Source organism: Ictidomys tridecemlineatus, chromosome 3 (assembly GCF_052094955.1).
Source record: "Ictidomys tridecemlineatus isolate mIctTri1 chromosome 3, mIctTri1.hap1, whole genome shotgun sequence".
NCBI lineage: Eukaryota > Metazoa > Chordata > Mammalia > Rodentia > Sciuridae > Ictidomys > Ictidomys tridecemlineatus.
Window position 1 is genome coordinate 23,723,908 of NC_135479.1, and position 110,788 is coordinate 23,834,695.

General features: G+C 48.0%; 5 protein-coding genes and 1 long non-coding RNA gene across 33 annotated transcripts in view; 4 read left to right on the forward strand and 2 right to left on the reverse strand.

The window, feature by feature from the left end:
- Positions 1-38,150: 38,150 nt before the first annotated feature.
- Sp2 (Sp2 transcription factor) lies at positions 38,151-67,206 on the forward strand. Of its 2 annotated transcripts, none has more exons than XM_005321737.4 (7): positions 38,151-38,269; positions 55,414-55,490; positions 56,192-57,166; positions 61,754-62,066; positions 64,039-64,213; positions 64,485-64,678; positions 65,973-67,206. In XM_005321737.4, exons 1-7 carry the CDS (start codon positions 38,263-38,265, stop codon positions 66,071-66,073), a joined length of 1,842 nt encoding a protein of 613 aa, XP_005321794.1. In that variant the 5' UTR covers positions 38,151-38,262; the 3' UTR covers positions 66,074-67,206. The 2 variants fall into 2 exon arrangements, with proteins under 2 accessions (XP_005321794.1, XP_021579839.1); XM_021724164.3 differs by having other exon boundaries at positions 38,192-38,269; positions 55,411-55,490.
- Positions 39,705-77,277, reverse strand: LOC144376052 (uncharacterized). Of its 18 annotated transcripts, XR_013436064.1 has the most exons (10): positions 76,183-77,266; positions 75,879-75,975; positions 75,431-75,468; positions 68,827-68,985; positions 68,532-68,580; positions 68,172-68,310; positions 59,416-59,507; positions 59,240-59,305; positions 49,009-49,049; positions 39,705-42,493 (listed from the first exon to the last, which is right to left on the reverse strand). XR_013436064.1 is itself a non-coding variant. In XM_078042158.1 (8 exons), exons 4-8 carry the CDS (start codon positions 68,866-68,868, stop codon positions 42,484-42,486), a joined length of 324 nt encoding a protein of 107 aa, XP_077898284.1. In that variant the 5' UTR covers positions 68,869-68,985; positions 75,431-75,468; positions 75,879-75,975; positions 76,183-77,261; the 3' UTR covers positions 39,705-42,483. The 18 variants fall into 18 exon arrangements, 2 of the variants coding, with proteins under 2 accessions (XP_077898284.1, XP_077898283.1); XR_013436060.1 differs by lacking the exon at positions 59,240-59,305 and having other exon boundaries at positions 68,172-68,266; positions 76,183-77,264; XR_013436057.1 differs by lacking the exon at positions 59,240-59,305 and having other exon boundaries at positions 76,183-77,264.
- Pnpo (pyridoxamine 5'-phosphate oxidase) lies at positions 73,348-84,385 on the forward strand. Of its 6 annotated transcripts, none has more exons than XM_078042152.1 (7): positions 73,348-73,584; positions 78,604-78,728; positions 79,842-79,962; positions 81,226-81,279; positions 81,542-81,670; positions 81,842-82,017; positions 82,169-84,385. In XM_078042152.1, the coding sequence occupies exons 1-7, from the start codon at positions 73,363-73,365 to the stop codon at positions 82,335-82,337; spliced, it is 996 nt and encodes a 331-aa protein (XP_077898278.1). In that variant the 5' UTR covers positions 73,348-73,362; the 3' UTR covers positions 82,338-84,385. The 6 variants fall into 6 exon arrangements, with proteins under 6 accessions (XP_077898278.1, XP_077898281.1, XP_077898279.1 ...); XM_078042155.1 differs by having other exon boundaries at positions 81,947-82,017; XM_078042153.1 differs by having other exon boundaries at positions 79,863-79,962.
- A 2,067-nt stretch (positions 84,386-86,452) lies between these two features.
- Prr15l (proline rich 15 like) lies at positions 86,453-91,877 on the reverse strand. Of its 2 annotated transcripts, none has more exons than XM_005321734.5 (2): positions 91,636-91,877; positions 86,453-87,619 (listed from the first exon to the last, which is right to left on the reverse strand). In XM_005321734.5, the coding sequence occupies exon 2, from the start codon at positions 87,589-87,591 to the stop codon at positions 87,289-87,291; it is 303 nt and encodes a 100-aa protein (XP_005321791.1). In that variant the 5' UTR covers positions 87,592-87,619; positions 91,636-91,877; the 3' UTR covers positions 86,453-87,288. The 2 variants fall into 2 exon arrangements, with proteins under 2 accessions (XP_005321791.1, XP_040124803.1); XM_040268869.2 differs by having other exon boundaries at positions 86,453-87,622.
- On the forward strand, positions 91,827-96,946 carry LOC144376053 (uncharacterized). Its single transcript, XR_013436074.1, has 3 exons — positions 91,827-92,034; positions 96,265-96,360; positions 96,483-96,946. It is a non-coding gene; the product is annotated as an uncharacterized LOC144376053 (long non-coding RNA).
- A 6,589-nt stretch (positions 96,947-103,535) lies between these two features.
- Positions 103,536-110,788, forward strand: part of Cdk5rap3 (CDK5 regulatory subunit associated protein 3) — a 10,296-nt gene continuing 3,043 nt past the window's right edge. Inside the window, exons 1-10 of one of the 4 annotated variants that reach the window (XM_005321733.3) lie at positions 103,536-103,634; positions 103,834-103,879; positions 106,565-106,696; positions 106,863-106,963; positions 107,525-107,573; positions 108,230-108,408; positions 108,610-108,746; positions 108,967-109,111; positions 109,704-109,805; positions 110,216-110,294. In XM_005321733.3, the coding sequence (XP_005321790.1) occupies positions 103,629-103,634; positions 103,834-103,879; positions 106,565-106,696; positions 106,863-106,963; positions 107,525-107,573; positions 108,230-108,408; positions 108,610-108,746; positions 108,967-109,111; positions 109,704-109,805; positions 110,216-110,294 (976 nt within the window). In that variant the 5' untranslated portion in view covers positions 103,536-103,628. Of the gene's footprint in view, positions 103,655-103,687; positions 103,707-103,833; positions 103,880-106,564; positions 106,697-106,862; positions 106,964-107,524; positions 107,574-108,229; positions 108,409-108,609; positions 108,747-108,966; positions 109,112-109,703; positions 109,806-110,215; positions 110,295-110,788 lie in introns of those variants that run through there. The other 3 variants (XM_040268871.2, XM_040268870.2, XM_078042151.1) reach the window with 3 other exon arrangements.

The window sequence follows — 110,788 nt, forward strand, 5'->3', positions numbered from 1 at the left end:
CCAGATTCCCCTAGATCTCATTCCTTTGTTTCCAGCCCTTCCCCCCCTCCTTACTAGGTGTTTTCCTACCAAGAGATAGCCACGGTCTGGTATTGACATGACTACTAAGGTCATAGCCCATAGTTTTATTTTATTTTATTTATTTATTATATTGGAGATTGAACTCAGGGGTGCTTTACCACCGAGCTACATCCCCAGTCCCCTGCCCTTTTTAAATTTCTTTATTTTGAACAGGTTGCTTAGAGCCTCTGCTAAGCTTCTGAGACTAGCCTTGAACTTGTAATTCTCCTGCCTTAGCTCCTGAGCCACTGGGATTGCAGACCTGTGCAACTACATTCAGCTACCACATCCCGTATTCTTTTGTTTTGTTTTGTTTTAATATTTTTATTTGTAGATGGACACAATACCTTTGCTTATTTATCTTTATGTGGTGCTGAGGATGGAACCCAGGTAGCGAGCACTCCACCACTGAGCCACAACCCCAGTCCTGTGTTTTGTTTTGTTTTAATATTTTTTATTAAAAATTTTATTATAGTTGTCAAAGGACATTTTAAAAATTTATTTATATTCAGTGATGAGAATTGAACCCAGTGCCTCACACATGCTAGGCAAGCCCTCTACTGCTGAGCAAAATCGAAGCCCCACAGCCCATATTCTTGAGTCAAAATTGAACAACACTGCCCACCACACAAACTGAGATCTGCCCAGGACTTCAACCATTTCTACTCCTCTCTCTTATCCCCTCAGAAGTCTAGTTAGATTTCCCCTCAAAAGTATTCATCTCCCATTCCTTCTACCCATCCTTCTCAAGCTCTATTTATAGAAAGTGATCCATTTTGTATCTGGAACAGTCTCCTTAGTCTGTGTGTTCATCATAAGCATCATTTGTTTATTGAACACCTACTATGTGCACTCTAGGTGCTTTACAGAAATACCTCTAATTCTCATGAGCATGCAACAAAGTAATTATTATTATTAGTCCCATTGTACAGATGAGGAAGCCAAGGATCAAAGAAGCTAAATGACCTACCCAAGATTACAGAGCTGTTAAGAGACAGAGGAGGAAACCAAGTCAAGATCTGTCAGGCTGCAAAGCACACATTCTGCCTGGTATCCAAGCTGGCTTCACTATTGTAGAAATAATGGCTCTGGAAGTCCAGATCTTCTAAATCCTCAGGGTGGAGAGGACAGCATTCTTAAACTGATCCAAGCCATTCACCATCCTGCATCTAATAGGATAAACTGATCCCATCTTGAATTGCTGGAACAAGTCACACTTTATACCAGGGGTGCCTTCCAAACTTCAACTCTCTGGCAGACACTGCACTATGACAATATAAAAATGGGTCTACCTGTAAAATTTGTCTAATCCAATACATCATTTTACTGGTAGGGAAACTAAACCCCAGAACAGGGAGGCAAGTAGCTCAAAGTCACACAGCAAAAGCAGAAGAAGAACAAGAACTCCACTTTGCCAACTCCTGAATTCCTAGTTATTCACACTCCCACTTCAAGACTGTATTCCTCTCCCACCCCCGGAGCTCAAAGATGCATGCTTGTAATCCCAGCAATTTGGGAGACTGAGGCAGGAAGATTGCTAGTTCTAGGCCTGTCTCAAAATAAAAAATAAAAAGAACTAGGGATGTAACTCAGTAAAGTTCAATCCCCTAGTACAAAAAAAAAAAAAAAAAAAAGACTGATACTTCCAAGACTGTCAGCTGATGACTGACCCTGGACACCAACATATTCCTACTTTCCCTCACTCTTCCATATTCCTGGAAAACCAGGCAGAGTCTAGAGTTGGGTCAAATAATTTTATTTGTTCATCCTTTATTTATTCAAATAATTACTGAGGGTCTACACAGGGCCAAGCACTATGCTAGTTACTATTTTTTTTTTCTCTTTCTCTTGCCTTTGTTGTTGTTTTGTTTTGTTTTTTTTGGTACTGGGGATTGAACCCAGGGGTTCTCTATCATGAGCTGCATCCCCAGCCCTTTTCATTTTTTATTTTGAGACAGGGTCTTGCTAAATTGCCCAGGCTGGCCTCAAACTTAAGATCCTCCTGCCTCAGCCTCCTGAGTAGCTGAGATTACAGGTGTGCACCACTGTGCCTGGCTAACACTGATTCTTTTATAAATCCAAGTATTACCAGCATCCAACATCCCTTTTAAGTCTGGAAGGTGAACCCCCCTAAAGGTAGTGCACACGTATGTCCGTGTGCATGTGTCCACAAACATGTATGTGCTTCATGCCTCTGCCCATCCTCTCCCTCCATTGTAAAGGGAGCTCCCCAGTGGTCCTCCCTCACTCCTTCTGCAGGGGTTCCATCATTCATGAACGCCCACGTGGTGTGTGAGCTCCGCATGTCTATTAATATTTACATTTCTTTCTCTCAGAATGAAGTCCCCCAGTCATAAATCCTTACTCACTTCCCCCCACCTCAGATCTCATCCAAAGACCTCCAAGGGCTTTTCTTTGGTTCTCTCTGCAAACCCCACCAAGACCTCCCTCTTATCCCCCTCTCTGATCCCTCCCAGTTGGGGAATTGAGAGAGAATCAAGCATTCCTGATTCTTCTCCATGACCCCCCACCATAGAGTGGAGTCCTGGTCCTCTTTGTGGAGGTCCCCCGCACTGAACAGGGAGCAGCCTCTCTTACCAGTCCATGGAGCCCAGAGCTGGCAGCGGCATCGAGGGGCAGGTGGGGGTGATAAGAGAGCCAGGCTTTATAAAGGAGACGACAGCCAGAGCCAAAGGGGGAGGTAAGAGACGCGGGCAGAGATGCTGCCAAGTCCTCACGGCCTCGGAAGCTTTTAGGATAATCCAGGAAACAGTGGCCCCAGCTCTCCTGGGGGAGTGTAGGGGGTGAGATCTGAGTCTCTGAGGCTGCCAGAAAAGGAGGGTTTCAGCTGGAAAAGGCAGCTGGGGGTGGAGACGGGCACTGGGAGAGAAGGACTTCCTTCTGTGGGGTTGGATGGGCAGTGGGAGAGGGACCAAGTGGTTCTTGTGGGATGGAAGAAATGAGAGCATTGCTGGGGGAGAGCACTGGGGAGGCTGGAACTCTCCAAATTCCATCCCCTCCTTTTGAGGTTTTTCTCCATGGACTTGGTGGGAAAGAAAAAGCTTCCACTTTTAAGACCCGAAGCACACACAGGGTTGTGATTACCCCAAGGGTCTCTCCTGCCTCTGCCCAGGGATCCTTCACAGTCAAATGAGGAAAGAGGACCTTCTCCCTCACAGCCTGGGTTGGGCAGCTTGGAATGAACAAGGGCTCACTTAAGACCAGTTGCAGAGCCCAGCCAAACAGTTTTATAGTCAGTGGGGGACCTGGAACTACAGGAAGATGAAGAGGTGGGGGGCGAGGGGGGCATAGGGGAGTAGGGGAAGGTGGCCTGGAAAGAGGGAAAAGGCTTGGAGGTGAATACAGGTGGAGCCCCCACATCCCCAATTATTTACACGACCTGAACTTTAGGGTGGCATTTGGCTGACAGGAACTTGTTCTGGAGCAGAAAGGGACCAAAAAAAAAAAAAAACTTAGAAGGAAAAGAGTTGAAACAGAATAAGATCATTTCCCCCAAAGGTCTCTGAAGCTGAGGATTCTGATCCCCCCAGGAGAATGGCCTGGGGACTTTCTGCAGGATGCATCCTTTCTCAGCCAAGGCCAGAAGCCTGTGGCCCTCAGTGCAGTGCAGGCACAGCTGTTCACCGCCCCACTCAGAACCCAGCACCCCAAGGCTGGTGTGCTACCTCCCTCCCACAGGGTGAGCCAGGGAACCTTCATCCCAAACTGTTCTCCGGCTCCTCCCCTCCCCCCAGCCACCTCTAGACTGGGGATTCCCAGTGTCTTCATTAGCTTTTCAGTAATTATCCTGTAAAGGCCCTGACAGGTTCTTCCTCTTCCCATTTCAGAGGTGAGAACATTGAGGCTGTAAGAGGCAAAAGCTCCACAGGAAGCCACCCATCAAGCAGGAGAGAGAGAGTACAGTGGTGGGGGCTTAACGGGTAGCACTTCATCTCCTCCTTGCATCCTAAGCAGAATTGGGAGGACAGAGCCAGCACAACCCCCTTGGGGAACCCAGGCGTCAGGACCAAGGCTGGCTCCAGGGAGGGGCTTCCCTGTATCTCCCCACCTTCCAGCTCAGAAAATCAGAGTGTGTGTGTAGGGGGGGAAGCTAAGGAGACCACACAGGTGGAGTAAATAATGTTAATACGGGAGCATTATCACTAGGGCATTTCCTCATGGATAAATGTCTCAAATACCAAAGGATGCCTCCAAATTATAGTTAATTACAGAGTTGATTTGCATAAATTATAAGGTGAGCATACAAATTCTTTCAATCGGTTCCATATGCTTAGGTAGCAGGTCCAGTTGAGAAGATGGGGAGAATCTTGGGGTGGGGGGAGTTCAAGAGAGGAAAAAGACCCAGGCCTGGGCCTGGACCCGTGGGTCCACACAATGACCCAGCCCCGGGCCTGGACCTGCGGGCCCACACACCTTCCCTGGCTTTGGATCAGTAAAGAGTGCGTGGAGACTCTCCCTGGGTTGTGGGGTGGAGAACAATGAACACAATCAGGACCCTGCTTGGCAGGAGAACCCCTTTCCTCCTTTATCTGCACCTCCCAACAATGTGATTCCCCATTACAAAGGCGGGCACGAGGTAGGAGAGCCAGAGGGTGGGCACCGAGGAGCCCAGAGCTGCAGAGTGCGGGTGGAACTCTGGAGTCTTGGTGCTGGTCTTCAGAAGAAGGGGTGGGGGCCAGAGGAGGGTGAAACCCCAGCAGGATTCATGGTAGATTCCAGGCCCCGTAGCTGGCTGGCCCTCAGCTCCTGGCTGGAGCCACCGCCCCCACCTCGCAACTCCAGTTCTCTCCCAGAGCCAACCCTGGGATCTCGAGTTTGATGTTGCCACTGCCTGTACCTTCCAGGTGGCTCCTCAGCGGCTCAGACTCCCAGACTCTGTCTCCAGTGCCTGGGCCCATTTCCTCTGCCCTCGCCTCCCAGTCCCCCCTCCACCCCTAACTGCTAAGACTCTACTTCCTTCTCTCACTCTCTAATTTGTCCCTCCTTCCCTCCCTCCTTCGGCCCCCATCCTCAGCCCCAGAGGCCTCTCTCCCACCAGTCTTCCCTCATCTTTACCTTCCTTACCCAACCTCTCTCCCCCAAAGATTCCAGCGCCCCCCATCGAGCTGTCAACTTTCCTTTCCCACCTTCCAATTGCTTTCTGATACCCAAGTTTGACCCCCCAACATTCCTAGCATGTTATTCCCCAAATCTGTGCTGTTTGCAGATCTCTGATGTTTCTCCATATTCCTGCCCCAAAGGTAGAAGCTCCGGATTAGCTGGGGCATGGGGGTGGGGGGTTGGACTGAGGTGTCCCAGGTGTGTGGGGGGTGAGCATTCGCCTTTGCCTTCTCTTCAGTCCCAGAATCAGACAGGTGGGGATGAAGGAAGAGCAGAAACGATGCCTAGTACTTAGTATTTCCTAAATATTTGTTGAATGAATGAAGGAAGTGAAATGGGCAGCGATCTAGGACAGCTCTGGGGATGTGCCAACTTGCTGACAGGAGTCACTTCTTATCTAGAGTAGTTTTCAGGCTTCCTTTGGGCTCTCTGTCAGCCTGTGCTCACCCACCTAAGCTGTCCCAGATCACAGATGGATCATCCTACAATTGCCACTACGATGCACTTCCCATCTTTAACTCTTCCTGTGGCTCTCCAGGGCTAGCTGGGACATCTTCGCCTGGTCCTTAGCCTCACCGTGGCCCAGCCAGATGTGATGTTCACTCAGCACAGCTGGCCTTCCCACTTTTGCTCAGACTAAGTCCACCCCTGCCACCCCATGCCTGCCTCAGGAAAGCAGATCCTTCCAGCTCCAGGCTCAAAGCTGCTTTCTCTAGGAATCTTCTCTTATCAGCACATCACGGGCTTGCTCCTAGGAATTTCCTTAGCAATTAGTGCCTCATGCTCTGTTTCCATGGGGCTGTTTTATCTTCTCTGCTGGTTGCAGCTCCTTGGGGGCAAGGACCGTCTCTTCTTCATCCCACACAGTCCTCATCCCAGCATCTCTGTGAAGGAGGTGGATAAGCCATGGCCAAGTGAATTAGAGGAATGAGGAATGTGTCCCTGGAATCCAGGTTTCTGGAAACTCCTCAATGAAAGGGGCAGCAGTGGAAAATGAAGCCTGGGGAGGGGGGACACAACAGGGGATTTGAAGCACAAAAATCTATGAAGAGGGGCTGGGGAGGTGGCTCAAGCGGTAGCGCGCTCGCCTGGCATGCGTGCGGCCCGGGTTCGATCCTCAGCACCACATACAAACAAAGATGTTGTGCCCACTGAAAACTAAAAAATAAATATTAAAAAATTCTCTCTCTCTCTCTCTCTCTCATTCTCTCTCTCACACATTCTCTCTTTAAAACAAGACACTTAAAAAAAAATCTATGAAGAGATGTGTGTCCCTCAGCTGGCCTTTGGGATAGGGTATTCGGGACATGCAGGATTGGGTTGAGGTGAGAGGAAGGGTGAAGTTTCCCACCTCCTTAACCTGAAGGTTTGGGACAAAAGGAACAAGGGTAGTGAGTGGGAGCTAGGAAAAAGGGCTGGTTGGGTGGCAGCCATAGAGAAAGGCAGAGGCAGAAAAAGCAGAATCCCTTTAGCTCTTTGTGGGAAGTTAATTTTTTTCTTCTAGGGGTGGAAGGATCCTGATCATGCCGTGCCTCAACTGAAAAACATTCAATAAAGCCAGATGCGGTGGCACATGCCTATAATTCCAGCTATTGGGAGGCTGAGGCACGAGGGTCATAAGTTTGAGCCCAACCTTGGCAACTTAGTAAGACCTTGTCTCAAAATAGAAAGGACTGCGAATATAGCTCAGTGGTAAAACGCAGTTTTTCAGTATGAAGAAAAATCCACACTTTGGCTGGAAATCTAAGTCCCATTCCCCACTGGATCTCAGTCTACCTTTCCAGCCATGTCCCTCCCTGGGTTCACGGTAGATTCCAGGGACTTCTCCATCCTCCGATGCCTACCTATTTCCACGCCCTAGATTTTTTTCCCCTCCTGTCAAATACTCCTCCATTTCTCTGCCTGATGAGTTCTAATTGTTCCTTTGAAACCCAATTCATACGTCTCCCTCCTCTGTGATGCTTCTGTTCTCCAAGTCACCCTCTTCTGTGCTCCCAGGGTCCTAAAATATGGAAGGATTAATGTTGTTGTTGGGTGGTAGGATTTGCTATATGTGTGTCTCAGATCCTGAACTCCTTGAGCAACTGGGATTTGTTTTTTTCTGCTCATCTTTGAATGTCCCCAGCACCTCAGTGACTGGAGCAGAAGGTGCAATAACTACTCATTGCACTGGATTGAATGAATGGTAGAGGAGAAGGGACCGCCAGGTCAGAGGTTGGTGAGTTCTCCATAAAACCCTTTGTCACAACTACCCAGAGTTTGCCTCATGGGCTTCAAGATGTTGCACTGAAAACATGCTCTGAGCCTTCCTCTTTCACCTTGACCTATGCCCAGTGCCCTGTAGGAATCCAATGTCAGGGTTGGAAGAAGAGGTTTGATAAGAGGCCCAGCATCCTATGCCCTGGCCAGCTGGGCACTGCCCCCAACCTGTCAGCAGGGTCACCCCGAAAACTTCCAGCTGAATCCCACGAGAGGGGGATTAGAGAGGAAGGCTGGGTATCAGGACCTGGCAGGCAGACTTGACCGGGTAGGGGGAGGGCGGGCAGTGCCCTGAAAAGGGGGCCGGCTTCATTGTTGTGGTCTGTCTGGGAGATTCCTCCCCTTTTTAATTTGCTTCCTGATTGAGGGGTTGGCTCTGCCTGCCCTGCTCCCCCGTCATTATCTGTTGCCGGTGGCTCAGGTGCTGGCGAGCCTGGCGTGGCCCCTGGGTTATTACCTGGAGCTCTGGGGGTGGCAGAGGCTGCCCCTCTGGCCAGGGTGGGGGCCTGTCTGGAGTCTGCCCTGATCCTACCACCCACAGGGCAGCCATCTTGATGCCTAGCATGGTGGACACACTCACACAGTGGGTGGGTAAGGTTTATGGGAGACCCTTGGCCCCAGGGAACTTCAAAGTCTAGAAGAAGCTTCATCTGTCAAGCACTTACAGAATTGGTTCAAGAATCTGAAACTGATAAGACTTGGGTGATAAAGACTGATAAGACTTGGCCCAGTTTTGTGGATTTACTAGCCAATCCACAAAAGCTAGTAAAATTACCCAAGGTTAGGTATCAAAAAGGACTTTCCGGCTATGTTGGGGCTGAGAAAGAACAATGAGGCTTGAAGGTTTCCATCCTGAGTCCTCTCTATTATACAGTGTTCAGAAAACCAAGAGTCAGAAAAGAAGGGGTGACATTGGTCTGTGAACCTGGGATAACTAGAACCTAATGTGTAGGAACTCCCTGTAGTGCCCAGGGCAGGGGGTTCTTGGGGTGTCCTGGAGCATTAGGCTTGAGATCTGTTCCCAGTGCCCTTGGGCTCAGCTAGAAACCTATGGGGAGAATACCCTTGCTTCTCCCCTCTCTGAGTCCCCAGAGCTCCAGACCTTTGCCTCATCCCTGACTGGGCCCATGGGCTTCAAGGACAGGCGATAATATCAAGACAAACAGGAAGTGCCAAATTAGAGACACGAAGTTTGTTGTTTTAGAGGGCGCCCGGAGCCAAGCAGCGGTGCCAGGTTGGCAGCCCTGGAGCACAGAGTCTGCCTGCTCTCCTGCATCCATCTGCCCCTTCCCACCCTCTCACAAGGCCACGGCTGGAGGGCTCGCGGGAGAGGAAGGGGTCAACCAGTTGACTCCTGCAGTGTTACCTCTGACTTAGATCTCAGCTATTTCTAAGGGTTTCTTCTGTGGCGACACAGCCCCTTCCCCCTTAGCCAACACTCTCCTCCCTGGATGGCAGGCTCTGTGGAGGTGGGGGTCGGTCGTTGCTCTTTCCCTAGTGCTTGGGATGGTGCCAGGCACTCTGTAGTTTGTTGAATGGTTGAATGGAAGGACGGACAGGTGGAATGAAAGAAAGAAGGAAGGCAGGAGGAGGGAGTGTGGGCAGGAAAGGGTCCCCTGATTTTCCTCCTGATTTTCTGGGCCACTGGGCTTCTTGTGGTTTTTTTTTTTTTTTAATATTTAATTTTTAGTTGTAGTTGGACACAATACCTTTATTTTACTTATTTATTTTTATGTGGCGTTGAGGATCGAACCCAGGGCCTCACCTGTGCTAGGCGAGGGCTCTACCGCTGAGCCACAACCCCAGCCCTTCTTGTGGTGTGTTGTTGTTGTTCTTTGGTGCTGGGGATCAAACCTAGGGCCTTGCACATGCTGAGCAAACACTCTATCACTGAGTTGCCTCCCCAGCCTCCTTGGATTTCTTACTTTTTTTTTTTTTAATTACAATGCAATAAAGCTGGTTTTATTTTTTTAAATATTTTTAGTTGTAGATGAACACAACACCTTTTTTCTATTTATTTATTTTTAGGTGGTGCTGAGGATCGAACCCAGTGCCTCACAAGCACCAGGCAAGCACTCTACCCCTGAGCCACAACCCCAGCCCAAGAGTTCTTCATGAGAACATGGGTGATCCGCAAATGCTCTCCTCTCCATCCTAACCACCTGGTAATGAATCTTTGAATTTTGACACCATGGTCCAGGCCCTTGCCCAGATGTCCCCAGGGACTTCAGCCTCCAGACTGCAATCGCAGAGAATGAGGAAGGAAGGATGCCCGGGAAGCATGGGCAGTCCACACAGGCAGCCCACCAGGCCACAGCGGGCCCCTCCCTGGCATCAAGGGGCTCGTGGTCTCCCAAGGCCCACAGCTGACTGCTCTCCTGGACCCAGTCCTCCTCCCCCCCCCCCCACCTGAAGGTGCCAGGTAAGGTTTGGGGCATGGCAGAGGCTGAACCAACAGCCACCCCACCTTGTTCCTGTGGCTCCGTTCCCCCATCCACACCCAAGAGGTGAGATCCTGGGGCAGTTGGCATCTGACAGCCTGGCATCGACTCATGCCAACAGCTTGGAAGCTGCAGTAATTAGAAGGAGAGAGGGGGAGAGAAGGAGAGCGAAGGCAAGCTCCAGAGAGAAACCTTCTCCGGCCTGCCGCAGGGCAAACTACTTCAAACGAATTCGTTTCGCTCTTGTGAAACTGAAGACAATTTCCTTTTCTGTCATAAAACAAATTATTGCTCATCAGGAGTGCTGGGCTAGTCTCTCTCCCTCTGAGAGTTTGAGCCTGTCACTGTGCTTGGCCTCCAATGGAGGCAACCAGGGTGTGGGAGGGGATTCTCGGGGAGGCCCCCTGAGGAGGGGTAGGAAGAGGTGTGGGGAGGTGATCATTCGTCTCAGGACAACCTCCCCCACTGACCAGGGAAAGGGTGCGAGATGTACCAACGGCCCTGACCACCAGTGCCAAAGGGGACTTGGGGGGGGGGGGTCATCTCATCCATCTTCCTGCCTCAGAGCCATCCTGGAGGGGACTCCACCTCTGCCCTCGGGTACCTGTTCATGATGTGAAGAGGTAGGGACAGAAACAGAAGGCCCAGAGAAGTGGAGAGACATGCCAGAGATCACTCAGCAAATTAATTAATGGCAGGATTAGAGCCCAATGGTTCTCTCCCAGGCCAAGACTGGAAGATGCCTGGGGACTTCTGTTCACACTGTTATGACGCTGGCTTGCTTCCGTGAGCCCGCAGCATCTAAAAGCTACCGCAGGCAAGCAGGGGTCCAGAAAGAGCAGCTGGGGAGAGGCTGCTTCCCTCCATCCCCAACCATCCAGCCCGCATCCTGGCCTCCAGCATGTCCTCATATAGGGGACGGACACCTCTACTAGCTTTGGCCTCCCCCGGGAATTGTCTTCATTCTCCACTCACATCTCCCAAGCCTGGTCCCATGGGCTTTTCCGGCCATTGGGGAAAATATAAAGGTTCTTGTCCTTGGGGAGTTTCTGACCATGGTTGGGGGAAGATTCAGGCCCTGTCTCTGGGAATCTCCTGGCTTCCAGAAGCAAGATCTGACAACACACCCAGAAGTGCACAGCAGGCTCTGGCTGGGAGGAACTGAGGGCATCAGGACCAGGGAGCAGGAGCAGAAAGACGGGAGGAGGTATCTGAAGTGGAGTACCCACGCCACAGAATTCGTTGAGGCAGGAGGAAAATGGGCCCTTATTGTGAAAGCTGGTCATGTGTGGGGAGATGCTGAGATCTGGGGTCCCAATCCCTGTCAGGTGGAAGGCAGGCAGCCTATCTACCCAGTGATGTGGGAACCAGTTTCAAGCCAGGGTGAATGGAGGAATGTGTGGAGATAGGCTGCTGGACCAGAACAGCTAGTCACGTACCCTCACCAAAGGCTCAGGGATGGCATGGAGGGTGATTGGGAGGTGGGAGAAGTCACTTTGCCCATCCTTTGGTCCCCAGCATTCTGTCCCCTTTCCATCTCAATTTGAACTGGGAAGTGAGGCCAACTACTTGCCCAAGTTCCCTACTTGGCTACACCCCCAAAAGTTCTTCCTTGTGTTCAACCACAATTCCCTGGGTGGCCATCCGAGGCTCAGCAGGACTAGGGCAAGAGAAAGACTGAAAAGCGTTGGCCCCACTGAAAGTGTCTGGGAGAGAGTCAGGGAGGAGGAGGTGAGCAGAGGGCAGGGCCGGGAGATGATCGTGTCCGGGCGAAGACTCCTGCTCATCGGACACGCCACACTGGGAACCAGAGAATCCGCAGTGGGAATGGGCTGGGCTGTCAGGAACAAAGGATGAAAGGGAGGATGTGTGGCCAGCTGGGACAGACACACCTACCACTGACGTACTTCAGTGGCCGGTGACCTCAACCAGGGCCGTCAGACCCCGTCGCCCTGCACTGCCCCAGCGGAGTCCCTCCGCACCCTGTCTGAGAACATTCGAGAAGTCGGTTAGGCCCCCAGAAAGGCTTGCTTGTCAGGAGAAGCCTAGAGAATGACCTTTCCCAGAGATGGACAGGATCCAAGGAGTGGACCTTGGGAGGGAAGAGTGAAGAAAAGTGAGAAAACCATGGTATTTGTGATCCCTAACTTGATCAGGGGGACCCCAGATCCATTTTTTTGTTATTATTATTTTTTAGTTGTCAATGGACCTTTATTTTATTTATTTTTATGTGGTGCTGAGGATGGAACCCAGTTCCTCACACATGCTAGGCGAGCACTCTACCACTGAGCTACAGCCTCAGCCCCCCAGATCCATCTTTAATGTCTGTGTAAGGACCTGACCATGGAAAGGCAGGATCACAGTAGGCCTGGAACATAAGGGGTTGGGGTGGGACCCCCAAAAGAACTTTGTTTTGTGTAGTCGGATTATAAATGAGCTAAATGAAGGACCCCACAACTAATCCAGAAGGCCTAGAATCCTTCCTCCTCTGCAAAAGGGGCTGCCACTTTGTGTCTACACAGCCAGTGGGGAGTTCTGATCCTCCTATCCCCACAAAAAAACACCCCTTATATATCTCCTACTCCCTTGGATCAGGAGGGGAGTGGAGGTTAGTGGTGTTAGAGAGACGGCTGCCTCCCACTTACTCTACTCTAGGGAACAAGGTGGGTTTTTGGGGTTTTATTTTTATTTGTTTGCTACCAAGGATGGAACCCAGGGGTGCTTAACCGCGGAGCCACATCTCCAGCCCTTTTTTATATTTTATTTAGAGACAGAGTATTGCTGAATTGCTTAGGGCCTCACTAAGTTGCTGAGGCTGGCCTTGAACTGGCAATCCTCTGGAGCCGCTGGGAGGTGGGTTTTTACTGTATGGCCTCTCTCGGGCTCTCTGGGGAAGGGAGGATTCCCCATTTAGGGACCATATCTATACCTCTGATCTCCCTTCCACTGGAAGTCCTAGGCAGTTCCACAGGCACAGCCACAACTTGCCTGTGTCTCCCTCATATGCCAGAAGCAGATGATGGATGTGATTTGTCCCCAATAGATTATCACACACCATCAGAGACATGGGTAGGTCCTTTGCCATCAGACACACGTGTGCACACATCACTCAGCCATGCATAAGTCATCACTCGCCAGATGGCCCATCCAGACCCCAATGCAGAAGGACACCATGAACACGCTGGGCTCCTCACAGGTCTCATCACTCCCAGAGACAGACACACACACCGTTCATTCCCACACAAGCAGGTGATGTACGGAGCACACACAACATCCTGGACACTGGACTCATCTTGACGCACAAAGACCAATCAATATGGAGCCGTGGCAAGGTGATGGGAGACGCGGCCCCACAAGCAGCTTGTTACAAAGCAGTGCATTAAGAGCTGGGAAAAGAGGAAGGCTGGGAGCTCCCAGGACTAACTCGGTCTAGGGGTTCCCAGGTACATCCATGGTAGCCCGCCTGAATCAGGGTCACCCCTAAGCTGCCTCTGTCATGGATTTGAACTTCCACACTCCGAGGCGCTCACCTCCTTGCTGGTGCATCTCAGCAGCCCTCCTGGTCTTATCAGGTCCCCTGGCCCTGACTCTCGGGCACATACACACAGGCCCACCTTCCAGCCCTCTGCTCTCCCTCACACACCCTCCTTCAGAGATGATGAGGAGGCCACTTGTCAGTAGAGGAGCCATAATTGGCAGGTGCTGAGGCTGCCGCCAGGGTTTTGGAACAGGCAGAGGGGAGGGAGGGGATGGGTTCCTGAGGCAGGGGGCTTGGGAGCTGGGACAGGGGAAGAGGGAGCCGGGAGGGAGGGGGGCTGGCTCCAGTGCCCTCTCCTCCTCTCTGCAGGTGTAATTAGCCCTGGCAGATGAAAGGGCGTCTTTGAAAGCGGGTGAGATCCTTGTCTGTCAGCAGGGCGCTCTGGGTGGCATCGGCAGCTTATCCTGAAACCACACACGGCACCAGAGCCGGGCTGTCTGGGCGCTGCCCGGGAGGCGGGGAGGCAGACCCCAAGGGCGTGAGTCTTTGACACCCAACTCCCCACTCCTCAATATCTCAGCCCTGGGCTCCCTGCGTCTTTGGACAGGAGCTTCTCAGAACTGAGAATCCTCCAGAACCTGGCAGTGCCACTCCCAATAGGCTAATACCCCATGCCTGGGCCTGAGGGACAGGGTACTCTCCCTCCTCCCTCGCAAAGCTGGACAGGAGGCCAAGGACAATGGCCCTAGGCAGGCCTTTCATCCTGAGATCTCAAAGCGCCATCTAATTAACCCCGCCCAGGTCGGGGACTTCCTCTGGAGTCCCTTTGGAGGGGTGTGGTCTGGGACCAACAGTTCCCAGATCCCAGCTTGGATAGGAGCCTGGGGAGGACAAGGTCTCCCAGTGTTCATCCTGATTGGGATATGGCATCTTTGCTGGTCTTTGCTAGAAGACCAGCAAAGTGGAGGGGCTGACACCAAACTCTAAAAGGAGAACCCCAGGGAAGCCGGAGTTTGAGGCCTGAAGAAGGGTTCGCCCTGAGGCTCCCATCCCTCCAGTCACATCCCTCCAGAACATGGGTTTTGCCTCAAGCACAGGGCGAACCTCACAGCACGCAGAGTGCCGGTGGCCAGATAGGAGTGAGCACAGTGCAAAATTCCATTGATATAAAGATAAAAAATGGACAAAAAGCAAAAAAGCAAAGAAACATTCTATACTCGTTTAAGTGAGAAATAAATAAATAAATAAATAATGGCATTGTGTTCATCTACAACTAATATATATATATATGTATGTATATGTGTGGGTATGGTATATGTGTGAGAAAGGAGAGTCATTAGCCTTCGAGAGTTTAGTAATCTGAGGGGGCACCATGGGTGCTTTGGGGAGGTGGGTGATGCTCAGTTCCTTGAGCTGAGTGGTGATTACTTGGGTGTGTTCATTTTGTGAAAATTCATCCAGGTTTTGTTTGTTTTGTTTTGGTGGTGAGGATCCAACCCAGGATCTTGTGCATACTAAGCATACACTCTACAGGAGCTACTTCTCTAGCCCCTCAGTTTTATATTCAACAACTTACTTATTTCAAAGACTTGTTTTTTGGTACTGGGGATTTAATCCAGGGATACTTAACTACTGAGCTACATCTCCAGCCCTTTTTATTTTTTCATTTAGAGACAGGGTCTTGCTAAGTTGCTGAGGCTTTCTTTTTACACCCCCCCCACACCCCATATATATTAGTTGTAGATGAACACAATACCATTATCTTATTTATTTATTTTTATGTGGTGTTAAGGACCGAACCCAGTGCCTCACAAGCGCTAGGCAAGTATTCTACTACTGAGCTTTAACCCCAGCCCCTGAGTTTGTCTTTGAACTTGCAATCCTCCTGCCTCAGCCTCCTGAGCTATTGGGATTACAGGCATGCACCACCACACCTGGCTTGCTTATTTCATATACTTATGACACTTTTCTGCATACATGTCATAGTCAATAAACATTTGCATTAACATTTTTTACAGGTCATGCTAAGACTTTGTTATGATTCCCTTAAGGAGTCTTGTGTTTGTCTCTTTCCTAAACTGGAGGATCACAAGCCTCACTGCAAAATAAAGACCTGGTGAGTCCAGAGGCTTGGAGACTGTGTGTGTGTGTGTGTGTGTGTGTGTGTGTGTGTGTGTGTGTTGCTAGGGATTGAATTCAGAGCCTTACAATCTCTACCCATGTACTGTTCATTAAACTACATCCTCAGCCTGAGAATTTCGTGACTGTACGTGTGTGGGGCCAGAAGGAGGATATGAAGCTGGGCAGAGTCAACATTGTATAGGACCTTGAATCCTATCTACCTTCACCCCAATAGTCACACAGACACACTAATCTATCCTAGTTTACTAAAAGCCAATGGATGCTTTGATACCAAGGGAACCAATGAGATCACCAGGATCCCTGCTCTCCTCTGCCCCATTCCTACTATCTGGTCCCAAAATCCAAAAGTTGTGCCCAGCTGGGGGCCCAACCTCTCCTCCTCCTTCCCCTATTAGCTCTGTCCCTTTCATCTCCCTTCTGTGCTCCAGGGCCTAAAAGAGGTAGATGGGGAGAGGTGGATAGAGTGTTTGTGAAGGAGCCACTGGTCCCCGCCTCATCTAATGACATCCCTGCTTCTTTGTCCTTCCTCCACCCAGGAAAAGGACAAGGGCATTGCTTTCCTCTGCTGCCAATGAAGGCCATGGCTTTGAGCTAGACTTCCTGGTAACTGGGGTGATGAGAAGTCCTTGGAAGGCTGAGGAAAAGTTCAGGATCCTCTGAAGATTCCTTGCCTGGAGACAGGGAAGATGAGATCACCATCTTCAGGGGTCCTAAACTTGCTGGGTTTCCACTGCAGAGATTCCCACCTCCCAAGTATGAATGCAGTGAAGGTACTTCCTCCTGATATCCAATATATCCAACGTCCTAAAAGTCTGTTTTACTTTTCCCTCCCCCATCCCTCTCTCTCTCTCTCTCTTTCTTTCTTTCCGAAGACTGAACCCAGAGATGCTTCCCCACTGAGCCATATCTCCAGCCCTTTTTATTTTTTATTTTGAGACAGGGCCCTAATTTGCTAAGGCTGGTCTTGAACTTGTGATCCTCTTGCCTCATCCTCTAGAGTTGCTAGGATTACAGGGATGCTAAATTGCTTTTCTTAGTTGCCATCTCAGAATATTGATGTTCTAATCTCCCTGTTACATAGACCTCAGGAAGGATCTGCCCCTCTTGCCTTGAGCTCAGTGGATGTTCCAGTGATGACTTGGTCTCCATTGGTTTGATGGCCATCAGACCCTGGAATATAGAGCTCACCTTCTCTAGTTTCCTGGAACCCCTCCCCAACTTATAGCGCCCAGGTAGCTCCCCTAAAACACAAGAGAAGAGGAATTTGTTCTATTCTGACCTTCCTTCCAGAAGGGGAGTCTGCAACCCTCTAAGTATTCCCAGAGACCTTTGTTTTGTTCACTAATTGTATCTTTTGCACCAGAACAGTGTCTGACACATAGTAGGTGCTAATTGAATGAATGAATGGTTCTTACATTTCGAAGTCCCCCAAGAGGTCTATCCTACATTCCATCTTTACCACCATTTAACTTTTCAATTGTTCTGGTTCCAAAAGAAAAAAGCTATCAGCCCCCATCAATCAGTGTTATCGAGTACCTAATGTGTGCAATCCATTGTGATTTGGGATCATCTCTTCATAATTTAAGAGTCTTGGCTTTGGGTTGGATCCCCACAATCAGAGAGGGGTGGCGCAGGGGTCTCCATTTACCCCAGTGCCTCTAGTTATCCCCTCGCCCTTCCAAATCCAGGTGTCGTTCAATTTTAATGGTCCAGTTCTACAAGAGGCACCCAAGGTTTAATAAAATGTAACAAGAACAAAAAGTTTACTTTCTTTGATTAGAATTCCATTTGACAACTCTACTTCTTCTTTTGCTTCCATTTAAGAGAAGGGGAAAATCTCCCCATTTCTCTGTCCACTTGTCTCCGTGCCTCTGGCTCTACCTAGCCTGTGTCCCCTTCCGTGTCTTTGGCTTTCCAGGAGGAGTCCCTATCTTTGGAAGCCCTCGTGTTTCTTCCCTGAGGGATGGGTGTGTCCCAGGCACTATCTATCTCTCCCTCCCTCTCCTTCCTTTCCTTTCCAGCAAATAGACAAACTGGTGGTTGAGAAATAGGAAAAGGTGGAGAAAAAAAGAGCCCGGAATTGGGTGTTTTCCCCCAACTCTCAGGGTCGCAGTAGCTAACTGGGAACGAGTCCCAACAGGTGCAGCTGCTGTCCAAAAATTGCGCAAGGCGAGGCGCGTGCCCTGAGCCCAATCTGAACCCCGGCCACGGGCGGAGGGCCGAGGAGGGGGTGCATCGAGACCTTAGAAGCCGGCCTGCGCGGGGCGCGGGTGGAGGGAGGCAGAAAGGTTGTTTGCCGGGAAAGCGCGGCCTGGACCTGGGAGGGAGTTCCCTGCGTCTGGGCCGTGGGGGAGCTGCAGGCCGGGCGGGGGTGAGTAAGGCCCAGCGGACGCAGGAGGCTCAGTGGCGGCGGCGGCGGCGATGGGGAGGAGGGTAATTACGCAGGGAGGCTCTCGCCACAGCACGTCCCCACAAATGAGAGGCCCCGGGCCCCAGACACCACACAACAAAGCAGGAGGCAATTATTTGGCTCCAGTGGGAGGGGACAGCCCTTCGCCGGCCCACTGCAGCCGAACACCCCGGCCTCCATCAGGGCGCGGTGGGTGGGGTGCAGGACCACTCTCACCAGCCCCCGGGGCAGGAGCAAGGTCAGGGGCAGGGCCCAGGGACTCCCACCGGTTACCCTTAGAGGGGGGTCCGGTTTGGAGGGGAAAGCACTAGGAGGCCACAGCATGATTAGAGCCACCCCCCAGCCAGCTCGGAGCCTTCCGCAGGGCCTTGGGGAGGCCTCCTGGGCTCCAGGCTGGGGAGGGCAGAAGGGCTTTGTTGGTCCTGGAGAAAGCAGTGGCCAACTTCTGAACCCCGCTTCTCCAGCTGTGGCCACACAACTGGCAACTAGGAGTCTTTCAGGCAGGTGGGGAAACCACAGAGGAGAGAGCTGGAGCCAGGGAGATTCCAGAGCACGTGGCCTGGGCCTGGAATTCACACACTTGTTATGCAAAATGCATGCAAATTTACCCCCCCCCCATCAAAAATCCTCAGATTCTGTTCTTTTGGAAGAAGCTTAGGTCTAATCATCTGAAGTCCCCCAGCCTCTGCTTGCCCTCTTCCCCTCCTCCATCCACCCATTCCTAAAGGAAAACTGAGCAAACACTGCCAATGCTTGGATTCACTTGGGACCTTCCTGAAAAGGACTTTCCCCTCTTTAGATGAAAGAGCCCAAAATACAGATGGGGAAAAAGAGGCCTTAAGAGATTAAGGTACTTTCCCCTGCTCTAACAGCCCACCTGGAGGCTGACAGACTTCTGGGACCTTCTGACAATAGCCCTAGGTTATCAAAGCTTGCCAGCCCAGGGAGGGGAAAGAGTTCAGAACTAGGGGCTTTAAGTCTGGTTGCTGGTCTCAGCTTCCCTTTAACCTTCTAGGTGAACCTGAGCACGTCACTTTTTTTTTTCACCCCCTCTAGCCTCAGTTTCTCTGAATATCAAGTGACTATCTTTGGAAAAGGTTCTTCCAGATATGGGTCATCTGGCATGGCTGCCAAGAAGCCTTTGAGCCAGCTGGCCTCTCTTGAACATCAGCAACTTCACCCCTCCCTCCTGCTCCAGGCAACAGAGAACCCCTAACCCCTGGGTTCATCTTTCTTCATCTTCAAAATCTCACTCAAAATTCACTCCAGGAAGCCTCCCCTGACTATCCTTGCTGAACTCTGATTGCTCCTTGGTGTCAGGGTCCCCTCCATCTGGGAAAGGCCACTTGTCCTCTGCCTTTGTGGATATGCTGCTGGAAGAGTTCCTGGATATTTCTGAGAATGTGCACAGCCATCCCTTTACACCCCCGCTCCTCGGGCTGGAGGCAGGATCCGTCTCCCTGTTAGACCAGGAGCTCCCAAAGACATGGACTATGTCCTTTCCAACACACTGGGGCTTTTTGAGGGCAGAGAGTTTCCATGAGGGTAGAACTGTATCTTCACTCTCAGATTAGGGCTTTTCCCTAGGGTTGAAGACTTTGCCTCCTCTACCTGTCCCAAGCCTGGGTTCTGCAGGGACCATCTCACAGAGGACAGGGACATGGATAGCCTGCCTCTCTCAGGTCTCCATTGACCTCTTTCTCAGCTTTCCCCTAAAGCCCCTTTTCTGGCCCTTTGCCACTGTCACAAGGACAGCTTTTGCCGTCTCCCTCTCCTGCCCAGGAGTGATTCTGCCTCTTCCTTACTCAGGAAACTCTGACCTGGCATCTGATTCTTCCTCCTCCTCCTCCTCCTCCTCCTTTCCCAGCCTCCTGCTTCCCTTATCCCTCTCTAGGGCCTCAGGGCAAGTATTTGCCATCTGCCCTGTCAGTGCATTCCTGGGGTTGGCTCCCAGGCTCCCTGCTGCCCCACAGGGCCTGAGAACCCTGTTCATCTGCCTGCAACACCCCCAGAATGCCTGGGTCCTTTGCTCCTGAGGAGCTCTCTCCCCGAGGCCTTCTGGGACCTGCATCATCAGGGCTCCTAAAGTCCTAGACACTCTTCACTCTGGAGCCTAGGGGCCCACTTCAACCTCAGGCATCTCCCAGAGTTTCCCTCCTCCACATCTGCTCTGTCTTTGCCTCAGGGAGTCTCCCTACTCCAACTCTACTACTTTATGTTCATTTGCATACTACATTTTGTTAGTTCAGCCCAAGCAAATTAATGTAAATGTAATGCAAACAAAATTCAAAGAGGCAGTGATACTTAATGGTCCTGACACTAGAAGACTTGCATTTCTGAAAAAGCCTTTTTTATACCTCCAGAGATGTCTATCTGCGCAGCGCAGGGCATGGTGGCCCACACGCCTGTAATCCCAGTGACCCTGGAGGCTGAGGCAGGAGGATCACAAGTTCCAGGCCAGCTTCAGCAATTTCGTGAGACCCTCAGCAACTTAGGGAGGACCTGTGGAAAATAAAAAATAAAAAGGGCTGGGGATGTGGGTCAGTGAGAATGTTCCTCTGGGTTCAATTTCTAAAAATACCAAGAAAACAAAAAATGTATAACAGAAGTGTCCATCTGACATTTGGAGACACTGAGGCTTCGAGAGGAAAATGACTGGCTTCTGTTTTGCTCCCTGGGATACCTAGTCCATTGGAAAATTTCAGGGTCCACTAATCTGAGTTATGAAACAGTGCTGCATTCTCTTCTTGACCTACAATCTTGTCCAACTATGGCTCTTTTCATTGTAGATTTTTTCCCTTTGTGATTTTTCCTTCCCTGGCTCCTGCCACTCCTTGGGCTCTGTACCCCACCATTGCTTCCTCAGGGTGATCAAAGAAGATGGCTCCTCATGGGATTCAAGAAAAGCTGAGGGAGCCTCACCTTGCATCAAAGAGCTCCCCAATAATGGCTGTAGTGCCTGAACTACTCATCATTAGGCTGTGTCTGTAAGTACCAAAATCTGTTTAAAGATACTGGGGGGTCTGGCTGACATATTCTGGCATGAACACCCTAGCATGAAGCAAGAACTTGGGATCCTCTGATAGATTTGGGGTTGTTAGGGCTCAGAGGAAGGCCTGGGCAAAAGGAAGAATAGACACTGAAATGCATTCAAATAATGGATGCGACTGTGTGCTTACTACATGCCAAGCCCTGAGCTGGGCTCTAGGATGTGGTGAAGAACAAGACTGGCTGATTTCATGCAGCATAACTGAGATTCCTCACCAGCATCCACCTGGGATGCTCATGAAAATATAAATTCCCAAGCCCCTCCTGATTCAGTAAGTCTGTGGGGTTCCCCAGTATCGGCATTTAAATAAGCATTTTCCTTTCTTTTCCCAGGGATATAGATGCAAGTAGTCTAGTGATCATACTTTGAAAAGCCCTGGTGGTATGTTCTGGGATCTAAGAAGAGTTGGAGTCGCAAGGCCCAGGGAGGCAAAAAGCAGCAGCGGGATGCTGGGAAGAGGGGGTAAGAAGCAGCAAGCAGGGTCTTCTCCCAGGTGCTGGTCTTTCACCATTGCTCAGGAGCTTCCTGGTTCCTCTCTCTTTGATCCTTGCAGAGGAGGATCTTGTACTCAGCCCTGTTGATTCCCACCCTTCATCTCCCTTAGAGATCCAGAGCATCTTCTAAGTCCAAGAAGACTGAGCCTCAGTGGGAAGAGAGGGCAGAGACCACACTCCCCACATTTGCTCTCCACCCCCAAGACTCAGAAGCCTCCTGAGCCTCTGTCTAGGTTAAAAGAAAGGGGGCCCAGAGGAAGAGATTTGAGGAAGCAGAAATGGAGGTGGGGAGCTGGAGGAGAAGGGAGGGAGGCTGGCCCTCCTCCCCTCCAGCGCCTGGCGTTTGATGCTGGGGCTGGTGAGACATCTCCTCTCCCGGAAGCTCAAGGCCAGACAGATAAACACAGATGGAGGAGAGTCTCTGCTGCTTTTATTTATGGGCCTGGTGACAGGCCCTCTCCTGTCTCAGAGTCACTAATCTACCAGGCGGAAGAGACATCCCACTCCCTCACCACCCTCTTCCCTCCCGCCTGAGACTGGGGCTCAGCCAGGCTCCAGGCCCCCCCCAGCCAGTCAGGCACAGGCCTGTGGAGTCAGCTTCTGTGGACTGGGGGAGAGTGTCCAGGAACTCAGGAGACACCCTTTCCTCCAACAAGAGAGGGAGCTATGTCTACCCTGTCTTATATGGGCCATCAGGAGACTTTGGTTGTGCCAAAGAGACTCATCCCCATATTACATGTGCCTGGCGACAGGAGGATGGCTCAGGTGTCACCTCCAGGGGTCCTTAAACTGGACAGTTTTAAGTTTTTTGACTTGAGAAGCCCATGAGCGGACCCTTTGAGCTGGCCTGACCTGGGTCTATCTGGCGCAGGGTCTGATGGGGACTCTGTGATATTCGGAGTTCATTTGCATAGTACATTTACACCCCACTTAGTGCCCAATGAGCGGGTCTCTGGGAAGCCATGTTAATTCCACATTCTCTTCACCTCCACCTTCTTTCCACATACTCAGCCTTTCACAAACCTGCCCCTGGCATACCTCTGACAATGGGCTGCAGGAGAGGTCTCAGGGGTAGCCAGGCCTCTGTCAGCTGGGATGTGGATTTTTCCGCTTCCCAGAGTTTTGTAGTCCGTTCTCTTCTACCCTGTACCCATCTATTGAGGCCCTCTGTTCTGCCATCTTTATCAAATTCTTACTCAAATCTTAGGGTGGGGGGATTAACTCAGCCTGACATAAAAAATGGGTCCCTGAGACTCCAGGGTTGGAGGTCAAAGGGCACTAAAAGGGCAGGAAGAGGAGGAGGTCAGGGAAGGAACAGATCAGTACCTGTCAGTAGCTTTGAGGCTGGACACTTGGAGCCTTTAAGAGATTCCCCAGAGATTCAGGGATTTGGCTCATGGGATCAGACGGCCTGGCTCCCTGACTCACTGTGGCCAGACCCAGACTGGGACCTGCTCAACTTGCCTTTCTCTCTTTTCCATTTAAGTGACTTTGGGTCATCCACAGGCCAGGGAGGAACTTCCCCTCCCTACCCCTTTGTCCCTCCCTGCCTCCTCTATTGTGGGCACCTCATTCTAGCTTAAACAGCCCGAGCCTGGGGAACGGGCTGATTTGGAATCTTGGCTCAGAAGTTCCAAGAAGTTTCTTCTTTAGGTGGTAGATATAGTTTCAGGATAAATGACATCCATGAGTCTCTTCTCTCTAAATCTACTTCAGATCCTCCTCCTGGAGGCTCTTCTCCGGTAACTCATCCGTCCTCCTCCCTGTATTTTCTTCCCAGTCTTCCAGCGCGACCTCAAGCATGCCATTCATCTGCTGTCTGCCCCTGTTTCTGGTCTCTGCTGATGAATCAGGAATGTGTTCTGTCTTCCCCCCAGACGGAGAAATCCCTGTGGTCAAGAGCCACACCTCCCCTAGCCGACTAGCTGCTGGTGCAAGGGTCTCCTCTGGACCACTCCCAGTGCTGATTAGGGACTTTGTCCCCTGGCTGGCAGGAGCTAGCAGCAGGGGATGAGAGGAGGCTCAGAGGGGAGGTACATTCTTTTATCCAGCCAGGCAAGGTTTTTACAAGCAAATGTATCACTCTAAAGGTAAGGCTGGGAAGGGAACCTCGGGGAGCATTGCTGAATCTTCTGGGTAGAAGTGATTTATTTTTTCAGTTATTTTTTTCTGGTACAGGGGGTGGGGGTTGGGGGTTGAACCCAGGGGTGCTCTACCACTGAGCTACATCCCCAGCTCACTTGCTCGCGCTCTCTCTCTCTCTCACTCTCTCTCTCTCTCTCTCTCTCAGACAGGGTCTTGCTAACTTGCTGAGGCTGACTTCAGTCTTGAGATCCTCCTGCCTCAGTCATCCGAGTTGTTGGGATTATAGGCATGTGCCACCATGTCTGTCTGTCTGACTTTGTTTCTTTCTTTTGAAAGTGCCTTTTAAAAAAGTTATTTCAAGCTGGATGCGGTGGCGCACACCTGTAATCCCAGCAGCTCCAGAGGCTGAGGCAGGAGAATCGCTAGTTCAAAGCCAGCCTCAGCAACTTAAGAGAGGGCCTAAGTAACTCAGTGAGACCCTGTCTCAAAATAAAAAATAAAAAGTACTAGGGATGTAGCTCAGAGATTCAGCACTCCTGAGTTCAATCCCTGGTACCAATTTTTTAAAAAATATTTAATTGGCAAATTATTGTTGTATGTGTGTAGCAGTAGAGGTGACTTCTAAATTAAAGTTGGGAAGAAGAAAGGAGAGCAGTTTCCCCCTGCATTTTTTGAGACCTTCAGGAGTCCTGGCTCCGGCCCCACCACCCCATTCTTCTCCCTTCCTATGGGGGTGTCTGTTCCATCTTTTAAAAGAATTCATGGCGCACCCTCCTCCTCTTACTTGTCTGCCCAGCCTGTCTGAGGTCCATGCCAAGTGTCAACCTGCTCAGCCCCACCCAGGGTCCTTACTCAGGGCAGAACCGGCTGGAGAGGCAGTGCCTCTTCTTCATGGCAGCCACCAACATCCATCACGTCCCCAACCCCCCATGGCCCTGAAGCAGATCAATATTTGAAGCAACTTGTGAACCTGGGGGTGTGTCTCCACCTGTGATAAGGAAAGTGGATATATTTTCTACCCCCTCTGTCTCCTCTCCTCCTCCAGATGATTTGGGAATCCACTGTCTGGGAGAAGTCATGGTATCCATCTGCCTGCCCCGCCCCAACCCACCAACAAGTTCAAGTTGGAGGAGCACCTCTGTAGGTTTTGAGAACACCCCCGCCACCCTGAGGAAGGAACCACCAAACCCCTCCCTGGTCTTCGGAAGCAGTGAACCTTATTATCCTGTCTGTTCTTTTTGGCCTCGGCAATTGGGTCAGAACTTGAAATGAATCTTCACTGTAGAGTTCTGAGGTTGCCCAAGCTAATTACAGCTCTTCTTGACACTTCCTGGAGATAATGGACTTGACCTATCCACAGGGGTCTCATCCAGAGACCTGCATAGAGCAACCAAGCTGGTGGACTTCTGCCCCTCCGGCTCTGAGGCTACTAAGGGTGCTGTTGGAGTCCTCCATTCTGTTCTCTCTCTCTCTCTCTCTTTCAGTGCTGGGGATAGAACCTAGGACCTCATAAGCCAGGTAAACACTCCACCACTGAGCCACATCCTCAGCCAGTCCATCCTGGTTCTCTGTTTTTTTTTTTTTTTTTTTGTTTGTTTGTTTTAACCAGGGATTGAACCCAGGGTGCTTAACCACTATACCATATCCCCAGCCCTTTTTAATTTTTTTTTTGAGACAGGGTCTCACTAAGTCTTAGGGTCTTGCTAACTTGCTGAGGTTGGTCTTGAACTTGTGATCCTCCCAAATTGCTGGGATTACAGACATGCATCACGATGCCCAGCTCTCCATCCTGCTTTCTGAGAGGCAGAGAGTGGCTTTCTAGGGTGGGGTCTCCTTCCTATGGTCAGCTGCTCCAAAAGGTAATCACAGCTCTCATTAACGGAGCCCTTCCTCTGCACCAGGCTTGCACATTTTCACATTCGATTTTCACAAGCCCTGAGGTAGGTCAGCATTTTACAGAGGATGGGTGGAAATAGTTTCAGGCTAATGTTTCCAACCAGAATGCAACCTGTTGGGACCAGAGCCATAGCCATCATTCATGGACGGGAGGAATGACACATGTGGACAAAGCTCTGCCCTGGGCAGCTGAGGAGAGGGCAGGGGACAAGTGAGGCGTGGCCCTGTCTTAGGAATATATATTCCTTCTCAAGGAACTTTGGATCTAATAGAGATAAGACCACTGTCCTCTGGGAGTTGCTGGTCTGAGTGAGGATTTAAACTGCACTTGAAAATCCATCATTCCTGATACCAACATCCTGGTGGCACCAGAGGTTTCCTTAATGGTATGATCCTAGCTGCTACAACCTGGTCCCGAATTATGGAGCAAAGGACAAGCAGAACACCCATGAAGCTAAAGGATTCTTTTTATTTATTTATTTTTTGGTGATGCTGGGGATTCCACCCAGGGCCTGGCACATGCTAGGCAAGTACCCTACCACTGAGCTACCTCCCCAGCCCTTTTTGTGTTTTTTTGTTTTGAGACAGGGTCCTGTGAAGTTACTGAGCTTATCTTTGAACTTCCAGACTTCCTGCCTCAGCCTCCTGAGTCTCTGGAACTCGAGGTGTGTGCCACGATGCCCAACAGAAGCAAAGACCTGTGGACTTCCAGGGCTGGGCTCCCATGGAGGGCCATTCTCGTGGATGGTATCAGTACTGTCTGGCCTGGCAGCAGGCTGGGGCGAACTCGGAAGGCATCCTGGAATTCCATTCTATCCCATTTCCTATTCGTCCCAGCCAAGCTCTGAGGATTATGATAGCGTGGGCAATAAAAAGTGCCTAATTGGTTGTTGTCCAGCTGAGGCTGCTCCCCGTTTCCCTGGGCGGGGGTGGGAAACTGGCTAAGTCGGTTTCACTTTTGCTATTGCCTGAGTTCCCAGTGGTGGCTGGGTGCTAGCGGAAGCGCAGCACCCCTGTGGGAGAGAGTCAGGACCTAGCCCTTATGTGGCATGCCCTACGAGGCTCAGGGCCCCAGAGAGGGCCAGGATGTGAGGCCCAACTTCCCCTTCCCTGAGGACAATGGGTAATTGGCAGGCTTCTCCCCAAATGCCCAGGGCCACCCCTATTGGCATCTGCAAGAGGTGCAGAGGGTTCCCTTTCCCAAGTATCCATGGTGGAGCCTCTTTTTTTTGCAGTAGAGAGAGGACAAGGGAAACGAAGGTAAGCTCTGGAGCCAGACTGCCTGCTAGGACTCCTGACTCCTGCGCCATCACCCGGCTGTGTGATCTGAGCTGGTTAAGCTTGCCAGGCCTCAGACTTCTCTGTGAAGTGAGGCTGATTATAGGATCTACTTTGGAGGGCTAGTAGGATTAAATGAGTAAATACATGGGAAGTCCTTAGAGCAGTGCCTAGCATGCAGTAGGTGCTCAATAAATGGTAGTCACTGGCAGTGGGAGCGGGGTGATGAGATGTCGGTCTGCGGAATCAGTACGTGGCAGGTGTGTGAGATGACTTCCGGCTCAGACACCCTGGGTTTCTCAGTGTCCTCTCTTCTGACAGGCTGATCCCAGGAAGCCAGGAGGATCTGTGAGCCCTTGGCATGAAGTTCTCTGCCCCAGAGTCTGCCTCCCTCTCAAACTCTCACCCGCACAGCCCTCTTTCCTGCTGCCTGCCTCACCCCTCCCAGCATTCAGCATGCAGCCTGCTCTTGCTTCCCACTTCTGGTTTCAGGAAGAGCAAAGCCAGGCACAGGCTCCTCGCCTCCCTCCTGCCTCCTCCACCCAGGCTCATCCTCTTCCTTCGAACACATTGTTCCCTGGACTGGAGGCACCCTCACCTCTTCCTCTGTCCCCAGCCCTCTTCTAGCAGCACATCCCCAGCATGATCCCAACTCTTCCATGCCTGCCCTGAGACCCACCTTGGCACCTGCCATCTGACCCCTTCTCAATGCCCACATCCTGGGTGAATGTCCCGTCTTCTCCATCAACTGGGAAATTAAGAACTGGGTTTCATCACTGAATCTGCTGGACCACATCAGCCATCCCTGCATGACTTCGGTCTCAGCTACTGTTACCCCTTTTCTCAATCCTTGGGTTCCCCATTTGGATCCGGGAAAACAGCACAGTCACTGGGCTGCCTGCCACCTCTGCCTCCACCTGGGGGCTTGGCAGGTAGACAGCCACCTGTCTCAGGAAACTCAGGTGGCTGCTGGCAGGTCGTGGTCGACAAGGGCCTCCCCACCAGAAGCCCCTCCAGTGCTGGGCCATTTAGTTAGAGGGTCCAGACCCAGCAAGACAATGGGAGATGCCAGAGGAGCCAGGCAGAAGCCGCCCCAGGAAGCCCCTGACCCCACTGCTGTCCTTCCCAGGAGGCCTTTGGCCTCTTTTCCCTGACATGGCTCTGCCATCTCTTGGGGAGAGATGCTTGTGGATGGGGGGTAGAGTGGGAGGAACTCTGCTTGGCCCCTAGGGGGGCAGCGCAGATTTATGGGGCTGGATTTTTACAGGCTGGGGAGAGGCCCCAGGCAGGAGCCATGGAGCCTGACTGAGGAGCAAACACGTAAAACCTCCCTGACATGAAAGTCGCAGCAGCAGGCCCCCCCAGCCTGTGGGTGGTGAGAGATTTACTGCTCTTGCACAAGGCCTGGAGGGGCCCGGGAGCTGCACGGACACTTCAGAGCCAGAATTGCTCCCCACCAAGGCCTTCACCTTTCTCCTCTAGGAAAAAAATATTACTCACCAATAGAACAGGTTGGTGCTGCCAGGATGATGGTTATCACAGCCCGGACCCCGCCCCACCTAGAGACGGGTGGCTCCCAACTTCCTCTCCTTCTCTCCCTGAACTCTCCTTTCTGGCCCCAGGTCAGGGAGAGATCCCTGGGGCAAGGTGGGGGGTAACTTCCAAAGAGACTTCCCTCTGCAGCCAGGGAGTAGAGCACAAGCCCCAGGAGCCTAGCCCTCCAAACCCAGGGGCCTGAAGCAGAGGAGGGTAGTGGGTGTGTGAGTGGGTCTGGCCAAGACTCCCAACATTTAGGACTTTCAGAGTGTGCGAGTGGGATAAGTGTTCTACCTGAAGGGAGACAGAGGTGGCAAACTAAGGAAGCAGAAATCCAGAAAGTACCTTGTGCTTGGCTGCCTAGTCACAGCCCCTCATCCTCAGCTCTTGTCTAGTCAAACCCAGTTGCCACTTTTCTCCTAGGGTAGACCCCTGACTCCTTCCCCACTTGTTGATGGCCAGTGGCTCTTGTATCTATGGGGGCAGCTTGAAGAGTGGGGTTTTACTGTCTCCCAGATTTTGCACCCCATCCCACTGGTCCCTTACCTGCACGTCAGTGAGATGGGGGGGTGAGCTGCACTGCTAACCACTTACAAGGGCCAGGTAAGCATCCTGAGAACAGGTAAGAACCCACAGCCTTTGAAATGGAAGGGGTAGGTTGCCACCAGAAGATGGCCAGGATTTGCAGTGCCCCATGGGAAAGGGTTGAGGGAAGCACCATAAAAGGCTGACCCTTCCTCTCTCCAGCAGGCCTTCCCTCCCCACCCTTCAGCTCAGCCTACCAAGAAAGCCCTGCTGGCATGGAGACAGCCAACTGAGTCATGTCTCAGGTGCCTAGCCAGGTGGACAGACTTGCCCATCGTTAGGCCCCACCCTGAGTGGTGGTCAGTGATCACTCCCCAGGAACAGGCCAGGAGAAGAGTGAGGAGGTCAAAGGCACCCCTCTGTCACTGAGGAAGCAGAAGCCCAGCTGTAATCCAGGCTAGCATAACAGAGGCTGAGTGGGGAAATCCCAGCTTGGGGAGAAGGTGCCAGAAGCAACTGCATGGCCCTTTCTCCTGACGGTCAGGGAAGGAAGACTAAGGAGGTTCATGCTGTAGAAGGGAAGGGGAGGAAGTCAAGAGAATAGATGGGGGCTGGGGATGTGGCTCAAGCGGTAGCTCGCTCACCTGGCATGCGTGCGGCCCGGGTTCGATCCTCAGCACCACATACCAACAAAGATGTTGTGTCTGCCGAGAACTAAAAAATAAATATTAAAAATTCTCTCTCTCTCTCACTCTCTCTTTAAAAAAAAAAAAAAAAAAAAAAAAAAAAGAGAATAGATGGCTTTGCTCCCTTGGCCCCCACTGGCTGCCACCAGCTTCTGACTGCAGGCTCAGAGTGGGCCGGGCTGGTCAGGACCTGCCTCCAGCCTGCCTTCCTCCCCAGCAGGTCGGGGGAAAATTACTCTCCTGCTACTGCTTTTTATTTTTTGAAGCCAGATCAAAGGTGGGACCCAGATGGGAGCCCTAGTAAACTCTCAGCAATGCAGAGCCTGGAGTTTCAGAGGTGAAACCAAGAGCTGGGGGAGGGCCCATCCTAGGCCCTGGCTCCAGGGGTCAGAGGCCAGAGGGAGAGTGGGAACCAAGAGGCAGGGGTGGAGCCAGTGGGCGGGGGCCTGGTGAGAATAACCAGAGGCCTGAAGACTCCAGACAAGCCTATGGCCAGCTTGGTTGGCATGGCTGTTCCAATGCAAGTTCCCTCTCATGAAGAGCTCCCCCAACCCCAGTGTCCAAACCAACTGGAAACTTCTCTCTAGGCTGGTGTTATCAGCCAAATGCCATTCCACTTTTACTTCACTGCCCATTTTGGTCACCTCCTCTAGTTCTTAGTTGAGGTAACCTTGCCCCACCCCCCTCCAACTTCCATATCCTTAGAATGTCCTTGGATAGGCCAAATGGCAGCCATTCTCATCCAAGAAGCCTTCCCAGTACCTTCTGCATCCCCCCTAGGGCCACCACATAGCTTCTCTTGCTAGGAACTGGCTTGCCACCTCCAGTACGGTAGCATGGAGGAGGGGTTTTCAGGGGCACAGTATAGCCTGGCACCATAAGGGTATATCCTTGTGCTGAGGTAGGACATGCTGAGTGGGCCCCTGAGTCTCCACCTCTCTTTCCTCAGGAGCCCTGAAGTCTGGATAAGCTCAGTCCTGACCAGACCTGAAGCGTGTCTATCAGAACTAAATCCCTAAAGTCTTGGTTGGCTCCAGCCAAGACCCTGGGGAACCCTCCTCAAGGATAACTGGGACCTCCCTCCCTGTTGCTCCAGACAACCAACCACTCTTTGCCCCAGCTCTTCCCAGGTGATGAAGTCCTGGCAAGACAGCTGGGGCGGACTGCGTGTGCCTGTGTGTGTGCCTGTAGGTACCTGAGCACACCTAAGTGGATCTAGATGTAAAGGAGGGAGAGAGTGCCACTCTACAAAATCTTGTCACTGATGCACTGTGTGACCTTAGCCACCTCCATTACCTTCTCAGAGCCTTGATTTCCTCTGGCCGTAAAATATGAGGCTAATTGGCCCTCCTAGGGAAGCTGGGAGGGTTAATTGGGCAATGGCTCTGAAGAGAAGGAGATCTATAAATACAAGGGATCATTAGAGGGTATTTCACAGCCGTTTTGTGGGCCCCAGTGTTATTATTAATATGATTATTGTTATTGTTATCGCCACCATCGCCCACTTCCCGAGTCTCTGCCAGCTGGGTCCTGCTTCCAGGCACCGCATTGCATTCCTGAGCTGGCATCCCCAGGCAAGGGCCTCTGGGAACCCCACTCTCCACAGCCAGGGTCTCAGGAAAACAGTGATAGGACCAAGGTTTGCCTTTGGCAGAGGGAGTCAGGGGCCCAGAAGGAGAGGAATGGAAGGAGAGGGGACTGTGCCCGCCTGGGGAAGGCTGCAGTGTGCCTTTGTTCCCGGGGCGCTTCCAGTCTGCTGTGGCAATCCTGGACTCAGGGAAGCAGATTGGGCAGCTGCATGGATCTCTGGTCTGGGTCAGAGAGGGTCCAGGGGCCGTGGGTAGGGGTCTGAGTTGGACAGAGGATACTGGCTGCTGCAAGGACACAAGGAGGGGTCTGCCTCTTCCTTGAGATAGGACAACCGCTCTTTTCGTGGAGTCTCTGTAGAGGTTTAAACACATCCCAGTCTCCAGATGCAGTAGTGCCCTGGCCTGGCCAACAGCAGGCCCCAGATACCTTCCTGTTGAAGTAAATTTCCCTGCTTCCTCCCTGTTCCTATCGGGTTGAACTCTGGGCAACAGCTTTGGGCGCCCCCTGGTGGCAACATACGAAGACCAGGAGGACTCTGCTTTCTGTCCCTTATGAAGGGCTTGTTTTCCTTGGGGCCCTGGCCTTTCTTCCAGAGGCGCCCCCAGACCCCACACCAGAAGGCTTGTGGATAGGAAGAACCAAGGAAGAAGGAAGAACCCTATGGAAAGGGATAGGTAGAATGTCCATGCTGGAAGATTCCATCGCAGTTGGTGGGCAGCCGTCGGCCCAGGCAGGGGAGCCAAGGGCAGAGAGAGCTGAGGAGTCAGGGACCCTCAAGGGAGTTGAGGAGTCAAGGGTCAGGAGCCACAGAGGAGTGGCTGGGTGTGTGCCCGTGGGGAGCAGAGTCAAGGCAACTGGCAGAGTGTAACTGAGAGATATATTTTTACAGCCTCTGTCCATTTTTTATGCTGATAGAAGATGGAAGCAACCTGTATCACTGAAGTCACGGATGGACCCCGGGAGGGAAAGAATAGCTGTGACTCATTCAAACTGGGTATCCGTCCCATCAAATCCTTTTCAGAGCCTGCACATAAGAGCATCAGGGATGGCTTAAAAAATCTTCCCCATCTATGGGAAAAGGAGAGGCTACTTGGAAATCCTTAATATAAAATCAGCAATTTTAAATTTTTATTACTTATTTTTTTGTGTGTGTGCTGGGGATTGAACCCAGGGGTGCTTTACCACTGAACTATATTTCCAGCACTTTTGTTTTTTTATGTTGAGACAGGGTCTCACTAGGTTACTGAGGCTGACCTTGAACTTGAGATCCTCCAGCAACACTAAACCTTGGGCCTCAGCTGTGGGTGCAGACCAGCAGGAGTGTGGGCCAGCCGACCATCAGAGGCTGTCCTGAGTAATAGTCTTTTAGTTTCTGGACTAATAGCCCCTACTATGCCAAGTGGATCCTTTCATAGAAGGCTCCAGAAGGAATCTGTGGCTTCTTAAGGACACAGACTGTGCGGTTCCATGCCCTCTCTCCAGGGCTTTTAGCCACTTGGGAGTAGGGGTGGAAACACTCTCCCGACTATGGATGAGATGGTGACTTTAGCCTGCAGAAGAGAAGGACAGGAAGTGTCAGGAAGCAGGAAAAGCAGAGGAGTGAAGAGGCAGGAGGCTTAAGAGGTAGACAAGGAAGGAGAAGTGAAGTGGAGATGAAAGAGACTGGGCTCAATTCCAGCAGTTTGGGACAAGGAGGAGGAGGATCGCAAGTTCAAAGCCAGTCTCAGCAACTTAGCAAGGCCCTAAGAAACTCAGCAAGACTCTCTAAATAAAATTCAAAAATGGCTGGGGATCTGGCTCAGTGGTTAAGCACCCCTGGGTTCAATCCCTGTACCAAAAAGAGAGAGAGAGAAAAAAAAAAAAGAGGGTAAGTTGTGAAGGGGTTAAAAGGATAGTCATTCATTCAGTCAACAAACATTTACTGTGCATCTGCTACCATCAGTGTTCTGGGGGTTGAAGGTGGCCAGTAAGACAAACATGAAGGTTTCCATTGTGGAGAACAAGTGGCTTTGCAAATTAGAAATAGGGAAAATGTGACACTTTGGAGTAGGAAGAGGCTGAAAGTACATGGAAGCAAGAAGGGACAAAGCACTGAGAAAAAAAACCTGCCTCCAGATCCCCCAGGGAAGAGACACCATCCCTGCTCAACCCCAGGAGATGCAGCTGGAACCACCGGAAGGCCCTGCATCTTCGAAGACCACAGCAGGTAGGTGGGGAAGAGGAGAAATTTAGGAAGAAGAGGGACAGGAGTGAGTGGGGTGGAGGTGCCAGACTTTTCCTCGTTTTCCATTTGGGCACCCCCGGTGGAAGATCTCATAGGGAGAACACACCTGAGAATGTTCTTAATACTGATACCTGAGTTCCATCCCCAGGCACTTACTTCCCTGAATGGGACCAGGACTTCAGAATTTGTTAAAAAGCTCTTTAGAGAGTCTAAAGTGTGGCCAGGGAGACAAAAGGCACTTAGAAGCCATCTGCCTGGCCTCCCTCTGTGTGGGGGACTAGGATGGGGGCTATCTTGAAGGAAGAGATCTGACAGAAGACAGTTCATATGGTGTTTGAGGGGTTGTGAACAAGGCTCAAAGACTCCAGTGGTAGGGGCTGGGGATGTGGCTCGGTGACAGAGTGCTTGCCTAGCATGCTTGAGGGTCTGGGCTTGATCCTTAGCACCACGAAAGGGGGAACAATGCTGTGCCTCTAGTAAGAGGCGAAAGATAGCCTAACAACAAGGAAAATGGCCGCCTTTAAAAGGCAAAACCATTCAAATAATTCAAAACTACTGGTGGATTCTTCTATGTATTCACACCCTGTCCCCAACCCACACGCGTCCTCTCCCCCCCCACCCCCACCCCCGTCTTCTTGATGGGGCCTCTGGGGTAGGAGAAGCATAGCTTCCTCCAGCTTTTGTCCCAGAAGAGGTATGGCAGTGGCCCAGCAGGATATTCAACCCCACCTCCCCACCAAAACCCCTGCACCCTAATGTAGCTGAGTCATTGAACCCGGGTGGAGTACTTGGCTTGGCAGTGAAGCAATCAGCTTGAAAACTCCCCTGGGAACAGAATGTATGGTCTATATAAACAAGTCCTTTGTATATGTAACATATGCAAATATTCATTTTTTAAGTTGGCATACATCTTCTGACCCTTCTGACGAATGGCCTCAATCCTACTGTAGCTCAGTCTCTCAGGGGAGTCAGAAGTGAGAAAAAAAGTGTGTAAAATAGTCTGGTGTGGTAGCACACGCCTGTAATCCTAGAATTTGGGAGGCTAAGGGAGGAGGATTTCAAATTCTAGTCCAGCCTTTTCCACTTAAGAAAACTCTGTCTCAAAATTAAAAATAAAAAGGACTGGAGATGTGACTCAATGGCTAAGCACCCCTGGATTCAATTCCCAGGTACCAAAAAAAAAAAAAAAAAGCTGTATTAGACCATGAGAAGCAGGCCTTTTGCATGTGTTGAGTCCAGGGCAGCACAGAGGAGGACAAAGGTTTGGGCAGGAGGGAAATGTGTGGATTTCAAGCAGGATTTTTGCTGTTTTAAATTTTATTTATTTAATTTAATTTTTTTTTAACCAGGGATTGAACCTAGGGAGGGGCATTTAACCACTGAGTCACATTCTGAGTCCCTTTTTTTTTTGGGGGGGGTGTACCAGTTATTGAACTCAGGGGCTCCCAACCACTGAGCCACATCCCCAGCCCTATTTTGTATTTTTTTTTTTTTCTTTTTTAGAGACTGAATTGCTCTAGTGCCTTACCGTTGCTGAGGCTGGCTTTGAACTCACAATCCTCCTGCCTCAGCCTCCCAAACTGATAGGATTACAGGCATGTGCCACCATGCCTGGCTCTGAGTCCTTTATTTTATTTTGATACAGGTTCTTGTTAAGTTGCTTATGGCTTAACTAAATTGTAGATGCTGGCTTTGAACTTGAGATCCACCTGCCTTAGCCTCCCCTGCCACTGGTATTCTAGGCATATACCACTGTGCCAGGCTAAATGTTTATTTTATTTTTTTGTAGTTGTACATGGATAGAATGCTTTTACTTTCTATTTGTTTATTTATTTATTTATTTTTGTGCTGCTGGGGGTTGAACCCAGGGCCTTGTACATGCGAGGCAAGCACTCTACCAACTAAGCTATATCCCAACTAAGCTATATATTGTTTATTTTTATGTGGTGCCTCACATGTGCTAGGCAAGTGCTGTGCCACTGAACTACAGCCCCAGTCCCTTAAGTTTTTTATTTGATTTTTTTGTAGTAATAGGGATCCACCCCCGACCCCTGCCAGGCCCTGTTTATTGTGTGTCTCTGTGTATATGAATATATATATATATATATGATATATACATACATATGTATGTATGTATATATAGACAAGAACTCTATTGATGTACTGCAACCCCAGCTGAACAGGATCTTAAGGGACACATAGGTATTTACCAGGAGAAAAAAAGAGGGTAAGGTAGGAAGGGAACTAGTAGAAAGATTCATAGATCTTTAGGGACTACAGAATCTTTCCTTGAGGAACAAAGCTACGATTTATAGAGAAGAAATGGGTAGAGGAAGATAAAAGATGGAAAATATATACAAGTAGGAGTGTGGAGGACTTTATTTGCCTAGAAAGGAGTTTGGGTTATATCTAAAAGGGCATAGGAGACCCAGTGAAATTGTTGTTGATGTTGGTACTAGGGGTTGGACTCAGGTGTGCTTATACCCATGGAGCTTCATCCTCAGCCCCCTCTTTTTTTTTTTTCCTTTTTTGAGACAGGGTCTTGCTAAATTGCTTAGGGCCTCGCTAAATTGCTGAGGCTGGCTTTGACTTTACAATCCTCCTGCCTCACCTTCCCAAATTGCTGGGATTACAGGCCCAGTGAAGGATCTTAAGTAGGGAAGTGATGATACCATCTAATGTCTTACTTTTAAAATGTTAACTTTGAGAGGAGTAGACTGGTAAATCAGAATTACTGTTTACTAAGCATTCTGTGATATAATTTTATCACATCAACCTTTCTGGCAATGTTTTTTTAAATTGCCAGTCATGACCAACAAGAAAGAAGATGGAAGGAAGGAAGAAAAGAGGACAGAAGAGAAAATTCTTGGGGATAGGGGTGCAGCTCAGTGGTTGAGTGCATACTTAGTATGCAGGAGGCTGGGGTTTAATCCCCAGCATTTAAAAAGTTCCTGGGTTCAATAGATCAATTATTTATATATACATATATATATATATATATATATATATATATATATATATATACACACACACACATACATACATATGTATGTATATATTCAGTGTACCATAAATTATGTATGTATTATATATATATATATATATATATATATATTTTTTTTTTTTTTTTCTCCCAGTGCATCATAAGTAGTAAGGGTATTGTTTTTGGAAACTTTGTTATACACTCTTATTCAACTTTAAGTGTGTTGGTTCACTTTAAATGTATCAGGTTAAGATGCAAAATTTATTCCTCTCTATGGTTTATGATTTTTTGTTTACCTTTATTTTATTCATATGTTTTTATGTGGTGCTGAGGATTGAACCCAGGGTCTCACATGTGCAAGGGGAGCGCTCTTCCACTGAGCCCCGACCCCAGCCCCCCCCCCAATGTGGCTTATGATTTTAAAAAAAAATGTTTTTAGTTGTAGATTGGGCACAATAACTTCCGTTCATTTTTTTTTTTTTTTTTTAATGTTTGTTGAGGATCAAATCTAGTGCCTCACACGTGCTAGACAAGCACTCTAATGCTGAACCACAACCCCAGCCCTGGCTTATTTTTTTTTTTAAATAAATTTGGTTCATAGAACTACTGTTTTTCTTTTTTTTTTTTTTTTAAAGAGAGAGAGAATTTTTTTAATATTTATTTTTAGTTCTCGGCGGACACAACACGTTTGTTTATATGTAGTGCTGAGGATGGAACCCGGGCCGCAGGCAACCAGGCGAGCACGCTACGGCTTGAGCCACATCCCCAGCCCTGGCTTATGATTTTTTAAAAAGGAAAGCTACTACTCTGAAGTGTAGGTGTGATCAGCCTGGCTTATATACACGAGGCCACAGGACTCAGGGAATTTTGTTTACCTGCCTAAGGTCTCTCTGTAAATGGGATATGTCGAGGTTACCAAACTGGGCTGGTCTGAAGCTGGAGTGGACGGATGCCAGGCAGCCTTCCTAAATTAATCGTGCACAGGAGAGAGGCTTGGAAAAGAAAAATAATCCTACCTAGATGATGCCTACCAAGTGCTTCACTTCATCCTCGAGGAAAGGGGGTTGAGACCAAGCAGGAGTTCTTAAACTTCTGTTTGCAACTGTGTCCACCTGAGGCGCTTCTAAACACGTCCCTAAAGTATCACATCTTATCAAGGGTGGCGTCTCAAGGAGTCTGCTTTAGGAAGAGCTTAGATGATTCTGACGCGCCCGTTTTGGGGGGCCATGGATTAGCGGGAGTCCCTGAGACAACCTGCTGAGGATTAAGAGGGACTTGTGATAAAATAAAAATTCCATCTCAGAAGTGTCACCCAAACTCCGGTCACGGTGTCAGGCTCCAGTGCTTCACTGTACAAAGTCGCCTCTTCCAAGGCGATACCAAGGAAGGCACTTAGAAAGGTGGCTTTCCACTCACCAGGCAAGGGGTAGAGTGGTAGCCGACTGCAGCGGAAAGAAGAAGAGAAGGAAACCATTACCTTACCTGGGCCAGACAGCATGTAAGGCCCAATGTATACGCTTTTTATACAGGCATTTCTTGGCCTTACCCTAAGGACTTCTGATTGGCTTTAGGGCAGATCTATCACTCATCTTCTGGGTTAGAGGTGGGTGGAAGGTCAATCACGACCAATAACGAAACATTCCTCAGTTAAGCCCCTCCCCACCCAGCTTCCTGTTGCTGTCCATCAACCATCTAGTAGGCGGGACTTTGCCTCCAGCTAGTTGGCTGATGAATATGTCGTTCATTCTTCAGTAGGCTTCCGGTTGGTATTCTCTACCGTCCATCAGTGACACTTCGTAACCTTATTGGCCAAACCAACGTCGCTCTAGATGACGTTCACTTATTGGTTAGCAGTGCTGTCGGTCCCCAATGTGCCGAACGCTTATTGGTGAATGTTGCCGTCGCTCGGGTGGTGGCGGGCTCCGGGATTGGCGGGCGCTAGGCGGGCGGTGTCAGGCTCTCGGTGGCGGCGGAGGCGGCGGAGGCCAGGGAGGAAGATGTCGTAATGAGCGGTGGGTCCTGGCCTCTGCCGGCGGGGTCTTCCCGGCCCTCAAGGGTCGGGAAGATGGGCAGAGGCCGCGGGGAGGGGAAGCCGGGGCCGGGGGTTCCCCCCTGGGGTTGGGCCTGGCACCGGGGCCCGGCTACGGGAGGGGCGGGGGAGGGAGGATTCCCGCCCGGAGGAGGAGCGCGGCTGGCCAGCCGGGCGGAGGCACCCGGAAGGGGGCGTTCGACTCCCCGCCCCCTCGGAGCCCGCTGGGCGGGAGGGCGGCGCTTCCGGGGGCTGGCGAGAGAAGCTGGCACCCCGGGCATGCCTGGCTCGCCCTTAGCAGAGTCGCTGGCTGACCTCTGCACCGCCTGCGTAATGGAAATGTCTGGGTCTGCTCCGAGAAGGCGCCTGGCACCCCTCGGGCTCGCCCTGTGTCTGGGTGTGGGGGAGATCTTCCACACTACAACTCTAAATGCCCGCAGGCGATTCAGGGCCTGCGGGACCCAGAGGAGTGGGAATGCTTGAAATTTAGACGGTGCCAACCAGATGGGCACTGCTGGGCATAGACTTCAGTCTGCTTACTGACGTATCCTAATCAGGAAATGGTGTCAGACCACAGGGCACTTCCTGGGCAGATGGCCGTGGGCCTGGGACTGAACAAAATCGTCTTTTAAATGCTTGCACTTGGATCCTTGAACTTCCACCTAAATATCTGCAAGCTCTTGCAATTATGAGAAGTTTGAGAACTTGTTGACACAGCTCCCAATCTGTTTGTTACACCCCCGTTGGGGAGACTACTGAAATCCCAAAGCTCAGATACAGTCAGTCTTGAGGGATGATTTAAAGAATAAAACAAAATAGATGCCAGCTTCCTTCCTTCACTCCACTCCATCCCCATTGCTGACTTAATGGTTCTCAGCTGCCTATCCTTGCTTCTTGGCTTATGTTTCCTTCAAAGTGGCTTTCTAATTTTAGTTCAAAAGGAAGTGTGTCTTCTAAGCAACTGAGAAACCTGTCCTCACTGCATTCCTTGGTTTTGATTCCAGTATCTTGTCATGTTTGTTAGTTAACTTGACCCATGGAGACTTAGTGTGGCTTTTCTTGTCCTTCTGAGGTTATTCACTCACTATTGCTTCCTGGAAAAAGGAATGGACCAGGACTCCACTGTGAGTATGGCCCAAGGTCACACTTATACAGATCATTGCAGGTAGAAGGCCACTGACTGCTTAAGGATGCACATGCACACACCGTCTAAAACTTGTTTTATGCTGTATCTTAGGAGGCAGTCAGTATCATAGAGGAGGGCTAAGTGTTGAGTTGGTATTTTGGAAAAGATTTTTAGGACTAGAAAGTTTACAGTGTTGGCCAGCTCACAGAGGCCACAGAAAGAATCATGGTGGAACCCAGACCACAGCAGTAATTTAGATTACTAACACAAAGAAATCCATTGTTTGCAATAATGAATATAACTCAGTGTCTTACTTTATTTTAAATTCCTGTGTATGATGAAGAGGGCAAATCTGTCAGACAACCTATCTATTGGGCTGATGATATCAGTGTTCAGTGGCTTTAATACCAGTTGGAAATGGATCCTCATTGGCTAGGGCCATTGGTGAGTTTTCTAATTCTAGTACCACTTGATTGTACAGAGGCTTAAACTCTTTGGTTAAAAGCATTCACAATAAGGAAAAGAAAGCTGGTCCTAGATAATGATGAGCCTCCTGAACTAGGCTCCTAAAGACACAGATTCCGACAAGGAAACCCACAAATAGTACATTGATAATTGGATATTCCCTGGCTGCCCAGCAGAGAGAATTGGCTCCTGGATGAAAAGTTTGGCATCTTTGTGGACAGCACGTAGACTGGCCACTTTCCCTCTCAGAATTCACCCTCTGGAGGCCTGTCAAAGAGGAGGAAAGAAGCTATGAGCGTATTTTGGCAAATATCTGGGTAAAGGCATTCCAGTAGGTAGGCTTGTTCATTTCGATATCTTGACTTTAAATTTCTTAATTTTTCTGTTGTCTTTTGGAGAAGTTGCAGGGTTCCTTGAGCCAGGCGAACAGTCCTTTGTTATAGGTATGTGGCAATTCCCAAGCTTACTTTGAGCAATTATTGCCCAACTAGTGCCCTTATGATGACTTGTTAAACTTATTGTAGTCAGCCAGTAGACCTTCATATTGGCTTTCGTTTGATAAGTAGACCTTGCCCACTCCCATTTTTATGATTGAAGTGTGGCATGTTCTGAGAGTTATTTTTTCCCTTCTCTTTTCTCTGTATACACACAGATTGGAAGCCCTGCTTGCAAACATTGAAAAATTAAGGAATTATTTTGGATCAAGTGAGCAGTAGCCACACATTGAAGGAAGCAGAGAGACATTGCTTTAAAGGTTGTGTGGAGGCCAGGCATGGTGGCATATGTGGATAATCCCAGCAAAGGAGGAGCGCAAAGTTCAAAGCCAGCCTCAGCAATTTAGCAAGGCCCTAAGGAACTTAGGGAGGCCCTGTGTCAAAATGAAAAATAGAAAGTGCTGGGGTTGTAGCTTATTGGTAAAGCACCCCTGGATTCAATCCCCAGTACCAATAAGTCAATAAAGATTGTGTGGAGTATTAGGAAGTTTAGGGATGAAGTAGTATGAACAGCTCTAGTTTATATGGGATTACATGGTCCAATTTTAAACCTTGTGGGTGGCAGAAGGTTATATGCTTCTTGAGATTTGGGGTAGTATGTCTGGAGTATCCCTTTGGGCAGTTTAACAAATCTATGAATTTCTCCCCAGTATGTTCTAAACCAGGAATGCTTACCTTATGGGTAATTTCCAGTATTTTCCCTCCCTTTCTTTTCTCCTTCCTTCCTTCCCTCCTTCCTTTATTTCTTTCTTAGGTATTGGGGATTGAATCCAGTGGTGTTCCACTTAGCTAGATCTCCAGCTGTTTTTTTTTTTTTTTTGAGACAGGTTTCTCTTTGTTGCTGAGGCTGGCCTCAAACTTGTGATCCTTCCACCTCAGCTTTCCAAGTTGCTGAGATTACAGGCATGTGCATTGGTTCCAGACCAGTAATTTCTAGGCTGAGAAATGGACATCATTATGAAATGTACTTGTTTTACTTTGCCCTCTTTGAATACTTAATCATGACCTGTGGTGGTGGTGGTGGTGGGGAGCTTTCTTTTTATTTCTCCTTCATAAATCCAGCACTTTAATTTTGTTTTTGAAATGTATTTGAAAGTCTGTCTCTTTGGATGCTCTTTCTCCATTGCCAGTAGATCTTTTTGGCGGGAAGCTTTCTTTTAGGACTTTAGGGTGGAAGGGGGTCTCACTTTTCCATCAGTAATCTTTTGAACCAGGTGGAAAGAAGAGCAAAGAGGCAAAACCATGGGACATTTCTGACTCAAGGGCATTGTCAGATTAAATAGGAAAGGAATTGGAGATTGCTTAAGAGGAGATGCTCCCAGGTGCTGTGGGTGGATTTGTTCCAGTTGACAGACTTTGAAATGGAAAACTGAGTTTTCTACTGCCTCCTGGGACGAGGCTAAAAGAGCCCTGGAGCAAGCTCAGAGTCAGCACTAGCAGCCTGGGGGAAGTCTGGCTTCCACTACCTGTCTTCTTGATTCCCTGAGGCTGCCAATGGCATGGAGATCACTGTGCTTTTCATTAGAATGGACTTCTGGCAGGTGTGCTTTTGGGAGATGAGCTCTGTTCCAGAGCAAGGGGATATGAACAGGCAGAGCTCTTGGTTTGGGAGTTGCTCAGTGTGCCTGAGAGAGCTCCAAGCAGTGCTGGGATGTCAAGGCTGTGTGCATCACAGGACAAGCATGCTTGGAGGCCCAGCCACTGGAATCCTTCATTGGGTAACTCTTTCCCTTAGCTACATTTCGTTTCAGAATTGCTTGCTGTATCTAGCCAGAAGCTTCCACACTGCAATGCAGTGTGACTGTTATTTGATGCTAAGTGCTCTGAGATGCCGATTTGCCCCTACTTGGTAAATTAGACTGTTAGGTGGTCTTTCATTGTAGCCACAGGGTGAATGTTGCTCTGGAAGAGCCAGCAGTTACTGGTTTGCACATTTCCAAAAGTGATCTTTCTAGGGCCTTTTCTTTGGGCTTGTTACCTTTCCTGTGGGATTTGGTAGAATCACAAAGTGACCTCCGAGAGAGTGAATAAGGAATAAGAGACAGCAAGCAGGGCCATGTGATTGAAAGTGAAATATTTCTTTCTTCAGTCAATGTCTAACTGGAAATCTTCTCAGATGAACCTAGGAAAAGAAAACAGACCAAGACATTTCCCAGTCTTCAAAAAAGAAAACGCTAAGCCCGCCCTCTCTTCTCAGGGGAAATGAAGTCACTACTCATTTCTGAAGCAGATTGTAGCCTGGGGTGAATGTAGGGAGTGACTCACAAATAATATATTTGCCAGAGTAGAGGAAGCAGTGTTTGTGCATAATGAGATTCTTCAAAGGGAAAAAAAAATGTATCTTGCTTTCTTTTTTCCTCCTGTTCTCTAAGACAGAATGCTTTTCTTTGATAGAAAAGCCCTGCACTATTTCTCCGGGCGGCTTTGGTCTGGGTGAGGAGTTTCCATCCGTTGCTGTCTGTGTCCCTCATTTCTCCCTAGTTTCTTCAAGCAGGGTGGGAATGCAAATAAGTCTCCTGTGGGGAAGAGGAATTTAGGGTGGACCTAGGTGAGGTATTCATATTTCAGATGCCCTCATTATCTTTAACTACCCCTCCATTCCTTTATACTTGTTAGTTGAAAGAAACCCTGAAATGTAGTACCTAGTATGTGGTGAGGTGTGTTCATTGAAGCATTTGTTCAGGAACAAGACTGGACCACTGGCTCACATCAGGCTGGCACCCGCATGTGAAGAGACTGGTGGGCTTGAGAGTTGCATCTGCAGCTAGGGTGGTGGTACATGCCTAAAATACCTGCAGCTGGGGAGGCTAAACCAGAAGGATTGGAAGTTTGAGGCCAGCCTTATCAATTTAGCAAGACCCTATCTCAAAAGGGCGTGAGGATTTGGCTCAGTAATTGAGCGCCCCTGGGTTCAATCCCCAACACCACAGAGTTCTATCTGGAACTGGATCAGCTGAGCAGACTTGGGAGTGGATCCTCGCCTGCTATCAGGATATGCAGATCTGCAGGGTTTCTGCTTTGGTTCTTAAAGCTCCTACACTCTTATTTAGATTCTCCCTTCCACATCCCTCCAGAATTTATTGAACAAATGTTTGGTAAGTACCGAAGGGCCAGGTACTAGGGGTGGTACATCAGTGAATAAGAGAATCTTTAGGAAACTTCCAATTCTTACTGGGAGACAATAAATAAGTAACTGATAGATATTTGTTTGAAAGTAAGAAGTGCTAGCCAGGCTGGGTGGTGTACACCTGTAATCCCAGCCATTCCTGAGGCTGAGACAGGAGGATCACAAGTACCTCAGCAATTTAGCAAGACCCTGTCTCAAAATAAATAAAAAGGACTGGGGATGTAGCTCAATGGTAAAGTGCCCCAGGGCTCAATCCCTAATACCGGAACCACTAATACCAGAAGAACGAGGGAAAAAAAGTAAGAACACCAGGCCTGGTGACTGACTCAGGCCTGTAGGGAGGCTAAGGCAGGAGGATTCGGAGTTTGAAGCCAGCCTCAGCAATTTAGCAAGGAACTAAGCAACTTGATGAGATCCTGACTCTAAATAAAAAAATAAAATAGGGTTGGGGGTGTGGCTCAGTGGTTGAGTGCCCCTGACTTTAATCCCCAGTACCCCACCCCAAACAAAAAGTGCTAAATATAGAAGAGAAAGGGTAGGAAAAATGTGTGTGTGGGGGTGGGGGGGATTTACATATGGTAATCAGGGATGATCTCAATGACATCTGAGTGGCTCCCTGAAAGAGGGGAGGAGAATGAGCTATGCCCAATCTGGAGTGAGGGGAGAAGGTTGAGACCTCCAGCAACCATAAGAGCAAGTAAGAGGACCCTGACAAGGGACCACACCTGGTATGTTCTAAAGTAACAGGGAAGCCAGCAGCTGGAGCTGGAGGGAGGGAGAGTGACAGCAGGATAGGTCAGAGAGGGAGCCAGGTCACATAAGGACACAGTGGGAACTTTGGCTCTTTGGGAAATGGGACACTATTGGGGGAATCTGAGCAAAAGAATAAAAAGATTTTTGTGTAAATTTGATGCTTGTTGAGAACAGATTGACAAGGTCAAGGTCAGAAGGCCAGCTATGAGCCTTTCTCAGTTATCCAGGTGAAAGACAATGTGGATCTAGGTGATAAATATTCAAATATATTCTGAAGGTAGAGCTGAAAGTGTCTGCTGTCAAATGTGGAGGGTGGGACAAATAAATCAAAGATAACACCCAAGGTTTTAGGGCTTAGCAGCTAAAAGAATGGAGTTAGCATTCACCATATATTATTGTTTTTGTTTTGCTTTTTGGGGACACTGGGAGTTTAACTCAGAGTCAATTTACCACTCAGCTACATTCCCCAGCCCTTTTTATTTTTTGTTTTGAGACAGGGTCTCAAGTTGTATCAGGCTTCACTAAATTTCCGAGGCTGGCCTCAAACTTGAGTTCCTTTTGTTTCAGCCTCCTGAGCCACTGGGATTACAGGTGTGCACCACCACTCATGGCTACAATGGCAAGTTTTGAAGGAGGCTCAGAATTAGGGAGTTATCAGGAACATTGCTTAGGGCCAGGAATATTTGAGATACTTATTACTACATTCAAGTGAAGATGTCAGTAGACATTTTGATAACAAATCTGCAGATAGAATTTGGGAATCATCATTATATAGTAATGTGTATATTACTGGTTTTTAAAGCAATAAGACTAGGTAAAATCACCCAGGAAACAGGTGTAGGCAGAAGAAAGATGGGTCCTGGGGCTGATTCCTAGGATAGCCCAACCACTTAATGAAAATCAGTGAAATTCGTCTTACTGTTACTGGGCTCTTAGAATTTTAGAGAAGAACTAGCAAAGGAGATTTAGAAGTAGCCCAAGTGGTAAGAGGCCAACTTGGTATGGATGTCCTGGTAGCCAAGTGAAGAGTGGGTCATGGAGGAAGAACAGCCAGCTCTCAGATCAACACAAAAGATGAAGTCTGAGGTCTAGTAACAATTAGCCATTAGATTCAGCAGCATCGAGATTCTGGTAGTTTGAGCAGTTTGGGCAGCATGAATAGGGAGGGTACAGCCTGGTTGGAATAAGTTCAAGAAAGAGTGGCAGGAGACTAATTAGAAACAAAACAGCAAGTATAGATGTTCCTCTACTTGTGATGGAGTTATGTAAATCCACAGTAAGTTAAAATATTGTAAGTTGAAAATACATTTAATATACTTACCTAAAAAGTGTCATGGCTTTGCCTCACCTGCTTTAAACTGGCTTATAACACTTACATTAGCCTGAAGTTGGACAAAAAATCATTTACTGCAAAGCCTACTTTATAATAAAGTATTGAATGTCTCATGTGATTTATTGAATACTGTCCTGAAAGTGAGTCACTGATTGTTTGGGTGCACTTCATAGCATTATCAGGTCAAAAGATCATTAGCCAGGCCTGGGGTTGTGCTCAGCAGTAGAGCGCTTGCCTAGGCATGTGTGAGGCCCTGGGTTTGATCGTCGGCGCCACATAAAAAATAAATAAATAAATAAATAAAATAAAGAGATTGAGTCCAACTACAACTAAAAAATAAATATGTTTTTAAAAAAAATCATTAGCCAAACCATTGGAAGTCAGGAACTGCCCATTGTAGGTAACTAGCAAGGAATTTTGTTTGAAGAGGAGAGAATTAATGGCTATTAATTGAAGAAGGAAATTTTAACTTTTTGTTGAAATAAATCATGGATGCACATAGGGCCACAGACTGAGTTGTGGGGTCAGAGTTCAGGACGGGGAAGATAGGAAGCATAATTAAGTATCTAGGCAGAGAAGAAATCTGTTCCCTACTCTCCTTCCTCTTTTGGCCAGTGGCACTAGCCAGCCAGTGCCCAGAGTTGTTCTCATTTAATTAAAATCAGTGAAATTTGTCTGTTACTGGGCTCTTTTATAATCGCTATTGTGAGGTTGGAGATTTGCTTTTCAAAAATGTTCAGTGTAGTTTGGAGTCTCTCATGACCTAGGTTGCTGCTCCCTCCATCCAAGCTAATTCTCTTGTCAGCTTCCCTTGAAGCCCAGCTTTGTTCTCCAAAACCAGCCATGGCTTGCTTTTCCCTCACCAGCTCTGAATTCTTCCAAGCAACAGGGAAAGCATGGGCTTAGAAACTGCTTTGTTGGCTCCCAGCCCAGCCAAGCTGACCAAAATAGCCAACAGAAGGACTGTTTGCGCAAAGTGAAATTCCTCCAGGGGAAATACCAGAGCGGAAGGCCAAGGAAGCCAGTGGTCAGGGTAGTAGGAGCCCAGAAGGCAAAAAGGCTGAGCATTCCTAAGGCCTAGGTGTGGAGTTGGGAGTTCTCTCCCAGAGGGAAGCTTCCTAAAGTCTGCTGTTGTGGAATTTTTATGGGCCTCTTTTCTCTTATCCTGTGTATTAAAGGACAGTGTTTTTGCTGGGGTGAATTCAGAGCTAGAGCATTTGCCTAGCATGGGCTAGGATTCGGACCACACGCACACATGCACAAAGGCAGTTCTTGGTGAAAGGACCAGTAGGCCAGCCCGTTACACTGTGTTCCCCCTGCCCTCCAGTTAGCTGTAGAAAGACCCCATAGGTCAGAGACATACTCTGTGACCTGTGGCTGTGGTGGGGTCAGTGCTATGAAGGGTGTCCTGGGGAGTACATTCAGGCACATGGCAAGGTCACCTGTCTCAGGCATGGGGAAGGTCAGGAAAGGCTTTTTTTTCGGGGGGGGGGTAATGAGGAGCTACTAGAGATCAAACCCAGGGGTACTTTTCCACCCCAGCCCATTTTATTTTTTATTTTGAGACAGGCCCTCACTAAATTTCCCAGGCTGACCTCAAATTTGCAATCCTCCTCCCTCAGCCTCCAGAGTTTCTGGGATTACAGGCTTTCTCAGAATGAATTACAAAGGAACTCTGAAGAAATTAAAATGGCCAGACAAATGGGAGAGAGCCAGCTTTATGTTCCAAATCAGAGTGTGTGGTGTTTTTTAATTCTAGGAGTGAAAAATTGTCAAATGTATGCTGGGAAAGATGGAAGGGCCAGAGATAAAGTGGGAGAGGGAGGAGGGGGAAGGGCCAAGAGGAGGCACTATGAACTTTCTAAGCTTATCATAAGAGCATCTGGAATTTATTGAGGGGCTTGATCAGGGGAATGGCAGAGTGAGATTTGCATTTTACAGATTTTTCTGACCAGATTGTGGAGGCTGGGTAAAAGGGATCGAGGCCAGGGGCTGGAAACCATTCTGGAGGCTGGGAATGGTATTTCAGTCTGAGCTGAGGGTAGTTAATACTATGATCATGGCCATGGCCATGGGAACAAGAGTGGTGAGAAGACTAGAGACAAATGTCTAATTTGGAGGTAGAATCATCAGAACTTGATGATCTACTATGAAGAGGATACTCAGATTTTGTTGTGATTGAAAATACCAGAAGAGAGGCTGGTTTAGCCAGAAGTACTTTTTCACCCTTCAGACATGGAATGTGTCCCTGTGCTGGGTACTGAGGGACTTGGTGTCACCAGTTCAGTGAAGACAACATGGCCACCTGGGGAACTCATCCATACTCCCATACATTAGGGCACATGATTATTTATTTAACTGGTGGCTAGCAAACTAAAGGAGTAAACCTCATCTCGGGGGGGGGGGGGGTCCAGAAAGGCCTCTGAGGACCTGGCATACTTGTTATACAATGTCTGTTAATAAATCTTGCTGGGAAAAAAATAGCCTGAGATCTGAAAAATGAAGGCATTAGGCATTGAAAAGACAGAAGAGGCTGTAAGCAAGGGAAGGCAGCAACAAAAATATAGGCTCTTCAGGGGTCTAGAAAGAGGCCTGTGGGGACTGAGGGTGGGAAGGCCAGGAAGGATGCCCTATGCTGGCAGTATCTGTGGCCAGCTGAAGTAGAAGCCTACAAAGGACTGGCTGAACACATGGGACCTGGGAGTTGCCAGCCTGCACATGGAAGGTTCTGGAAGCCAAGTGAGTGGGCTTGGTTACTTGGGAAATGATACTGGATGAGGAGAAGGACATATGTTGAGGTTTTTCAGTATTTAAAGGATGGTAAAGGAAGAGGTGCCCACAGGAGAAGAGGTGGGAGAAAATTCATGGGAATTTCAAGGAGGAGGGAATGATCAGAGAGTCTGTTGGATTTATTAGCAAGGACATCAGTGGTGACTTGGGCATGACCAGCAAGCAGAGTGCAGGGGCCAAAGTCCTGATGCCTCTGCTTGCATAGGATGTGAGTGAGTCGAGGAGGGAGGGAACAGCAAAGCACTGACAGCTGTCCCACCAAGTCTGGCCAAGGAGGAAGAAAGAAATGGCTGTGCTGGAAGGAACAGGAGATGGCAGTGGGTGATCTGTACAAGAGCCTGGAGATTTTGGATGTGTTTCTGTCAGTCTTTTTTGTCCACATGACACATTTTAAATATAAGGTTCCAAATTAATGAGGTTCCAAGGTACCATTGACCAAAGTGCTGCAGGTATGTGTGCTGCCTCTCCATTACCACTTTTCATTTCCAAACACCGGCAAGAAATGCTGCTTTCCCTTTCATGGTGAATCCCAGGACATAATTTTGCAATAACAGAGATTCTTCATTTGTTTAGTGGCCCAGGTCTGCAGCCCAGGGGCCATAAAGCTCTGAGTGACATCAGGAGACATACTTACAGACATTGTTTTGAGATGTAGAGGAGTGTTTCAAGAGCCAGCTGGGGAGAAAAATGAAACCAAACTGAAATGGTGCAACGTGGAGCGCCAGCAGTCTGCAGCTTGCTTCTGTTTTAACTTTTGTTTTAACTGAAGATGCCCTCAGAGCACAGCCAGGTCCCTAACCAGTTTGAGTTCAGGGTAATAATGACTGTGGTAGAGAGAGGGAAATGATTGGGAAGCACTAGGCCAATTTTTACTTTATTTCATTTGCACTCTCCTATTCCAGTGTCTTGTCTTTTCATAACAGAGTGTCTGAGGGAGAGTCATTTACCAATTTTAGCCAAGTGAACTTGAGCCCCAGGAAGTCTCCTGGGAGATCCCCTGCCTGCCTTCCCAGCCTGCTAGGAACTAACTCATCTTGCATTTTTATCAGCAACATGGTCTAAAAGGTATAAAAATCTTTTTTGGGGGGCAGTGCTTGGTATTGAACCTAGGGCCTTGCACATGGTAGGCAAGCATTCTTCCACTGAGCTGTACCCGCATCCCCCAAAAATCATTTGGTCCAACTCTCCTCCCTATCTCAAGAGCCCATCTCCAACAGAAGTACACATCCTGCCTCTTGTTAAACGATTCCAGAGAAAGGAGAACATTATCCCCAAGGGCAACTGGTTCCATCTTTTGAAAGTTCTTATATTAAACTGAAATCTGCCTTCTTGAAATATCTACACCAAAGTCTTGGTTCTGCCCTTTGAACTCATATATAGAATGAGTACTCTGGTAAATGACATTTAGGATCAGGCACCCTGCCACAACCACTGCTACTTTCCTCTGAACGACCCCCAGTTGTAAATTCTCTTTTTGAAATGTCCCTCAGAATGGAACTTGACCAGGCGCAGTGGCTCACACCTGTATTCCCACTGGCTCAAGAGGCTGAGGCAGGAGGAGTCCAAGTTCAAAGCCAGACTCAATAAAAGGAAGGTACTAAGCAACTCAGACCCTGTCTCTAAATAAAAATATACAATAGGGCTGAGGATGTGGCTCAGTGGTTGAGTGCTCATGAGTTCAATCCTCAGTACCCGCCACCCTCCCCTAAAAAAAAAAGAATGGAACATGACACTCCAGATGTCATCCAAGTATGCAGAATACAGTAAGACTATTATTTTTCTTGCTCTTTGGTTGAATTATTAGAAATGCAGTCCAAAGCCAGGTGTAGTGATGCACGCCTGTAATCTCAGCAGTTCCAGAGTTGGAGGCAGAAGGATTGCAATTTTGAGGCCAGCCTCAGCAATTTAGTAAGAACTTGACATAAAATAAAAATGAGTAGGGATGTAGGTAAAGTGCTCCCGGGCTCAATCTCCAGTTACCCCCGCCCCCGCCCCCCAATAAGGAATGCAACCCAAGCCAAGCATGGTTGCAAACACCTGTACTCCCAGAAATTTGGGAGGCTGAGGCAGGAGGATGGCAAGTATGAGGATAGCCTAAGGACTGGGGGTACAGCTCAGTGGTAGAGTGCCCCTGGGTTCAATCCCTAGTATTGGGGCAGGGGAAGGCAAAAGAAAGAAATGAAGTTGAAGACTGTAGTGATTGTCTTTTGTTTTATTTTTGCAATCATCAAGCTTTGTCTTCCTGACCTATATATATGTGATTTGTTTTTTAACTTAACAGTAGGATTTACTGTGTGTGTACATTTTATTTTTTGGTACCAGGGTTGAACCCATGGACATTTAACCACTGAGACACATTCCTATCCCTATTTACTTATTTTATTTTTTGTGGTGCTGAAGATTGAACCCAGCTCCTTGCGCATGCAAGACAAGCACTCTACCAACTGAGTTATTGCCCCAGGTTCCCTTTTTACTTTTTTTTTTTTTTAAATATTTTTTTAGTTGTATATGGACACAATACTTTTATTTATTTAATTTGTTTATATGGTGCTGGGGATCAAACCCAGTGCCTCACACGTTAAGCAAGTGCTCTACCACTGAGCCACAATCCCAGCTGCCCCTTTTTACTTTTGAGCAAGAGTCTCACTAAGTTGCTGGGCCTGGAACTTGCAGTCTATTATCTCAGCCTCCCTAGTCAGTGGGATTATAGGCATATACCACTCTGGCTTCAGAAGACTTTTTATTTTTGTGTTTTCATTATGCTGATTGTTTTTAAAAATGAGCATCTACCACCATCAAGGGGGACTGTTGCTTAGCCACATCCTACACACTTCAGGGCCTGTGTGTTTACAAGTGCTCCACTATAACTGTGTGGCCTAGTTAGGACAGCTTCATTTTGCACGTTCAACTCATGGTACATCTGTGCAAAGTGAAGGACAAGACTTTTTCATCCAGAAACAGTGGGAAGACTGTGTCACTTGGCACTGGCCAATGCAGGGTGGGTGAGCAGAGCTCAAGGGGCACAGAGGGTTGACTCTGTGCTATGCATGGGCTGAAAGTGGTGATCAGGGTTCCATCAAACATCGTCCTCCCAGAATGATGGTGCTGATTTGAATTTTGCTGGCTTTTTTGTAGTTATTAACTTTATAGCAATTAAGCTGACTGAGACACAGATTTATGTTCATATAAAATTAAGTCAAGTTTAACATTGTAATGAAAATAATCAAAGACAACACCCCAAAACATTTTTTTCCCTTAGAGCAGTTGTGTTCAAACTATTAGACTATGAACCACAATTATAAAAACAATTTATTTTGGGGCTGGGGGTTTAGTTCCGTGATAAGACATTTGCCTAGCATGTATAAGGCCTTGGTTTCATACCCAGAACCACACACACACACACACAAAAAAAAAAAATTCAAGACTTAGTGCAAACATACTCATACATGAGTGACACATCCTTATCCTAAACTCATGCGGTAACAACAACAACAAAAAAACAGCTTTAGAGTAGTCTACCTGCCACCCAAGTTTGTGAACCAGTGCCAAGATCTAGAAAGCAAGTTAAACTTACAGGTGTCACAAAATTGAGAAGGGCTGTAAACACAATGAGTGTTGGTTTTAAGGTTCAAAGAGATCTTTAAAAACTGGTAGATGTAATGCTTAAAAGCAGAAGGCTCTAAACCTAAATAAAAATTATGTGTGGTCCACTAAAAGGGAATGGGATGGCTGAGCATTCTCTCTCAGGCTCACTGTATTGTCTATAAAACAGACAATGCCATCCTCATAGGATTTCTGTGATGCTCTGATAATTTACATGACAGCATTTGGCATAAGGCATGACATGTAGTGGATCAATATACCAGGCATGGTTGTGGAAGCCACTTGGGAGGCTGAGGAAGGAGTATACAAGTTTAAGGCCAATCTCAGCAATTTATTTTTTTAAAATTTATTTCTATTTATTTATTTATTTTAGTTTTTGATAGACCTTTATTTTATTTATTTATATGTGGTGTTAAGAATTGAACCCAGTGCTTCACACATGCCAGGCAAGTGTGCTACTGCTGAGCCCCAGCCCTAGCCCCAGCCCCAGCCCCAGTCTCAGCAATTTAGCAAGGGCTTAGCAATTAAGTGAGACCCTGTCTCCAAATAAAATATAAAATGGGCTGAGGATGTGGTTCAGTGGTAAAGCACCTCTGAGTTCAATCCCCAGTACCAAAAAATAAAGAGAGTCCTTTGAGGAGAGGCCCATGGAGCCTGGTCCTGGGACCCACCCCAGTTTGAGATATCCCTAGCATGTATAAGGCCTTGGTTCCATACCCAGTCGACATGTAGCAGCCAACCTTGAGCACTTAGGTAGAAGCATGCTCATTTTAGCCCCCAGACTAGATTATCATCCTGCCTGAATTATTCCCCTGGTTGGTTTTTGTTTGTTTTTGTACTGGATGTTGAACCCAAGGGCACTTTACTACTTGAGCTACATCCCCAGCATTTAAAAAAAAATTTTTTTTGTAGTTGTAGATGGACAGAATGCCTTTATTTTATTTGCTTATTTTTATGTGGTGCTGAGGATAAAACCCAGTGCCTCACACATGCTAGGCAAGCGCTCTGCTGCTGAGTTACAGCCCATCCCCAGCCCTTTTTAAAATTTTTTTGAGACAAGGTGTTGCTAAATTTCTGAGGCTGGCTTCAAACTTGGAATCCTCTTGCCTCAGCTTCTGGAGTAGCTGCGATTATAGGAGTAGGGCACTGTACCTAGTACATTTTTTCCCTGTTCTTTTTTAAGTTGCTTAGGGCCCTGCTAAGTCGCTGAGGCTGGCTTTTGAACTCATGATCCTCCTGCCTCTACCTCCCGAGCTGCTGGAATTAGAGGCATGTCAGTTTTTTCCCTCTTGATCACAAGAGTATTATGAAGATTTCCTTTGATGCCTGTTGAATTCAGATGCGAGATGTTTGTGTTTTCCTGATGTGACTCTCCAAAACCCTATGAAAAGAAATTGAGATGTGTTCAGCATGTCTTGTTTTTTGCAACTCCATGCCTGTACCTGTGGTCATTCCTCCTTCCCTCAGTAACTACAGTGCTATTTAATCATTCAATAATTCAACTCTAGAATTCAGTAATTCTAGAAATATGTCAAGGATCTGTCTGAGATGTTTCAGGATCTACATGTGCATTCTCGTGTACATTCTCACCAGGAGGGCTCCTGGTACAGTGAGCAGGATCTGCAGAACCACCCTGCCCTGCAGTGGCTTGAGGCCTGGTGACCATTAAAGTCACTGGGGAGCCTCCTACCAGCCTATCACCCATCCTGGGCTCACCCTTCCTTTACCTTTCTCTAAGAATCCTTTCCCCATCTGGGAACGGTGGCATACACCTGTAATCCCAGTGGCTCAGGAGGCTGAGGCAGGAGGATCACTAGTTCAAAGCCATCCTCAGCAAAACCAAGGCATTAAGCAACTTAGTGAGACCTGTCTCTAAATAAAATACAAAAAAAGGGCTGGGGATGTAGTGCCCCTAAGTTCAATCCCTGGTATCAAAGAAAAGAAAAGAAAAATAATCCTTTCTCCAAAGAGAGAAGCCAGAGAGGCCCGCCCAGAGGGAATGGCTCTGCTCTCTCCAGCCTTTGTCCTTTTCTTGCTAGATGCCCACTAGGGGCTCAAGCTCTGACTCTCCCAAGTAATATTCCTTGTCTATTTTTCCTGGCATCAGCTTTCCAAAGTTCTAGGATAGAAGCCTGACTTCCTGCCCAGTGTTCTTTTCCTTAGTGATTTATGAACTCAAGATGAACTAGATTCTTTCCCCCAAACTCCTCATGTCTTAAATTTTTTTTAAATCTTGTTTTCTTTTTAAATTAGACTAAGTGCAGGGTAGAATCTCCTTTCACAATTTCCTCAACCTTCTTTATTTTCTTTTATTGAAAAAAAAAGAACAATAAGGTATAGTTGTCCCTGAGTATCCACAGGGCATTTGGCTCCAGGACCTTCTGCAGATACCAAAATCCACAGATATTCAAGTCCCTTACATAAAATGGCAGAGTGTTTTCATGTAGCATACACACATCCTCCTGTATACTTTAAATCATCTCTTGATTACTTGTAATACCTAAAACCACATAATTGTTACACTGTATTATTTGGGGAATAATGACAAGAAAATGTCTACACATATTCAGTATAGATACAGTATTTTTTCCTAACGTTTTGATCTGTGGTTGATTGAATCTGTGGATACAGAAGGCCAGTTGTCTAATCACTGTGAGAAAATAGGGAAATACAGAACAAGGAGAAAAATTCTTTGTTAAGTAAAATTCTACCAAGCAATAACAACTTATAATATTTTATATATATGCATATAAAAACACATTTAGACAAAAATAGAATTTACTCTATTTACATTCTTCTCTGTATATTGTTATTAGCTTTACCTGTTCTTAGAGCCAATACCTACTGTCCAGTGTAAAAATATAAATTTATTTAAAGAAATTAACCATATGTGATATTCCTAGAACCCTCATGCCTTTGTGGTAAAGGCCGAGAATATAGCACCCATGAATTTGGAATGAAATAGGTGTGTCCTTGTCAGGAACCCTGATCCAGCCTTGTACCCCGATCCATCCACCTGTGGGGCTGGTTTGGCATCTGCCTATAGCAGGAGTGAGAAGGAAGCCTGAGTTAGGGCCAGAAGATTGATTGGCTGGGGCTCCTCTGCCCACTATAGAGGATTCCTGTGTAGCTTGGCAGAGCCAGTTGGGGGTGGGGTGTGCCCAGACTAGTTACCGTCTAGAGTCTTCATGTTAAGGGGCCAGTGCACTGGAGGCAGGCCTGGCTCCTCACAGGCTTGCATAGTTGAGCCTGAGCAGAGATCATCTGCTATAAGGTGTGGGGCTGTCATCCTGTGGCAGGGACATGTGGAGAGAGGCTGTTAACTCCTCTTGGAGAAGCAAGAATGAATAGAAGCAAAAAGAAAATCTGAGGCAGGGGGGCTTGGGTCCTTTTCCTAAGATGTCTTGTGTCTTACTTTGTCTCTTTCTTCCAGCAGATCCACAGATGAGCATGGCTGCCACTGCTGCAGTCAGTCCCAGTGACTACCTGCAGCCTGCTGCCGCCACCACCCAGGCGAGTGGGCTCTGAGGGCGGGGTTCTCAGCTGCTCGTGTGGGCTCGTTGAAGCCAATGTTAACCACACTCAAAACCCTTTTCATTGTCACTTTCAACACTCTAAGACATAAGACCCAGGAAGGTTCACTTATCTACACTCTAAACTAAAAAGTCATGCCTCTTACCTAAGGTGCCACAGTTGGATCAGGGGGAAAGGCCAGGATTAAACTCAGTATTCTTTCCCTAGACACCACTGCCATAGATGAAACAGAGGCCCTTTTATTGCAGTTTCAAGAGAGCAGCCTTCCCTAGTCCATGACGTTACATGTAGGAAGCACTAGAAAACACCAGTGGGTTTGTCCCTTTGCTGCCTGTCCTTTTCCCCTTCCTTCCTTTGTCAGTGGAACAGTCAGAGATTTCTCCTTCCCTATGATGGTGTGGTAGAACTCCTTCTGGGACTAAAAAGCGGCATTATCCCTGGTAAATGTGAGGCCAGCCCACACTGCTAGTTCACCGAACCCAGGGGCTGCTTCTAGGGAATTCCTGAGAAAGGACTGTCCTGCTTTTCATTACTTGGTTGGCAGAAAAACCAGAGGGATGCTGGTGACACAGGTGGGGAAGAGCACACAGAGGGCTGCTACCTAGGAGGATCATGAAGGGCTGATGGGCAGCCAGCCCCAGGCTTCTTGTCTCACTCCTTTCCTCTGCTGGTTTTTGCAGGACTCCCAGCCATCTCCTTTGGCCCTGCTTGCTGCAACATGTAGCAAAATTGGCCCTCCAGCTGTTGAAGCTGCTGTGACACCTCCTGCTCCCCCCCAGCCAACACCACGGAAACTGGTCCCTATCAAACCTGCCCCACTTCCTCTGAGTCCTGGCAAAAATAGCTTTGGCATCTTATCCTCCAAAGGAAATATACTCCAGATTCAGGGGTCACAACTGAGCACCTCCTATCCTGGAGGGCAGCTGGTATTCGCTATTCAGAACCCCACCATGATCAACAAAGGGAACCGGTCAAATGCCAATATCCAGTACCAGGCGGTCCCTCAGATTCAGGCAAGCAGTTCCCAGACCATCCAGGTGCAGCCCAATCTCACCAACCAGATCCAGATCATCCCAGGCACCAACCAGGCCATCATCACCCCTTCGCCGTCCAGTCACAAGCCTGTCCCCATCAAGCCAGCCCCTGTCCAGAAGTCAAGTGCAACCACCACCCCTGTGCAGAGCGGGGCCAACGTGGTAAAGCTGACAGGTGGAGGTGGCAACGTGACACTCACCCTGCCCGTCAACAACCTTATGAACGCCAGTGACACTGGGGCAGCCACTCAGCTCCTCACTGAAAGCCCTCCCACCCCTCTGTCTAAGACTAACAAGAAAGCCAGGAAGAAGAGCCTGCCTGCCTCCCAGCCATCTGTGGCTATGGCTGAGCAGGTGGAGACGGTACTGATTGAGACCACGGCAGACAACATCATCCAGGCAGGAAACAACCTGCTGATTGTTCAGAGCCCTGGGGGTGGCCAGCCAGCTGTGGTCCAGCAGGTCCAGGTGGTGCCCCCCAAGGCGGAGCAACAGCAGGTGGTGCAGATCCCCCAGCAGGCTCTGCGGGTAGTGCAGGCTGCATCTGCCACCCTCCCCACCGTCCCCCAGAAGCCCTCCCAGAACTTTCAGATCCAGACGGCTGAGTCAACACCTACTCAGGTACCATACACCCTCTGCCCTGCCTCCCTTTTCTGCTCTGGTTACCCTTCAGCTTGCTTTTGAAGGAGAGGTGGGTCATCTCCTGATTTGATCTGGGTGTTGGAGTCAATACCATTTGGGGTGGGCAGGAAGTGGCCATTTCTGTCTGACAAACTTTCTTCAGATTTTGGACCAAGTACTGCTTATCTGTAGAAAGTAGATGAAATGTAGTTTTATTTTGATCCTTTTTCTTTTTTCTAATATTTATTTTTATTTGTTTGTGGTGCTGAGGATCGAACCCAGTGCCTCACAGGTGCTAGGCGAGCGCTCTACCACTTGAGCCACAGCCCCAGCCCCCTGATCCTTTTTCTTTATGGGGAATATTTTGGGGGATGGGTAGGAGACAAATGCATATCTTTTAATAATAAAGCTGACTTCTTATTATAGAATTACATAGGACAGCAAAAATGAAAATTTCTAGTCAGAACCATAGAATTTGATATAAAGTAACAATGAGAAATGTGCTAATCACTGTTAATTATAAAAAATAATAAATAATAATAATAGAAGCAGTCTAGTTATAGCAGGAACATTTAGGTTAAATTCATCTAGGATTTTGAATTCAACAAGCATGTTTTCTTCTTTTGCATTTATTATGGTTGTCTAAGCTGGGCGTGGAGGCATACTCCTACAATTCTAGCTACTTGGGGGCTGAGGCAGGAGAATCCAAAGTTGGAGGCCAGCCTCAACAACTGAACGAGATTTTGTCTCAAAATAAAAAAGGGCTGGGCATATCAGTGCACATGCCAGCCTCAGCAACTTATTGAGGCCCTAAGCAACTTAGGCCCCAAAAAGCTTAGCAAGACCCTCTCTCAGTGGCTCAGTGGTCAAGGACCCCTGGGTTTAAACCCCAGGACTATCAAGAAAAAAAAAAGTGCTCAATTATTCTAAATCTCTTTGGCTTTGTGAGGCAAATTTTACTCTTTGTGCATGCTTCCAGAGATTGTGCCCATGTTGCAGATGGAGAACTGGGAACTCAGAGATGTTAGAAAGTACCCAAAATTTCTTGAGGTGTGACAAGCACCAGGATTCAATTCAGAGTTTTCTGATCTTTTCTGTTCTTCTTTCTCCTTTTCATTTTTGTAGTACTGGGGATTGAACATAGGAGTGCTCTATCACTGAGCTAATATCCCTAGACCTTTTTTATATTTTATTTAGAAAAAGGGTCTCACTGAGTTGCTTAGGGCCTCACTAAGTTGCTGAAGTTGGCTTTGAACTTTCCGATCCTTCTGCCTCAGCCTCCTGAGGTGCTGGGATTACAGGCAAGTGCCACGCTCCTGGGTCTAGATATTTTTATTTTTTATTTTGAGACAGGATCTCACTCAGTTGGTGAAGCTGTCTTTGAACTTGGCAGTCTTCCTGTCTCAGCCTCCCAAATAGCTGAGTATGGGCGTGCATCACCATGCCTGTCTTCATCTCAGATTTCTAACTTTTAACCCCACACTTTTCCACTCTCCACCTTGACTCTGTGTGGTAGGTGCTACCATTAAAATTGATGATGGATTGTTTTTTTTTTTTAATATAGAAAATTCCTGCCATTGAGGAATTTGTAATCCAGATACCTGTAGAGCTGGTCGCAGTGGCACACACCTGTAATCTCAGCAGCTTGGGAGGCTGAGGCAGGAGGATTGCAAGTTCAAAGCCAGCCTCAGCAACTTAGTGAGGCTCTAAGTGACTTAGCGAGACCCTGTCTCAAAAAAAAGGGTGGTGGTGCTGAGGATGTGACTCAGTAATTAAGCACCCCTAGACTCAATCCCTGGTACCAAAAAAATAAAAAGTAAAATAAAAATGGCTGTAGAGAGAGGACCACATTAGTGACAGTGTGATCTCCTGGGTAGAGAAGAAATGCCTTTGAATTTGAGCTGGGGACATGGAAGTCATACAAGAGGAAATCTGAGGCCTTCCTTAGAATTTCTATTTCCTTCTGGTGTATTATATATTGCCAGGTGATTTTTTAACACATTGTTTATTTCACAATATCTAAGATCCCATTATCAGAACTACTTTAAAGGTAAAGAACTGTTGGATACACACCTGTAATCACAGATACTTGGGAGGCTGAGACAGGAGGATCATAAGTTTGAGGCCAGTGTAGGCAATCTCAAAAGATAAAAAGGACTCATGATATAGCTCAGTGACAGAGCACTCCTGGGTTTAATTCCTAATACTGCAAAAAATAAATAAATAAAAGCAAAAAGCTGAAGCAATACCTGCTCAAGTGTGGTATGCACATCCTCGGCAGTCTCAGTCATCTTTTCTTCATCTTCAGACTGTTGGGAGACAGGACTTAAATCAGTTCTCCCTGAGGAAATAATCATACACATGGAGAAAGATTTAGCTATAACAACATCTTTGTCATCATTATTACTTTTGGCATGAGGTCCTGAACCCAGGGGCACTGTCTACTGAGCTACATCCCCAGCCCTTTATGTTATTTTCATTTTGAGACAGGGTCTCACCAAGTTTCCCAGGCTGGCCTCCAATGCCCCAGGCCCTCTGTCAGTGATTGTTTCTGTCTTTGTTTTTCATGATCTTGACAGGGGCACTGGCCAAGTACCCTGTAGAAAGTCCCCTGTCTAAATTTGTCTGATGTTTTTATGATTATTAGACTGAAGTTTTGGGGTTTTGTAATGAATACCAGAGGCAAAATACCCATTTTATCACATTACAACAGGGGTATAGGACACCCCCTGTGATGTTAGCCCTTATCCCTTGGTGAAGCTGCCAAAGGTGGTGTTCGCCAGCTGTCTTTGCAAGTTGTTACTTTTCCCTTTGTTCTTTGGAAATCAGTTGCTAAGTCTGAATTTGTCTCTTTTCCCCATTTATCTACTTATTCAATCATTTATTTATATCAATATGGACTCATATATATTTTATACTTTGGGTTATAAGCCAATACTACTTTTTTTGCTTAAATTGTTCCAGTTTTGGTCATTGGGAACTCTTTCATGCTGAATCCTGTATCCTTTGGACATGTTCTCATCCTTTTTTTAAAATTCAGCTTTTTTTAGGTATTCACACACCATAAAATCACCCTCTCAAAATGTCCAGTTCCATGGTCTTTAGTATTATTTACAGAGTTGTGCAGCCTTCATCACTAACTTCCCCATCACTTATCATTTCCCCTCCCCTCAGCCTCTGACATCCACTAGTCTATTTCCTGCCTGTGCATTGCCTATTCTGGACATTTCACATGAATGGACTCTACAACAGAAGGTCTTTTGTGACTGGTTTCTTTCACTTAACATAATCTCCAGGTTCATCCACACTGGAGCATTAGGACTTCATTCCTTGATCTTCCCAGCTCCAGCTTAAGAATCAACATTTCTCTTAGGAGTCCAGGTTCCTCTTCTGGAGGATGTGACAACAGTTTTTTAATTCTCTCATTCTCCATCCCATTTATATGTTTTTCAGTATGGACTCGTGGATTCCTGTTTTATTCAATGGGTTATAATACATTAATATAACTATTTCTTTTTTTTTTTTTTTGAGAGAGAGAGAGAATGAATTTTTTAAATATTTATTTTTTTTTAGTTTCTGGCAGACACAACATCTTTGTTTGTATGTGGTGCTGAGGATCGAACCCGGGCCGCACGCATGCCAGGCGAGCACACTACCACTTGAGCCACATCCCCAGCCCTAATATAACTATTTCAATGTTTAAATTGTCCCAGATTGGTCAGTGGGACCCCTCATGCTGGCTTTTCACCCATCCTTACCATGCTGTGGGCATTTCCCTAACTTCCCAGCACAAGTGTCCTGATCTCTTCTTGTACCTTCCCTGCCCCAACCTGGAATTAACTCTTTCTCTGGGGAGTTCTCATTCCCTTTATTTATTTATTAAATTAAAAAAATTTTTTTTAGTTGTGGATGAACACAATACCTTTATTTTTTATGTGGTACTGAGGATCAAACCCAGTGCCTCACACATGCTAGGCAGGCGCTCTACCACTGAGCTACAATGGCAGCTTCTCCCATTCCCTTTAGTGGAGCATTGATTTAGAAGCTAGGGCTTGGGTGCTGGCATGAGCTTATTGCTTCAAAGGTGTTGCTTAGTGGACCCAACTAGGAAGTACACATCAATAGACATGTCTACAGACATAGATAATGTCTAAACATATATATATATACACACACACACACACACACACACACACACACACACACACTTTTTTAAATCTTTGCCAGTCTGGATTGGAGAAAGATTATTTCTTATTTTCATGTCTCTTGAGGACTAACATGAATCTGTTTTTCTTTGTCTGGTGGTCACTGTCTTCTAATTTCTCCAACTCTGAGATGTGGCATTGATGTTTTTCTGTGTTAACACAGTAAATTAAAAGTTTGGTTTCAAATCATTAGCCAGCCTTGCTAGCTTAATACAAGGAGCCCCTTGTTGAACATCAACAGTGTATAAATGTAGATTTGGGCTGTTGGAAGAGAGACTTGTGCTGACAGAGAGGCACTGCCTGTTCTTACTTGGGCAAGGAGATATGAAGGTGCAGGAGCCCTCTCTCCCAGAGCACTTACTTTTTCTCTCTGGCCCCCCAGGTCTACATCCGCACACCTTCCGGTGAAGTACAGACAGTCCTTGTCCAGGACAGCCCCCCAGCTACAGCTGCAACCACCTCAACCACCACGTGTAGCAGCCCTGCACCCCGGGCTCCCCATCTGAGTGGGACCAGCAAAAAGCACTCAGCTGCAATTCTCCGAAAAGAGCGCCCCCTGCCAAAGATTGCACCTGCCGGGAGCATCATCAGCCTGAATGCTGCACAGCTGGCTGCGGCTGCCCAGGCCATGCAGACCATCAACATCAATGGAGTCCAGGTCCAGGGCGTACCTGTCACCATCACCAACACTGGCGGTGAGGAAACAGCCTGCAGCCAGGTGGTTGACAACAAGGCCTGTGTGCCCAGCATGTGGGAAGGAGGCCAGCCGGGGATTCCCAGTAGCAGCAGTGGGATACTGCCCATTCTTTGTCTGGTCCTCTGCAGCCTAAGAGCACACCCATCTGTATCTTCCCAGTTGGTTCTTAGACTAGAGCTATGAGATAGAGTAAATCACTTAGTCTCCATCTGACAGCTGCAGACCTTGAATCTGATGGAAAATTTCCTAGGGTACCCAGATTAATTTGATACAAACTGAGGACATATGTTCAGGGGAGATTCTGAGTAAAGGAAGTCAAAGGCTTCTTAGAAAGGCTGGCATTGAAGTTGAGGGCGAGAAAGGAACCCTGGATGGTGAGAAAGCTTGTGCTATACTTTAGGTCACTGGTGGTATGTATGCTGAGAAAGTGGCCTCAGAAATAATCACAGGAAGAATTGAAGCTACCTAGCAAAAGTGCTTCTTTGCATCCTATATCTGGTTGAAGGGAAAACTTGAAGGTAGCAGGAGCTCTGAATCTCCTCTCTTCATCTTCTTCTTGTGGGGGGTGCTAAGTATTGAACCCAGGGGCACACTACCACTGAGCTACATTCCCAGCTTTTTATTATTATTTTAAATGTTTGAGACAAGGTCTAAATTAAATTAGGCCAGTTGTCCTCAACCTTGTGATCCTCCTGCCTCAGCCTCCGGAATAGCTGGGATTACAGATGTGCACCACTATTCCTGGCTCACCTCTTCATCCTTATTGAATTTACAGCACTTTATGCATTTGGTTTTCCCATTTGAGGGAACCCCAAAAGAGAAGACAAGGCATCCTAGAGGACTTGATTTTTCCCATAGAACTATCTTCTCTTACTAACTAAAGTCCCTAGAGACTTTTATCCTAAAAGTAGAGTGGATAATCAACAAGGGCCTAAGGTAGAGGAAATTCAGGAAGAATGCTCCAAGACAATGCCAGATAAGACCCTTTGTAACTGGTATCATGTAGGTGATGTCTTTACTTTTTTTTGGTTGCACATGGGATTGAACCCAGTGGAGCTTTATCACTTTATTTTAAATTTTGAGACAGGGTCTCACTAAGTTGCTGAGGCTGGCCTCAAACTTGGCAACCTCCTGCCTCAGTCTCCCAAGTAGCTGGGATTATGTACCTGCTCCATCCACCTAGTTCATGTAGGCAACATCTTAAAGTGCATTTTGAGTTTGGTACAGTGGCATATGCCTGCAGTTCTAGCTACTCTAAGGCTGAGGTAGAAAGATCTCAAGTTTGAGACCAGCCTGGGCAACTTAGATCTTGTCTCAAAATTTAAAAGGGCTGGAATGCTAGGTGTGGTGGCACAAACCAGTAATCCCAGCAGCTCAGGAGGTTGAGGCAGGAAGATCACAAGTTCAAAAACAGCCTCAACAACTTAGTGAGGCACTGTCTCAAAAATAAATAAACACACACACACACACACACAAATAGAGGTCTTGGATGTGGCTAGTGGTTAAGCACCCCTGGGTTTAACCCTGGTAAAAATTTAAATTTTTTTAGGAGGGGCTGGGGTGTAGCTCAGTGGTAAAACTCTTGCTCAGCATGTGTGACATACAGGGTTTAATCCACAGTAATGCAAAAAATAAATACACATAAAAATAAAATAAGAAAATAAAAAGATGAGGTGAGTTGAGGGGAGATAAAATAAAATGAATGAAGTATGATGGTTCAGGGAATTGACTCTGAACCTGGGTTCACATCCGGTTCTACTATCTATTAGCCATGTGACCTTGATATGTTATTTAATTTGGTCTCCTCTGAATTGAGGATAATAGTATCTGCTATAAGTTTATCTGAGGTCTCTAAAAGGTTCTCAAAAATAGCAGCTGCAGTGATTATGCTTTTTGTGCAGAAAGGAAGAACTTTTGACTCAAGGTTTTAGGCTTCCTCTCTGTGAACTGTGGCCTTCTCTCTACTACAGGGCAGCAGCAGCTGACGGTGCAGAATGTTTCTGGAAACAACCTGACCATCAGTGGGCTAAGCCCCACCCAGATACAGCTGCAGATGGAGCAGGCCCTGGCCGGAGAGGCCCAGCCTGGGGAGAAGCGGCGCCGCATGGCCTGCACATGTCCCAACTGCAAGGATGGGGAGAAGAGGTAATCCAAGGGTTAGGCCACACCAGCATCCTGGCATGTGCCCTGTTCCCCAAGCCCCTCCATGGGTGCCCAGGGCTTACACTTAGTTTGTCTTTTTTTCCCCAGTACTGAGTATTGAACCAAGGGGATTTTACCACTGAGCTACACCTTTAGCATTATTTTTTTGTTTGTTTTTGTCTTTTCTGTGCCTACAACCTTGCTCTATCTTATTTCTGTCCACCTCCTTCCCTTCTTCCCATTCCCTCCACCCAACCCTTAATCCAATTCTCAGGTCTGGAGAGCAAGGCAAGAAGAAGCACGTGTGCCACATCCCAGACTGCGGCAAGACTTTCCGGAAGACGTCCTTGCTGCGGGCCCATGTGCGCCTGCACACTGGGGAGCGGCCGTTTGTCTGTAACTGGTTCTTCTGTGGAAAGAGGTTCACGCGGAGTGACGAGCTCCAGCGGCACGCTCGCACCCACACAGGTCAGCTCCCTCCTCCCTTCAGCCCTGCTCTGCTGCCCTCAGTGCACCAGCACCCTGGCCTGTCAGGAGCTGCCACATTGAACAAGAGCTACTGACTGTCCAGAGGTTACCCCAGAAATTCTTTCCGGCCATTCCTTAATCGCAGTGTTCCTCCAGAGTGGTATCATTGCATTACATGACCCCAGTGACCTCTGCCACATCTGCATAAAAGCACTTAGTATGCCACACTCTCAGAAGACATTACAGATTACATGAGTTAATCCCGGTAAGGACACTCTGGGAAGTATTTTGATAATGTCCATCTTACTGAGGTGTGGAGAGGCGGCCAGGTCACCTAGCTAATGACAGGCAGAGCCAGGTTCAAACCCAGGCTCTCTGGCTCCTAAGTCCATTTCTTTCTCTCTTTCTTTTTTTTTTAAATTTTTTTATAGTTGTAGATGGACAGAATGCCTTTATTTTATTTGTTTCTTTTTATGTGGTGCTGAGATTGAGCCCATGCCTGAAGATTGAACACATGCTAGGCAAGCTCTGCCTCTGAGCTACAGCCCCAGCCCCCAGGTCCATTTCTTAATCACTATTCCATGCTGTCCTCCTGTTGTTATTTACATAATGATTTTTCTTAAATTGTTTATCTGTTTTACTCATTTATTTCCCAAGCAATATTGTTTTTTCTATTGTAGGTTTGATATCACATATTTGAATGTACTGGCAAATAATGCAAAACTATTAGAAAAATGCTATAGTGAATGCCCCAATGAGCAGACAGACCCCTTGCACTGGGACTGGGGTAGGGGACTTGTGACCCAAAGCTCCTGGCCAGGGTGGTGGGACAGATGCAGAAGAGTAAACACTTCACTGAACAGTGGCTGACCTGGCCGGGGTCAGTGTGCTTCAGGTCAGTAAGTGCTCAGGGCTGGTGAGGTCAGAGTGGAGTGGGGCCTTCCTGTGAGGGAAGGTGTTGGTGCAGGTGTAAAGCCCAAGGAACACAGATCAGAACAAAGCAGGCAGGCAGTCCCACAAGAGAAAACTGCAGGGGCTCAGGGTGAATGCCTTGGGCAAAGACGAGGAGGAGAACATAGCAGACTGGAGAGGTCGGACGGGGCAGGGAAGTGAGGACGGATCAGAGTGTAGAGCAGCAGATGGCAGGGAGGAAATGTCTGAGCAAGAGGTGGACAGAACATGGCAAAGAGGCCATGACAGCTTTACCAGGGGCCCCTCACATACTCCCTTCTTTTTGGGGTACCACAGTGTTTGCACATGGGCTCCACATGTGATGGACATTTCCTCTTCCCAGGGGACAAACGCTTCGAGTGTGCCCAGTGTCAGAAGCGCTTCATGAGAAGTGACCACCTCACCAAGCATTACAAGACCCACCTGGTCACGAAGAACTTATAAGGCCAACTGAGACAGGAGGACCTGAAGACGCAACTCCCCCATCTGTCCTGCCTGGGCCCCTAGTGAACAGGTGCCCACAGCTGCCCTCAGCCCCGCTGCTGTTCTGTGGCTGTGTCCCCACAGGAAGGGGCTCTGCTCCCTGTGCTCTCCTTCTGAAGCCCCTTGGCTCCGCCCTGGCCCTTCCTTCCCACCACGAGCTCCCGTCCTGCCCAGACCATGGACACTGGCCATGCCCAATGAGACGTTCTAAACCAGGACGCGTGGGAACCCTTATTTCCAAAGGAAAAACGCATTTCACTCCGTCGAGGAGCAAAGTGAGCCCGCCCCTGCCCTGTTCCCTGCCTCCAACACTCCCAACACTGCCGGAGTCCCACCGTGCCATGCCCCCCAATTCCTGTGCCTCCTTGCCCCCACCCACCCACTAGGGATGCCCTGGTGCCTGGCACCCAGCCTCCCATTGGCACCCACCTCTGCAGAGGCTCAGGAGCCACCTCCACTCCACTGCCCAGCCCTGCCACAGCTCTCCTCCAGACATTCCAACTTCCCATTCAAACGTCAGACACCCGTGGACTCCTCCCTGCACCCCTTTTTCTATGGAGAACGTTGCCTTATATTCTCTACTTCAGATGATGAACACTGTGTATTGTGTGTGCTTTAAGGACGTTTTATTTAATTGCTCCCTTCTTCCTTTCCTTCGTAACCACCTCCCCCATGCCTGCTTTCAGTTTAGGGTTTTGGGGGGCAATGATGAGCATATGAATTTTTTTCTCACTCTAGCAATTCTCTTTTCTAAGTGACACAGCATTTCAACTCAAAAAACACCTCCATCCTGAACCTCCTCCCTCCCCCTCATCTCACCTGCCCCACTCAAGCTCAACTGTGTACAGTGTATATTGTATAATAGACGATTGTGTCTACTACATGTTTTAAAAAACATATTGCTTGTTATTTTTGAGGCTTTTAAATTAAACAAAAATCCAACTTTATTTTTAGTTGTAACTGCTTGAGGTATGTTTTATGAATTAAGTGACAGATTTGTTATCCTTTATTAACAATGTACTTTGTTGGTCAGTGCTGGGCTGACTAAAATTTTTTCTTGCTAATAAATTTAGTTGCCTGAGGCAAAATCTGCACCTTGGCAGTTTGGCTTCCTTTCTGTTTTACCTTGGAGGGCTCAGAGAAGGACTCCAGAGGAGGGAGCCTTTGTCTCAGAGGGATCCACACCAGGACCAAGATAGGACCCTGCCCAGGGGCTGCAGCCATATGTGCTTCACAGTGAAGTCCCCAGAGCTTCTCCAGGGACCTTCAGAGGCCAGGGCCCACCTAGTTTGTTTGTTTTTCCCACAAGCCAGTATTGCTTCTGCCATAGAGCAGGTGCCACAGGGACAAGTTACAGCAGGCACTCCCTCAGCCAGCAAGCTGACTCCCCCTCAACTCCCAGGCCCTGGAGGGGAGGGCTTTGGCCTCATAGCCCATAATAAGTTTAGGGAGAAGAGCCAAGGGACTTTGGCTCAGCCACTTCCAAAAGGCTCAGAGTCTGGAAAAAACAGTTTCCCAAGGACTCAGGGCCCTTCCTAAGGCACAGGACCAGACAGATTCCTCAGAGGGCCCAGCAGCTAGAGGCCTGTGAGCCCAGCTTTTCCTAAAAGGACCCTGGCTGGCCAGGTTCTGTTTTTCTTCTGTCCCCTTGTCCAGCATCCCAGGGAGGGCAGTCAGTTGATGGACACCTTTTGGTTTTAGCAAGGTTTTACAGATCTGAAATTTTGGTGGGGATTTTTTTTTTTTCTTTTTTTGAGGGGGAGGCAGGAAGTCCAGGGTTGTGGTATTATGCAGGTAAAGGTCAGAGATGATATTTTTTTTTTTAATATTTATTTTTTAGTTCTCGGCGGACACAACATCTTTGTTGGTATGTGGTGCTGAGGATCGAACCCGGGCCGCACGCATGCCAGGCGAGCGCGCTACCGCTTGAGCCACATCCCCAGCCCCTAGAGAGATGATATTTAAATCTCTTTGGGGCCTGAAGAGCAGAGCATCTGGGGCTGAAGGGAAAGGCGAATCATCTCAAGCACACAGAGAACAGAATGTGCTTTTTACTCACCCTCAGGACAGCCAGGGTGGCGGTCCTGTTCAGGAGTGGTGAGGCTCATTCTCACTGCCCTGTCCTCTTGCCTTTGTTGCCAGCTACCTGCATTGCTACAAAACAGCTTTTCTTTTAGTGCCAGTTGACCTGCACAGGACTAAAAAAATAAAAAGGACAAGGATCTTAGATGGATCCAGGTTCTCTGCCTTTGCTCACTTGTCAGCAGGCAGGGAGACCCTTCCCGTTACATTCAATTCTCTGGGCAAAATACTAGACCAGCAGCTGAATGGACCCTGGCAGAGAACCTCTTCCTCAGTCCATCAGCCCTGCATCTCATTGCTGCTCTGACAGCCAGGGGAAGGCGTGAGGTACACTTACCTATTCCCTATGTGTGGGTTGGCACAGCTGGAAAACTGCCTTGCATGCTCTGAATGAGGGGTTGGTGGAGAGAAGGGATGTATTAACCAACTGGCTCCTTTCTGCCACACGTTCTTGATTTTGCTCTTAGGCACAAAGAATTACTGTTCCTGGGAGTGGATTCCATGGCTGGTGCCTTATGCTTTCAGTGAAGAAACTGACCTGACACCTTGGCATCCTTTAGAGATGAGCTGTCATCTAGGAGCTCTCCCCCACCTCCCTCCCTCCCTTGAAGGCTGATTCCTTCCTACCCTACCTCATTCCAGTCTCTTCTAGTCAGACCTTCCTCCTGGGGCATTCTTCAGGCCTCCGAGGCCGTTGGGGTGGGGGGCTTCTTCTCTAGCTGCACGTGTTTCAATTAAACACTAGCCCATTGCACTCAGTGGCTTCGGGACCAAAAGGAAACCATTTTCAACTGTAAGGAAAACAGAGCAAGCACCATGGCAAATGAACTATTGGGGAGTACATGACTATGACCCTGGGACACACAGGGCTGGGGATGTAGCTCAGTAGCAGAGTGCCTGCCTAGCACATCCAGGGTCCTGGGTTTGATTCTCAGCACTGAAACAAAAACCCAAAACTGGGACACACACTCCACCAACTGGGTGTCCCTACTTGGCTTTGGCCAGTTGGTGCTATGCAAGAATGCCACGTCTGTTGACTTTTGTAAGAGAAGCTAGAAATGTGGAGTGCTATGATTTGGATCCTGCACATCTCAAAAGGTCCATGTGTTTAAAGCCTGGTCCAGCCTGTGGTGCCATTGGGAGGTGTGGACCTGTAGGAGGTGAGCTCATTGGTGCATGGCCTTGAAGGGAATATAGGCACTCCAGCCCCTCCTCTTCCTGCCTTTCCTTCCTAGCCACATGAAGTAAGCAGCTTCATCATGCATTTCCACCATGATCTACTGCCTCCCCACAGGCCGAAAAGCCAACCAACCATGGACTGAAACCTCCAAAACTAAGCTGAAATATAAACCTCTCCTTTTTCTTTCTTTCTTCCCAATCCCTAGTACTGGGGACTGAACCCAAGGGCACTCTACACCACCGAGTTGAAATCCTAGCCCCCCCACCTTTTTTTTTTTGGTGCTGGGGATTGAACTCAGGAGTGCTTTATCACTAAGCTACATTCTCAGTCCTTTTTATTTTATTATTATTATTTTTTTTTTGACACAGGGTCTTACTAAGTTGCTAAAGCTAGCCTCAAACCTGCAATCCTCCTGCCTCAGCCTCCCATCCGCAACAACCTTCCTCTTATCTCGGGCATTCTGTTAGGTGCAATATTGGAAAGCTGACTTAAAACACAGTGTTTTGTGTCAAGTCTCCAAATCTTTAAATGTTGGCTCAATTGTTTAAAAATACAGCAGGAGGGCTGGAATTGTGGCTTGGTGGTAGAGAACTTGCCTAGCATGTGTGAGGTATGGGTTCAATCCTCAGCACCACATATAAATAAAGGTCCATCAAAGTCTAAAAAAATATTTAAAAAAGAAAACGGCAGGAGCTAGGCACAGTAGTAATGCCTATAATCCCAGGATTCAGAAGGCTGAGACAGGAGGATGGCAACTTTGAGGTCAATCAGTAATATAGTGAGAAATACAATTAAAAGGACTCAAAATAAAAAGACTGAGTAGGGATAGAGCTCAGGAGTACAGTACTCCTGGGTTAAATCCCCAGTACGGCAAAAAAAAAAAAAATAATAATCATGGACTGGTGAGGTCATAGCAAGGGGACACCCTGGCCTCCCCAGGGATGGACAAGATTTGAGTTCAGGAAACAGTCCTATTTCAGATCCTAATAGAAACACACACACACATACACACACAGAGTCAGGCTAGTAGCATCTTCCTTAACCACAGGCAAAAGGGAATATGGCAGAAGCTTTGCAGTCTACACAGTCCTGCAAACTACCCCCACCCAAGGCCAACCCGACCTTCAGTTCTGTCTCCAACCAGATTTGCTGTATCCTTCCCAGAGTGATGTGGACCCCTCTCTCTCCATACTCCATACCCATTCTTTTTTCTTTCTGGTACCAGGAATTGAACGCAGGGCGCTCAGCCACTGAGCCACATCCCAAGCAGGGATTAGAAACAGGTCTCACTGAGTTGCTTAGGGCCTTGCTAAATTGCTGAGGCTGAGCCTTGAACTCACGATCCTCCTACCTCAACCTCTGGGATTAGAGTTGTGAGCCACCTTGCCAGCTCCATACCCATTCTTAAGTGTGTGCGTCAGGGGATGTAGACAACAGAGCTCAAAGACTGACTGAGACCTAGAGACTAAGAGGACAAGACCACCAAATGCAATGTGAGGACAGACTGGATCTCAGAACAGGAAAAGGACTTTAGTTAGGGGTAGGGGCAAAATTCAAATAAAGCCTATGAATCACTGTTAATCTCTTGTTTTTGGTAACTGTGCTATGGTTAGTAAGCTCTTTACTTTAGAAGAAGCTGGGTGAAGGGTATATGGAAAATCTTTGTACTATATGTGTAACTTTTCAGTAAATCTAAAATTGCCTCAAACATTTTAAAAATTAAAAATTTTTTTTTTTACTTAAGTCAAGAAATGGAGTACAGCCAGGCACAGTGGTGTGTCCTGTAATCTCAATGACTTGGAAAGCTGAGGCAAGAGGATTGTGAGTTTGAGGCCTGCTTCAACAAGGCCCTAAGCAACTTAGAGAGACCCTATCTCAAAATAAAAAATAAAAAAGGCCAAGTGTGGTTCACCTAAAACTAAAATATGTTAAAAAAAAAAAAAAAAAAAAAGGGTCACACACCTGTAATCCCAGCAACTCAGGAGGCTGAGGCAGGAGGATCACAAGTTCAAAGCCAGCCTCAGCAACTTAGAGAGGTCCTAAGCAACTTAGTGAGCCTGACTCAATATTAAAAAAAAAACTTTAAAAGGGCTGGAGATGGGCTGGGGATGTGGCTCAAGCGGTAGCGCACTCGCCTGGCATGCGTGCGGACCGGGTTCGATCCTCAGCACCACATACCAACAAAGATGTTGTGTCCGCCGAGAACTAAAAAATAAATATTAAAAAAAAAATTCTCTCTCTCTCTCTCTCTCTCACACTCTAAAAAAAAATATTAAAAAAAAAAAAAAAGAGCTGGAGATGTGGCTCAGTGGTTAGGTACCCCTGGGTTAAATCCCTAGCACCAAAAGTAACTAAACAAATGAATAAATAAATAAATAAAAATAAAAAATAAAAAGGGCTGGGGATGTGGCCCAAGGGTTAAGTACCCTGAGTTCAATCCCTGACAGCACCACCACCCCCCCCCCAAAAAAAAAAGAAAGAAAGAAATGGAATGCAACATACAAGTGAAAATCAAAGCAGATGGAACATGCAACCAGTTTCACAGTCAGAGCGGTCAACACTCCCTATGGAGAGTGGGCTAGTGTAATGGGCGACTAGGATCCAGAGATTCTGGAAACTGAGGTATGGGCACCTGCTATGGGCAGCCCACCTTCATGCTGCCCCTTGCCCCAGCCCTCATGAGGAGCCACCGGTAGCATCTTAGGCCCCCCTGGATTCATCAGGGGGCTTATAACTAATGTAACATAGATTCTAGGGACCCTAATTTGGGGTGAGATCTTACTTAGTTCAGAGACAATATATGATTTGAGTCTTTGGGGCTGGGGTGAAGCCACACATGTCTGGCATGTGTGAAGCTCTGGGTTTGATCCTCAGCATCACATTCAAATAAATAAATAAAATAAAGGTATTGTATCCATCTGTCCATCTACGACTAAAAAACTAAATTAATTAATTGAAAATAAAAAGAAAGAGCCAGGTGCAGTGGCCCACATCTGTAATCCTAATGGCTCGGGAGGCTGAGGCAGGAGGATCACGAGTTCAAAGCCAGCCTCAGCAAAGGTGTGGTGCAAAAGCAACTCAGTGAGACCCTGTCTCTAAATAAAATACAAAATAGGGCTGGGGATGTGGCTCAGTGGTCAAGAACTCCTGAATTCAATCACTAGTATCTTCCTGCCCACCTCTCCCGGAAAATGCAAATCATAACAACTTGGAAAACCCTTTTAGTCCTGGATATGTCTACTGTGACAATTAAGACACTGTCTTGAATGCTCAAAAAAAAAAAAAAATACAGGATAAATATATGTGGTTTTCTAAGAAACAAATTAAAAAAGGAAGGAAGGAAGGAAGCAGAGTAATCTCAGGACAGGTGACAGTTGGGTTTCCTAGGTGAACAGGTACTCGGGGAGTAGAAGAGGTAAGAGGTGCTGGGAAGAGGAATCAATGAATAGAGCCATGGATGAGAAAAAAGCAAACCACGGTAGGCTACCACAGGCACTCAGGGCTTGGAGAGGGGGATTAGAAACCTGCTCACAGAGATATTGGGCCAAGAGGAAATGAGAACTGACACAGGGCAGGCCAAGTGCCAAGAGAGACCAGGATTTCCCAAAGGAAAAGCCGCCAGGTCCCATCTTCTGGGCCTGCCTGAAAACCCACCTTGTGGCCTCCATCTACTGCCTGTGGCCCCCACTAATTACCAAAGCAGCTGGCCCAGGGACTGAGACTGACATAATTCACTAGGCCTTTGAAAGCTTAACATCCCTCCCATCAACGAACATGTTCTCCTGTTTGTTGCTGCCTAGCCCCCAACTGTACAGAGAGGCTTAACAAGAGCATTTTATGCATAATCGTTGCAGATCAGCATTTCCTGAGCACACCCTATTGGCTGGGATTTTGAGAAAGAGCCAGAGAAAGTAAGAGATGTGATCTCCCCCGTGAAGCAGCTCCCACTCTGATCCCTAATATCAGTCACATGAATGAACACTACAGAATGGATGTGGGAGGCAATCTGGGAGCACGTGGAGGGTTAACCACCAAGTACCACAGGCAGAGCCTGGATAAGGCTCAGCCTCCTCTCATCCCACAGCGGGCTTCAGAGGACCCAGCCCCCTCTGAGCTCTTGATAACCTACTCAGAGCTCAGGCACCGGCTGGCAAGGAACCAAGCACCCACCATTCTGTGTGTCCTGGTGTCCCTACCTCGAGGCTGCAAGGTAAGTTCACTGCAAGGGTAAGAAATATCCTGAGCCCCGGGCCTCCAACCCTGTGCTGGTCATAGGGCTCCTGCTGGCAAGTTGAGTCTCTATTTCATCATTACAGTCTGGACCTCTCTCCTTCTCCACAGTGTTTAACATTCCCACGTCCTCTCCCTTCTTCTCAGACATTCTCATCTTCCCTATAGCTTCAAGTGTCACCTCAGAGGCTCATGATGCCTAAATCGGTCCAGTTTCATGAAGTGATGGCTTCTTCATGAACAAAAACTTTTGCTCTGTTAGACATGAAGTAGCTGCTCATTTAAAGATTTACCTCTTGCTTCCTGGTTCCTGACTATAACTTCTCACCTCTGCCCTTCACAAGGCTATATTTCTTCAGCAAACATCTCATTAGTCCCTGTATCTCCACTTGTGACATAGTGCCTGACCTCTCCCCTAAGCTCCGGACTCTACTATCTAACCTAATCAAACATGGGTGACTCTCAACAGATATGATAAGGAATTCATCTTTCCCCACAAACTCCCTTCTCCAACACGCCCCAATGAATTAGCAGCACCACCCATGTTGCCAAAAACCAGTGAGTGATCTCTCCTCTCCACACTCCCTCCCAACATTCACGCATCAGCCATGCCCGCTCCAGTGTCTACCTCAACAACACTGGGTAGCATCTCCCTGTCACCAGCCTTACCCTGCCTTGTCAATTATCCACTTGGTCACCAGAGGCAGGTTCCAAAACATAAATCCAATCAATAAAATAAAACGGAAATCTAGTAATCCCATCAGATAAGTAGAGAAAAACATGGTTTAAGAAAATAAATGCAAAAGCATTAGAAAAAAACAAAACAGGCAAGGCATAGTTCCCAACACATAGACTTTTTTGTTTCCTATTGAGAAACCAGTATTACTCTCTGTATAATGAAATTTTATTTTCTATTCACTTCAGCCTTTCACAAGAAAAGATTAATAATACTACAAAGTGTGGGGATATGGCAAAGTGTTAAAGAAAATGCAGCACCAGCCTGGCATGTGTGCATGCCCATAACCCCAGCAACTCAAGGGGCTGAGAGGTAGGAGGATTAAAAGCTCAAGGCCAGCCTGGGCAATTTGATGAGATCCCGGCTCAAAATAAAAAGAGCTGGGGATGTAGCTCGGTGGTAGAACAAGTGCCCTTGGGTTCAATGACTAGTACCAAAAAAAAAAAAAAAAAAGAAGAAGAAGAGAAAAAGCAGCACCAAAAAAAAATTCATTTCTCCCACTCAGAAAACCCTTGCCAGGGGTTGCATAAGTAGCAGTCACAGCCAGCAGCCAGGCTGCTGAGTGATCCAGACACCAAATCCAACTAAACAGAAAAGCACAACACAAGCCTACTTATTATCTTCAAGACAAAGGGGGAAAATTTTTAAAAAAAAGGAATGAGCCGTGAATTTCCTCGATAATTGTCAAGGAAGAGAGAGGCTGTCAGAATCTAGCCCTTTTTTCTCTCCATCTGGTCTTAAATAATAAATAATCCAAATTAGACTCTGGTTCAATATAGAATCATTGTGTATTAAAAGCATGGCTCATGATGGGCGTGGTGGCACATGCCTATAATTCAAGGCCTGCTTCGGCAATTTAGCCAAACTTTTATCAAAAAATAAAAAGGGTTGGGAATGTACCTCAGTGGTAGAGCACCCCTAGGTTTCATTTCCAGTACAGGGGAAAAAAAAAAAAAGCCTGGCCCTCACCACTTTCGTGGGGAGTCTTCCTGCACCCAACACAGAGCTCTGCCGGTTCATTTGGCTTGTTTCTGACTGCCAGGCTCCAGCAGCAGTCCTCCCTTTCCCCAGGTGTCATGCCTTTACTCACCATCTTCCCTCTTCCTGAATGCTTGTCTCATTGTCCATCTGGCAAACACTTGTTAAGACAAATCCAACATCTGCTCGCTTTATGAGGCTTCTGGACTGTCTGTCCCCTTGTTTTGCTTCCCTTTATCTTATGGCAACATCTGTTAAATACCTGCAACTATTCTGCTGTTCAGGGAATTAAACCCTGAGCTACGTCTCCCGGCCCCTCCTATTTTTTATTTTGAGACAGGGTCTTGCTCAACTGCCCAGACTGTCCTTGAACTTGCAATCCTCCTGCTTCAACCTGCAGAGTAGCTGGAATTACAGGCATGTGCCACCATCCGTGCCCTGCAGTTCTTGACTTTTAAGCAAACTACACAAATGATCTTAATCTCGGTGCCCATTAGAATCCAGATCCAGGGTAGCAATAGCTCAGGAGTGCAAAAAGAGCATGGCCCCATGAAGGATACTAATTATTGCTTACACAGGTTCACATGCAGGGGCTTGGGGGTTGGGGAAGACATTTGGAAAGGCAACTTCAACAAGAAAGTAAGTCTAGTCAACAATCTAGATGGAATCAAAAATCAACAATCATGATGGAATCAAAAAATCTAACCAGTGGAGAATCCAAAGATTAAATCAAGTCTTGAGACGGTCTAATTTCTTTGCAGCAAATGTGTCTTCCAGATTCTATATGGCTCAAGCCATGAATACATAATAAAGGTTGACAGGTATCCAATGCAGACACCCAGGCAGACCGGGAGTCCCTCTTACCTGGCACAGTCCTAGGGGCCTGCCTAGATGGCTCTTGCAGCAACCTTCCAGATGATGGTGGCCTCAACCCCAGGCTGCCCCAGGCAGGTCAAAGCTGGGATGAGCATTGGCAGGTTTCCCATTTCTCAGTCTTATGTACGAGCCTGGAAGTAGCTTTGCACAGTCACCTGCTCCCCTATATCCTTGGATATTGCTGGCATTGACCTAAGGACTATCCTTACTATCTAGGAAAGGCAAAATGTGAAAAACGGGAAACAGCCAAGATGGGAGAGGCCTGAGAGAGGTGGGAAAGTGACAACCTCTCATGTAACAGAACTCTGGCTAGTATAAACTTTGGTGCAATTGGACAGGGTATCATGATTCCATTGTTTATGGTATCATGGAAAAAAGACAGCAGAATTGAGATATGAGGCAGGAGGGAGGGAGATCAAATCTAGAAGAGGTAGAGGGGTCTGATCTTGGATGGTTTGACCCCAAATTTCCCTCTTTTTCTTTCCCATTAAGTGGTCTCCCTTCTCATCCCAGTCTCTTCCAGACCCCAGTGCACCTCCCCAGACCTCAGAGTTCCAGCCCCCATCCCCACTGCATAGCAAGTGTATGATCCATAAAAGTTATTTCAACCTCTCCCACACTCAAGCCACAATTTTCCTCCAATCAGACTGCCCCTTTCTCTGTGTGTCCCAATTCACCTTGCCTCGGAGTCAGACCCCTAATTCCATTTTCCATTTTTTTCTTTGTCAGTCCACCAACCTCCCCTCCTAGGTGGAACTTCCTGCCCAAAACTGGCTTCCAGTTACCTAAGATGGGGCTCCCACTTATTACTGGCCACTCTCCTCAAGCCCCCAGGGACTCCTCCCCCGATCCCCACCTGAGCTACTGCAGTACCTATACCTTTAACAAACCTCCACGTGCGTGTTAACGGCGGTGACAGCATTTCCTTGTCTCTCTGCTCCCGCCCCCGGAGGCGCTGCCCATTGGGCCCTGGGTTCCTCTCTTCGCTCTCTAATTGGCCATGCTCCTGGAAAACTCCAACCAATGACCTCTCCGTGTCTGTCTCCCTCCTCCGATCCTGGACACCCATTGGCTCCGAGGACTTAGTACCTGTTAGCTTATCTGGGTCGCTAGCAAATCCTTCCTTCCCGAGTTAGACGCCCAGGCTGAGAAATTGGTTCCGAACCCAACGGAACCAGGGTTAGGCGACGCCAGATCACATGACCAGCGGTCCCCATGACGTGCGTGCTGCGGGGCGTCACTGTGACGTTTGGACGACCTGCTAAGTGGCCGGGCTACCTCCGCCACCTGTGTAGCCGCGGCGCTGCCATGGACCTGGGACCAATGCGCAAGAGTTACCGCGGGGACCGAGAGGTGCCGCCGCTCGGGCAGGGCCTCCCGCAGGGGCGGGAGAAGGGGGCCGCGGAGTCATCCACGGAGGGGAGGGGTTTGCAGGGGCCACCTGATGGGAGAAGCGGGATTCAGAGACGACCATCGGGGAGGGACTTAGGGGAGACGTGAATGAAGGTGGGTCAAGAGGAAGCTCATCCTAGTTAAAGCTCAAACTCTGAAGCCCATCAGGAATGGAATTCACCCATCTACTGGCTGTGCCTGTCACCTTGGGCAATGCACTTATCCTCTCTGGGACTCAATTTCCTCACCTATAAAGTACTTACTTAACAGTGATAAGTGTTATAACAGTGATAAAACAGCTTATAAGGAGGAGGGAGTTAAATAAGTGATCTTAGCACTTACCTTCAGCACCTCCTTTCTGCTTACCTCTTTCCCTTCTCAGGATTGGGAACAAGAGAATTATCTTGGAACCGGGAATCCAGACAGTTATGGTTACCACATCTGGTTGCATTCGAGCATTTCCAGATATGCTTGTTAAAAAATGTAGTATCTCATTAAACCTCAGACCTATTTGCATGAAAATTTATCATGTGTTTGTGGGGTCGATAACACAGGAATCCTTTTTTAGGCTCCCCAGGTGATTCCGATACACAGAGAGTTTTGACATCCTGAGACCCTGATTCATTCCTTTCTAGTTGTGGGATCCAGCAAGTCTTTTAGACTGTGTATGTGTTTCCTCACCTGTAAAATAGGGCATAGAACTTATCTCCTGGGTACTGTTTTTTGTTGTGAAGCCATTGTTATGAGGACAGAAAGAGCTGCAAGTAGTGTCATTCTACAATCTTAGCAACTCAGGAGGCTAAGGCAAGAGAATTGCAAGTTTAAGGCCAGACTGGGCATCTTAGTGAGACCCTATCTCAAAATAAGAAATAAAAACAAGAGGATTGGGGATGTGCCTCAGTGGTAGAGCACCATTGGGTTCAATCCCCAGTATTACAGAAAATGTTCTTTGATCAGTGCCAGGTAAATAATAAGCACTATATGTGTCTATTAAATGAAGTAAAACTTTCTTCCCAGGCATTTGAAGAAACTCATCTGACCTCTCTGGACCCCATTAAGCAGTTTGCTTCCTGGTTTGAAGAGGCTGTTCAATGCCCTGACATCGGGGAAGCCAACGCCATGTGTCTGGCCACCTGCACCAGGTGAGCATATCTCTGGGTTTCATGTGGTTGGGTACAGATGAATTTGGAAAATTAGAAAGCCAAATTTATTGTTCCACCTCAGTTATTAAAATATTGTGTGACATAGACAAGTCACTTATCCTCTTTGGGCCTCTATAAACCGAACCTTACTGGTAAACCAAAAATGAGGCCACTAAATTCCCTTTCAGTGATTAAAGGGAGTTCCTTGTACATCTCTGCCCTTGATGTACCCATTCACAACCCCTTGCCTCTCTCCCCATCTGCCCAAGCCCCATCTGCCCTTCAAGATGGGGTCACCCCAGGAGCTCTGTCCCTGTCATGAATCCTAGCTCAGTGCTTGGCTCTTATCATTCACTTTTGACAATCAATCATATACCCTTTGGCACATCTCAAAACTTCTTATTTAATTCATCTTTTACCCCCTCACTAAAGTGCAGGGCTTAAAGGCAGGGCTCTTATACTATTCTGGATATCCCTCAGAGCTCCATGCAGAGGACCTGATATTATAGCTCTTTCTATGACCCCTAGGCACAGGGTGGTGGCATTATTGTTGGTCCCTGTTCTTAGGGCCTTATTTTGCTAGGGCTGCCATAACGAAGTACTAGAACTATGTGGCTAAAGCAACAGAAGTTTATTTTTCACAATTCTTGGTGCGAAAAGTCCAAAATCAAGGTGCTGTCAGGCTTGCTTTCTAGTAAGACCCGTCTGTGTCTTACCTGCTTATAAGAGAGCTGCCTTTTCACTGTGTTCTTGCTTTCCTTTGTATATGCATGGGAGAGCGCTGTTGTCTTTCTCTCCTCTTGGGAGGATGCCAGTCCTATTGGATCAGGGCCCCTTCCCTACAACCTTATTTAACATTAATGACCTCCCTAAAGGCTTTGTTTCCAAATATAGTCACATTGGAAGTTAGAGCCTCAACATATGGATTTATAGACAGTCTATGATAGGGCACCAGGCAGTGGTGTCATATTTGTACCACCAGGACAAGTCCCTAGGGGCACATGGGAGTGGGTTGCCTGAGAGCCAAATAAGGGGGCATAACAGAGTAGATGCTCAGACATCTTATGGGAAGGAGGATCAAGGCAAGAACAGTGAACTGGGTTCTCACTACAGCGCTCTGCTGTGTGCCCCTAGAGACGGAAAACCCTCTGCCCGCATGTTGCTGCTGAAGGGCTTTGGCAAGGATGGCTTCCGCTTCTTCACTAACTACGAGAGTCGAAAAGGAAAAGAGCTGGTGAGGGTTCAGGGTCAATCCTCGAAGGACCTGTGGGCCCAGCCTCCACCCTTGCCTGCATGGCTTTCTCATGCCTTGCACCCCTGTCCACAGCTCCTGAGCTCAGGGTCCCTTCCACCTGAAGCCTTTGCACTTGCAATTCTCTTTCTCCACCCCTACCTCTATCATCTGATAGATGCCTAATTAACTCCTGTTCCTTTAGGTCTCAGCCCAAGTGTTGCCTCCTCAGAAGAGTCAGCCAAGTCAGCTCTGAAGCTGTTGGCTGTCATTTTAACTTGCAACTTTCCTTTCTGCCAGTTTTTTCCAGTTTGACTATGTGCTTATTTATGTGATTGTTTGACTAATATGTGTCTCCTCTGCTAAACAGTAACTATGGGTATAGAGGCTGCATCCTTTTTTAAAAAAACTTTTTTAATAGATGCATTGTAGTTATACTTAATAATGAGGAAGCTGCATCTTTTTTATCTGTTTTACCTGCAGTCCCTCTCATGGTGTCGGACACAAAATTGGCATTCTGTATGCACTCAGTGAATAAGTCCAAAATGAGAAATCCTACCTAAGTCCATGCCAGCCAAACATGCATTTCTCACAAGTCTATGACTGACAGAAATAGCCAAAACTCATTTTTTGTTGTTATTTTGGTTTTTGTTTTGTTTTGACTTTGGTATGGGGGATTGAACCCAGGGGTGCTTAACCACTGAACTACAGTCCCCACCCTTTTAGAATTTTTTTTAGACTTTTTTTTTTTAGTTGCCAGTGAACTTTTATTTTCTAATTTTATTATTTTTACATATGATACATGAGAATCGAACCTAGTGCCTCACATGTGCTAGGCAAGCACTTTACCACTGAGCCACAACCCCTTTTAGAATTTTTTTTTTTCTGAGACAGGGTCTCACTGAGTGGCTTAGGACCCTACTAAGCTGCTAAGGCTGGTCTTGAATTTTGCAATCTTCCTGTCTCAGCCTCCCCAAGTTCCTTAGATTACAGGCATGCACCACTGATGCCAGCCCAAATCTCATTCTGGAGTCAGACTGGCTTAAACCCAGCTGTTCCACTTAGTATGTGAACTCTGACACTCTCTCTGAGCCTGTCTCCACATCTGTGATGGACGGTAGGCCTATCTTTGAGGGTTTAAATGATATAACCATGAATGCATCTGCTGGGAGCCTGCATGCTGCATATTTCCTGCCTTCACCCTGCATGTCAGAAGTATCTTCTCTCTGTCCTGATGGTTATCCATGAATTCTCTTTCATTTCCAGGACTCTAATCCCTTTGCTTCCCTTGTCTTCTACTGGGAGCCCCTTAACCGCCAGGTAAGTGAGTGTTCCCAGGACAGCCTGGGGTGAACTGAGTTCGTGTGGACACGTTTATGGATTAGCCTAAAGAAGGCTCCCCAACTGGACACATATCTTGCCTATGTTTGGGCACCCTGCCTCTCACACAACGCTGAGTCAGCTGGTCTATCTGGGGCAGGAGAGGAGAGGCAGCCAAGAGAACACATAGAATCAGGTCCTGTGCTGGTAGGAAGGGCCATCCGCATCGAAAGCCACCCAGCCAGGGTCCATTCCTGAGCAGGTGCGTGTGGAGGGTTCCGTGAAGAAGCTGCCTGAGGAGGAGGCTGAGTGCTACTTCCACTCCCGCCCCAAGAGCAGCCAGATTGGTGCTGTGGTTAGCCACCAGAGTTCTGTGATCCCTGATCGAGAGGTGAGTGGGGTTCCCCTGTAGTCCTCCAAGTGGTGAGGGTTTCCCCAGGGAATTCCAGAGCCCTCTGACTCTGGCAAAGAGAAAAGGATGGTCTCCCTAGGGAAGAGAGGGGTGGCGGGAATGGACTGCCTTTGTTTGGCCTTTCTGTTGACTGTGCTCCAGTCTGCCTAGCTTACCTGGGTGTCCTCAGCCCCTAGCCCAAAGCACAAAATCAGTAAGTCCTTAAATGAATCATCGCTGGGCCTGGATCTTCCTCCATATTCTTCTCCTGAACAGTATTTGAGAAAGAAAAATGAGGAACTGGAGCAGCTTTATCGGGAACAAGAGGTGCCCAAGCCCAAATACTGGTGAGTGATGCCAGGTTGTCCTCCAGAAGTGGACATCAGGACCCCTGTGTGTGGAATTCTAGATCTGCTCCTCCCAGCTATGCTCATCTGATGCCAGAGAGCCTGGAGTGAGGGGTGCGAGTGGAGAGTGAACTTCTGCTTCTTCTCCTAGGGGCGGCTATGTCCTGTGCCCGCAGGTGATAGAGTTCTGGCAAGGCCAAACCAACCGGCTACATGACCGGATTGTCTTTCGTCGGGACCTCTCTATAGGAGACTCCCCTTTGGGGCCCATGACTCATCGCGGGGAGGAAGGCTGGCTCTATGAGAGACTTGCACCATGACTGGAGGCTGGCTAGAGTGCAACAGGGATGAGGTGCTGAGAGGGTGTGGGACTGGGAGCCTGGCCCTTTTTTAAAATTCGGTCCATTTCCCTTCCCACCCTTTATATCTGTGGCTCTCCAGATCTCCTTCTCTGAGTTCTGTGTACTCAGTTGGGCATCAGTTAGCTGCTGGAATGGATTGTACTGAATCTAGAGAACCACACATGCGGGAGAATCCTGTAATCATCCCTTTTTTTTTTTTTTTTAACTTTACCTGTGATTTTTTTAATAGCTCCCCCTAGGGGTGGTGGCTGGTGTGACTCCCTTTCTGGCCCACTCCCAGTCTGTTATGTAAACCGTATTGCCCCAAACTGATTGGTCCCAGTGCAGGCACCTGAACCAATCTAGTCAATCACATATTCTTGTTAATAATTTGAAGTTTGAAATGGAGAGACCCAGAGCCTTGGAAGTCATTGTAGCTAAGAAGTCATTAATAGCAACCAAGAAACAGCCTCTGGCTGCTACTGTTGCAATTCCTGCATTGCCCTGCACCCCTCCTTGTCTTGTCTCTGCTGTGTGGTTCCTCCTACTGTCTCAGAACACCCTACTATCTATATAAATTCTCTTCCTCCTTCTCCTCCCTCTTCCTCTTCTTTTCTCAGATTAAACTAGAATTAATTTACAAATAAAAGAACATGAACTAATTTATGAAAGATTATTTTTGTAATATTCACCCCCACTGATTGCTACCTTCTATTATTTGAAACATAGCAATATGCATAAGATTAAATTTATTCTTTATAGTTCCTAGGGACCCATAGGTAAAATTTATAGATAAGTAGGTTTCATCTCAATATGGAGAGAAATTGGAATGAGCCATCTATTGTGTGTGAGTGTTCTATCACTAGATGTATTGGATCCCAGCCCATCAGAAATTTTGTAGAAGGTTTCATGTGCTGTTACTTATAAACCAGAAAGATTTTTATAAAACTTAACTGACCATGTACATTTATGGAAATTTAGTGTACGCAGGCATGCACACGTGTAGGTACACATATACTTATTTTCCAAATATAAAATTATTATATATAGAGATTTGCTGTTTGGACTATCCACGCACTCCCTTCCCCTACTCCTCACCTCTGCTGAAGATAATTCCTAAGTCACTGGTTTTCACCTACATTGGAATTACCCAGGGAAGTTTAAAACTCTAGATGCCCTAGATCCCATCCTTGGAGAGGATTTAACTGATCTCGGTGCAGCCGGGGCATTGGGGAACTTAAATGCTCCTCAGGGAAATCTGTGCAGCCAAAATTGAGACCTTATAGTCTGAAATTCTTGACACTTGCCATATGGTCTGTGGACCAGAAGCATTAGCATCACTTGGGAGTCCATTAGAGGTACAAGCCGTCAGTCCCACCCAGACCTAATGAATCCAGTTCTGCATTTTTACAAGACTCCCAGTGACCAGATGCACTGGCCTCAACCTCTAAAGCAAGGTCTCCCACTCACAAAGTTGGTGAGCCTTTCATAGCCCTTGTCTGTCTACTGTGCTACACTGCATTTGCTTCTCTTGAGCACAGGCCTGCTGACTAGGGACACGGCCAAATGGCCTATTGGCCATGGAGAGGAACCAGGCTGGTAAATATTTGCTGTGACAGAGCCAAAATTATTTGCACTGGTTGACCTTGAACTTGCTACTCTGTAAACTGTACTTCCTTTAACTATATGGGTGTGGGCTTCAGTCTGTTATTGGCCAGGGTCCTCCAAGGGCAGCCCTCTCCTGTGTTGATCCCTGCTTAAGCCTGAATGGAGGAAGGCACATTGACCCTGTGGTCACTTTACTGGGCAGCCTTACCTACTTGGTCCCTTTTGTTGTGCCATGGCTGCAACTTTTATGAGCACACGTTTGTATATGTGTGTGTGTGTGTGTATGTGTGAAAAGTACTACACCCCATCTGTGTTATTCGGGCTGTGTCACCTCTCAGCTTCGAGCCTGGTCTCAGGTGTTCCTTTTCAGTTCTCTATCAATTACTGTGCCAAGTGTGTAATAAAAGCCTGTCAACCAAGTGTGGTATTAATGTTTAACCTGGCTTGATTTCCCCCACCTCCCAAGAAAGGAGGAGCTGGGAATTTACCAGCTTCTGTCTTGCAGGTTGGACGTCCAGCAGGGGGAGCTCGACACCCAGAGTGGGCCCCTTTGGGGTAGTAGCAGGCAGTTCCAGCCAGCCTTGCCTGCTTCCCCCTTCCTCCACTTGGGTGGTGTCCCAGTGAAACTGTGGTCGATAACCCATAGCCTCTCCCCGCTCCTGCACATATTTGCACTCTCAATTCCTCCTCCTCCTCCTCCTCCTCCTCCTCCTCCTCCTCCTCCTCCTCCTCCTCCTCCTCCTTCTCCTCTGCCTCCTCCTCCTCCTGTCTTCTGAAAACTTTCAGCTGCCTTGCTCAGACTCCTGGGTGGCCGCATCTTATCCCAGCTAGCCCTGCAACTTCTTTGTATATGTGTGGAGTTTTCCTGGAAGATTCCTGTGACGATCACTTCAGGGTTGTAAGCAAGATCAGCATGCAAGGGACAGGGAGCTCCAGACCCTTTTACTTAAGAGGGGTGATGGTGATATTGGAGTGGGTGGCAATGCAGTCCCAGGGCCCATCCTCATCTCCCACCTCAGGGACCCCCAGTTGGGCTGTGATGGAAGTCCTACAATATGGGGTCTACAGTACAGCCAGCCCAGAGGTTGTTGGCTCTTTCCCTACGGTTCCAGGGTCTATCTGGAACCCTTAAGTGGCCCTCACCTCCCAGGATTCTAAGGCCCAGACATTGCCCTCTCTCTTCCCCCACTCCCCTTCTGCAGAAGGTGACTAACAATGCTTCTTTCTTTGTTCTGAACCTCATTTTCTAGTGGAAGGCGCCATAGAGGCAGTGATTATAGGCACAGACCAACTTGACTTTAACCCAGCTCTGCCTCTGAGCGCCTGAACCAGGGGCAAGTGATTTAACCCAAGCCTCAGTTAACTCATCTGGAAAATGGGGTTAATAGTACCCATTTCCTGCAATGAACTGATTAAATGAGGAGGCCTGTGGAATGCTTGTGTCCCTGCTACCTGTTATAAGTGCTCTGAAAATGGTAGTTATTAACAGTAGGCAGGACTACATGTTTAGGGAAGGTCTGAGCTCCTCCACAGGAGGCTGTATGGATTGAGAAATTGGTGAGAACATAGAAAGTTTAGTGGGGAGGTGGAGGAGAGGAGTCCTTGAGGAAGGCAGCACCCTTGAACCCACCTTCTGTTCCTCCAACTCCTGGTCTCCCTCACTCATCCTCTGAGTTCCCCCTGGCCTGGGTTAGGCACCTAACAAAGGCCCCCTTGTATAGGTCTGTTTGTTTTGGCAATAAATTTCTCCAGGCAGTTCCCTGGGGTGGGGTGGCCCAGCAGCCTGCAACAAGCTATCTGGAAGCTGCAGGGCCACATAGTTCAGTGGCCACCTTGGACTCTCCCTGTTCCCACCATAAGTTCCAGAGATTTGTCCAATATTTTCCAGTTCCCAGGTCTCCTGCCTTTAAAAAGAACCTGCCCTAAACATTATAGGAAGACGGTTCTTGTTTCATTCTTAAACTGAAGCTGTGGGCATGATGTAATTTCTTTATTATTCTGTAATAAAGAAAAAAAGAGGGAAACCAACATTTAACTGAGCACCTAGTATGGGACCCCTTATGGGCCATTTCATACAGACCACTCCCTATGAATAGGTGCTACTACAACCCCTTTCACAGAAGAGGGAACTGAAGCTCAGAGTAGTCTTTGAGAAAATGTTCCCAAGGTCACCCAACTACTAAGTAGAGGGGAGCCAGCATTTGAATCCTGATCCCAAACCACACAGAGACTTTAGGATCAGTCACTAAGGTTCTGGCCCACTTTTATGGCCTCTCTGTTGCCCAGAAGGAACCAACCATTGAAGTGTGTATAACTAGCTCCTTCCTGTCTCCCTCCATACTAAGCCTAGTTGGATGGTGGAATTATCAACAAGATCCTGTATGCTCACACACCTGAGGACACTTCCTGAAGCTCTAAGAAACAGTTTGAGTACATAAAAAACACACATCTCCATAAATGCAAGATAAGAGCATAAATAGACTCTCTGCTTTTACAGAATTGTTTATCACAAAGAGAAACCTTCAATTACTTTTTAAACAAAATTCAAAGCTCCATGATTCATATCTTAAATACTATCGGAGGAGGAGAGGAGAAAACTGGCTGCTTTTAGTTCCTACCAGAGCTTTCCCACCCACACCACCAGTTTGGCTCCTTGGCTGGTGAGGCTTCCCTTTGAGGGTCTCTGCACAAGTAAGTGGCTACACAGAAACCTGGGGAGTCACTGGTCGGGCCTTCTGCAGCTCTCCCAGGGAGTGACTGGGTCCTCCGCTACTCCACACCTGGGGGCAAAGTTCCAGGAAGTTTACCACTTGTGTTAAGAGGTGAGCTCAAGTTCAACATCTCCGCCTCTGGCACCAAGGAAACCATCCCCTCCCCCAGTCACGTGGCTGTGGCTTCTGGAAAATGTGCTTTCCTAGGATTGGTCCAGGGAACAGTTACAAGTAGAGAAAGTAGAGGGAGCAGCAATTCAAACTCACCCTTGACCCTGTGTTCACAGGGGAGGTGGAGTCTGCCACTCCTCCTCTCTACTCCCCTTGCTCACCTCCAAGGAGGGCTGTGCTTCCAGGGTGGGAGTTTTCCTCCTCATTCAAGAGTGCCATTGTATGTGGTCAGGGGAGGAGGAGGGGAGCCTGGGGTCTCCCAGGCCTTACACAAAGCTGGGGCACAGAAACACAAACTTAAAACCCAGACGTTTCCTGCCAGCAGGCAACAACTGTCCCTAAGGCTTCAGCTATGACCAGAGGCCAGCGTGGCAAGCTCCTGTCTCAGATCCGGCTGATGGCAAGGAGCAGGGAGATGCTAGCATCCTCCTGGGCCCCTCTCACTGTCCTTTGTTCTCCTGGTCATCAAAGAGGCTGGGGTTCTCCGCCAGCATGGCCCGGACTTTTTTCTTCTCCTTGAAACGACCCGAATTGGAGACTTTGACGTGCTTGCCCTTTGTGTTCTTATCCACAATCTTCTCCAGACGAGTGTTAAAGTCGCTGTTGGGGCCTCCAGTATCGGGCCTCGGAGTCTCTGTGCCTCCCTCCGTTTGGGCATAGGTGTCAGGGATCTCGTACAGCACCTTGGGACTGGATTTCTTTTTCCGGAGGAAGGTCAACTTCCACCAACCAACTTCAGTCATGACGCTCCCTGAGTCGAGGGGAGACTTTCTGCTGGAGCAGGGGAAGGGGACAAAGGTCAGTGGGCAAATCCTGTGGGCAGCTTGGATCAGCCCTCTCCAGCCTCTTTAGTAATCACATTATTTTTCTGGAGGCACGGTCCTGGGAATTGAACTCAGGGCACTGGACCACTGAGCCACATCCCCAGCCCTGTTTTGAATTTTATTTAGAGACAGGGTCTCACTGAGTTGCTTAGTGCCTCACTTTTGCTGAGGCTGGCTTTGAACTCGAAATCCTCCTGCCTCAGCCTCCTAAGCTACTGGTATTACAGGCGTGAGGCACTGAGCCTGGCAATCACCAATTATTTGAAGAGTTGAAAGAAGAATTGAAGATAGGGCCAAAGAAAACCAGGGTTTGAATAGGTGGTGTGATGTAATGCTTTGGGAGAGTGTGAAAGAAAGAAGAGTCTAGGATAAGAGCCACCAAAGCAAACAAGAGGGACTCCCTGGGCCAGACAGAAGGACAATGGAACAACTACACCCTGTTGTCCCACAGAGACACTCTATAGGAAGGTTTGAGGTCATTCCTTCCAGGCCATCAGGACTGTGGGCACTGGAACAACTTGCCTGGTCACAGGGCATGCAGGATCTGGACACCAGAACCAAGCCCTTCCCAATCCACCATTGGGCCCTGCTGCCCAGAATGGGCAGACCATGACTGGTCATGCAGACAGAAACATCCTGTGTGTTTTGCTTAGAATGCAGTGCTAAGAATCGAACCCAGTGTCTCACACATGTGAGACAAGTGCTCTACCACTGAGCCACGACCCCAGCCCCCACCACACACTTTCTGCCATGATGTTTAACTAGCCCCTATGACTAAAGCCACAGGGACTGAACCCCGTGAAACTATAAGCCAAATACATCTTTCCTGCTTTACAAAATAAAAGGATCATGAGAGAATGGGGAGCTTCCAGCTGGGAGTGGGAAGTCCTGGGCACTGTCTAGCCTTGTGACCTCTGGTAAATCACTTCTCTGGGCCTCAGTTTCCTTATCTGTCCTCACCAGCCCTAACATTTAGCTCTCCTGTTAATCCTGGCCCACAGAGGTAGACATGCTTTACAAAGTAAAAATTAGGATAAGGGTGGCAGTTACTAAGGGATGGTTTCCTTTCCCCACCACCCCGCCACAAGGACAGATCTTTGAGAGGTGTGAGGATAAAAAAAATGCAGGCTTCTCCACTCCAAAACCGTGTGCCCCAACATGGAGCTGCCAATCCAGAGATGCATCTTTGGCTAAGTTCCACCAAGGTGCTGCATGAGCTAGCAGAAGTTCTGGGTACCATCGATGTCTGGGGGACAGGTAAGGCAGGAGTGGGGGACAGCAGACCAGAGGAATGAAGGTAGAGGAGCAGAGTGAGGATAAATAAAGGCATCTCTGGGCCTGGGAGGGTTGTGATCTGGTTCTCAGGACACCTAGGAGTGGGCTGTGATGACAGCTCCCAGGAGAGAACAGAAGCCAGGAGATACCAGAAATCTACATGGCCAGGTGGCCCGGGTTCAAGCAAATATATTACCTCCTTATAAAAGCTGACAGTCTTTACTATGGGGTGTGTGGGGGGGGGGTTACTGGGGATCAAACCCAGGGGTGCTCTACCATACTTCCCTAGGCCTTTTTATTTTTTCTTTTGAGACAGGGTCTTTCTAAGTTGTTCAGGATGGCCTGGAACTTGTGAACCTCCTGCAAAGCTGGGAGTATAAGTTTTAAATATAGATTTTTCAATGTTTTGTAAAAAGATCACAAAGAAATATGCCAAGGGCTAGGGTTGTGGCTCAGTGGTACAGTGCTTGCCTATCATGCAGGAGGCACTGGGTTTAAACCACAGCACCACATAAAAATAAACAAATAAAAATAAAGATGTTGTGTCCATCAACAACTAAAAAATAAAATTTAAAAAAAAGAAATATTACAAATGATTGTTAGTGGTTTTCTTTATATAAAAGGAATAGAGACTGCTTTCTCCCTTCTGGTTTTCTCATTTCCATGGAGTACAGATATTTTTAGAGGGAGAAACATATCAAATTTAGGAAAAATGAAAGCAGGACCTGGCCTGGGCATGAGCGGAATGCCCTTGTTGCTGCCACTCCTCCACAGCCATACTCCCTTCCCCTGGTACCTGCTGGTGGGAACTCCTTCCCACCTCTTTGTCCAAAAAGCACACCCCACTTCTCCCATTCTGCCCGTTCAGCTGGGCTCAAATAGCAAGAGACGCCAAGGAGAGACCTTGGGCAGCTCCTCTTAGGGCACAATACTTCCAGGGTGCCCTGGAGAGGTGAGTACACCAAGGGACGGCCTGAGAGGTTTGCTTTGGCAGCTTGCCCCACCTGGGCTTAGCACAGCCTTGCACAGAACTTGGTGTTCCAGAATGGGCCTCTGGAAGGAGCTGTGGGGAGGGGAGGGAAGGAGGAACAGGGTGCTCGCTTGCTCTGTGGGTGCCCCAGTCGCTGCTTTTTTTTTTGGGTATCCCGGCCCCCCCATCACTCATGTGGAGCCGCCAGAGAATTGAGAATGCAGGGAAAGGGGATCCAGTGCCCGAAACTCCTCTAACACCGATTTCCTAAACCTATACAAGGGGCCTCTGCCTGTGCCAGCTAAAATATACCTATTTCAACAAATTTAAAAATACCTATTTAAATAGGGACCATATTTCAAGTTGGCATCCATAGAGCCTGACTCCTTGGAGTAAAAGATGCCACAATTCACAAAAAAAAAAAAGAATCAAAAAGCCATAGAAACAGGGATGGCCTATATCCTGCCTTAGGGCGTGCACCAAGACACCAAGTCATTGGTGCCCTTGTCTCCTGGACTTGTATCCTAGTCTTCCTAGGATGCTCTCTGCCAGGCCCTCCTGTCCCTCCTGTTCAGGAGGACATCTGAGCACAAGTAAACAGGTGTTTGTCCCTTTAGGCAAGCCTAACATATGGAAATCTGAATTTGCAAAACAAGAGAACTATTTGCTTTATACAATAACCCAGTGAGCTTTAAGTAGTGGCCCTTAAAAGACAGTAAAATCTGATGGTTTTCAAAGGTGGTATGATAGCCAGACTTCCCAAATACTCAAAATCACAAAGAGCAAGATATCTCCAGCCATATGTCCATGCCCGATCTTGCTGGCCTTCTGGGTTTGGGAAGGTTGTGATCTGGTTCTCAGTACCGGATAGGCTGTGACAGCTCCCAGGTGGAGGGTACAGAACCCAGGTGACACCAGAAGGCCAGCAGGAATTTTCTGAGGCTGAGGGACAGGGTATAGGAACTCCCATAAATGCAGCATTTGGTAACACGAGCCCTGTAGTCTGCTTGTTCAGGGCCCTGAGCTGGCCATGCTGAGGGCTGGGCCCTTGCCCTGGGGCATTGCAATCCGTGGATGATGAAAATCAGCCCCTGAGGATGCCAATTCCACCTCTGCTATTTGCACAGCTTTGGGCCCACAAAACTCCTCATGGGTCAGTCTACCTTTGGTGGCCAGCACCCTGCACATGGGTGCCACAGGACAGTCCCCACCACCCTAGGTATGCTCAATGAACTACTCAGAAGGGCTTTGCATGGCCTCTTCTGAGTTGAGACAAGTTAACCATTGACTGGGGAAAGGGCATAAGGCGAGGGAGGGAGTCAGTCAAATTTCTGCATTGAGAAAACCCAGAACCTTTCCCCCACCCTCAGCAGGGTCCCTCATGGCCCTTGTCCACTCTGGATAATTAGAGTACCCTGGATAGGAAAAGTGAGGTGCTCCTACCAGACAACCAGGCATGTCGTCCTGGCTAGGGGAGGAACAGGAGTGGGCTTGGGTTTAGAGTTAATAGAGAACTAACTGCTTGGGAGCAAGACTTTCTCAGCAGGACCTCTGTTGGAGGCCTGGATTGACTCCAAAGGGCCAGTGGGATGAGATTGGAAGTAGATAGCCCCTGTATTCCCCCTCCCTACTGGGCTTGTCAGCCATGGAGGCAGCACTGGGAGTCCCAAATAGGGACTGTGCCTTGATTTCCCCACCCACTGGCCCTCTGCTTGTACCTGTAATTCTGACTGCTCCGGACTGGAGGCGAGACCTTCCCTAGAGAAGGAGCTGAGTGGAGGAGCTGCCCTGGGAGGGTGAGGCTGGGGGAGGAGAGGATGCCTCCAGGGTGCCGCGCAGGCCAGGCTCAGCCAGGAGAGGTGGGTAGGAGCAGCTGCACGTCAGGTGCAAAAGAAACAGGTGCAGGAGCGGGTACCTGCTCCGCTGCAGCTCCCAGAGTCAAGGTGAACCTGAAACCCGGCCCCTCCCAGCTAAGTAAACAGAAGCAGAGGCTGGCTCAGGCTGATGAATATTCATCACCCCCAGAAACCCAATCCCTGAGACCCTGCATCTATCCAGAAGCCAGGGTCCTCCTGGGACCGCCAGCCTGGAGGAGGGAATCCCAAGGGAAGTCCAGGGTAAGGAAGCATGGGAGTCTCCCTCCTCAGTTTCCCCATTCTTGGGTATCTGGTTGTACTGGCCAGCTGTGGCCAAGGTCACCCTCAACCATTTCATGGTCCAAAGAGACTCTGACCCCTCTTTAGCATGGACCACCACCTCTCCGTCGCCCAGGGCACTACTGGGAAAGGGTTAAAGGCCGCTGCTCACTTTGAACTCCCCGAGTCGAAACCAGTCCCTGGTTAAACTGGTTGGCAGACCGGTTCTCAGGTTGTCTCTCCCCACCCAAAGCCAAAGCTCCTCCGTGGGCGCTGGGTTGGGGGCTGTGCTTCCCATATGACCTGAAGGGCCCCTTGTTAAGATCTCCCTAGGAGGGAACAGAGGGCACAGGCCCCTGGGGCAAGGTTCTCCAGGACACCACAACCTCAAACATCGTCACCCCCCTCCTCTTGGGTTTCAGGCCCTTGGAATCATATGCAAAATTCCAGGTGTGGGCAGAGAGGCACTGGCTTTTCTGCATTGGATTATACTTTTCTCAGACTCTCAAGGAGAACTGTGGTGGCCTCCCACCCCAAACTTGGGTACTTGGCTCAACTCCCCCTAAGCTTCCTGCAGTCTGTTGGAAAGGCTTTCCCAGGGATTGTAGAGTTGGCAAACCCGAGGGCAATCTTTCAGGAAAGGGGAGAGATGAGGTCCTGGTGAGGCGGAGAAAGCTAGAGAAAGGAGACAGATGCCAGCACACAGTGGGGGCGAGGCAGAGTGTGCACACAGGGGTGCTCTTCTCACTGATTCACTGCCCCACAGCATCCTACAAACCCGCCTCAGCCAGACAACTGGCCTTGGAAAATGTTTTGCGCCCACCCTGTGATGGCCTGTTGGCATTCGCACTCTCTTTCTGCTGGGAAACATCTGGGGCATAGCCAACAACCCTGCAGCTTCCTGTGCCCAGGGCTGCTCAGCTTAGCTGCCCAGTCTACCCCAAGTCTACTCCCTCTTGCACTGGCTGTGTGTGCCAGGCACAGAGTGAGGCACTGAGAAGATAAAAGACATAAAATTCCCCCTATCCCTGGCTCCCCCTCAAAGTACATTTTACAACTTAACTAGGCAAATCTCAAACCTGTCTCACTATCTCCAACTCTGTTTTTACTTGTTTCAACTTCTTATGACCTGGGGTTTTTCTATTCCTGTCCATCCCAAATAGCTCCCTGCCCCAATCTTTGGATGGACAGGGCTTCAGAGGCTCCCCATGGCCCATAGCAGAACCCCCTTGACTTGACTTATTCTGATGGGGGCCTCAATAGCTTTCCAGCCCTCCTGCCCAATCCACCCTTCTTAAATCTCCCTCAACACTGGGTTAAGGAGGGTGAGATTAAGTTGCTTAGGAGGGTGAGATTAAGAGTACTTGCTGTGAGCTGGGTGCAGTGGCGCACACCTGTAATCCCAGCAGTTTGGGAGGCTGAGGTAGGAGGATCATGAGTTCAAAGCCAGCTTTAGCAATGGTGAGATGTTAAGCAACTCTAAACAAAAATACAAAAAAGGGCTGGGGATGTGGCTCAGTGGTCAAGTGCCCCTGAGTTCAATTCCTGGTATCCCCAGAAAAAAAGAGTGCTTGCTTTGTTTTGGGCTAGGAATTGCCTCCCCACCACCTGTGCAACCCAAAACCTAAATTAATTATTACACCTCCTACACCACCAGGAATTTTCTTGTGCCCCCTATAGCTTGTTCATATACTTTTGGGTTTTTGTTTTGTTTTGTTTTGGGGGAGTACCAGGGATTAAACTCAGGGGCACTCAACCACTGAGCCACATCCCCAACCCTATTTTGTATTTTATTTAGAAACAGGGTCTCACTGAGTTGCTTAGTGCCTCGCTTTTGCTGAGGCTAGATTTGAACTTGCAAACCTCCTGCCCCAGACTCTTGGAGCCTCTGGGATTACAGGCGTGCTCCACCACGCCTGGCTTTGTTCAGATACTTTTACTTGACATGATATATACCATGATTGATTATACACACACACACACAAAAAAAAAAACAATGATCTATTCATGTGTTGGCCTCACTTATAGAATTTTAGCTCCCAGGCCAAGTGTAGTAGCATACACTTGTAATCCCAACAAACTGGGAGGCTGAGAGAGGAGGATCTCAAATCCAGGACTAGCCTCAGCAACTTAGCAAGAACCTAAAAACTTGTCTGGAAAAAGAAAAACGGAACTGAGGATGTGGTAAAGCACCCCTGGGTTCAATCCCCAGTACCAAAAAAAAGAAAAAAAGAAAAAAAAAATTAGCTCCTTAAGCCCAGAATAATCTATTACTGATACAGACCTGACATATACTAGGTATTTAAGGCCAACTTTAAACACCAATGTAGTATTGTCTGTACCAAAAAACGAATGAACAAAACAAAACTCTTCATATAGCCACTTGCTTTATCTTATACTCCCTAGGAAAAATAAATGAGAGAGAAAGCCCATTTAAAGACCTCTTCTGGTTCAAGATTCAGCTGGCTTCTCTTATGTTATAGTCTCCTGGAGGGGATGTAAATTAGGGGATATTATTTTCCAAGGTCCCCCTGCCTCTAGTGCAAAGAACACACAGTTGTCCAGGAACATGCCCATAGCTTCCAAGACCCCTCATTCTCTAAAAGCCCAAGGAGAGTGGATGTCTGGTTTAAAAGACACCGGAAGAAGCCAAAAACTCATCCCAGCTCAGGTGTCTGGAGAGGCCAGGAGGAGGATGGAATGCACTTCAATTTGGGGACAGTAACCCAGGGGCGGGCCCCCATTTCCTATTGATACAGAAAAGGGCTTGTCTTGGAGGTGCTTCTGAAATCTAGGCCTTTCTGGTGCCTGAGACCCAGGGGAACAAAACCTTGTTCTCTCATTCTACAGTGGAGAAGGATCCGAGTGAGACCTGCGGTGTCAGGCCCATCATATGGCCTGCCCTCCTTGAGTGCCACAGGGACCAGGTGCAGACTGAGGAGCCTCCAGCCCATCCTCCCGGGAGGGACCAGCCTGGCCCAACCCTTGGTCTTCAGGGGGTTTATTCTAGGAGGAGCAGGGTAGAGAGAGGACTTTGAGATCAGGGCTGGGCACTATGAATCCAACTCCCCCAGTTCAGCCTACTTTACTGTTGTCTAAAGTACTGTACCTTTAAGCACACCTTCTAAAACTAGGTTCGAGGGTTACAAAGCATATACAAATGTACAGTGTACATGTTTCCACAAGTGTGTTCTTGCTGAATAAAGCAAGATAAATTCACATAAGAGTGCCAAGGACCTTTGTGCCCTGTTGGGCATACAGCTGCAGGGTCCCATCAGATCATATATATTCTTCCCATTTTACTGATTTTTGCAAAGGGAGTAGTTGTAGGTTCCAGGGATGTTTCTTTCCCAAATCAGAGAGAAGGGGGGAGCTGTCATTGTGTTCCCCTTCTCTGGCCAATAGACTGGAGATCCTGCAGGGGCCAGCCTGGTCAGGGTGACAAGTAGATCAAGGACAAAGATGAGTCTTGGGTGGGCTACCCCAAGAGCTTTGAGCGGTGGGGCGGGGCGGGGTGGGCAGAGCTGCATTCTGTTCTGTTCTAGGAAGCGAGGCTGCCACTGGGGAAGGCCTTCTTGCTTTGGGGGAAGGAATGGGGGTCTGAGCAGCTAATGTGCCTGTGTGAGAAAACTGTGATCCCTGAAGCTGCCCCCGAAGTGAATCCTCTAACTAGGCACACTAACGATTTGCCTATTACTCTGTATTAGTATCCTGTGGCTGCCATAACAGATCACCCCAAACTCAATGGTGTAAAACCTCAGAAACTGATTTTTTAAAGGAAGTCAGAAGTCTAATATTAGTTTCCCTGGGCCAAGACCAATTTGTTCCCAGGGCCTTGGAGCCTGTGGAGACTCCAAAGAGATCTGCTGGTTGTCTGCTCTAGCTGCTGGTGACAGTAGCAAGCTTGGCATGTGTCCACACTGCTTGGGTCTTTGCCACCTCTGTCTTCACATCACCTTGTCCACTTTCATGTCCAGCACAACTCCCTGTGCTGCTCTCTTATGAGGATACTTGGGATGGCATTTAGGGCCCACCTGGAGAATCCAGGATCATCTCATTGCATGATTCTTCATATAATCACATCTGCAAAGACCCTTTTTCCAAATGAGGTCACCTCACAGATTCCAGGGATTTGGTGTGGATCTTTAGTGGGGCATTTTTTTTTTTAAGGCTTAAACCACTGAGTCCTTTTTATTTTTTATTTTGAGACAGGGTCTCTCCAAGTTGCTTAGGGCCTCGCTACATTGCTGAGGCTGGTTTGAACTTAAGATCCTCCTGCTTCAGCCACCCCAGCCCCTGGAATTACAGGTATGTGCCATGAACGGGGGGTGGGGGGGGTGGGGGGGTGGGGGGGGTGGGGTGGGGGGGTGGGGGGTGGGGGGGCATTTTCAGCCTATTGTACTCTTCATTCTAATTCTCTGCATTGTCAGACTGTGGCTGATGAGGATGAACAGCAGTTAGCCACCAGCCAGGGGCTCCTTCAAGGTCTGCCTCAGCTATTGGGAGCATATCACCAGAAGCATGTCCTTCTGGGGCAGTCCACTTCTAGAGAAATAGAAATCCAGCCATTTCAACCGTGAAATTCACCCCAGAGCCCCACCCTATCCACCCAAGATTAGTCCGGCTTGCAGAGCCATTGGATTTCTTCCTCTGCCCAGTCCTACCTCCATTTGTTTCCTCTCACAGAAAAATGATCCCTAAAAATCATGTTGCCCCTAAGGCTGGGAACAGCTCAGTTGATAAAGTGTTTACCTCGTATGCACAATCCCCAGCACCACCACCACCCCCCCAAAAAAAAAAAATCATGTTACCTCTTAAAATGCCACCTGGTTCTGGAGAACATGACCGGTGACACAGATATTTCCACTTTTACCAGTACAATGGAAACGAAGGAGCAGCGTTGTGTCTTTTATATTTGTTTTTCTGGGCCTGATGCACTGGATTGAAAAGTGTCCCCCAAATTCATGTCCACTCAGAACCTCAGAACTTGACCCTATTTGGAAATGGGGTCTTTGCAAATGCACTTAGTTAAGTCATACTGGATTAGGGTGGGCCCTAAACCCAAGGACTAGTGTCCTTGTGTGAGAGGAGACATACAGGAAGAACACCATGTGGCAGTGGAGGCAGAGATTTAGGTGACCCAGCTACAAGCCCAGGGACACCAAGGACTTCCAATCACTGCCAGAAGCCAGAAGAGGCATAGAATAGATTGTCCCTGGGCTGAGGATGTGGCTCAAGCGGTAGTGCGCTTGCCTGGCATGCGTGTGGCCCAGGTTCGATCCTCAACACCACATACAAAACAAAGATGTTGTGTCCGCCGAGAACTAAAAAATAAATATTAAAATTTAAAAAAAAAAATAACTCTTTCTTAAAAAAAAAAAAAAGATTGTCCCTCAGAGCTTCTGGAAGCAACCAACCGTGCTGAGACCTTGATTTTGGATTTCTGGTCTCTAGAACAGTGAGAGAATCAATTTTATTTGTGGTGATTTGTTCCAGCAGCAGTTCTTAAAAATTATATACCCAGTTTCAAGTAAGGTTGAACATTTTCTCATTTATCTATTGGTCTTTTGGATTTCACGTTCTCTGAAGTGACCCCTTTTCTTCATATAGTGGTCATCTTTCTAGTATCCACTGACTTAAAAAAAATGGAAACTACATATTTACAGATTCCTAAACCTTTTGCACAGTCCACAGTCTTCCAGGAATCTTCTGCCCACTGGTTGGGAACCTTGTTCTACAGGACTAAATTTCAACACTTGTCCAGGGATTGGTGGTGCACATTTGTCATCCCAGTGACTTGGGAGGCTGAAGCAGGAAGATTTCAAGTTCAAGGCCAGCTTTGGAAACATAGTGACCCTGTCTAAAAAAAGGGAAGGGGAGGCTTTGAATGTAGCTCAGTAGAAGAGCACCCAGGGGTGCCCTTCCCTGAATACACCCATGGTTTCCCTCTTCCCTGAATACACCTATCACTTCCACTCCTCCACCTCTATTCTCCCTTCCACCACAATTCGTATCCACCCTGCAAGGCTCAGCTTAAATGTGCTATTTCTAGAAAACTCTCTGGTAGTTTTCTGTCCTCACCCCATGCTTTAGCCCTAGGTTGAGCTGAATACTCCTTCCTATTCCTTGGTTCTCTAAGCATACCTCTTTGTTCATAGAATTTTTTTTTTTCCTACTGGGGATTGACCCTAGGAGCATTCTACCAATGAGCTACATCCCCAGCCCTTTTTATTGTTTATTTTGAGACAAGGTCCCACTGAGTTACTGAAGCTGGCCTCAAACTTGTAATCTTCCTGCCTCAGCTTCCCAAGTTGCCAGGACTCTAGGTGTACGTGCCTGGCTCATAGGGAGATATAATTTATATATATATATATATATATATTTTTTTTTTTTTTTAAACAAATTAGCTTGGTTGGGCTGGGGATATGGTTCAGTTAGTACAGTGCTTGCCTTGCATGTACAAGGCCCTGAGTTCAATCCCTAGCACACCCACACACACACACAAAATAACTTGGACTTTCTTTCCCTTTCTCCCCTTTCTTTCTGTGGTACTCAAACTTAGGGCTTCTTGCATGTAACCACTAAGCTACACTCAGTGGTAAAGTCCTTTTTTTGGTAACAGGAATTGAACCCAGGTGTGCTTAACTACTGAGCCACATCCTTAGCCCTTTTTTTCTATTTTTAATTTTTTAAAAAATTTTAAGTTGTAGATGGATACAATACCTTTATTTTATTTATTTATTTTTATGTGGTGCTGAGGATTAAACCCAGTGCCTCACACGTGCTAGGTGAGCCCTCTACCACTGAGCCACAACTCTGTTTTTTAATTTTGAGGAAGGGTTTTGCTAAGTTGCTTAGGGCTTCACTAAGTTGCTGAGGCTGGCCTTGAACTTGCCATCCTCCTGCCTCGGCCTCTGGAGCCACTGGGATTACAGATGTGTACCATCACATCTGGCTTTTTTTTTTTTTTTTTAAGTTTTGAGACAGGATCTTACCAAATGGTTGAAGCTGGTTTCAAACTTGGGTTCCTTCTGCTGCCACAGCCTCTTGGAATGCACTACCATGCCCAACTACACACCGATTTTTTTTTAAGCACTTGCTCTTCATGAGCCAAGTGCTGGACTCTGGGAGGCTCCCATGGGATACAGAATGCAGTGGGTCCTTCACACAGCATACTGCACCTTTCACGAAGTCTGTAATTGTGTCTTCATGTGAAGGTCCCCAGCACCTTGACAATAGTGTTGGGCCAACATGGGACTGCACAGCAAGGGAGGCTGATAGATGGTGGTTTGGCAATATACCTGCTTTTCCTTTTCTTGACAAATTAGATCTCTTCCCCCTGCTCTGATGGGGATACTGAAATAAGAAACACAGTAGCCAGGTATGGAGGCACAGGCCTGTAAACCCAGCCACTTGGAAGGCTGAAACAGGAGGATCTCAAGTTTAAGGCCAACCTTGGCAACTTAGAGAGATCCTGTCTCAAAATAAAGTAAGACAGCTGGCGAATGTAGGTCAGTGGTAGAATATTTGGCTAGCTTGCAGGAGGCCCTATGTTCAACCCCCAGCACTAAAAAGAAATAAAAAGGAAGAAAGAAAGAAACAAACAGTGGTATCCTTAGGAGATGACACACATCATGAGATCACCCAGTGAGTTTGTTTTTTCCTAAGTGACTAACAAAAGTGAAGGGATGGAAGGGTGTGGCTGGCCATGTTAAGGGTGCAATTAGCGGCCCCAGAGCATGAGCCAGGGGACACTGGCCCTACATGGGCTTGCAACGGATTGTACTCGTATGTGGTGCTGAGGATCGAACCCAGGCCGCACGCATGCCAGGCAAGCGCGCTATCACTTGAGCCACATCCCCAGCCCCTGTCCTGAGATCTAAAGAGAAGGATAAAGAAGGGAACTGGGGACCTCATACCCCTTCCCCCAAGACCAAGCAATGATGGTCCCCACTCATCATGACCACTGCCATCATTAAACACCTTCCTGCACATGGCTGTCCCTTCTATCATTTCTTCCTAGTACAAGCATCCATTAAACACTTGACACCTGCCAGATGCTGATTTACAGATATCAACTCCATACTCTTTGCCCACCACATACTTATAGACCACTGGGGAGACAAACTGAAAAAAAAATACAGAGATACACCCCAAACAGCAAAAGATCCAGATAAAGGCTGCTACGTTTCCAGGGCTTCCAGCCTAACAAGCAGATACACAACACCACCCCACCTCCAAACACACAGTCACTGTGACTGGGAGCAAACATACAGACCATAAAGCAATACACATAGGGCGAATAAAAGAAACAGATTGTTTGGATGTCAAGGGTAAGTCTTCTTTTTATGGATATGGTGGAAGAATATGTCATGGGTACTCTTGCCCAGAACTGGGTGTGGTAAGAAAGAACTTTGGAAAAGGTCAGGGACAGCAGGAGTGAGAGACCTATGTGTCTGGCAGAACAACTGGGAGAAAGTGGGCATTAGGCTGAAGATAAGATAGAAATAGATGGGGTGGGGGGTGGGGGGTAAGGACTTGTCACTAAGCAAGTGAGGCAGGCTGGGGTATAAGAGACGCAGAAACACATCACTGAGAACAGGAATGCAGGCTGGGGTGCCTGATAGCCCTAGGTTTGAATCCCAGTCCCACCAACACCGGCTGTGTCTTCTTGGACAAGTTACTTCACCAAGTTTTTGCTAATAATAGTACCCACATCACAAGGTGTTAAAAGGATCAAATTAGATAAGGTTTGTAAAACATTTAGATCTCCACTGGCATATGGCACATGGTTATCACTTAATAAGCAAGCTGACAACAACAGAAGACAGCAAAGCAGCTCTGTGTTTCCCTGTTGCAAAACTGGCCCAGCCTGGTAATGTCACCTCCCTGTGTGTGCTGTCCCTCCCTCAGTGTCTCACCTGCTCAATTAGCAGAGACTTGAGATATTCATGGTCAGAAGCCTCCTATATCCTCTCCCTGCTGGGGACAACAATGACCAAAGTCATCCCAAGTAGGCAGAGTCAATGTCCTGGAGGCCATATCACATATCTGCCCACAGTCCCTCAAGTCCCCTGAGGCCTTGGAGCAGTTCAGTAGGCTGTTGAAGGCCCAGGAACCTATGCTCTCTGGAGCAGTTCTCCTGAGTCAGCAGCTGAGAAGAACTGTTCTCAAACATCTTTCTGCTCCATGCCAGCCACCTCCGAAGCTGCAGGTGGGGACAAAGCGCAGGTGGTCTCTGCTTCCACCAACTCACCAAGCTGGGTCTTCTAGACCCACCCTCCCCTGCTCTTCCCCACTGGTTGGTTGAAGGAAGAGAGATGGCACCTTGAGGGTGAAGCAGTACCATGCTTCTGGGGTGTCCCAGAGAGCCTGAAGCACATAGTTGAAGCCCAGTGAGTGTTTGTTTAATCACAGGGGAGTGTGAGGAATTCCTACTGCCTGAGTCAGGACTCTGAGATAGGAGCCAAATTCCCATGACAGCCCTGAAGAGGCAGACCTTTAGTTCCTCCCTGTGAACTGTTCAGGGGAAGTCTTTCAACTTATTCTATACTAATAATGATTATATGTAATATCTTATATAGTTCATAAAGCATGCTAACACATATCTAAAGCTTATTATAAACTGTAAAGAGTTATGTACATCTAGTGTGTTTATTTAGTTAAGTCTCTAAACAGAAATATCCTGAGATAGGATAGGTGTTATCTCCACGATGAGGCAACTGTGGTTATTGGAGAGGTGTGGAAATTGTCAAGATTTCACTGGGTAGGAATCAAGGTCTTCCCACTGATCTACTGAGTTCAGTCCAAAATCTACTGAGCCCCAGGTGCTGCGCAGCAATGGTCAGAGGGCAGGAGGAGGGCAGCATTCACAAATGGCACACCCAGTTCTATGAGATCTTGGGGAATCTGTCATATCTCACCCTTTCCCCTCACTCTACCCATTTTTGGAGGATCTTGAGCCCTCCCTTGGCTTTGGCCACCATATGACCAAAGATCAGTCAGCTTCTGACTCATCAAGCTGTCTCTCCAGCCTGTCTGACTTCTCTGTACTTCAAAGTACAGGAGGTCCCCAGCAGTGCTAAGTCCACAAATTCAAAGCTAAAGGTCCCCTCTTACCTGCTCAGCATCCTGCATCCCTATCTCAGGTAGTAGAACTCCCACCCAGCACCGATGTGTCATCCTGGTGTCCCATGCCCCCAAAACTCAGCCAACCTATTGCCAAGTCCTGTCCATTTTCCTCCTAAACATGTCTCAAATCCTGTACTTCTCCTCTTCCCTACATCTTCTGTCCCAGATCAGGCCCTAACCTCTGCAACCTCCTTTCAGTCTGTCTCCAGTTTTATTTCCCACTAATCCATCCTCCTTGCAACCAGTATGTGTATCCCCACCCCCAACCCTAAAACCCTTTAGTGGTTCCCTTCTGTCTGCAGGGGTGCAGTCTAAGTTCCTGAATGAGGCTCCCTTTGGTACAGCCCTTCCACTTTTATGGCCTCCTCTCTATCCATTCCCTGCCTCAAATGTTTTACTGCACAGAGATTGGCCTGAGACCAGCCTTCTCTGTGAGACCTATGCAGTGCCATCTTGAAATTCTTCATAAAATTTTAACAAGGGCCTCTACATTTCTACTTTGTGTTGGGCCCCACAAGTTATGTTGCCATTCTTGCTTCCAGGATATCCCTCTTGCAGTTTGTGGCCTGTGAAGCTTGTGAACACCCTTCTCCACATCACCCCTCGTTCTACAGCTCTTCATTTAAGACTCATTGTAGGTGTTCTCCACCCCCCACCCCTGTACTGGCGATTGAACCCAGAGGCACTGAACCCAGAGGCACCATACCACTGAGCTACATCCCCAGTCCTTTCTATATTTTATTTTGAGACTGGGTCTTATTAAATTGCCCAGGCTGGCCCCGAATGCGCCACCACTCCTACCCTAGGTGTTATCTTTAGGATGTCTCCCTGATCTTCCCTCTTCTCCCTTCCCTCCCTTAAAAGTCCAATAGAAGCAGGTGCTCAGCCCAAGTTTACTATCAGAAGGCAAAGAATGAGAAGTGTCAGAAGAGATCTACAAATTGCTGTAAACGGTAAGGTGAGGCAAGGAGGCAAGAAGGCATTTTCAACTGTCTCGGAAAATGTCGTCAGGAGGGCGCAGATACCCCTTCTGTACGTCCCTATCTGAGGACGCGTAGGTCAGTACAGAAGGGGTATCTGCGCCCTCCTTGGGAGGAAGGAACGGGGACCAGCTCTTGGGCGCCACCTGCTGTGGCCGCGTCGCCACTGCAGCCCTTTCCCTGCACCCCTTCCCTTGCGCTCTGCATCACTGAGCCCGCCTCACGCCTCCCATTGGCTGTCCCCTATTCTCCCGCCCTTTCTAGACTCAGCCATTCGGAGCCTCGGGGTGGACGGGGCTTGAAGCTGGGGATGACGCGTGCGCCCCGATTGGCTACGCGGAAGGCAGCTACGTGGCCGAAGTAGGCCCGTTTGCGCCTAAACTGAGAATTAGTTACACCAGCACTGGATTGGTGGTGGGGCGGGGCGGGGCGGGGTCTCCGGCCGGAAGCGGAAGTGGAGGAAGGATGCAGGTGTGGAGAAGAGGGTTGCGGTAACTGGGAACTGGCCCGGGACCCTTTTCCTGACTCTCTGATCTGTCTCCGGTGCTCAGCCTTTGCGGGCCCGTCGCTCTGGCCCTTCGGGGAGGCGGTTGGGACACTGAAATGAGTGCGCGCGGGGCGCGTCCCCTCCACGCGCTCAGGAGCCCCTCCCCGCCGTGTTTCCCACCAGGATCTTCAGCACTTACCCATCGACATCCAGACCAGCAAACTGCTCGGTAGGAGGGGGCGACCCCGCGTAGTCGGCTGTCGGGGGAGGCCTGCTACTTGCCCCCTGCCGCCAACAGCCAAGAGCTCTGAAATTGTGGGTTGAGGTGCTGACCGCCTACCTTATTCAATGACCAGACTAAGAGCAGCGGGGAAGAACCGCAGAGTGTCTGTACTTAACCAAGGTTTTCTACTTAAACATGTGTTATCAAATCATATTATTGAGTGACAGATGATCAGTTGTCAGTGGCAGATTTGAATTGAAACAAGTCTGTCTGGCTCAACAATGCCCTTTGCATTGTCGGGAAAAAACTTTACCATCTTTAAAAAACTTCCGTTTAGGTGTACACCACCAGCTACTCAGGAGGCCCGGGAGGTGGGGGGAGAGAAGGATCACAAGTTAAAGGCCAGCCTGGGCAATTTAGCTATAACCTATTTCAAAATGAAAACTGAGAAGAGTCTAACTAGAGCATCCTAGGTTCAATTTTGGATTCCAATTTTTTTTTTTTTAAAAGCTTTCCCCAGGCGCAGTGGTGCATGCTTATAATCCCAGCGGCTCCGGAGGCTGAAGCAGGAGGATCCTGAATTTAAAGCCAGCCTCAAGGGGCTAGGGTTGTGGCAGTAGGCGAGGCCCTGGGTTCAATCCTCAGCACCACATAAAAATAAATAACTAAAATCAAGGTATTGTGTCCAACTACAACAAAAAATGAATATTAAATAAATTTTTTTTAAAAAGCCAGCCTCAGCAAAAGCAAGGCACTAAGTAACTCTGGGAGATCCTGTCTCTAAATAAAATATAAAATAGGGCTGGGCATGTGGCTCAGTGGTTGAGCACCCCTGAGTTCAAACCATGATATTCCCCCCCCAAAAAAAAAGCTTCCATCTCCCCTTGATTTTAGAGAGAAAAGGGACTTCAAATTCAGTTGGAAATAGAAATCTTATCTCCCCACCCTCCCCTTTTATGAGGATTGAACCTAGGGCCCAGTAGGTGTTAGGCAGGCACTGTACTACTGACCTACATCCCTAGCACTTTTTGTTTTGTTGTGAGACTGGGTCTTCCTAAGTTGCACAGGCTAGCCTCCAGCTTCTGCCTCAGCCTCTCAAGTAACTGGGATTACAGACACAGTACAACCAAGACCAGTGAAAGTAAGTAGAGATCTTTTAGTGGCCAGACCACCTCTATCTGGTCTACATACCTCCTCACCAGTTCAAAACCAAGGAAAGACCTCTTCATTCTGACCATCTCAGGGCATATGTACAGTCCTGGCATTTAAAAATATTCATTGGACTCATCAATTTAATGCCAACTTGCCATGAAGATAATCAAACACAGCCCTCTGCTCCTCATTTTATGACATCTATGAATTTATGTTTTTTTTTGGGGGGGGGGGGACAGGGTCTTGCTGAGTTGCTCAGTGCCTCACTAAGTTGTTGAGGCTGACTTTGAACTTGAGATCCTCCTGCCCCAGCCTCCCAAGCCTCTGGGATTGCAGGCATGTCCCACCATGCCCAGTGATGAGATTTTTCTTTATAAAAATTTTAGAGGAACACAGGAGAGGGAATATTACTGATACTGGAATGGGATCATAGTTTTTGACCAGTTGACAGATTTGTTAGCAAAAGGCCATGGTTCTAAATTCGTCACTATGTGGGGCCATTTAGGGGGCTAGGAATGTAACTCAGTGGTAAAGCACTGTATGGAGCCATTTAGTCCTGTGTGATGGCCACCAGTGGACCTTCTTTGGCCTTACTTCACACTTGTCCAGTTCTTCAGGCTCTGTGTGCTCAATGTTTGAATTTGTATTTGGAAATGAAAGAACCAGTAAATGAGCATTCACTGAGTTAGCTCTCTACCAGGTACTGTTTTATGTACTGGACATTAAAAAATGAAGGTCACATGGCTGGTTCTGGTGGTATGTAGTCCCAGCTACTTGGGAGGTTGAAGCAGAATCACAAGTTAAGAGGCCAATCTGGGCAACTTATGAGACCCTGTCTCAAAAAGGACTGGAATGTAGGTCAGTGGTCAAGCACCCCTGAGTTTAACCTCCAGCACCAAGAAAATAACCAGGACCATCTAATCACAAAACCTAGCTCTTAGAGTTCTCTTCTATTGAGGAAATGTGGAAATGTGCTTGGCTCTGAAACCACAAAACAGCCCAGACTCCTTGAGGTCAGTCACATTTATAGTCATGTGTTCAGGGTGGCACTTCATTGTGAAGAATAGAATAGTGTTATTTAGTCCTTGGGGCGCTGAAGGTATTAGGAGCTTTGTAGTTGTTCATTCATCCGGTTCTTGGCATAACTGCCTGTGTTTTACATTGTCATGGTTAATCCCAGCCCTGAGGACATGGAAGTTGAGCAGCATCCTCTGTCAACAAGAAAGATATAATTACCCTCAGAAGCAAAATATGGAGAATTTAGTGTGGTAAAAGTTGCACTTTCCTGTCAGGACCAATTTAAAGGTTTGCTTTATTTCTGTGTTGAGGCAGTTGCTCTATAAAAATCACTGAGGATAAAGACAGGCCACCAGAGTCTGTCTAGCCCCAAACCTTTCTTTGGATCTTTCTTCTCATCTTCCCATACCTTAAACAATACAAAGACAACTTTTAGTTAGTTTCTCAGTGTGTTAAGCTTGAAATAGTGATGGCATTTAGGTGGTATGAAGGTATGCTGTGATTTGGGTGTTTCTCGTGCAGACTGGCTCGTGGACAGAAGGCACTGCAACCTGAAATGGCAGAGTCTGGTGTTGACGATTCGAGAGAAGATCAATGCTGCCATCCAGGACATGCCAGAGAGCGAAGAGATCGCCCAGCTGCTCTCTGGGTCCTGTGAGTGCGCTGCGGCTATGTTGCCTGAGTTCATCGAATGATGAAGGGGGAGAGCTACATGGTGAAATTATCGGCAGTGTAGGACCCATGGATCAGCCACCTGCAAAGGCCAGAGGAGGTGGGAAGATGTTGTAATCCTATGTCCTCACTCCTCCTTGTCTTCCAGACATTCACTATTTCCACTGCCTGAGAATTGTGGACCTTCTCAAAGGCACTGAGGCTTCCACAAAAAACATTTTCGGCCGGTACTCTTCACAGCGGATGAAGGCAAGTGTGGCCAAGGGCTGGTAATGTGTGGCCCCAGTCCGTGAGGCTAGTGCCTCTCTAGTCTTTTTATAAAGATTTATAGACATGTCTACATAGATTATGTCCTGAACTTTCCCTCTGTCCTGTAGTTTATGCTAAAAGTATATCCTTCCCCTGGGCTTACATTTTCTGACCTTCCCCTTTGGGGATCACTTGTTAGCACCATGCTCTTAAAAGTATGTGGCTGGGTGTGGGGGCACACACCTATAATCCCAGCAAATCAGGAGGCTGAGGCAGGAGGATCGTAAGTCCCAGGCCAGCCTTGGCAATTTAACAAGACTCCATCTCAAAATAAAAAGACCTGGTGATATAACTCAGTAGTAGAGTTCCCTGGGTTCAATCCCCAGTACCCCCCCAACACACATACACACAAAACACCCATATGGTCTAGCCAGCATTAGTTTCTGAAGAAGGCAAGGATGTTGTGTCTAATGAAAAGGCTGGAAGAGCCTCCCCTGTCCAGGGAGTGAACTGTGAGGTGACTGCTGAGTCTGGCTGACCTACTCTTTCTGTTCTACTCAGGATTGGCAAGAAATCGTATCCCTGTATGAGAAGGACAATACCTACTTAGGTAAAGTGGCCCTAAAGTAGCCCAGGCATCCACGGGGAGGCCCCCTCCCAGAGTTCTGAGGACACCAGGCTTATAGAAGACACAGTTTATGGCGGGGAGAGACTGGAGTGTAGATGTTGCCTATTTGTAGGTGGGAAAATCAATTCCACAAAGTGCTAGGTCAGGAGGAGGATTGGGCAAGTAATGGGCATTTGTAGCCTGACTGAGCAAGTGCCTGACCTGCTTTCCCTCCCTTGGTAAGATGGGGTGTGCTTCCCCCCACCCTCTTTGAACCCTATTCAATGCTAGGCTGAAGAGGCATGGGTCATATTGGGTGCCTGAGAGAACAACTAAAGGGTCAGATGTACTTTAGGTTGTGTTTTTGAATAGTGTAAATAATCATAACAGCTACTTTTTACTAAGCGTCTACTAAACGCAGGGAATTGTGCTTGGGGTTTCATATGGATTTGCATGGTAAATATTGTCCCTGTTTCACAATTGAGAGTTGGAGTAGAGAGGCTACTTAACTCATCTCAGGTTCCACAATAGGGAAGGGGGTGCTAGGGAGTCAATCCCTGCTCCTAACCCATCATGCTAGGGCATCTTTGTGTGCATCCTTGGGCATACTTGCCTTAGGGTGTGGGTGTCCTGGGGTGAATTTCCTGGATCCTCCTCAGTGGAACTTTCTAGTCTCCTGGTTCGGAATGTCAACTATGAGATCCCCTCGCTGAAGAAGCAGATTGCTAAGTGCCAGCAGTTGCAACAAGAATACAGCCGCAAAGAAGAGGAGGGCCAGGCGGGGGCTGCTGAGATGCGTGAGCAGTTCTATCATTCCTGCAAACAGTATGGCATCACGGTGAGCAGGCGTTGTGGTTGAATGGACATCTGGGTGCCTTGTCACAGTGGGAGGATGCCTGAGCCCTGCTCCTCTGCTGCCAGTAAAGACTTCCTTCTTGGCTGGGTTGTGCCCCAGTGTCTTACCTGTCTCTAGTCTTTAGCCTGTTAGACTCTTCCTTCTGCCACATCTGCCTTGGCTCCCCTTCTCTCCCCTCTCTAGGGAGACAATGTCCGAAGAGAATTGCTGGCCCTGGTGAAGGACCTGCCAAGTCAGCTGACTGAGATTGGGGCAGGGGCTCAGTCCCTGGGGGAAGCCATCGACCTGTACCAGGCCTGTGTAGAGTTTGTGTGTGAAAGGTAAAAAGGACTTCAAGCTTCTCTGTAGCAGGGATAGTTTGCCTGTTCTCCTGTCTCTTTTCCCTTCTCCATGCATGTTTTTCCCACATGATATGTAAGCAATATTGTACATACTTGAATCAGTGGGAGTCTTGCCCATTTGACCATGTGACCCAGGCTAGAGCCCAGTGTTGGCTTCCCAAGTGGTTAGTAGGAGGGTCAGTTGTGTGCTTTATTGAAGCCCCACAGAGCAGGTGTTGCCGATGCTGCGGTACGTGCAGAAACGGGGAAACTCAACTGTGTATGAATGGAGGACGGGAACAGAGCCGTCTGTGGTAGAGCGGCCACGCCTGGAAGAGCCTCCTGAGCAATTGGAAGAAGATGCGGTAAGATAGGCCTCATTAGGAGCTGAGTGAGTGCTCTTTGCCCCATCAGCACACACTCTAAACTCTGACCTGAATTCAGAGTTCTAGAGTGAATGGGGGTATTGTTTTGATGTTAGGGGTTGAACCCAGACATCCCCAGCCCTTTTCAATTTTTTATTTTGAGACTGAGGCTCATGAGTTTCCTAGGATCTTGCCAAGTTGTAGAGGCTGACCTCAAACTTAAAATCCTCCTGCCTCAGCATCCTGAGTTGCTGGAATTACAGGTGTGCACCACCACACCTAGCATAAAGGAGGTTCTTGTGAGCAAAACTATTGGAAGGAAGATCTAGAAGACTCTGTTCCTTTACTTTTCTGGCCTTCTTACTACCAGAGTACAGAAAAGTGCTAAAGAACATCAGTAGGCTGGCTTTTGTTGAACGAGGAGCCCTTCAATCACTTGAGCTCTCTGAAGATGACTTTCTTCTGGGAACTTGGAGCCTATTGCATTTGAATGTGTCCTCCCTATAAAAGCAGCTAAGGCCCGTGGGAAAGCAAGCCCCCTTCCTTTTCGTTTTACACGTCTTATTTGAGCTAACACTTTTTTGCCTTCTAGATTGACTGGGGCGACTTTGGGATGGAGACAGTTTCCAATGCAGGCATCTCTGCTGAAGCCTCTGGAATCGACTGGGGCATCTCCCTGGAATCTGAGTCAAAGGTTAGGACATCCTCCCAGTCCTTCTCTTTGAGGACTTTATGTGGTCCGGCTTCAGCCATAGAAAAGTGTTGTCTGTGTCTGTAAAGGCTTCAATCCAAGTTCACAACCCCAAGGCCAGGTGCAGTCTAAGGAAGGTAGTTTCAGAAGTGACATGTCAGAGTTTGGACCTCCTTTCTCTTGTGGTTTGGAGCAAGAGGTGGGGGTAAAGGCAGGTGGGAACCTGAAAAATGGGGATAAGGGTGACAACATAACTGGGCCCATACTTGCCATCTTTGTCACCTACCTCAGGGTTGTAGACTTTAATGCAATTGGAGTTTTCAGTCATTGAACTTTTCAAAGCCTTTTGTCTCTTCCGGCCCCTTGGGCTTGGGGAAATTCTCCCAACATTGGGTTCTTTGCTCTCCATCCAGGATGCTGGAGTTGAGGGGATAGACTGGGGAGATGATGCTACTGCTTTGCAGATCACAGTGCTTGAAGCAGGAACCCAGGGTAAGTGCTCCATCCCTGCAGCCCTGGCAAGAGTGGGGTGCTCAAGGACCCCCGAGTCTAGGCACAAAGAAAAATAATACTGTTGAAATTCAGCTTCTTGCACATTTAACTGTTTCTCAAAATCTTGAGGATGTCAGTGGAGGGAAACACAGGAAATTTGTTGAACTATTTAGAAACTCTCGAACTTTCTAGAGACTGAATGTGGGTCACCTGTACTGATAGCGGGGACTCAAGGGGACCAGCTTGGTCCTGAAGTCTGATCACCAGCAGAGAGACTGTAGCAGTGACCAGAGCCACTAGAGGGCAGTGCAGGACGACACTTTACCTCCCACTGCCCGGCTTAGTGCTCCTTGAAATCCAGTTCTGTGGTTCTCCCGGCAGGATGAGGGTTAGCGCAGGAAGGCCTGACTAGGCCTGAGACACCTGGGGAAAGTTAACCTTTCCCCTTGGGGAAGTGCCTTTAGTGCAGTGAGTCTGTCCATGGTAATCTGTCA

Excerpts from the sequence above, each read along its gene's own strand:
- Prr15l (XM_005321734.5), bottom strand. The coding sequence starts at position 87,591 with ATGACTGAAGTTGGTTGGTGGAAGTTGACCTTCCTCCGGAAAAAGAAA.
- Pnpo (XM_078042152.1), top strand. The coding sequence starts at position 73,363 with ATGGATGTGGGAGGCAATCTGGGAGCACGTGGAGGGTTAACCACCAAG. Across the intron at positions 73,585-78,603 it reads CCCTACCTCGAGGCTGCAAG|GCATTTGAAGAAACTCATCT; the intron begins GTAAGTTCACTG and ends CTTTCTTCCCAG. Across the intron at positions 81,671-81,841 it reads CTGTGATCCCTGATCGAGAG|CTTACCTGGGTGTCCTCAGC; the intron begins GTGAGTGGGGTT and ends CAGTCTGCCTAG.
- LOC144376052 (XM_078042157.1), bottom strand. The coding sequence starts at position 77,263 with ATGGGTGTCCAGGATCGGAGGAGGGAGACAGACACGGAGAGGTCATTG. Across the intron at positions 59,508-77,073 it reads CACGTGGAGGTTTGTTAAAG|GGAGAACTGATTTAAGTCCT; the intron begins GTATAGGTACTG and ends TTATTTCCTCAG. Across the intron at positions 49,050-59,415 it reads TGCATACCACACTTGAGCAG|CTGGCTCTTGAAACACTCCT; the intron begins GTATTGCTTCAG and ends TTTTCTCCCCAG.
- Sp2 (XM_021724164.3), top strand. Across the intron at positions 57,167-61,753 it reads CTGAGTCAACACCTACTCAG|GTCTACATCCGCACACCTTC; the intron begins GTACCATACACC and ends CTGGCCCCCCAG. Across the intron at positions 62,067-64,038 it reads CACCATCACCAACACTGGCG|GGCAGCAGCAGCTGACGGTG; the intron begins GTGAGGAAACAG and ends TCTCTACTACAG.